At 37.6% G+C, this 126,220-nt stretch overlaps 6 protein-coding genes across 6 annotated transcripts in view; 4 read left to right on the top strand and 2 right to left on the bottom strand.

Annotated features, from left to right (window-relative positions):
* glb1l (galactosidase, beta 1-like) overlaps positions 1-7,865 on the bottom strand; it is a gene marked incomplete at its 3' end in the record, with an annotated part of 8,240 nt that extends 375 nt beyond the window's left edge. Inside the window, exons 1-16 of the mRNA XM_081367380.1 lie at positions 7,571-7,865; positions 7,010-7,176; positions 6,772-6,922; positions 5,286-5,346; positions 5,113-5,207; positions 4,535-4,715; positions 3,654-3,712; positions 3,431-3,552; positions 3,267-3,307; positions 3,052-3,170; positions 2,033-2,107; positions 1,868-1,957; positions 1,570-1,683; positions 1,048-1,179; positions 230-445; positions 7-125 (exon numbers count right to left, since the gene is read on the bottom strand). Coding sequence (XP_081223506.1) covers positions 7-125; positions 230-445; positions 1,048-1,179; positions 1,570-1,683; positions 1,868-1,957; positions 2,033-2,107; positions 3,052-3,170; positions 3,267-3,307; positions 3,431-3,552; positions 3,654-3,712; positions 4,535-4,715; positions 5,113-5,207; positions 5,286-5,346; positions 6,772-6,922; positions 7,010-7,176; positions 7,571-7,633 — 1,805 coding nt within the window. The 5' untranslated portion in view covers positions 7,634-7,865. The remainder of the gene's footprint in view (positions 1-6; positions 126-229; positions 446-1,047; positions 1,180-1,569; positions 1,684-1,867; positions 1,958-2,032; positions 2,108-3,051; positions 3,171-3,266; positions 3,308-3,430; positions 3,553-3,653; positions 3,713-4,534; positions 4,716-5,112; positions 5,208-5,285; positions 5,347-6,771; positions 6,923-7,009; positions 7,177-7,570) is intronic.
* LOC308691994 (calcium-responsive transcription factor-like) lies at positions 7,741-11,477 on the top strand. The gene is made up of 4 exons (XM_081367654.1): positions 7,741-7,896; positions 10,409-10,687; positions 10,769-10,925; positions 11,144-11,477. The coding sequence occupies exons 1-4, from the start codon at positions 7,883-7,885 to the stop codon at positions 11,147-11,149; spliced, it is 456 nt and encodes a 151-aa protein (XP_081223780.1). The 5' UTR covers positions 7,741-7,882; the 3' UTR covers positions 11,150-11,477.
* Positions 11,478-34,359: 22,882 nt separating this feature from the next.
* myo10l3 (myosin X, like 3) lies at positions 34,360-114,219 on the top strand. The gene is made up of 40 exons (XM_081367966.1): positions 34,360-34,681; positions 57,384-57,482; positions 65,117-65,275; positions 66,469-66,656; positions 68,482-68,616; positions 68,753-68,891; positions 69,003-69,087; positions 69,183-69,289; positions 69,782-69,911; positions 70,405-70,523; positions 72,530-72,676; positions 72,773-72,873; positions 74,651-74,717; positions 75,959-76,051; positions 76,369-76,437; positions 77,781-77,863; positions 79,128-79,236; positions 81,755-81,835; positions 85,365-85,489; positions 85,739-85,853; positions 94,112-94,218; positions 95,382-95,810; positions 95,939-95,972; positions 96,679-97,515; positions 100,249-100,372; positions 100,509-100,752; positions 100,909-101,004; positions 101,186-101,279; positions 101,370-101,425; positions 101,668-101,810; positions 103,502-103,696; positions 103,783-103,940; positions 105,342-105,465; positions 106,770-107,067; positions 107,862-108,069; positions 108,393-108,529; positions 108,731-108,851; positions 109,814-110,272; positions 111,350-111,541; positions 112,177-114,219. Exons 1-40 carry the CDS (start codon positions 34,661-34,663, stop codon positions 112,279-112,281), a joined length of 6,333 nt encoding a protein of 2,110 aa, XP_081224092.1. The 5' UTR covers positions 34,360-34,660; the 3' UTR covers positions 112,282-114,219.
* On the bottom strand, positions 51,495-52,307 carry LOC308692397 (gamma-crystallin M2-like; the record flags this gene model as incomplete). The annotated part of the gene is made up of 3 exons (XM_081368367.1): positions 51,495-51,767; positions 51,953-52,195; positions 52,302-52,307. 3 exons carry the CDS (start codon positions 52,305-52,307, stop codon positions 51,495-51,497), a joined length of 522 nt encoding a protein of 173 aa, XP_081224493.1.
* A 1,957-nt stretch (positions 114,220-116,176) lies between the features above and the next one.
* On the top strand, positions 116,177-122,662 carry pttg1ipb (PTTG1 interacting protein b). The gene is made up of 7 exons (XM_081368143.1): positions 116,177-116,388; positions 119,162-119,214; positions 119,374-119,482; positions 119,946-120,048; positions 121,414-121,479; positions 121,592-121,638; positions 121,759-122,662. The coding sequence occupies exons 1-7, from the start codon at positions 116,298-116,300 to the stop codon at positions 121,800-121,802; spliced, it is 513 nt and encodes a 170-aa protein (XP_081224269.1). The 5' UTR covers positions 116,177-116,297; the 3' UTR covers positions 121,803-122,662.
* Positions 122,663-123,212: 550 nt separating this feature from the next.
* Positions 123,213-125,497, top strand: sumo3b (small ubiquitin like modifier 3b). Its single transcript, XM_081368509.1, has 4 exons — positions 123,213-123,395; positions 124,044-124,172; positions 124,287-124,358; positions 124,609-125,497. Exons 1-4 carry the CDS (start codon positions 123,375-123,377, stop codon positions 124,669-124,671), a joined length of 285 nt encoding a protein of 94 aa, XP_081224635.1. The 5' UTR covers positions 123,213-123,374; the 3' UTR covers positions 124,672-125,497.
* The last annotated feature ends 723 nt before the right edge of the window (positions 125,498-126,220 follow it).

The following is a 126,220-nucleotide window of genomic DNA, read 5'->3' as shown; positions in this document are numbered from 1 at the left end:
TCCAGCACTGTGATGTTGTTTGGCTGAGTGGCACTAAGAAAAGGCCCAGGGACATACAGCGTCTGCTGGGGGCCCCTCTGGGGCCAATACCTCCCCAAGTTCACCCCATTTACCCATATCTGACCCTGAAAGAGAAAAACAGAATTACGCAAAACTGGCACGTAGTCAGTCAAGTCTCAAACAATAACAAATACTAGATATTCTTCATTATATGAATAGTGTGCCTCACCTTAGTCCATCCATTAAGTTTTACAAAAGTGTCCCATGCAAGGCCTTTAGGCTTCAAGGTTCCTGAGTAGATCATTGGTCCGTCTCCTGCTTCCATCCCTGACCCCGAGTGAGCCGACTGCAGCCAACCATTGGCTACTGCAGTGTCAATGTCCAGTGGGTAGATGGACCAATCAGTGAGCACGTCATTTCCCAAAATGAGATTACCCAAGAGACCCTTAAAAATAGAAAATCTCTCATTTAAAATGCCCTTTATCCATTCTAAATGGATTTTCTCAGATGGTTTAATCCAGGGGTGCCCAATCCTGCTCCTGCCGATCGACTGTCCTGCACAGTTCATCTCCAACCCTAATCAAACACACCTGCCTTTAATTTTCAAGTGATCCTGAAGACCTTAATTGTTTGCTTCAGGCGTGTTTGATTAGGGTTGGAGATAGAGGCTGTTTCTCAATTCCAAGAACGCAGAGAACGGACTTGTGTTCTCGTGGAGACCGGTCTTGCCAAGCTTCCTTGGAAGAACGAACTCGGAACCGGCCGCAATGACTTCTGGGACACCAGGCGAGTACTAGCTCAAGTCTGCATTCGATGCATCCTCGGTATCAAGAACACATCCGGGTTCTTTCATGCGTCCTCTGTACTTGCGTTCTTGAGAATTGGGTCTGAACTTCGACGGTTATGATGACGTAAAACGAGAACACAAGGACGCAAGATCGCTGAAGAACGCATATTGAGAAACACCCGAACTGTGCAGGACAGTCGATCGGCAGGAGCAGGATTGGGTACCCCTGGTTTAATCAGTCTGAACAAAGTATAACTTACCTTATTATCATTGATATAACTGCCAAAATTAACCCTGCCCATGTTCTCCACGAGCATGTCCAACTGATCCCCTTGACGTCCCGTAACGTTTATCACCAGGGCAGTGTCCCTCTCCATAATCCCTAGGTAAACCTGCTCATAGACAAGCTTGGTTTCAATCTAAACAAATTGCTCTGGCAATCATCTGTCTCTCAAACAAAACCATGGTAAATGTATAGACACCTGGGCTCAAATAAACAGTTAAATATAAGTAAACTATAGAAGTCAATGGGGTCCATCAACTGTTTGATTAAATATATTATTTGAAATATCTTCTTTTGTGTTCAGCATAAGAAAGAAACTCATAGAGATTTTGAACATCTTGAGGGTAAATAAACGATGACAGAATTTTCATTTTGAGTTGACCCATCGCTTTAAGCTGCAAACGCTGTTTTTTGGTAATACACACTGTTGTAGTGTCTGACTACCATGGCGAGAACAAAAACATTGTGTTTACGTGACCAAAACAAGTGGTCTGCTCACCCCATTCACAGAGACGTATGCACGATCATGGATGCCATTGAGGGGCGAGATGAGAGGGGTCGGCTCAGGAACATTCCGTGGCAGTGTCGTTCGGTAAAGCATGAAGCCATAGTACTGCACACAGTTGACATAACACAAGCTCAGACCAGCTTTTACACTTATCCAAGACCAGCCTCCAAAGCCCAAACCATATATACACATCTATAGCTATTTATGAGAAAATACAACATTGGCTGGCTAAACTATTATAATTATAATTACGTTCATGGACTGTATTATGTTCTTTTAATTATCGTACCTGTTTAATCTCCTCAAACATCAAAGGATATTGAGATCGTACTGGACCTTGAGGTGACAGCGTATCTAACAGGCTGCTAATGTTGCCAACCTATGAAAGAACATGATTTGAATGGGCAAGAAAGCAGGCAAATTAATAAGGTTTTGAAATGTGAAATATCCACACCTTCTGAAGTGTAACAAAGCCATAAGCGAACTTTGGGGTGGCTGGTGGCATCGGACCAACTGGAATATCACGAAACTGAAAGCAAACACATATTATTACTACATATGAATGAATGTCTGTTTTGTTACTCAAAAGATGCTAGTGACAAATACTAGAGCCTACTAAATACTTCTTCTATCGTCAAAGTTTTATATCACAGGAATGTGACATCTCACCATTTTTTTTGGATGGAAATATAAAAAATAGAAAAAAAATTGTATATATTCAATTTGTATATATTATATATACAAAAATTGTATATATTCATTAACTACTGTATGTTGTAATGCTTTAGATGATCCAGTGTGTGTTCATCTCATTTGATTATTTTATCTTTAATTTGGAACCTTTATTTGGAATTTGCAAACCAATAGATATGATTATAGATATGATTATAGATATGACACTCTTACATGTAAATAACATACAAATCTCTTTCTATTGTTGCAAAGAATATACTACCACTCAACATTTTGGGGTCAGTAAGATTTTCTTTTTGTTTGAAAGAAATTCATACTTTTATTCAGCAAGGATCCATTAAAATAAACTTTTAACCATACAAAATATTTCTATTTCAAATAAATGCTGTTCTTTTGAACTTTCTATTTATCAAAGGACCCTGAAAAAATTAAGCAGTTTCCACAAAAATATTAAGAAATGTTTCTTGAGCAGCAAATCATGTTAGAATTATTTCTGAAGGATCATGTGACTCTGAAGACTGATAGAAAAAGAAAAGTTTTTTTTTTTTTTTTTTTTTTTTATCTCACAATATTACTGTGTTTGCTTAATTTTGACCACTTGGTGAGCATAAGAGACTTTCAAAAACTTTTTTTTTTTACTGACCCCAAACCTTTGAACGATAATATATGCAGTCATACCTTCCAGCCCTACCAACTATTTTTTCCCTTTTAATTGGATACTGTCATACATGTACATCTCCAGACATGCACATTCAGAATGTATTATATGCAAGTTCTTACATTCCTAATGACATCTCTGATGGCAAGCAGTTTGTCAGTGGGGTCTCCTGCCTCTGATAAAGGTGCATTGTAATCATAACTGGTCACCACAGACCGAAACCTGGTATCGTGGTCCGCTCCTATGAGTGATAACATTACAGTTGCACGTTAAGATGACTGCATTAACATGTATTGTCATGGATATGCGAACAGGTGCACTGAGATAGCAGTTATACCATTCCAGTAGCCAAAGTTCGTTCCTCCCTCAAACATGTACCTGCGATTAGAAGAAAACCCTTTATGCAAGTTGAATTATCATGATGCATCATCCACAATTTATGCATTAAGATTTAATATTAACTAGTATTAACTAATGGCTTCTATAGAAAATATTACTTACATGTTCACATTGGCACCCATGGACAACATTTCTCCCAGTTTTTTGCACACTTTGTCAGTGTCCACATAAGCATGTTTGTCCCCCCAGTGATCCAACCAGCCAGTATAGAACTCAGAATTCACCTGAAATCATGACACATCAATTACTGCCACATTTTACAGCTCAAGAAATTGAAAAACACAATCAATCAATACATAAATGTTCTCTCAAATATCTTACTTACCAGTGGGCCTTTAGGCTCGAACCTCCTTTGTCGGATGAAGGCTGTAGAGACATTGGTGTCTGAAGGCGGGAAAAAAGTGTGAATAGCATCACAAAGGCTTTGTGTGACATTTCACATGCAAGCTTGAGTTTTTATATATTTTTTTTAGCCTATAAATTTAAGAAAGGTAGAGATTAAGGAAGGTTTTTTTTTTTTTTTTTTTTTCCGGATACTGATAGTTGATTATTGACATAATCAATAATGGTCTGATATGAAGAAACTTTTAAAAGATTTAAACGTTTATTTGAAAGATTATTTGTGTTGTATTTTTTACACACTAAAAAAAAAATCATCATATGTATTATGCATGCTTTAATAACATTTAATAATATTTATATTTAATAATAATAATTAATTATTATTAATTTAATAATATTATTATAAGTAGTAGTGTTAGTATTAGTATTAATAATAATAATAATAATAATAATCATCATTATTGTTTATTAATTTAATTATATTTATTTATAAATAATTTTATATAGTGTTTTGAATTTATTATATTACAATTTTTGTTCTATAAATTAAATGATAAGTTTTTTCTGCAATCTAAATATTTACCAATTGATTGTTGTCTTTCTTTTGGGAGTAAATGTCTCTCAATCTAAATTATGTAAAAGTTGAGTAATTTTGTAAACGACGACAATATCTGAATAAGTTAGTCATTTTGAATTGGTAAAAAATATCATCTCATCAAACTCATTTATAATACATTTTAGAACTGAAATTCTTGTTTACGGCATTACACTGGTTATGCATTAGTGACAAGGACTAAAACTCTAGTTAAAATGTCAGCAGAGGTCAGTACAATTTAGACAGAACTGACCTCACTTCTGCCTTACCTGTGCCGAAGTCTATAGTGGCGTACAGGCCCTCAAGTGTGCCACATCTCATCTCTTTATCCGTGTTCCCATCCGTAGTAAAGAGAATGACGTCCTCCCCCAGGAACAAACGGAACAGAGTGTGCAGATGCCGCAAGTAGTTATAATCACAAGCGAAGTAGCTGCCATATTCATTCTCCACCTGATAAAAGAGTAAACATGCACAAAACATACAGACTTCAACAGCCATACTTGTCTATACACTGTAAAGCACAGTTTACATGTCAACACCAAACATAATTACTGTGTGAGGGCTCCAAATCCTACAAAACATGAGCATCAGTCACTGTAATAAGTTCTTTGTTATTATGCGCAATTGCTTCCTCTGTAAATATTATTTTCCTTGGGTGGAGCAGCATAGTAGTTAAATATCTCAGCTGGTAACAAAATAGTTATAGGTTCTAACCCAGCTATCAACATTGTGTCCTTGAGAACTTCACACCAGGTTCATCTAGTGCGCGACTGACCCATTCGTTTGGGGACTATACTATACCTTGCATTGGACAAATGTGTCTTGTAATGCTAGCTCTACATTGTACCTGCACACTGATAATATTTCCTCCATTCTGATAAAGCCACGGTTTCATCTTAGGGAGCAGCTCAGCCAACCAGTTACTCGCTGCCTGTAAATAGTCTGAAAGAGACAAACACTGCCATTAAAGATAAGACTGACCCTATATGAAGTCATGTCTCATGTAGAAGTAACAAATACCTGTGTCAGCTGAACGAAGGATAACGTTTGGCTTTTGTAGCAACCAGGCAGGCAAACCACCCTATCAGACAAACAAGAACCCACAATTTACAACTCACAAAATAACAATCACACAGCTGTCTCTTGTGTTGTGACCAGAACTAATTCTTACTAGTATTATAAATCAAATCCTTGCACTATTTTCCAAGTCTTCATAACCCCACAACAGTGGTTCTCAACCAGGGGTCCAGGCCCACAATGGGGCCTCAGCAACAAAGTTTCAGTCTCAACAACTGCTTTTTTTTTTTTTTACATCAGTTTTGGAAAACCTGGATAAATGAGGTAGCCTATTTTTGATTTCTTAACTTAGAAAAGTAATGTAAAATAATAAAAATAAGACCATGGCCATTTTATATTTCTTTAATATTTTTCTAGTTATGCCAAGCTCTAAAATATATTATTGGGTAAAAACTAGAAGCTAGAATTTCACTTTGTAACGTGTTAAAAATTAATATTTTTCTTACGCAAACTCAATGACTTCGCTTCAGAAGGCCTTTATTAACCCCCCAGAGCACTTTTATTATGGATAGATGCACTTTAATGGACTTCAAAGAAGTCAGAAAACAGAAACAGCAATTCACTGGCATTATAAAGCTTGGAAGAGCCAGGACATTTTTTTTTATATAACTCTGATAGTATTCGTCTGAAAGAAGAATGTCACGTACACCTAGGATGACTTGAGGGTGAGTAAATCATTGGCTAATTTTCATTTTTGGGTGGACTATCCCTTTAAATAAATACTTTTCTAGTTATACTTTTTCTGATTTTTCAGTAGATAATAACTTAATTTTTAGCCTTTTCTCCCACAAAACCATTGTATGTCTTCATGAGACTTAAGGCCCGTTCACATCAAGGACGATAACTATAAAGATAATGATAAAGATATAATTCTAAAAATCGTTCTCCATATTAAAGAATAACAGAGTTCACACCACAACTATAACGATAAAGATATGAGGAACGATATCGTTGGGATCACTTTCAGAACCATTATTTTTCAGCTGTCAAACGATAAAACACTGACAGCCAATCAGAATCCATTCTAGCAAGTCATCCATTTTCGCTACTTTGACGTGCTTAGAATAAAAAGACCGTTATCGGTCATTGGTGTGGACGCATAGTTATCTTTATCGTTATCTTTATAGTTATCGTGCTTGGTGTGAACGGGCCTTAAGAATGGTCCCCTGGTCACCATTCACTTTCATTAAACAGAAAGGAGCAGCATGGACATTCTGCTTAACATCTCATTCTGTGTACTAAAAGAAAGTCCTATAGGTTTGAAACGTTGTGAAGGCGAGTACAAGAAAATATCATTTTTGGATGAACTATTCCTTTAAAAACATACTTCCTGAGAAGTCATTCTCATAATCACATTCAGAGACACATGACATCAACACATCACATTTCAAAACATTAAAATTTAACAACATTAGGAAATAACCGTCACCATTTCCCATTCTGCACAGATGTACGGCCCTGGTCGCAGGATGACTAACAGCCCTGTCTGATTGGCCAAGTTCAAGAAGTACTCAAGATCTCTGTCTCCCGAAAAGCTGAACACACCCTGCACAGTCTCGTGGAAGTTCCATGGCACATACCTGCATGAAAGGATTTAAAAGATTTTTGGCAAGATGTGTAACATAAGCATGCACTTAATGTTTGCACTGTTGCTCTATTCCACGTACACCTGAATGGCATTGAGTCCAGTCATGTACATCTTGAGCAACCTGTCCTTCCAATATTCCCGAGGGATGCGGGAGTAGTGGATGCTTCCAGAAATGTACTGAAATGGTTTTCCATCCTTTTGAAAGCAGTTGTTCTTGTAGTCGATTGAAAATGAGCGTGAATCTGCCTTAAAACAGAAAAGTCATGTAGTTGAAAATGTGCTGGGTCTGGGTGTTTGTAGTCAGAATCCACTTTACCTATTTTAAAAATATTCTAAACAGTATATGATATAATAGATTGCATTTACAATGAACATGATTAAAAAAAATAAAATCACAAGAATAAATTAACTATGTAAAATTGTAATTACCTATCCAGGCCTAAAAAAAACAAAATTCACAATTTTGAGATTCCCCTGATATTTTGTTTCTATAACAGTGGGAACCCAGTCACATGAATTTGGCTCGAGTCTAAATAACTTACACATGTTAGAATTACGTATTTCTTCATATAAGCTAATGAAAACTAATTGATCACAGTGTGTAGATGTGATAGACGTGTACTTTGAATCAGGTACTTACCAACACAAAAAATATAGGCATCAAGCAAAGACTTATTAAAACAAAAGTTATTAGTGACTTCATCTCTAAATCAAACTGTTCAGACGCAGTAACACTCCGTTTGACATTATGATTCCAGCGCGTGATTGTAACGTGTCAGGAAATAATTTTACAACTGCTCAAGCATTTCAGGTCTGTCATTTTTGCATAAAGCTGTCCACTTTCGGTCTTCAATAGATTTGCAGCGTTTCTTCTCTTTGAACATGACGGTCATGTGATTGTATTCTGTTTAGTCATAATCTGGGTCCTAAAGTCCGTCATTTTCAGCGATTCATGTTCATAACAAGGTAAGTGAAGTGTATTTTTTTTTTTTATGCACATGCACAACTGTAACAAAGCAGCCTATTGTAGCTCAATGGACAACACTTGCTTGCAGCAAAAAAGTTTATTTAACTTAAATGTATTTTCATATTTTGTTGCAACATTTTTCATGTGCCAAGAACCAGCCTAACCAAACTGAGACAATTTAGTTTAGTTTAATGGTTCTCAACTTCAGGCCTGGGGTCTCAGCCAATGTCCAACTGGGTTTCTTACAGTGGTGTAAGTCAGTGGCGGCTTCTGGTCTTTCAAAGAGGGGAAGCTCATTTTCGGCCTATATCATAAAAATTGTCCATATACGTAAATTCTACGTTCCTTTTCAAGAAAATGCTGTGTGACCCTGTCGTACCATCTAGCCGTCTTTTCCAGTGACTTGACCAGTGTCCTCTCAATGGCCAGCAGAGTTAAATATAATAGTAGTAGCCTATAGTAACACACACACACACTCACTGGACACTTTATTAGGTACACCTGTTCAACTGCTTGTTAAAGGGATATTTCACCGCTGGAAAGAGGAATGTGTATTTAAATTGGGTCATTTATGTAGTAAAAATGTGAAATTATTTTAGAAGTTTGTGCCTTCTAGAGTGAGAAAAGCCAGAAAATGTATTTTTGGCTCATGTGGATGAAAGACAACAACTCCGAGAATGCACTTGCTTCGCTGCCCTACGAGGCCACTCCCAAGCCACGCCTACCGGTTACAGAGGGCAGTATCAGAAGAAATAATACAACTAGGCTACTAGTTGACTCGAAACTGAAAAGACGCCGTTTTATCATGAGATCCCACCCCCTATGGGCGGGTTGAAAACATGCGGATCTAGCTCTGGCCAAAAAAGCCTCCGATGACGCAAAATTAAGATTTTTGCGTCAACTGAGTTTTTTTTCCAGACACACAATACAGAAATCTCTCGTCTCAGGGGGACATGAGGGAGGGAAGCACGGTCTTTCGAAAATAGTACCGGTTTTCTACTGATACAAAGCTTAATGCTAATTGGTGAAGTATCCCTTTAACGCAAATATCTAACTCTAGCAACTCAATGAATTTAGGCATGTAGACATGGTCACGATCTGGTGAAGTTCAAAATGAGCATCAGAATGGAGAAGTAACTTTGAACGCGGCGTGGTTGTTGGTGCCGGACGGGCTGGTCTGAGTAATTCAGAAACTACTGATCTACTGGGATTTTCACACTCAACCGTCTGTAGGGTTTACAGAGAATGGTCAAAAAAAGTAAGAATATCCAGTATATCCAGTGAGCAGCATAGAGCAGTTATATGGGTGAAAATGCCAGAGGTCAGAGGAAAATGACCAGACTGGTTCAAGCAGAAAGAAAGGCAACAGCAACTTAAATAACCACCCGTTACAACCAAGGTCTGCAGAAGAGCATCTCTGAATGCATGTAATGGTGTGAGGGTATTTTCTTAGCACACTTTTGGTCCCTTAGTACCAAGTGAGCATTGTTTAAATGCCACAGCCTACCTGAGTATTGTTGCTGACCATGTCCATCTCTTTATGACCACAGTGCACCTTCTGATGGATAATTCCAGCAGGATAATGCACAATGTCACAAAGTTCAAATCATCTCAGAACACTGAGAAAAGTCTGACTTTTATTTACTTTTTAACTTTTATTTTACATTTCTGACATTATATTTCGCAACTGCGAGTTTATATCACACAGTTCTGAGAAAAAAAGTCAGAATTTTAAGATAATTACCCTAGTTTACCCTTTTTTATTTTTTATTTTTTATTCTATGGCATAAATAAGCTTCCATACTAATTTGTCCAGATTTTTGTTCAATCAAATTGTTTCTAGGATGAGAATGCTTGCAATAGCAAGTTGCACGTCGAGGCGGGACATGCCTTGTTCTTAAGCCTTGATTGAATGCTGTTGTTGCAGATAATGTAATGGTTTTACAATATGCACACAGTCATTTTATCTTGATCTTTAATATGGTTTTAAGGGAGCAGAGCCATTGTGATGGAATGCCAGTTTGGTCCACGGAAGAAGGGCGTTCAACCTAAAAAAGGGTCAGAGCAAGAAACGAGTCAAAACATACTCTACAAAGCAACCTGCCCTGCCAGGTACACACAACCTACAGTTGGGCCAAGCACAACAGATTTGTTCTGTGCACAGGAAGTTCATTATGAAACCCACACTGTAATATTTGACCATTTTTCAGAATATATATCAAAAAAGTACGAAAATTCCCAGAGTACAAGGTTCCTACAGATCCCAAAGTGGACAAGAAGGTAGTGCGACAAGAGCAGGAGAAAGCCTTGAAGTGAAGTGAACCTTGCAGTCATGTGATGGACTGTGATGGCTAGATGTTTATACCTTACAATGCCTCCAACATCCCATAAACTCTTCTTGAGGTTGAAGAGTTTATGGGATGTTGGAGGCATTGTAAGGTATAAGCATCTAGCCATCACAGTCCATCACATGACTGCAAGGTTCACTTCATTCATTTACATTCGTGACAGGTATTACACCCAGCTCCCTACAGAGAAAGCCCACCTGTACCATGACGTGGACACTGCAAACCTGCCTCCACTTCCAGAGCAGATCTGCTTTGCAGAGGAAGAACAAAATGAAGATGAAGAGGAAGAGACAGAGGAGCTGGACAGTGAAGCCATGCAGGATGTCACGATGGAGGATGGGGCGTCCCTACCCTCTCGACTACACCCGCTCGTGGCAGAGAAGATCTGTGAGTTGGTAGCACAAGGTCATAACCAGGTTTACACTGTCCGCAAGCAGCTCAGGTATGACTCAGATGGTTTCAAATCTCCTTTGTTTTATTTGCTGGAAAAATATTTACCGTTGCTTTGTGAACGCCGTGGCAGGAGGTTTGTGGAACATGAGATGTTCAAGTCAGAGGAAGTGCCTGAGAGACACAATCTGTGTTACTTTCCTACTGTCAATGACATCAAGAACCACATCCATGAGGCTCAGAAAGCTCTTCAGCTGACGGCGGGACCACTGGCTACCTCAGATACAGAGGTGTGAACAGAAAACATGTTTGTAAAGCATTAGATTGGTGAGCACAAATATGCCAACCATTTTCTGTAGTAAGCATTATTTTTATGTTTTTGTTGTTGTTGCAGTGGAAAGCAGAGGCTAAATTAATTACCTAGAGAAATAAAAAAACTAAATCTAAATTGAACCAATTAGAATCATGAAAATAACATATAAACCTGTTGTTTGTTCTTATTGTTCAGCTTTGACTCCCTCAGCAGACGACACTTCAGTTAAATAGGAGAGTGGGAAATCTATGATGTGTCGGCAGTCAGAAATACAACAACGAGAAAAGAAAACAAATGTCCATTTCTGTGACAACAGCGATTGACAATTGAGCTCTTTGACCAATGGAGGACTGATTCATTGTTTCAAGTACAGTATTATGATAACATGAACTCATGCAATATTGATTTGTATTATTATTTGTTTCCATTTCCCATTATTGCTATTTTAATTAATTACAGTGGTGACTGGAGAAAAAAAAAACAATTTCTCAAAACTATGAATGAGATCAAAATTAAATATTTAAACCTAAATGTTTTCTGTTGCATTCTGTTCACACAAAAAACTATTTCACAACTTTTTATAAGAATATCTTATGAGTATTTCTGCAGGTATTTCTACCCTTTGAATAGAAGCCTAATGGACTTTTTAAAGTCCCCCTGTGGTGAAATTCAAGTTTTTAATGTTGTTTATATGTCTGTGTGGTGTTTTTAATATGCTTTAAGACAAAACATGTGCAAATTCATAAGTCAGCAACACGGCTGAGTATTTTCTCCTTAAAACTGCAGTGAAACAAAGATGAGGTTTGAAATCGCTGGTGTTTATGATGTCACAATGTGTCAATCAACATGTGATTGTCAATGAGTGGATCTCTGAGCTGGTTAATTTGCATATTCATAGAACCGGTATACTAAATGAGGCAAGGGTGTAGAGTTACATTCAAGCTATTTTAAGGCATGACAAAAAAAAAATTCAAGGACAAAACAGAAGAACAGTAGAAGTAGAACAGTGTCTGTTTATGAAGTTCAGATTACAGTGATAGTGTTTACCTGTGAATAGTAATTGTTGTACACTGTTAAATGTTTCTGTTAATTTACACCCAAATTTCAACATGATTACCCTGTTATTTTAAGTAACTGCGCCTTACTGTTATTTTTAGGAAATATATGTTAAATAACACCTCATTTTTGTTATTTAACACCTCATTGTTAAATAACACCTCATTTTTGTTATTTAACCGCAAAATCGAAAATTCAAGATGTCGGATCGAGTACGATGGTCTGACTCTGGTATGTATGGAGATAAATGCTGATATGCAATTTTATGCTCATTATAAAAAAATTTAGGCTATTATTTATCAGTAGAGAAGTTAGCAATTTCATTTCGTTTTTTTTTTAGGTTGCTAAACAACGACTGATTCATTCGTCGACGGTGGCAATCCATTACTAACAAACTAAATATTGTATGCATTTACTGAATGAAGATTAGACAAATAAACACCCGATTTCTCTACTGCAAATGTTATCAAGAATAATATTGCATAGCCTATTCCACAGACAGAAATAAGAAAGTTTGCGGTGTTTTCTGCGCATACGCAAATGTGTTTGTTATCGTGGGTGTAAATAGCCTTTTATTAATACCCTACACTCCGGATTTTACGCGAGACGGCCTATAGCCTACATTTAGTTGAGGAACTGCGCTCCCAATGTCTGTCTCCGCTGTTATTTCTGAACACGGTGTAAATATCCGTATGACACGCAGCACGCAGGCATGCGCCACTTTATTTGGCGCCACTATCTGAAATAACATGTTCATACAGTATTTTTTTTGCAATCTGGGAAGGAGCGTAGAAGGCGGCATTTGAACCTGCAACGAACACGGAGATCCATGTCTGAAGATCGCGGTGGTTACATCGACCAAAATCACAATAATCCGGTGAGATTAAAGAGTTTTTTGAAAGTCATGCATAGTTTTAACATATATCAGTGATGTTGATGTGACGTTATACTAAACGCCACGGACTTTCACCACATGAATAACTGCTAATGAGCCAAGGTGATTCAAGCTAGCAACATTTCGATAGTTTGTCCATTAATTTTAGAAATGCGCTTATTTTAATGTCCATTTATGTATACGATCTAAATAAACAGGCTAACGTTAGGCCTATAACGTTTAAGTAGCATTCCCGTTGTCAAGTTTGTGTGGCATTCTTTCCATGTGCACGTCTGGTTAAAGCAGATTCATCCTGAAAATCAAACGGCTAACATAAATCTGATTCTGTTTACTGATGATTTTTTTTTTTATTTGATGAATTCATGTCTGCTGCTCGTCTTTGATGGATTATAGCTGTTTGGGCTAACTTACCTGACATGCTGGTGTGATTTTATGTGCAGGTTTTAGCCTATCAATGTAAATCCAGCAAAAACAGCTACTACTGATCGGGCTAGTGCAGTATCTAGCTATGTGAACAGCTATTCTCTTTTAATTGCATTGGCATAGTGCACCCTATTTTTTATTTTTATTTTTTTGCTGTTTTGATTATCATTGAGTTGTAGATCAATGTTTACAATTTTTTATTTTTTTTTATTACAGATGCAGATGCAGGGTACCACCCCTGATCACACTGCTGTTCAAGATGATATCCCAGGATTTATATCTCAGAACCAGGTGGGAATTTGAATGGTTTCTTGCTTTAATCTAGCAATTTACTGTTAATCTATCAATAAGTCTAATTGGTTTGCATAATGTTTTCTTGCCAAATTTGTGGACAACAGTCAGCCACCTCTGTGGCCTATGTGAGGCACATAAAAATTCACAGCAACATACCCAATTTAGTACTGCAGTGCTGTATGCCTAATTGCCAAAGGACATTTAAAAAATGTGCTGGTCTGAAGGGACATATTTACAGACATCATAAGGATAGTATTGTTCATATATATATATATATATATATCTATCTCACTCAGTGGTAGTCTTATGTCATTAATATTGTGTTTAATTTGTTCTGTGTCCTAGGGATATGCCACTGCAGCTGACCTTGAGAGTTCACTCTCAATACCCGCAACTCCTCGTCTGATACTTCTTGGTAAGTTGGTTTTAGATAAGACAGTTGGCTTTAGTGTTGTATGTAGTGAATTCAATGGTATCAAACTAAACTGTATTCAAAATGAAAACTAAAACAGAAATTTGACATTTAAAACGTTTCTGTTTCAGGAGAAACGGGAAGCCGCTTCCAGCGCTGGATGCTCAGCCTTGAGGGCCAAATCATTTGCGAAGGGATCCAGTCCACATTTGTGACAGGTTCTGGCGTCTTTTTTTTCCTGTTTTTACATTTTTAACCTACAGTACCAGGAGGAGGCAGCCTGCACGCTTGAATTCATCCAGAGGTAAGATATTGTCTGTTAACACCTGGATTTTTTCTGGCCTAGCTGTGGCTCAAGCATGGTTTCAACAGGTCTGGTGATGGGATTTAGCAATTAACTTTGATTTAGAAAGTTGAAATCGTCCCAAAAAAGAAAGTTAGAAAGTTTTAGTGCAACTTACAATATTCAGGCAAGAAGATAGTGCATGTTGAGGATAGTTCATGTACATTTGTTGTCTTTGTTGTGCTGTTAGTCTGTGTGAATTACTAGATTTTTAACCAGTGTATAATTTTTCAGACACTTTGTGGGGATAAACCCAGAAAAAGGGACAAAGGCTGCAAAGGGGAAAAAAGGAAGAACTGTCAATTCACACGTCGCCAGCCTCTTGCGCAAGCTCATGGACTTTCAGTGGGATTTCATTTGAAAATGGTGAGTAAGATGTATACATTACACATATGTTCAAACAGCAATGACTCAGGAGACTGGGGAAATTCATTCTAATGTTCATTCTCAACTGCCTTTCAAAGTTAGAATGCTGAACTCCTCTTCCATGCTCTTTTGCTCTTTTCCATTCTTTTTTTGTTCTTTCAATGAATTGTCACACTTTCTATTATTTTATGTTATTCTGTCTGTTTTGTGCTCTGTTTCTAAAATTAGCTTTTGTTAGGTCAAGCCATGTGATATAATTTTGGATAAAAAAATTGAAATTATGGAACTCATCTCTCTCTCTCTCTCTCTCTCTCTCTCTCTCTCTCTCTCTCTCTCTCTCTCTCTCTCTCTCTCTCTCTCTCTCTCTCTCTCTCTCTCTCTCTCTCTCTCTCATACAGACCCAAGACTTTGCAAAGGATCCTCATTGTGTGCTTTGAGAAAATGGTTAGTGTTCTAAGCAGTGACAGTGTTTTTATTGTTTATTGCTCTGTATTGATGAAGAGTTCCATTAAAGGAGAACTCCGGTAGATTTTAACATTGAGCTCATTTTTTTGTACATTTGGAGTGCTGTCAATACAGAGAACAACGACAAAAATCGGTGTTGCCTACACCGAGTTATTCTATTTTTAAAGTTTGCACCCTGTTGACTTCAATGGGGCAAGTTTTAAACCTGCTTTTAGGCTCTTAACATCCTTGATGTGTCATTACAAGTGCACAGAAAATGTGAGTGATTCCTTCTGAGTGAACACGAGTGGATCTGACTGCAGTAGATGTGAAAGATATGTATAAAAATGATGTTATTTAAGTCAGCGCAAATACCTGTGTTTACATCCTGTTTTCGGTGGAAGTCCAAAGTAGTCGATTGCCGAGTTAACGCGCGTGATCATAGGTAACTAAACCTATGCGCGTGAACTCGGCAATGGAGTTACAGGATGTAAACAGGTATTTGCGCTGGCTTAAATAACATAATTTTTATACATATCTTTTACATCTACTGCAGTCAGATCCACTCGTGTTCACTCTGAAGGAATCACTCACATGGCTGTGCACTTGTAATGACACATCAAGGATGTTAAGAGACTAAAAGCAGGTTTAGTACTTGCCCCATTGAAGTCAACAGGGTGCAAATTTTAAAAATAGAATAACTCGGTGTAGGTAACACCGATTTTTGTCGTTGTTCTCTGTATTGACAGCACTCCAAATGTACAAAAAAATGAGCTCAATGTTAAAATTGACCGGAGTTCTCCTTTAATGGAACTCTTCATCAATACACCGATTTTTGTAGTTGTTCTCTGTATTGACAGCACTCCAAATGTACAAAAAAATGAGCTCAATGTTAAAATTGACCGGAGTTCTCCTTTAAGTGTTAAGTATTGGTTTGAATGTATTCATACATGTTGAATTTTAGTGGTTTAGGTAACACTAAGTGTTGAGGTTCACTATTTTGTTATAATGAACAATGTATGTGGGTTTAAAAATGTATTTGCTACTTTTTAAGCCATGAACATGAGAAAATGAGATTTGTTAGTGATTAATCTGAGCCTATGTGTAACATTTTTATGTGACCAGGAGTCACAGTGTATATCCTTGGTTTGAGTCTTTTTGGATGAATTTTAGCAGCAGTTCAGGGAACATTAAATGTTGAGGTTTAGGGCCCTATCTTGCTAGTTTAAGACAGACACAGTTGTTTTCCGTCCAGCGACCACAGATGTAAGCAATGAACATGATATCTGTGATTGGTCTGATCCATGTGTGCCTACATTTGTATGTATTTTACCTTTCAGTGTTTGTATTACAATAAAAAAAAGTTAATTTCAACACGGAACTATTCGTTTTCTTTCACTTAAGTGTTATCTGATGGATTATGCCTATTCTTGTATTAACTCAAGCTAGAATATGTCTATAACAATCAGTGGTACATGTTACTATGCTAAAAATAATTAATATTTAATGGAAATAAAATAAATAGTGATTTAACAGGAAAATAATGGTAACACTGCTGCCAGTTATTTCCTGTTTTTTTTCTGTGATTCACAGTAAATTCCTGTTGAAAAACATTACGGGGAGTGCACTGTAAAAAAAACATTAACAGTAATAAACTGTTAAAATAACAGGAAAATAATGGTAACCCTGCTGCCAGTAATTTCCTGTTATTTAACAGGGAAATAATTAACAGTGTATGTTAATAATTTTCTCTGCTTGCCTGTATTTACATGATCGTGTGCCTGAACTTAGAAGAGAATTATTTCATATTTATCATACATATACAAGAATGTAAGAAATTATAATATTAGCATCCCTCTGATTTAATTGGCCGAATGCTTTTACAAAAATGCTTAAGAAAGAATGCAGCCTTTGCTAATATTCAACTGTTTTACCTTGTTCTGTTTGATCGGTTGCTTCCATTGATCCATTGATGACTTCCACAAATAATCAGGTTTTCTTCAATCATGTATTTTCTTCCATTCAGGTACCGCTGATGTTGTTGTCGTTGTAACAAGACAGTGATCTTCTGCCAGGAACATCAGGTCAATCTTCTGCTGTCCAGAATCAGGTGGTTTGTCTTCGTCTGGCATCTCAGCTGAGCTCTGTCCTCTATGGGTGACCCTATCAGTAGTTGTGAAGTACCAGTGGCGTAGCTCTCAGCATCACTGATGCACACAAGCCCTCACAGCACGTCAAGCTGCAAACCGTGTGAGGGACCCTAGCCTTCCCTAACCTGCAGTAACTGCTTAAAAGCAACCGCATATCAACCAACCAGTCTAAAGATCCTGACAACCACATAGCAATGCATGAAAAACCACTCAGAAGACTCCAGCAACCGCAAAGCAACACACTAACAACCGCGCAAAAAACCTTGGCAAACGCATGTCAACACACAGGAAACCATCCAAAACATCCCAACAACCGTGTAGCACAACGCTAAAAACCACTTAGAACAACCTATGAGCATATCAATGCTTTGACAATCACCAAAAACATCCTGACAACCTCACAACAATGTGCAAAATTCCTCTAGAAAATAAAACTTAACGTTACTCATAAAACTCTAAACTTACTCTACAAAATAAAACTTACTCTGTAACTATACAGTATATACATACAGGTGTGTGATACTCCGGGCTCCATGTGACACAGTGATGACTCAGTGTCTGGGCTTCTCTCTTCGGGGTTCCTCAGGCAGGGGCTCTTCACTGATGTCCACGTGGATTCGAGGAGCGAAGCTTCTGCTGGTTGTGGAGAAGCTCTCAGTGATCCGGACACGTCCATCAGGATGCTCCGTCTCCACCAGTGAAGGGCGGTTGAGTGCTTCCCACAGTCGCTGCTTGATCTTCAGTCCTAGTTTAAGACTGTAGGGACGACCACTGCGTGTCTTCATCATGGGCTCCACCATAGAGCGGTAGATGTCCTGGTAGGCCTCTACGCTGTAGCCGTGGATGGAGATAGGCTCATCCTGCTGACGCACATCCACTGAAGAGACTGAGACTGCTGGACGGATGTCAGGAAGGACAGCAGCGTTCTTCAAGTAGCGTTCTTCCAAACCTGTGGGTCTTCGAGCTCTGGCAGAGATACAGCTGTAAGTGTGATCTAACCTGACCAACATTACAGCCGCCAGCTGTGGAAGCTCACAGGCGTCCGGACTGGAAGAGACGTCCTCCACCAATCCCCTCAGGTGTGTGGGAAGAGCCCTGGTTCTTCTTGACCGACGCTGCTCCATGATAATGAATCAAGAAGAACTTCAAAGACTGGACAAATCACTAAGACTTACCAAATTGTAGAGTTGGGAATTTCAGGCTTCAAGGCTTCAGAAACAGTTCAACAACACAATCTACTGGACTGACATATAGGCTGTTTTAAAGTACTTCTTCCTGCCTCTATGTATTAATGCTCATGGGTAGCCTAAATGGGTTCCATTCAGACCTTAACATTAAGTATTTTACTGTTGATGTAAGTAATCAACTCAGTAATTTTCATGTTGATATCTAAAGGTTAAATTTTTTACCCTAATCACGTAAGAAAAAGAATGAATAGGCTATATTTGGGTCTTTTTTTAAACTTTCCCCTAATGGGATTCTTCGGGACTTGTTTTTCCTTACTCAGGACATATTGAGGATACAAAATCAGTTGAGTTTGCTTCTGTTGCAATTTTTTCAACCTTTTTTCATAAAATGACTGCTACTAGGCTATAGCTTGTGGCCCTTACTCAAAGGGCCCAAACTTGTCAAAAAGACTACTTTACGCAAATGTTATACGGATTCACAGATAAGGCTTAAGCCTAGCCCCAGACTAAAATTCACGTTTGAGCTGTTTTAACTGAAAGCAACTTGCACTGGCATGGCATATCTTAAAATATATCAGTACCATTGTTTTGTTTCAAGATGCACATCAGTTATGTTTTTTATTCTTAGGCATGTTTCTAAAAGCTATATGCCCTAATTGAACTAAGGCCTAAATCTGGCTTAGTCTAAGCCCTGTATGTGAAATTTAGCCTTAGATTATTAGCAGGTAGCTGTGAATTGCAGGTGTTTCATATGAGATGAGGACATGACTGCAGCCTGTGAAGAGAATGAAACCAGCACGTCCAGTGCAATTTGACTATTTAATTCATTATTTTATTTGTCCGTCATATTGAAGAATCCTTTTTGAAGGATTTTGGTTTGCTTATTCCCTTTTTGAGCACATGTGTGTGTGAGACTTGAGTGTTTGTAGACGTTTAAGCCCACCAGCAACTATAGTTGCCGCAGTGTATAGTTGTCATTTTCCTTTTGTTAGTATTTTTCTAGATGTTATCCATGTTTTATATCTCAATGACATGCAAGCAAACAACCAAATAAAGGATTTCAAGAAAAAAATAAAAGGTTTTGTAAGGCCCGCTATATTGGCCCAATTGCCGGTTCGATAATATACGGGGAAGGAATCACCTGTTCTGTCCTCACTCATGCAAAGTATTGGTTGGTTAAATTTGTAATACATTAATCGTGTATTCTCTCGTAATTTCATCTGACTCCATAAATGAAAGGTTTTAATAATATCTGTGCCTCACTAAAAGTGAGCGAATGTTTGACTATTCCGTTTAACTCTTCAATGAAAATAATGTCAAAGTCAGTTAGAATAATCAAATGTAACAATTTATTATGTCAGGTAAATGTATCATGCCAATTTCATAATCAATTCAAAGATAATCGATACAAAACATCAAATGCTCTGGAATAGAGAGAAGATGCAAACCCAACTTTAAGAAAATAGAAAGAAATCTCTCAGCCTCACGGGCCGATCTGAAGTACAGAAAAGGCCCCGAACTCTCTGCTGCATCTCATTAAATAGTCAGACCTCTTTCACATGGAAACATGTGCAAACAAAAGAAATTTGCATGCAGTGGTCGCACCTTCATGGGGGTGGGTGACCATTTGCTTGAGAGACCACCTTCCATTGTAAGTCAGTTATCCATAAACTCTTAAAACCTTATTACCTTTTATTTTATCTATCTGGATATGAGATATCTGTACCACTCACTTTGAGACATTTCAAATGACACCAAAAACATAACAGTCAATGATAAACATTCACATTAAACCATATTCTTGTGTGAGTTCTTAGTAGTTTGCGGAAGTGAGGTCGTATGGGGGAGGTCAAATGGTAATTAGCCCTTTGTCTCAGACCAGGGCCTCAACCAGTATTTTCAGTCTTACAGTATTCACTTCCTTCCTGTCACATGAGGCTGTCAACTTCCTACCCCTACTTCCAGAAAGCATGACGAAGGCAAACCCTCCCAAAGAAAGGTCATTTTCATGTTACAAATAAGTATTTTTTGTTGACGTATATATATCTATATACATAATCATGAAGGTCTCTAGAATCATCCAAACAAAACAAATCTTACAAGAGATCTATAGTTTTTTGTATACTTAGTCAAAAGTCCAAGCGGCAACTATAGTTTGCTGGGAAATCATGGGAAAAGGGGTATATTGTGTTAATAGGTTAATAAATCAAGGTTATTGGTCTTGTTTAGTGCATAAACATAACTTAACCCTTTAAATGACATCTCTACTGTGCAGAAATTGTCTGTAAGCAGGTTCTGACCCCGCTTAGATAATGGACAAAATTAATTTGATTATAATCATAATGTAACATTAATGAAAAACTTTTTTTTTTTTAAAAAAAGAATTTTTTTTTATTCTTTTATTGTTATAATTGGGATTTCATAATACGTAGATATGAATACAATTGGAAAACCTTGTGAAAAGATGTCTTTAAGGTAGTCAAATAGCAAATAGTGGAGCTCTGCAGCCATCTACTGGTTAAAGTGATCATTTGTTACTTTTAAAACTGATTTTTCCAAAAGATGGGCAACAATCTTACACTAAACCATGCAAATTATCCATGTTATCCCCTTGAATGAAAGTTAGAAATGTGGGTCTAAAAGACCCCGAACAGCGCACAAGGGGTTAAGACAAATGGATTTGTTGTTTGTTGTGTTTTCATATTCAAGAGATTATAAGCTAGATGCAGCTTTTTGGGGTTTGGATCGAATGTTCTTCGACCTTATACATAATAAATGTTTTGACAGATTGATCTGTTGAAAGCAGATATTTTGAGATAGATGCCAAATGTTCTCCTCCTATTCAAATTTGACATTGAGAGGGTGCATACAACATATTTGCCCATCAGAAACTATAGTTGCCGCACATACAAATACGATTTTCCAAAAAAAAAAAAAAAAAAAAAAAAAAAAAAAACAAACACCAGGGGAAAATAAATGCAGAACATATTCACATAGGTCATTAACACGACTATATGCATGAAACCATTCAGAATTTTTTTGGCACAAATGGGTTAAGAGGCTGTTGTGTCAACTGTCAACCTTAATTTATTGCAATTTTGAGGTAAGTTTTTATTTTTTATTTTTTTTTATTTTACAAAATGAACGTGATTGCTCTCATCAAAAATAATCTGTTTCTTATTTTTCCCTGGTATGACTTGTACATTCAGTATGAGTAAAATACTAAAGTAGCCTACAGTTAACTTGTAGCTTGTAATGGAGTCATTTTTGCTGTAAGGTTTCTGTAGCCTACTTTTACTATAGGTTTTCAGGTTAATTCTTAAATTAATTCTTAAATTATTTTCAGACAATAAAGGCAACTCAGTACTGACCTCTTATATAATAAACTGCCCTGGAATGTGAAATGTTGATAAATAAATAAAACTTGTATGGTGTCAGACACTCAGAGGCGCTACAGGACAGAAGACTGATGCTGCATTCATTCACTCGCTCTTTAGCGCCCTCTAACGAGAGCCTGCTGTATAGTGAGATCTAAGCTTTGGCTGGATAGTTAGCAATTCCACATTTATGTTCTAAGAAGCCTCCAAATCTAATACATTGCTATTTTGTGTTGTTGTATATGTGGTGTTTGCTTTACAAATGATCAATGTTATATGTTGCTATGACTGGAGTGACTGCCATAGTGAATGGGAAAAAGGTTATATTTGAAAGATACACATGTAGCATAAATTAGATTTAGGCCTATACTCAGTTCAATATAAAGAGAAATGTATGTAACAACAATTGTCAGCGCCATGTTGTGAATGTGCATTTCCTCCTGCCGCTTTAATGTGGGAATAGGGCTGGTGAAGTGACTTGTCACCAATTTTCACTTTTGCTGCATGATTGTGAATGTTTACTGCTGGATCCAGACACCCAAATAAACAGTGGCTGATCCATTGGCGTTGACATACACCGCACCACAGCCATTGTTTGACACCATCTGCTGAACACCATAAAGAGATACACTGCACAGAATGTGGGAGAGTTTGAAGACAATGCATAGAGTTTGTACTTAAAGAGGAAGGCAGATGCTAGTTTAAAATAGCTTTACGGATTTCTCTCACATTCCCATAAAGTGCGTAAAGGATGGTAAACGACCCCATATGTGTGCAAAGAGCAAGTCTCTTTGGCTTTTAAAGGCATTCTTTTGAAAACCAAACCTAATGCTGTTAGGCAGTAATGCAGTCATTATCCTGCTGAGCTGAGTAAGCAAACACACATGCCTCCTGTGTTACCTTAACACACACACACACACACACACACACACACATTCTTCTACATCTATCTTTATGAGGACATTCATTGACACAATGCAATCTCTAGCCGCTTACCCTAACCTTACCCATCACAACTAAATGCCTAACCCGAACCCTGACCCTAAACCTACCTTTATCCTAATTATAACCTTATACCTAAAACCAAGTCTTGACCCTCAAACAGGCCTTTAAAGGGGTCTCAGAAAGTGAGGACCGGCCAAAATGTCCGCACTTTACTCTCTTTGTCCTCACTCCAATGGTCTAAAACTCAAACTGGTCCTCACAAAGATAGTTGTACAGGTACACACACACACACACACACACACACACACACACACACACACACACACACACACACACACACACACACACACACACACACACACACACACACACACACACACTTGAATTTCATTTCAAGTTTAAATATAATATCGAAGACATAATATCGCACGTTGAATTATAATCAAGTACTTTACATGTTCTTTATGTTTGTCCACACATGAAAATAAGTCCACTTCTTTGAAGCATGAAAAATGATGATTTAAACATAATTTAAACTTTTACATTAAAGTAAAACTTTTAAATTGGCTTTTAATTATTCCAAAGTGCCCTTTGTGACAGTATACTTAAGTATGTTAAGAGACTGTCATTAATACTTTTTATTTTTACATTAATATTATTTTATCTTCAATTACATTTTTTTATCTTTAAAGTACTTTTATTATTTTCACACGCGCTGAAAACATGTATACAGGAATAGTGTGTCTCGTAAATGTCTTGTGCATGCAAAATGGTCTGTGGTTGAACGTAACATCTTCTAAATTAACAATAGGCTGTATCTTAACTATGTAGGTAATTTTGATAGTAAACTACTATCTTCAGCAGGGGACTCTCATTCTCTCTGTAGGGAAAGCATCCCCCAGGCACTAATTAAACAAACCAGCACTCCCCTCCCCACACTTGCATCCGAATAAACTTATTATTTATTAATACTATTAATGCAAATAACAGATTGGGGACAGGCTGAGATGCCGTTCTCTTTGTGTCATTATGGCTCTGTTTGTCTAAGCAGTGTTGATTAATGAGTAGAGAATAAATGAGTCAGTCTCTGAGGTCTTGTGAGATGATTTGGCTGTGAGTCAGGTTCTCTCTCTGTCAGGATACAGAAAAAACATGTCCTTTAAAGGGTTACACATCAGTAATCTACTAATTAGGATGGATTTAGATTAATACAATTAATGCCGGGTTCACGACTTTAATATTGTGGCCTAAATCACTGAACTATGGTCTTTTGTATTTTTAAACCTGGTTCAAAATGTGTGCTTTAGCTATACCAATACAAACTTCGGCCTCTGTAATTATACCCTGAAAAAAAGCTGATAATCCACTTATGCTTCAGAAGTAAACCAAAATCCTCACTCACAGGGGAGGCCAGTTTTCCAAATACTGAGAGAGATTTGCCTTTTCAGTTGTTGAAGATTACAGGAAGTTCTTAACTGTTTCAATGAATATCTGTAAACACAAAGAAAATCGATGACAGGACATGTTATCAACATGCTGTTTAAATGTGTCAGTAAAGGATTCAGCTTCTTTTTTCGTTGTTCGTTGTTTCTTTTGCCTGGTGTGTGTCTGTACATGCACACAGAACACTCCTTTAATTACTCACTATTTATAATGTGTCGCAGCTGTATTTTCAGGGCTTTATTGGAAAAGGCCCATCTTCATTTGAGGAATTGCTTGAGTCAGAGTTAATATGTTTTAAAACAGGACTCCATATGTTTGTGAATACAGTAAACTCAGCATATCTCACACTTTGAAAGAGATACTATATCCAACTGGCTGATTTGGTTTGTGATAGAAATAATCTATTCACTATTTACTTTACAGTAGAAACCAAATCTTTCCATCCTGACTCCCTGAGAAAATCGTGACCACCAGCAGTCTTGGGAATCTTAAAATCATCAGCCGCCCGTCCGTCTGACCAAACAAACTCCTCCAGATTTCTCAACAGTGAACAGCAACATTTTTGCCATTTTTATGACCAGACTTAACAGGACCTGATGAATCACTACATATCTCCACACCATGTGGCATCAGTTTTACACACGGCATGCGCCATGAATCAAGTTACACAGCATTAACACATTAATAAATGTGTCTCCGTATCCCTCCCACGGCTTTCAGTTATGACTCGCGGGTCTATTTAAGGCCATCTTTCTTCTGACTACTCAAAAACACAACATTGAAGGGATTCATTTTTAGGCCTACTTCCTGGGTTCTCAGTGGATTCCTATAATGAGTCATGAGATTTGCAAAATGATGATATGCACATGTTTTACCAAACACAGTCCGCAGGAAGTTTGTGGGGTGAATAAGTGAATAACCTCCTCAAGCCCTGAAGAATGAGGAATGGTATGTTATATTGCACAATGAGTCCCTCCAGAGGTTCCTGAAGAAGAGTTTTGTATCTGAACGTCCACGAAACACTTTTCTGTTCATCAATCGCTTGTAATGTAGTGCACACTATCATTTTTGATAAACTCTTTGCTATTAAATGTTGATATAAAAACATTTGCTGATATTTAATAAAAAAATTAAAAAATTGTCAAATTCATTGTGTTTCTGTAGAAATAGACTATAATGTATAGTCAGAACTTTGACTAACATTCTGCCAATGTTCTCTCAAAGCTATGAACAAACGTTCTACCAATAACTTAAATAGAACAATTGTTAGTGGTTCTGGTCTTTAATAATGTTCTCAAAACATTGGCACAACATTTTATTTACTATACATCATTCATGGAACATATTTTTCTGGAACATCATTGTTGGATGTTCATCTAATGTTTTATTTTATTTTTTTATGTTACTTTCAAAAGTAACGTTTCCATAATGTTTGCAACAGTTTTGGGGGTACTGCATTACAAGTAACGCGAGTTACGTAATCGGATTACTTTTTTCAAGTACTGTAAAATAATCCATTACTTTTAAATTTGTATTAGATACTTTTCAAATAAGTAACACAAGTAACTTTGTTTTCTCATTTATTGGCAGACACCTGTCCTGTCCCCATGTTGAGAGAAATTTGGAGTGACGTTGTGTGCGCTGTGTTAACGTGATTCTTATTGTAGTTCTACACTAAATGTGAGCAGACATTTACTCAACTCACTTGCAAAAAAAAAACTGATTCACTATTCCTCAAAATGAATAAAAACAGTAAAATGCAAAATCGCAATTACGCAAACCCGCAATATGTTAAATTACACAAATATACTTTATGTATTTAATCTCACTTTATTAACCAATGTCTTTGCTGTTGACCTTCGATGATCCGATTAACCATACCAGTAAGCAAAAAAGATATAATTTTTTATTTGTGAACTTTCTTCTCCTGCGTCTTATTCTTCTGCAATCCACAATGGCAGCACTGCTGAAAGGTTTTTTTGAGCTGTGCCCGTACTGTAAAGGTGTGAATTTGCATTTCCTTCAGCCTGAGGCTTATTCATTACATTCGCCAAAAACATAACTTTTTATAATTATTATTATTATTATTATTATTAAAAAACAAAGCAAGCAAGCCCAGCCCAGGTAGGAAAAAGTAAGCAAAAGTAGCGCAATGCATTACTTTGCATAAAAAGTAACTAAGTAATGCAATTAGTTACTTTTTAGAGAGTAACACAATATTGTAATGCATTACTTTTAAAAGTAACTTTCCCCAACACGGGCTTGCAGAATGATAAATGCTTGTATAACCAAGAAAAACATTCAGAAATTAAATTTTCACGTTAATGCTAACATTAGTAAATGTTCTTAGAACATACTTTTTTCACTGAAATCTTGAGGGAATGGTAACAGTACTCTTAAAAACGGTCAAACTTTTAGAATTAGAATATTAGAAATTATGATATCAGCTTGCTTCGTAATACTATTATGATGGGCTTTAAATTGAAAATAAATGAGATTTGAGTCTGTGTACATTTATGGAATATTGAAGTACGGTTGATGTGCCTCTTTTTATAGTGTGTGTTGATGCGAGATGGCTGGAGTCAGCATCATGTTACAACAAACATTAGTGATGGTCTCTAAAGAGTATTGAACCCAAGTTTCCTGACATTCATGAATGAACAGAACTCAAAATATGTTGACCTTTTCAGGCATCTTCTGGAACTGCTTCCACAGCAGGATTCCTCCTTATCTTCCAACAGTTAACTGTGTGGTCATTTAAAGCCCCCCCTCTGTTGCCCCCCATGATCTTTTGCATTCCACACCTTTGTTTCTCATGCACTGCAGGATGATGGTTCCACAAACAAACCTGTCCCCTCCTAAACTCCCCTTTGGCCTTCCACCCTGATTATATTAGTAAGTATAAAGCACAATAGCTATTCCAGAATCCAGTGAGTTGCCTCGCTGTCTACCGCCTACATAGACAGCTGTCTTCTAAGGCAGGACCATCAACCTCATAACTGACTGATTTGAATGCTCTGCATGCACTGAAAAAAATGGTAACCTAAAAAATGGTAAAATCTCAAAGTCAAAAGTAAGTCAAAGTCAAAATATGAATTAACATTACTGAATAAACCTAAATACATTAATTTATACACACAAAACTAGTTTCATGCGTTAAATAACATTCTTTATGGTAACAATTGCAGGTAACCACTTTTTACAGTGTAGGCTACAGCTCGACAAACCACACTCAATGGATTTGTGCAGTGCTGTTTTAGATTTTGGCTAAAATGAGGAATCTAGGATGATGCCACATAGCTCTATACATTTTTTATTGCACTTTATGTCATTTATCATTTAGCATAACTCAATTTTTGAGAGATTAATTACATTAGTTAATTAACTGCATTAGTGTTCTCTAAGAGTCTTTCCCAGTAAATAGATGATGACTAAGAGCAAAAAGTATGAGTGAGATCATCTAGATTACTGCTCACTCAGATACTATATGCTTGCATTGTGACAGACTGACTTTCTTATGTGGTTCACAATGTTTTTATGTGTGTTTTGATTAAAATTCAGCTCCAAACACAACCAGCTAGCTAAGATCTTCAGGAGCCCTTACAGACAGGCCTTGAATCAGGGTTGGATCTGAACTCTGCAGGTAGGTAGATCTCCAGAAGCAGGATTGGGTACCCATGGTCTAATTTTTGGGGGATACCAAGGTCCAGGGCTCTACCATTGGATAATGCGTAACGGCCAACTTGGATCACATGTGCCTTGATCACAACACAGCCTTCACAGCCTTCACAGCCCAAAGTTGTGCGACATTCAATCACTGTTTGCAGATACCATAGAAATAAACGAGTAGCGCCGTAAAATGAATCCTACCTGTCGTAAAATTGTCTGTGACTTCTTTTATTGAAAACTCTTAAAATAGATCACTCCAATACATTTAATGGCAAACATGTTGAGGATTAGCTGGCAGGCTGTCGATTCATTACATGATAAGCTATTTCATCACAAAAGCAGAATACTGAATCCTCTCCTCCATTTACATCAAAATAAAAAATGGCCTCTGGTCTGCTTGCCTGTGTACTGCTATATTACGCTTTTTTTTACTATCCTTGATGATTAACTGGGCATGTCTGTATAAATGCATAGAACATTTTGTAACAGCATGTCATCAAATGTGACGTTTAAGTCAGTTGTAAAGGCAGTAGTGAAAGCAATAAAAATATGAAAAAGTATACAAGGATGGTGATAGATACAACAGTGCTGTTGACTGAGAGCGGAGCTGTGTGTCCTCTTTAATATGATTTTATCTTTGGGGAGGCAGACTGTGTATGCTCTTATCTGATCTTTCATTGGTTGTGACATTAGCTCAACATGTGCTGTTGATCAGCTGCTGCATCAAAGCGTTAGTGCCATTCTGTTTGGATGTTTTTACATAATCACCACAAGCCTGCTCATGTGATAATGTAGTGATTGCACTACAACTGAGAGTCATTAGAAAAACTCTTTATCTAACATCCTTTCTATTCCCCCCATTAACTGGGATCGGATGCTTTCAGCCGAGGGCTAATTGACCTTGCTTTGGGCCTGATTGAGGGTCAGACTGTTACAAAGAATGCCATTAATCCACAAGAAATCACTGTCAAAATACGGAGAATAATACATTTATGTGTTTGCAGATGCTGTGTCTACAATTTTGGCAGCAAGTAAACTGACTCAGGGTCAGGAGACTGAATGTGAGCCAAACAAGCTTTCAGACAGACAGAATTGACTACAGAACTGGTATTTGTATGGCATGCCAGAGCAGAACAGCTGATCTAGAATCAGAACATGAGTTTCAAAATCCCTATGAGAGAACTATTGTTATGAACTATACACAGTTTCTATCTTTAAATGTCTGAAGTATATTCTGTGCACTAATTCTCTCTCTCTCAGTGTGTGTGTGTGTGTGTGTGTGTGTGTGCGTGTGTGTGTGTCAGAGAGAGAGAAGGAGGGAAGAGTTACTCTGTTGTCTACTGACACACAGAAGGGCTATTCAGGTCCTGTAGTGGATCTTCTGACAGCTCAACGGGTAGCAGCTTTGTTCTGGTTTTCTCACAGAGATGGTATGCTAGATCAGGAGCGTCATGCACCTTTTTTTGGAAGGCATCCCAGTACTGGCTTACTTTGTGCCTTAGGTCAGGAGTTTTCAAACATTCTGATGCCCAGACCACCAGATATGATGACCTTACTAAAATATGTATATTTTTAATGTATAAATAGTCAAGACCAATTGACCCGTGAGAAAAATATAAAGCATCATATTATAAATGCATTTTCTTTTTTGACATTGTGCTAAAGCAAATTATTAAAATATTATCTGGAATACATTTATTAACAGCGTATATATTTGTCTACCCACTATTAGAATAATAATAGATGTATAAACCTTTTAAATAAAAATAAATTATTAAACTATTAAACTATTAAAAGTTAGGGCTGTCTATACAATTGTCACGGATACAGATATGATATTGTTTTGTTTCCTTTAGTTCCTGTTTTCCTGCTATGTTTAGTTTCAGTTTCCTGGGTTACTGATTATGTCCTTGTTTATTTCTATGGCTACTAATGGTTTGCACCTGTCTTTCATTATGTTCGCCTTGTATTTATACTTCCTGTTATGTTCAGTTCCTTGTCGGTTCTCGTTTACGTTTATTTATACGTTAGCGTTTCTCCTATGTTGTTTCTGTGATTTAGTGATTTGGAGTATTTTGCATTGTTAATAAACGCCATCTCTTTGTTTCTTCTTCATCTTTGTGCGTGCTGACTACACATTATAGAAGAACGTATCCAAAAAAAGGATAAAACAGCACTCTTAATAGTCTTCGCCCGTGAAAATCTCCCATTATTGAAATACTCTGCTCGGTTCTGTGTTGGCCCAGCATTCTGGTCTGGATGATACAACCCTAAAATCTATTTACTGGCTGAGCGCTAACTATTATTGCCCACTGGACTTTGGACTATAGCCATTTTACACTGTTTGAAACATGTCTATCCAGTTTTGATGTCCTTGCCCAAGACCATCACATAACCAGAGTCCATCCAGTGATCAGCCACTCCCCCATGGACATCCAAGTCTCCTATGTCTCCAATGGTCCCACCCAGCTTCCCTCTCCCGCCTCCTCTACTTAAGAAAGTCAGGCCTCTGGCCACGACTCTGCTGGTTCTCTGTCAGGTCCTCGTCTCCTCCTATGTTTGCTCTGCTCTGGTGTTCTGATCTGCTTTGGGTCTTCCGGTCTCCAGCTCCAACTTGGGAAGGGGATCGCCAGTCGCCAGAGCCCGTCACTCCACCTCGGCCCATCAACCAGTCAGCTCCTCCCTCCCCTCCCTCGGCTCCACCTGGGACAGTCATCCTTATGTCTCCACTGCAGGCATGTGCGTTCGGCTCGAGTGCACTGTAGTAAAATAATGCGTATGTGCGCAGGTGACATCGCCAACTACTTGCATGCATAATACAGGATTATTAGTTGTTTTCCAACGGGGATCGTTTTAATAACGTTGTCATCTGTACAAAGAAAAAACGTTACGTTTTTAGCACATCGATGTCTTGTAAACGTACCCTTAGTTTCCAAGAGTGTGCCCATTAGTTACCATAACAACCTATTATGTCCACCTGCCCCTTGTTAATTCACTCATTTGTCTGTGTATATACCTGTTTGTTACTTTGATTTATTGTTAATTAAAGTTCACTGCTGCATCTAGATCCTGCCTCAACTCATTTTTGTTGCAACCGCTCTGTGACAACACTAAAATAAACCAAGATTAATCTTATAATTTCTGAAAACAGAATGAAACAGCAAATTTCCAATGGAGTGACACATGATGACATTTTTTGTTTACAACAAATGATCTGATCATTTGGACTCGTTACTAATTATTTGTTATCAAAGATAATATATACTCCATACTCAAATTCCTCTTGGCTCAAAAATCAGGTTATCATTTTCACAACAAAAACAACATGCATGAAGCAAAAAAATTATTGTAAATCACAGATTGTATTGACAAACACCATCACTTAAACACGCTAGTCTGACAGCTGAGTTTGAAATGAAAAAATGACTGCATGTAATGAAGAAATTCTCTTGGGATACAGAAACACTGCCAGGTTGTCTCAGTCTGTTCCCCTCCCCCATTTCCTCATGGGCCGCTCTGATTAGCCAGTGGCAGCCACCCCACTGCCTGCCTTTGTCTGAGCTCTTTGTCTGACCTCAGGTATTGCACAAGACTTCATCTATTTGGGAACCTGTGATTTTGTTGCTGCATCCCACTAAGCACACCACACAGTTGAACCAGGTTAAAATGATGCGAGACTAATTACAAATACACTATCTTTTGTGTTTGCTTAAATGAGTGGGGGTTGGTGCACCACTTTAACACAACACTCACCCATCCAAGCAGACAATGTACAGGGTCCTTGACTGTGTATAATAACCCACTTCAGCAGAAACTGATCATTCACATTTTCTTGAAGAATAATTTGTCATCTGAACTATAGGCTACTAAATATAGAACAGCAGTCATTATAAACTATTTCCAGGGGTAAATTATAGCATAAAGCAATATTGTTCAGTGACAGAATCGCACTGATCTGATCAGCAACATAGCACAAAATTGTCTTTTAACAGATCACCTTCTGCTGGGATCTGTCATCGGCACCTGATGCCATTCTCATACCAGCCACATGCCTCAGCCTTAAGCAAACACAAAGTTGAAGGCTGTTTATAGCACTGTTTGGATTGATGCAAGAGTGATTTGAAATCTGCACCGAATAAAGCTGAATAAAGCTAGGCATGAGGCTAGGTAATGAGCTTCATTACATACAGTTAATGACATGGGCTACTATCGGATTAAAGCATAAGAACCAGTTAGGTTAAACCTGGCTCAGAAATACAACAGAATAATCAAAAACAGCTCCGGACTGCAGGGAACAGATCATTTTCTCTTTAGTTTACATGACAGTGGGTGATCTGTTCTGAAAAAAACACAATTTACTATATAGCTGATCATTTTGAGAGTTAACTCTGGTATGCAGCTCTCATGATCGTAAAGCAACTGCTTATGCGGGCAGGTCTGTCATCACAGACGGAGCTAAATATTCTGTATCGACTTTGATCAGAAGCAGGGACTACTTCCTCTCTGGCAATCTTTGGAGCAAGACACATTTGTTAAAAGCCTTAAAATTTCTTCTTTAAATTTATATGTACATAATTATAAAGATGTGCACGGTTGTCACTTGTTTACAAGAAATGTTATTAGGCTTGCTATATAAGTTGTATTCACTTTGCTCTTAAAACGCACAATTGAATCTGAGCAATGCCACTAAAACGGCATCTTTTAGACTTCTACATCTTTCACAGGCCACTTAACTAAAGATTAATGTCCTCCCTAGTAATGCGGACCACTTTTATGACAGAGTGCTTTGAATATAAAGCTATGGAACAGAGAATGGAGTTTCGGTGAGGACAATATTTTATTCCCCAAAGAACTTGACTCCATTACTATTGATCCTTATCCAAGCAAATCTAATATTAAATCTTAAAAACTTTTTTTTTTCAAGGAGACATGATGCACTTGTACATTTTACAACTTTTGAACTACTGTAAGACTCGTAGTTTGGGGATCCAAGTCATTTTAAAACATTTATGCCTGCATGTCCCATATCCCAGAGCAAAACTCTGACGAGAAACTTTACTTGCACATTTTTTTTGGCATTTACCATGTGTTCAGTTTGTCAAGTCACCTTTATTTATGTAGTGCTTTATACAATACAGATTGTTTCAAAGCAGCTTTTAAGGCAATGATGCAAACGAAGCAGCATTAAAAAGAAAAAAGTGACATTGTGAGGTCAGTTCAGTGTTGATTTAGTTCTGTTCAATAACTGAAATATCATCAAAATATGAAATTAGTTTAATTAAGCTATAAAGCAGTTCTGTAGAAAACAGCGATGCCATCATTTAGTTCAGTTCTCATCCAACAGTGTCAGTGCAACAATTTTGCTGAATACCATATGTACCATGAGTGGTTTAAAACTATAGTTTACCAGGCCTTTCTCTGTCCTTGCAACTCAGACTGATAGAAAGCTGACCTAAATGAGAGAGGTCACAACACTGTGCCTACAGCAAGAGCAGCTGTAGCACACCCATACAGACAGACCTCCCTCAGTCTTTGACTTTAGAGGAGCTCCAAACAGAGATTCATAGGAGCTCACTTGAATATAATTAACCCCATTGTAAGGGTCAAACATGCTGAGATAGTGGCTCTTGTTAATGATACTGCCAGAATTTGAGGGAGTGGACCCTGATTGTGTTTGCTATAACATTTCATTCAAAAGCATTCTCAAATATTGATTTAATATTATGCGTAGAGCTGTTAATTAACATATGTTAATACAATTTTTTTTATTTTTTTTTTATTTATTTTTTTTAGTGACGACCGATATACAGGGACTTAGTCTGAATTTGGGTGACTTTCCTAAGAGGACAATCCAGACACTAAGTGGGTCAAAGCCATTCCAGAATTCCCTGGATATTTTCTCTCTCTCTCTCTCTCTCTCTCTCTCTCTCTCTCTCTCTCTCTCTCATGGAATGGCAAAAATCATGTAATGAGTAATGGACTCCTTAAACAGTTTTTATTTATTTATTTTTCTCCATGAAATGAGTAGAATAAGTCTGAGCAATTTCTGAGGACATTTGCCATTAAAAAATGGAAAACACATGAATAATTTCCTTTGTTCTATCATCACAATAAGATTTATATTAAAAAACAAAAACAACAACAACAACAACAACAACAACAACAACAACAACAACTCTGAACAGCATATAACCACAATATAATATTTTGCTTTTGCAGTTATTTATGAGATTTTAAAAAAGGGCCAATGGCCAGACCATTTCATTTAATTATAAGGAGTTTCCTCATACAGAGTGCTGTGCCATTATGCAGCTCTAATGCTCTCACACGGGTGTGTCTAGTGGGCGGAGTCTTATTCCTAAGCGCCGCCCCCGGCAGTCATACGCAAATGAGCCGGTGTCCTCCTCAGTGTTTTCTCTACACAAAGATACACAAGCGCACGCCGCGCGAGACGAGCAGGACTGCTGCTGGGACAAACACGAGCTTCTTCTAATACACACAACAGACACATTCCCGTCAAAGCGGTTTCTGAATGAGTTTGCCAAGGGCTTTTAAAATAAACTTTAAGCTTAATCAGAGGAATTACTGTATGGACTGTACGATGGGAACTTCAGCTTTATCTTTAAGCGCGTGAATGCAGAGCATCTATACAGTGCACGGAGTCAGTGGTACCCTGATCACCAAACACCGGACAGGACCATAATACAGATGGATACCTTCTTTGTTGAGGTAGGTGGAAAACTTGAACACTTCACTGGAACAGTCTCTCCCTGTTTCCTTTGTGATGGTGCTGCCTTTAAAAGGATGTTGCTGGGCTTGTTCCAAGTTTTGATCACAACTGACATGTTATCGTTTTACTGTAACTTACGGCGTCTAATACATTAATATTTGATCATAATTTAAACATTTAAAACAGAATAATAGCCTATGTTGGCAATGTATGTCTATTTTTCTCTCTCTCTGTCTAGACTATATTCATAAAATTAATTTTGTCCATTGTTCTTTCTTTTTTGCTAAATCAGGTCTATTTAACTATAAAAACATGGTCTATAAAGTCTAAAGGAACTTGTCATGGTTCATTATAGGTGTTGATTCTGCTAGGACCCTCTGTCCCTCCAGGTGAGGAAAACTGGGGAGTCCCTCTCACATTCATTACAAGTTCAAAGGTTATTTAACACCACTTCACTGTCTTTGAAGATCACTAGCGCTTGCAGAACAGCAGTGAACAAAAAAGCATCTTGATCTGGAGTAAAATGATCATAAATGCCTCAGCGGAGACCCCCAGGATGCGTGTCATGCCTCCCTCTGTCGGCTTTGCTGTTCAGTCTCTGTGTCAGCATGAGAACAAACCTGCTGGCAATGAAAGCTCAGACCTCACACACAACGCACTGACCCACTGCAGCAGTATTAACTAGATACTAATGTATAGCATTCAGATGGCCTTGTAAACCCCCTCCCCACTTCCAACGTTTCAGACCACCAAAGAGTATGTAGGGTTCAGTGCTGAAGTAGACACAAAAGAAATACACTTTTTGTTAGAGTTAGTTAGAAAAGCCTGTTATAACCAGTTGTTTTTTCTGCGCTGCAATTGTTGTTCTTTCCTAATTTTGGTGGTCTAAAGGTTTTGAAGAGGTAAAGGATTAGTTCACTCCAGAATTAAAATTTCCTGATAATTTACTCACCCCCATGTCATCCAAGATGTTCATGTCTTTTTTTCATGACTTCAACGGGGACCAACGAGTTAAAGGTCCAAATTGCAGTTTCAAGGCAGCTTCAAAGGGCTCTACACGATCCCAGCTGAGGAATAAGGGTCTTATCTAGCGAAACGATCGGCCATTTAAAAAAAAAACCCAAAATGCTCTTCTTGCACTAGCATGTCCATGACTTCTTGCATTACGGACGTTGGAAAGGTCACGCGTGATGTAGGCGGAAGTACCCAGTGTTTACAAAGCGAACGTGCAACGACTAAGTCAAACGCCCTTCACAAAAATAGGTAAAACAATGATGTCGGACGCTTTTGAAGTTGGAAAGACCTCCTTCTCCACACTGGGTCGGATGACATGGAGGTGAGTAAATTATCAGGAAACTTTAACTCTGGAGTGAACTAATCCTTTAAAGAATACTTATTTGTACCCCTTTAAACAGGCTTTCCCACAAAACACTATATTCAGAGTCACATACTTTGTATTGTGAGATATGAAGTCGCATATAAAGTCAGGCTTTCATAGTAGAGCATTTGGAGGAACACATAAGGTCTAAATGGGAAGAGTAATTAAACATCTGTTTGGGGTGGATGGAGGACAGAACGGGTCTGAGACACATCTAAGATTAAGAGCCTGAATGATGAGGCTTAGAAGTAACAACGCAAACATTCCAAGATTATTTATAGACATGGGCCACTGACAGGAGGAAGTTCCCATTCGTTGGCCCAAACAGCGGTCAGTGTGGCTTTAATTAATCTGAAGCATTAAAAGCATTTGAATTCAGATTTAAAGCTGAGACTAATGAAATTATTAAAGCATGAATCAAAAGTATGGTTCGGAATTATTTAAACAATATGTCTGATAGTCGGGATGGATTGTTGTAAACTTTGACTTAAAGATTCTTCACTTTGCTTGTATGATTTGTAATTCAGGGTTAAACTAACATTACCACTGTTATGCTTCACTGATATGTCAAAGCATTGCCTCCCTTCCCATCTGAATCCACACTTAGGACAAGGCGTACTAATATTGCCAAATCCCTAGCTTCCCCTCCAGGCTGTGTTCTCCCTCAGACAAGCCCTCATCCTTCCTCTGCCAGCTGCTGAGTCACTAAACTACTGAATACTCAGAGTGTGTCATTTAGGTCATTCTGCTGGAGCTTACCTGTCCATGCCTATTGATCCTAATGACTAAGTGTGGTTGTTCCCAGACAAACTAGTCGATTCATCCTCCCATGGAGAGATTTATGAAGCATGGGATTCCCATTCCGCTCAACAGTCCCACCTGTGATAGACTCATCACTGCTTTAAAGTAAGAGTTAACCCTGAGTTTCCCAAGAAATGGTATATTTAGTGTGTTAGAAGCCTTTGAAAGCCATAAAAAAGTTAATAGTGATGCATCAACATATGTTTTACAGAAAGGACAAAAGCAGAAGTTTTCATTTACCCAAAAACTGAAGTATACATTTTTGGTCATTTACTTTGCATAATTTGTTAACTGAACTCTGCTATTCAGGGTGTCGTGTTCACAGGTGATCAAAAAATTGGTTCTTCGTCAACAAGACGCTTGATATTTTCGCTGAACGTAGTTTACGTATTGCTATTCTAGCATCATATTTACTTGTTTTAGTAGACAGTGAATTGCATCCACACTGCTGACATGTTTTGATGTAGCAAGCTTATCCATGTTGTGTGCAGATTTGGCACAAAATAGATGCTAACACAGTCAAAACGCATTATCGGAGAAGTGCTAACTGTTTTGGTCAATCATTTCAGATGTCGAAAACTATTTCAGTATTGTATTACTAATTTTAGATTTTCCCTCCAATGTATATATTGTGTAAGTTGGCATTCCGCTCTGTACGTTTTTTTACATCACACTTGAGGAAGTTCTGCCTTTATTGTATCTATGTCCATTTTTTAACGCACCACTAAAAAACCTAAACCCTCACTAATTCTCTCACAATTTTTTTTTTAAAGGGATACTCCACTTTTTTTGGAAATAGGCTCATTTTACAACTCCCCCAGAGTTAAACAGTTGAGTTTTACCGTTTTTGAATCCATTCAGCCGATCTCTGGATCTGGCGGTACCACTTTTAGCATAGCTTAGCATACATCATTGAAGTGGACGAGACCATTAGCATTTCTCTAAAAAAAATGACCAAAGAGTTTCGATATTTTTCCTATTTAAAACTTGACTCTTCTGTAGTTACATCATGCACTAAGACCGACGGAAAATGTAAAGTTGCGATTTTCTAGGCTGATATGGCTAGGAACTATACTCTCATTCCTGCGTAATAATCAAGAAACTTGATATGATATGACGCAGCGCCTGAAAATAGTCCCCAGCTCGGTAACTTCCAACGCTCCCTGTGCAAGCAGGTTGTCACGTTGGTTATGTTGACGGAAGGTAGTCCGTTAGTGCACGATGTAACTACAGAAGAGTCAAGTTTTAAATAGGAAAAATATCGAAACTCTTTGGTCATTTTTTTGAGAGAAATGCTAATGGTCTTGTCCACTTCAATGATGTATGCTAAGCTATGCTAAAAGTGGTACCGCCAGAACCGGAGATCGGCTGAATGGATTCAAAAACGGTAAAACTCAACTGTTTAACTCTGGGGGAGTTGTAAAATGAGCCTATTTCCAAAAAAAGTGGAGTATCCCTTTAATGGATGATTGTGTCCTGTGTGAACACCCTCTAATTCACTTAGAGGGAGAGAAAGTCTCTGTGATAATGTTGACACGAATTGGACCCTAAGATACAGCCGTAACTAAACGCAAAATTGCAAAAATGAGGCCCCATTTTGACTCGTCTCATTATTTTGAAGTTGAGTCACCTAATTAGTATTGTTCAAAGTAATTTATCCATGCACTCATGTCCATCCTTAGCATGAAGGAATGTTTCTGTTTCTCGCTCGCATACTGACCAGAGGAATTCAGCTTATTCCTCAAGCAGCACATGCGTCCATTAATTAATCACAGAACCACAAATACATTTCCGGCTCAGTCCAGTGTCAGCTATGATAAAAATACCCACAACGTCCACTTCAGAAGAGCAGTCTAAAAAAAGGATCGATGAAGTGATCATGTCGCCTGGAACAACAGCTGATCTGCTTTAAAAATGGAATTCCTGCTTTTAAAGTGTCTCTCGAAACAGTGTCTCGAATCCAGCAACAGATTCCTATTCCAGACACATTCCTGTCCAGAGGATCTCAGTCTCTGAAACCCTGACCCGAGATTCCAAGCCATGCCTCTTGGTCGCCCTATAGCTCTTGGATTTGAAGTTCCTCTGGTTTGGGTTTCACACTATTCTTCTCTGTCTGGCTTTGACTTCCTTAGGCAACCTCTCACGTTGATGGCGACTGAAATCATAGCTTTTCCTCTTTACTCTGTTGGGTGCACTAGACAGGAAGAACAAAACAATAAATAGATTTTGTGTTCCTGTTCCCTGCCACATCTATTTTGTTTGTCAGACCTTGGGTACATCTCTTCTTAATAAGAATCCATATATTGAGAACTTTTTGGGGGAATTTGCATGTTTATTGTCAATAATAGGGCTGTTCTAAGGTTCCAGGGGCCTAGTTGCATTGTCCTAATCTCTTATTATGACTAATTAGTCATAAGACTGTAGGTACTCAGTAAGTGCTTTCGTCATGCTGCAGGTTGGTATGAGGAATTATGAATTGTCTTCTCACACGTGCAGGAGTTATTTCAGTTCAAACCGGATTGCTAGCTGATCCAGTGTTCAGCAGGAGTGGGGCTACATGAGTACAGCGGCAATCCCATAAGGTCATATTAATCCCTCTCAATGCAGTCTGGATGTTAGTAAGGATCGCTTTTTCTCAGAACTGATGCGTTTACTAAAGCTTCTCTGTCATATACAGGTTTTGTATGTGGGTGGACTGGATTTATTATGTGACAGATTTTTTTATTTAATTTTTTTACATGATTATTGGGCTGCAGTGTACATCTGGACACAAACCCAGATGGATTTACCCCCATTCAGTTACTCTTTGTTCACTTTGTGGGTTTAATTAGTCTTGTGTGGCCAATCTGTTGTTTATTGGCTTGTTAGTTATGGAGTTTAAGTACCATAATGCCATTCCTTCTTTTTTTTTTAATTAGAAAACTCGTAATAGACTCTCAGATGTTCTCATCACAGGATGGCGGTTTTGGAGCCGATTTTGGACAGGTTGTACAGTAAACCACAATGACTATGACCTTAAAAGTCTTGAGCATGACCACATCCCTTTTGGTTTGCTATAAATGGAGTTTATTTCTTCTGAAAATGGCAGAAATTTTGAGCTGCTGAATACAATATTGTTATTTTTGTTGGGATTAGGCACTAGAAAGATCTGTCATACATGTTAGACACAATATGTATTATGAAATGTAATTCGCTGTTTTGTAAAAAAAATCACGATTTTCTATAGCATTTTTTTCCTAAAAGCACTTTTTAGAGCCATTTTGTAATCAAAAAAATGTTGCTATTTTAACTACACTATTTAAGCTACGGCAGAGTATGGGACTCATTCTCTTTAGCTGCACTTTACAGTGTCTTTTAAAGGGCGCGGCGCATGTAAATAGCGCTTCCTCTATCATCTCCTCTGAGGCCTGTGTGTGCACTGCACCCCTTCCCCCTTCATTTCTTAATACTGTACCTCTGCATTCAGTTGTGTCTCCATCTGCCACCGCTCCAGCCCCCCTGCTGAGATACAGCAGCCATGGATCCTCGCCATCAACACCAAACGGTGCTATTGAAAAGCTTTTGTCTTGCCTAAGGGGCAAATTGTGTGGAAGGAGATACCAATTTGTGCCAATATACCAGCTCGAGGACTGAAGGTTGTCTGGTTGAGAGATTTTTTGGTGGATAGTGTTGTGTTGGTCTTTTTTTTGTTACAATAATGTGTGTTCAGATTATCTTCTTCACCTTCAAATGAAAATAGTTATTATGCTAATTCCAAAATGTGATCATAGGGGCTTAACTTCATTATGGTCATCTGATTGTAGACTGTCATTTGTTCTCTGAGTAGTCATGCTTTAATTTTCACAGGATCTTTGACAGGAAACTATATTTAACAGATTTTCTCCACCTTTATTGAGCATGTGAGATCACTTTTCGCTGTTTAGACCTGTGATTATTCATGAAAATAAAAACGTATAATTTTTTACAACTCTTATAGAGGAAGCCCAGTGACTTGAGAAACAGTATTTCAGTGAAAAAGATTCATGAATGTTTTGGCATAATAGAGCATCTTTACAATTATCACCCTCTCGGGGCCAATAAATTAGTCAGGTGGACCCACCTTTTCATAATATCTGTACCATCCCATCCTTCCTGTCCTTCTGGTGACGGTGCAGCATTATTCATGTGCCCCTGTCAGCAGCTGTAGCTCGGGGCAATGAGAGCAGACGGGTGTAGCAGACAGGCTTTAAAGGCTCTGATTAACACAATCAGTTCTTGTGCTGTAATCTGTTCACAAGAGACGGACCCCTGACTGGAGCCCCGAAAGATTTACAGGGGGCCGTGGAAGGCCTCATATTCACTGTGGGCTAGACACACAGGTACACACCAAATAACAGAGGAACTACTGGGAATGTGGTTAATTGTACAGAACGTTTCATTTACATTTTATTTATTGAATATTTTACATTGTTTGCTTGGATATTTCACTCTTCTCGTTTTAATAAATAAAAGTTTTAAAGGGTTTACTGGTAAGGAGATTAAGCTGTTGCACAGCATGCAATATCGTCCTTCAATTTAAGCTTGTTTAATGTCAAACCTGCTATGACCTCACAATGATTTGTTTCATAATAGTTATCTTGAATAATACTGCATGTTAATTCTAGCACACCACCTGCAACTTGACCTGGACTCCTCATCTCCATGGCTGATATGTTTAAGATGGTTTTGAAAAATTAATGTTGTTGGTATATAGGACTTATACATGCGAATGCAATTTGTAGATGCAGGAACAAAACCCATTGAATTTCATGGATTAAGCAAGCATGTTTGTGCTTATATTTACTGTACGTTGTGCTCATTGATAATGATAATTATATTAAATCTGTTCATCATATGAAGTGACTGTATCTCTTCAGATGACTTCGGTTAACCCGCTCTATTCATGTGAATTACAGTGACAAAGTTTTTATGAACATTTTGAAGAAGTAAAGGGACAGAAATCTATTCATTTTTGTTCTGAAGATGAACCAAAGTCTTATGGGTTTGGAACGACATGAGGGTGAGTAATTGATTTTTTTGAACAGAATTTCAGGTGAAATATTCCTTAAGTAGCAGCCAGGAACGTAATATCCATAAGCCTCAATTACTTAGAAACCAAGAGCTCTAGAGTAAAAAACGCAGCATGTAATTGTTTAGCCAGCCCAGATGGCATGTTTCCTATTTTAGTACAAGGTTTTCCCTGTGATTAAGACATCATGGAGGGACATCTGTGACGTGATGTGGCATACAGTCATGGGTTAAAAAATGAGTTCAAGCTTTCTGCCATCCCATTAAACTGCAACCTTAGAATACTACCCTAATTGAGTCCTTATGTATTGTTGGGAAACATATTATGTTGAAATAACTGTAATTTGTGTCTGTAAATGGTGTTTAAATTGGTTATTGTCAGCATTAGATGATCAACAAGCTATAGCTCTGTGCATTACAGGATGTGGCAAAGCAGATTTAGCCTGCGGCTTCAGAACTCCAACCAACTCTTCCATCAGATAAATACATTTCTCATTATGTTCTCAGTGTGGATCACAACCTGTGTGGCACCATCGCTCTTATTTGCTGATACATAAGGGATGTTGGAATAGATTAAATTTTTTTTTATTTTATTTTTTAAGTATAGGACAACATAGAAAAGCGATCCAGGTGGCAGAATTAAATTGTACTGTCACATATTTTATGAGACTGAGGTAAAGCCTTTGCACATTTAGTTGTTTTGCTGGCTCTCCACATTAGAAGGAATCAGTGCAAGATGGCAGTAATCTGACTCCTCAAAAACAGCTGTTGTACAGTTTGTGAGATGAAGATGCAGTATAGTGGCATCAGGCCGCTCAAAGGCTTCTGAGATTCTAATAACTGTGGACAGAACTGTATGTCTCCTTCATTTCCTCATTGAGATGTTTTGGTGCTGGAGAAGCGTTTCTTATGTGTTTTGTCAGATGAGGGCTGATCTCTTATAAAAAGGCCAATTTTATCTGAACGGCTGTCGTGTCTTTGTTGAATGCCGCAACTGAGAAGAGCTGCCACATCAGTAATAACCCCGTCCCTCCCCTGTCCTTCCCCAGGTTGGGATCTTTCTACTATTGAGGGCTACAGTTTTATTCTAAATACTATGATTAATTTTAGATTGTTGTTTATTTGAATGCACTTCACTTCACTTCAGTATTTGGCTTGGCTAAAGGTTTACAGCAGTGGGAAAGGTTGTTTGTGCACATGATTTGTCCAACTTACAGCTTCCAGTCTTCACCACCAAGCCCAAATTATACTACAGTTTTGATGCGAACGCTTAGCATAAGCCCAACACGTAGCCTTTCAGAGTATACTCCATTTAATAGCGTGTGCAAACATTGGTTTTTGACACATGCACACCTGCAAGTTTCCTCCTTGTCTGTATTTGTGCTATATGGTGTTGCAAGGATGATGTATTTGTGTAGGCCTAAACCTGGAAAATTATTATTTTGGAATTTGATGGGGTTTTTTTTTTAAGAGAAAAGTTGTATGTCACATTCCCATTATATATTTCCTTTTCTTTGCTGTCTGAAATCTGGACACAAAACTGTGTAAACAAAACCATATAGCTAATGTATGAGTAGTATCCATCCACAAGTTTCATTCATTTAGAGTACATTACAACCTGCCATGACCGTTAATCACCGTCTCCAGACTATGCTTTATGCTAATCGGTCGAACATCTCAGTTGTAAGGTTAATACTATTAAGTGTCACAATCTCTCAAATGCTATTAGCACTCTCCCTCTATTGTCTGATATGGGGGAAGTCTGGGAAGTGTCCTTCCCCTGGGGCCACAATCTCTCCATTAGCTAATTTCTGATCAGCTGCACCTTCCATCATTTATTCATACTGCTGTCAGCCTAGTGACGGAGCGCCAAGGCTGTTTATCGAATCCTGTACAAAACACTGCTCCTTCTCTGCCTCACTCTGTATTGTCAATTCAACTGTGAATTTACATGTTCTGAATTGTTAATGTTGTAAATGTATCGCTTGGACCGTACAAAAGGGCGCTTTTTGCAAATAATTCCTGAAATGTGTCCTAGAGACAAGAATGTTTGAGCTCATCTTCAGGAATTTTAATTCTACAAGATGCTAAACATTCATTTCGGTTGTGACCCTGATTTGAGGTGAGGCAAACCTCTCATTGGCTTGGCTGATGTCATGCAGGTCTGGGGAAGTTGAGGACATAGGGTGGGAGAGAGCTGTCTTGGTTTCACTTGGCGGTAGCTTGTGACATACAGTAAGGTACAGTTTCCCCTCTCACACTAGATTGGTCTTTTGTGTGGTTCAGTTGCTCTTGTCATGTATTTTAATGGAACACAGAGTTGTCAAAAAGCCTTTTTTAGATATGTTCAGCCTTTTGTTTGAATGTGAGTTAGGGGTTAGTAAGATTATAGCCCTTCAGTAAGATTTTTTTATTTCTTTTTTTAAATGTAATACTTTTATTCAGCAAGGACACAAATTATCCAAAAGTCACAGTAAAGACATTTAGAATGTTACAAAAGATTTCTACTTCAAATAAATGTTCTTTTGGAATCCTGAAAAATGTATCATGGTTTCTACAAAGATATTAAGCAGCACAACTGTTTTCAAATTTGATAATAATAATAAATGTTTCTTGAGGAGTAAATCAGCATTTTAGAATGATTTCTGAAGGATCATGTGACAATGAAGACTGAAGTAATGATGCTGAAATTCAGCTTTAGACTACAGGAATAAATTACATTTAAAAATATATTATAATATAAAACATTTATTTTCAAATTCTAATAATATTTCACAATATTTCTGTTTTTACTGTTTTATTTTTTATCAAATAAATGCAGCCTTGGTGAGCATATAAGATTTCTTTCAAAAACATTTAAAAAATCTTACTGATCCCAAAACATTTGAACATTTATATATATGCATAATTATGTATTACTTATGTATTATCATTTAAATTTCTCAGAGTAGAGGATTTGAAGTCTAAATTGTCTTGAAATGTATTGTTTAAGACTGAGTGAATTTGTTACAGAAAAAGTTGTAGTTTTAGCTCTAAATTCATCCAATTTCAAGCACTTCGATGGAATATGAAAGTTAAAAAATCTCACTAGATGACCCCAGTAACCGGCTAGTCAGTTGTTGACTGTCCTGACCCACCCATACAGTTTATGTTAGCACTGTTCAAAGGACATATGTAGATCTCTGGTCGGCTTTAAACTTGAGCCTGTAATGTCAGCAGTAATTTCAATCAATCTAATCAGACACCAACCTCATTTCTTGACCAATTCCTAATTTCCGTCCTCAATATTCTGCAGTTCAAACCCTTGATCCTGGTCACATTGCAATAACTCAACTCAGAGCATCGACTGGTTTCATAGAACAACAGTTTTCTGTTAGCTTTGAACCATCATCTACCATTGCACAATAAATTAGCAGTTGGACCAGTCCTAACGATGGAGGACATTTTTGCTGGATTGAGTTCAAAGAGATCTTTCTGCTAAATACACGATTGTTGGAAAACGTGCTTTTTGCTCTGTTTCTCTCTTAAGATAATTACAAGAAATATAGCATAGTCTTATGCAATGCACAGATTAAACCAAGAGTCATTGAGCTGTATGTGTATGTATGTGTGTGTGTGTGTGTGTGTGTGTGTCATTTTGCAGTCTAAAGTCAGTCAGTATTGAGTTGCCCAGTCAGTTTGCTCTTCAATATCCGAGGCCCTCTGTAATGTGAAGAGCTCTTCACATCTGCACAGCTGCACTGAAGGAGAGCCAGAGGTCAGCGGAGGTGTCAGTATTGTTATGATAATCTGAATAAGTGTCAATGTTTGAGATCTAAATAGTGTGCAGTAATCTCATTGAAAAAGAGTGTGAGCAGCTGCTTTGGAGTAGTCTTTATGATATTTGCAAAGTCCACAGGAGTTCTTCTTAAACAAGGCTTTTTTTCCAAACAAAATGTCTTTGTCTCTCTTTTTTTTGACATCTCATGACAAATAATGCAGCCTGTGTGGTCGGAAAAAGAAAATTAGCGTTGGACTAATTGCCAAATAACATCTAATTTTGTGGAAGTTGATTAGTTTTCTTTTGTTGAGTTGATTGGATCACTCGATACTCTTGGTCTTGGGCTTCCTGCCACAAGGAGAAAGAGACACGCCACCTTGCGCTGTGTAGTCTCATTAATGTTTCAGTCTCATTAATTAGCAAATCTCCTCCAAATTTGGCACCGTTAAACACAGAGGTAATGGTAGCCCTTTTTGAGGGTTCAGAGTGACTGAGCGTTTTAAGTTGTGCTTTCTGTTTTAAAGGGCACGGGACTTTTTTTCCACTCATCCGTGTTACCGGTTAACAGTTAGTGTTAAGATCCTTCATCAAACTTAACAAAAAGCTTTTTAAAAACCAGAACTAGATTGAAGTTGCAATGTAATGAAAGTACAGTAGCAACAGATCATTTCTTCCATATTGTGACGAATAATGGACGGGCATTTGGTTCGATCCATTGTTGTTGTTGATTGGGTAGAAGCAGGTCTGAATGTTAGCTTGCAGTCGATTGAGTCGATAAGAAAGGGACAGGGTTTAAGCAGACTAAATGATGCTGGAGGAATCCAGCAGTCACCAACCATAGAGAAGCATTTCATTGGAAGATCGAGGCATTATAGTTAAAAATTACAAGGTCTAAAAAGTTTTACAAAAATGGTTCACAATAAGAGCATTAAGATGCATTTAGTAAAGAGATATTTCCATTTCATGCTGACTTTTTTTATTTGCACATTTACCAAAATTATATTCAGTTTTTAGGCTTTTTGCCAATTCTGTTGAAAGTAATAGTGTAGAAATAAGAGAAATTGTTGGGAAATGAAGGGGGAGTGACACATGACACAAGCCCGACTTAAATTAGCATTTCCCATATGAGCATCTTGGTTCCATGTTGTCCACTATTCCAAACTGAAATTTGAGTAAAGGTGCAGACAAATTTACCGTTTTATGAATTTCATGGGCAAAATTCAGTCATAGGAGTCTGATTGCAGATTTCGCTCGTTCAAGTTGGTTATGTGAATTTGCGGCGCTGACCAACAGAAAGCTGCTTGTTGTGAAAGTTACTTCTGTGTGCGCTATTCTTCATACATCTCTACACTATTGACAACCCACAATGGACCTTTTTTTTGCCCACAAAATTTCGATTTCTACTATCGATTCACTGGTGTTCCGGCTAAAAGGAGCTGATTCATGTCTCAGAGTATAATACGATGTAATACGAAGGAGTTATTTTGTTTGCACGTGTGCTGCGGTTTGACAGACAAAACCCTGCCTCAGAGTTGCCCAGCTGGCCTTTGTTGAGGGATTTCCGCCCGGTTGCCCTCTGGGACCCAGAGCATGACCATTCTGCTTTGAGACTGCCGAGGTGATGGAAAGGTGGGGGAAGGAGAGGATGAAATGATGTAAGTGCAGGAGAGAATGGAAGGAGGAGGAGGAGGTTTGTGTTTTTGTGGCCATCTGTTGCCTATACAATTCACCCCGTGCACAAAGCAGGTTTACACTGCTGTCTTTCAGAGGCATCATGGAGCTTGCTTCTGGAAAATCTGTTAACCTCACCACATAATTGATGACATCATACGGCGGTTTCCAGCAGTGCCAGTGGAAACATGTCTGGTCTCAAATGTTGTCATTATAGTGGGGATGTTATAAGACTTTCAGAATTCTTCTCGTCTTCTGAAAATAAAATATAGGATCTCAGGGAGGAACCCATCGTTGCTGTTTCAGCATGATTTAAAAAAAGATTACATGGTAATGCAGATGTTTGGAAAGACATTTTGGGAAAAATATGAGAAGCTGAGCACAATAGCTTTACTTGCCCAGATGCTATAACTGTAATTTATTTCTGTCCATTCTGGCTTTACGTTGGGGGAAAAGTCACATGTTTTTCTATGGTTCTACTTGACATTGAGTGTCCTTGAGTGCAGAACATCTGTTTTCTGGCTGCATTTCTCTGTTCACTTGAAAGATCAATTTCTAGGGTGGTTGTTTGGTGTATGTTTACTGGCCCAAGTCAAAAGATTCTCTGTGGTAATCTGCTCCCTTGATACGGCTTGGGATATGGAATATATTACAATGTTTATCATCCACTAGGCAAAATCATTGGTCTGATTGCTTTGAAAAGTAATTGCATACCCCTCAACAAGCCACATGATTTGAGGTATTATTTTTGACCATGCAGCACAACTTACAAGCTGAAGTTTAATATTTTGTTGGTTTTTCAAAATGCCTAGCACTAATTATTTGAGCATTCCTTGGGGAAACATTAAGATTATCCTTGAATATTCTAGGAAAGCTTACCCTCATTCTTACACCATAATGATAGATGTCAGCAAACTGAACCACAGTTATCTGCATCATGAATAAGTTAATACATTGGTTCTGCCCATGCCAGCATTTTATAATTTCTATGTATTAATCATTAAAGTGCCCAGCAACAATACTCATTCATTCAGTAAGGAATAATTGACGACAGGCCGTTGAATTATTAGAAAATAATGCACACCTGAAATGGTAATGCGGCCACGATGCGAAACAGGTGCATTATTTTATGATAATTCAATGTACCCAAGTCAATTATTCTGCTTATACTACAGTTACCACACTTCAAACATTGTTCAGATGATGTATTTCAAGACATTTGTCAGGTTTTTGTCCTTAAAACGCTCTTGTGTGTAGGATTAATTTCTCACGCATCTAATCCTACGCCTCCGTTCTCCATTCCAAAACGTCATTTGCTAGAGCTAACGGAGACTTGAACAGACTAATGCAGTTATTAATGCAGTTATGAGAGAGAGAGAGAGAGAGAGAGAGAGAGAGAGTTATGTTTACTTCCTTTAATCTAGGAGATTAAACACAAGTAATTCAATGACATCATGTGCCATAAAGCACAAATGCTGTAAATGAGAATTATGTAACAATGGCATCTGATCTTCTTAAATCCATAGACCCTGCTTCAGATGTAATTCAGTTCAGTCAGGTCACGTGAAACAGCTTTTCCGAGTTCTGTGCTTGAGTAATTTTCCTCCCGTGCCAGTTACAGACCTGTCTGATCTCTCTCATCTTATCCATGATTTCAGCTCAATAAAATGTTGCTTTAATCATATTTCTGTAAATATAGGTATTGCGTTTGGAGCTGATTGTGTTTAGGGAAAGATGTTCTCAAAGATGGCATATTCCAAGTTTAAATAAATGATTAAATAATATTTGCGAAAAATCTGAAGATCTTATTCTACCTAGCTGGGAATAATAATTTTTAAAAGATTTACCTATCTGGGATTCAAACATGTGACTATTTTTACATTTTAATGAGTTCATCAGAATTTTTTTTGTCATTTGTCCTGTCATATTGATCCATACGTGCATGATTTTCTTTCTTTCGCAAGAGAAGACATTTAGCAGAATGTCTGAGCTGCTTTTCTTCATACAGTTGACCCTTTTCACATTTCCATGGTTCTCAGAAGCAGAAGTCATATAGGTTATTAAAAGACAGGAGTCTACAACACATATCATTTTTGTGCTTCCACTAGCTCCAATAGCAAAAGAAAAGAGTTTACAAAAGAGGAAAAAAGAAAGATGTCAAAGTTTCTGTCACTCATTCACTCTTTCCACTATATTTGAAACACCTATTCAGCAGTGTTCATTTTCTGTTAGTTTTCTGTATTTTAATACCAAGGTAAAATAGCACAAAGTACTGTGCTATAAGTGAAAATAAATAATGTTGCTAGACTTACAATGTTTATAACTGTGGAATTGCATCATCGCAGACAGTGAAAAGCGTCCTTGAAGCGAATAGTGATCAGGTGCTGTCAAGCTCCAAAAATGACACAAAAGCACCACTAAAGTCTCATAAAAGTGGTCCATACACAACTTGTACACTGTATTCTAAGTCATATGAAGTCTTAAGATAGCTTTGTGATGAACAAACTGAAATCATTTGACCACTTTTATGATACTTCAATGGTCATTTTGGCTCTTGACAGCCTTTGGCCACAATCCACTTTTATTATAGCAGTGTGATCAGATCAGATGGTGGACCTGCACCTAGATGCGACCAAAACGCAGCCCTGAATGTTTGTTGAGAGCATGTCTTCTAGACATTCCCCTTTGAAGGCCTCGTCGACATGACCATCGGAACAGGTCTTCAGCAGAGACTACAAGAACCAGACAGGTCCTCTGCATAGACCCTATGACCAGCTTCGGATACATAATCCATAATCCTTGATCTTCAAGCTAAAGGAACTGGATGAATATTTGAATGCTAATGATCCTGATTTGAATTCTGACTGATGCAGCCTGAATCATAATGACACCGTGTTCGTTCGTTGGCCAGAAGAGAACTGGCTCCCTGACTGAGCCTGGTTTCTCCCAAGGTTTTTTTCTCCATTCTGTCCCCGATGGACTTTGGGTTCCTTGCCGCTGTCGCCTCTGGCTTGCTTAGTTGGGGACACTTCATATTCAACAATATTATTGATCTGACTGCACTGACGCTGTTGTATGAGAACTGAACTGAGCTGGACGATGACGTCCTTTTTTGCAGAACTGCTTCATAGATGAAATGAACTAATTTAATAATTGATTATCTTTACAATGGAACTGAATCAACACTGAACTGACTTCAGCTGAACAACAGCTGAACATTTTCCTGTTATCACTGTAAAGCTGCATCGAAACAATCTGTATTGTGTAAAGCGCTATATAAATAAAGGTGACTTGACTTGACTAAAATAACGTGCTACCCAAAAGTCTTGAAACATCAAGAATGGGAGTAAATTATGTCAGAATTTTAATTTATAGGTGAACTATCCCTTTAACAATTACCTCCACTTGAAATCTTGAATGTGTCTGGCCTCATTATATTCCACGTCTCCATTGCAGTGTATCATGTGTCTATGATCATCTTCATACAGCGTGTTTTGGAAAGAGTGGATGTATATTGTGTGAATGCCTGCACATGTTGCCTACGGGACCCAATGCAGTTGCACATGTCAGGTCATTATTAAAAGTTAATGAGGATTGATATCCTCATGCTCTGACCTTGGGGATTGGGTTTCCTGGTGGAAGCCTCTCCCATTGATCCTTTGGTTCTCATGTGCTGTCGGACAAACTACTCTCTCAACACTCCATTGGCCGTCTGAATGGCCGCGCTGTGAAGATTTATGGCTGTCAGTGTGTAAGTGTGAGAGATCAGAACCTGGCACACACTAAAGGCCCGTTCACACCAATAACCGTAACTATAACTTTTACCATATTAGCGTAGTTTTCACTGGTGTCTGTGTGCGCAATAAGTGGGTGGGCAATATGCTAATGTTTCGTCTTGACGTCACAACGAAACGGCTTAGGTTTCATTTTAAAAACTATTAATTTAATTGACTCAGAGTCGACTCTTACTTTTGAAAACTATATACGGTGCACTTTCAGATTTAAAACTTTGCAGGATGTTTTCATTCACTTAGAGCTATGTTACACACTACATGAAAGGTGTTTTTTGGTGGATTACACATGTAAATATTGGCAATAATGATTATTCAGACAGTTTTATGTTGTAGAGTTATCATTTTATTGAATCATCTGAACACTAGTACCAGGAGTCCATGATACGCCTCATGCTCATGAATCTCATGCCACCCATATTGCTGAAGTTCCTGTACTCTCCAGGCCTGAAGTAGGTCATCTTGCCTCTGTAGTGGGGCTGCTCATACATGAGCCAGTGGCCCTCCATCACATGACAGGACTTGCAGTGAGACATGCGGTAACGGTCCATGATGTTGTCACAGTCATCCATCATCTCATACATCTGACCCATGAAGTTCTCCCTCTCGTAGATTCTCATTCTGTAGGATCCCCTGTGCTGTTGTGGAAAATAAGTCAGTTAGTATAAATTGATTAGGAAGAACCATTATCACATGTAGTCATAAGTCTAACTTCAACAAAAATCTGGGTCTATCTCACACAGTTTACCATTCTTATTTCAAAATAAATAGACTGTTGTCTAATGTCAGTTAATAAATACGTCAAGAGGTTCATGGAGCTCACCATAGAGATCATACGGCAGGACCTGATGCAGTTGCTCATTCCAAACATGGACATGTAATCAGCGTACTCGCCCCTTCTAAAGAAATACTGATTTCCCATGTAGTTGGGATGATCATACATCATCCAGCATCCGCTGTGCACTCTACAAGAGTGGCAGTGGCTCATGTAGGAGGAGAAGTCACCACAGTCGCCGGTACACTCGTAAGAGCGACCCTGGAAATTTCTTTCTTCATAAAAGGTGACCTGAAATTTTATATAGTTAATCTCTTAGTGGTTTTAAGGGGGGAAAATAGCACATTAAAGTAATTTGAGTGAAATTGTATGGATTGGGAGCTGTAATATAGTTTACCTTCATGGTTGCGCTGTCTGATCCTCAGTAGTTCCACAAAGGAGAAGCTGAAGCTGATTCTGGTTGTTGACTGACTGCTGTCACCCGTACCTTTATACTAGACCAAGACTAAAGACTACACAGCACCTATTGTTAGCCAATTCCTGACTGTGCAAGTTGGAATAGAGGCCATTCTAGCTAAAGCTTGGTATGTAGATCTTAGTCCTTTCATTTTCAGGAATCTAGCATTTCTTTAGTTTTTAAATGTAAATTTTTTTTCTAAAAGTTTCTAATTTGCTAAAATTAAAAAAAAAAAAAAATGCGGAACACTAAGCAAAGATTTAAACAAGGAGGTTCCATTGTTTTGTCTTGTTTCATAATCTTGTTTCATTTTTTTTTTTTTTATTCTAATACACAAGGCTTGGACCATGATGGATCCATGTTTAGTCCAACTGTAATTTGAGAGAAATTCATTTGAGAACGTGTCATTTTATTGTGTTCCTTCTGGATTCCATTGGAAGTTTCCATTTGAAGTTCTTGTGTTATGTTCTTCTTCTGTCTGTTCTAGGTTAACAACCGAATGGTTTAGATGTTTTTGTTTTTAAGTTATTAGCTGTTATGTGTAATCCTCATGTCTCTTTTGTATATGTTAAAATTATGTTGTAAAACATATGCGCAGAGTGTGATGTCATATTGTGTGTGCACGCGCGTCTATTGTGCGTGTGAAAGAATACGTCAGCAGTGCTAAAAAAAAAGGCACTAGGCAGTTTTTTTGTGTTCATTTCTATTGCATTATGATTAGGGCTGTCACGATATGATATTGCGATTATCGCGTCCAAAATAAAAGTTTGTATTTACATAATAAATGTGTGTGTGTACTGTGTATAATTATTTTATATATATAAATACACACACATGCTTGTATTTAAGAAATATTTGCATGTATATACTGTTTATAGATATATATAATTTATGTTATATAAATATAAATATTGTATATCTAAATAACATTTTTTTTAAACATATACATGCACGTGTGTATTTAAATATACAAAATAATTATACACACATTTATTATGAAAATGCAAACTTTTATTTTGGATGCGATAATCGCGATATCATATCGTGACAGCCCTAATTATGGTTGAAAACAGTATCAATAATGTCAAAAATATGATGTGCAGTCAAGTCCGGGTGTGTGTAGGCTATATGCTGTGTTCTTGTTGTGAATACGCTTTGATGTGATTCTAAGAGTTTTGACGAGTTGTATTTTGACGACTTGATATTATTTCTTATTTAAAAGTTTAGAATGCCTAACATTCTAAAATCTTCCAGTTTAATGCGACATGTAGCCTAAGCTATGTATTGTTATTTTGCAACGACTCTATTATTTTTCCAGTCATAGACCAACGCTCAAGCACTGACTAGAATCAGCATTCACGTGCTCAAAAATGTGTTTTGCGCTGACAACAATCCAACGCTGACTAGAATCACGCAGAAGAAACACTCTCAAAGTGCACCAGATTGATGAATTTAACATTAAAATGCACAAAAATCTTGTGAGAAACACTGGTATTGCTATGCCAATGTAGTTTATAGCTTGTTTTTTGGATTAATCACTGTGGAGTATAGTTCAATTAATAAATGACAATTTTGCACTTATTTCATCTGTTAACTCTCACTCGTTCCTGCTCGCTCATTAGTTTGGGGGTGAGGGGCGTTTAGGGACCTGGATATTGGATAGGGGGCGCTGGCCCAAAAAAAGTTGAGAACCACTGCAATAGAAGAACAGTTTAAAGTGAATAAACCTTAGATCCATTAGGGACCTTTCTGATGCCAATGATGTTGTAAAAGTTTTAAAAGGCAGATCTTTTACCATAATCAGTTTTTTCTACCGATTGTTTTTAATCATTATGAAGCTTGTTAAATGTATTAATGCTCAATACGCTTGAGCGTTGAATTTAAATCACAGTTGGAGATCAATATCATCAAACAGAATTTAAATGACACAACGCCTTCAAAGTTGTAGCTGAATGGATTGCAAAAATCATCCTTCTTGGTTGAGAATTCAAAAGTAGTCATGTACAGGGGTGCCCTAAGGATTTTCCTGAATGGTACGCAAAAGAAAAAATGGAGCCTAATCATAGGTGACTGCATCACAGCAGCTATTTATTTACATCTTGTCATCCTAATTAAACTTAATTTTTCACTGAATAGTTTCCACACTGACGCACAATAACGCACATTCTGTTTATTATAAGCACACGTTGCACTTTTTTTCATCTGCCACTTTAAAGCTAGAGTTCTTTAAAGCAGGATAGATTCTGATTGGCCGTCATTGTTTTTTCCTTCATCAGCTGAAAAAAATCCTTCTCAAAGTGATTCCAACAATATTGTTTGGTTATCGTTACAGTTGTGGTGTGGACTTCACTATTCTCATAGAATATACAACAGTTATTAAAACTTTATGGTTATAGTCATGGCCGTAGCCAGCTATGAGGTCACCGAGGTCCGGACCTCGGTCATTTTTTTATATTCAAAAATAAAATTTCAAGCTCTCTGAATGATTAATTAGCCGTTTAAACCGCGTCATATGTGTGTTTGCAATTTATGTCGCTGCGAGAAGGTAGATCAGTGAACGGGGCTTGAGAGCGTGTTGTGAGCATAGACTGTAAAAAATGCGGCAGAGCGCTTTATGTCACTTTATTATAATTTATAAATAAAGCGCAAAAGAAACTACAAGCATGATGCAACAGCATCGTAGTTGATGTCAATTTGAAAGTCATGAAATGACCAAAAAGTGCCAATAAACTTTTTTTTCTTTTACATTTCCGATAATGGCGCGTATAATTTGCACTAAGTGCCTGTCTTTTTAGCAAAAAAGGCACCCACAACTAAATAGCTACAGTTGCACGGGTCGTTGGGCGTGCGTGAGGTGCTTGAAACTAAGTAGCTTTTGACGCGTTCGACTCGAGTTCGAATCCGCCTTTTGCCGAACTCGCTCTTCTCCCTCTTCTCCCTTTTCCCAATACACATGAGATGTAAAATGTATAGCCTAACATAAAGGTCTCTAGCGTTATATTTTGCCAACGAACTAATATCGAAACCGTGATATGGTTTTGTGCTTTATAAAACAGCACAAGACTTTAAGTATCCTATATAGGCATTATGTTTGTGCTGCGTGATTTAAAGAAAAGTGCGCACTTTGCTCACGCGATCAAAGGGTTTATTTCTTGCAAGTGAAGACATTAGGACAAAAGTATTGTAATTTTCCTATAGTGTAATGTAAAATATACTTTTGAAATATTCATTTTCATTTATTAGGCTATATGGATTTTATGTCATAGGAATAATTATAGAAATCATTATTATATTATTATACTAATTGTTTGGCATACTAAAACACCAGTTATAATGTAATGTAGACTGAAACTCCATATCATAACTAAAAAATATGTTTGAGCCCCCTTTAATGTCCAGGTACAAGTCAATGTTTTTTATTTGTGCACAGTTCATGGGTTGAAGCCCGTTGAAGCTCTTAATTTTGAGCTCTCAAAGAGCACCAGATTGATGCATTTAACCTTAAAATGTACAAAATTTTCTTGCGGGGGAGCATGCCCCCGAACCCCCCTAGAGGGACAGAGGTTTACCCAACATAGTTTTACAAAATCCTATATGGGAAAGATCTATCATTTATGAACTTTACTCCAGCATAGTACAACAAAGTTCCTTTTAAGTCAGTAAACTAAAACTCTTAATGCAAAATTAAAATGTCCTTGGACAAACTATACATTAGGCCTGCCTAAGGGGGGGCCTACAAGACATTGATTGTGCCCAGGGGCCTCTGAATTCTTAATCCGGCCCTGCACCTCACCTCGGACCTCACTAATTTTCAAACCCTGGTTACGGCCTTGGTTATAGTTATCATCCTTGTTGTGAACGGCCATTAAGACAGTGTTACAGTTCACAACAGCAGGAAATGACTAGTGGTCTTAGCAGCCAGACTTTTGTTTTCCTGTTTTTGCATCTCCATTTCTGCATTCTTGGCCTTCCGATTGAAAACATGGAAGTTGGCGGCTTTGTTTAAGGATGCCACACAATTAGACAAAAACATTGCTATACCGCCCTTTCATTGCAGCTGTTTTCATCATTACAGATTTGAGCAAACATGGTTCATCCAAAAATGGAAACTCACGCTCATGTCGTTCCAAACCTGTAGCTATGACTTTCTTTCTTCTGCAGAACACAAAAGCAGATCATTTGAAAATGTCTACATTGAAAGTTAATGGGGTCCAATGTTGTTTTGGACCCCATTAACTATAATTATATGAACAAACAGTTAATCATTCTTCACAATATCTTATTTTATGTTCCACTGGCGAAAGACAGTCATACAGGTTTGGAACGACTTGAAGGTGAGGGTTTGTTTTTTACAATTCAGACTGATCTTGGGACTTGACTCTATTGATTTGGAGGCAGTAAGCAACCACCCAGAATGCCCTAGCAGCCACTTAGCAACGCTTTGGCATCTCATCAAAAACCCTATCATGGAGGCGAGTACACAAGCAAAGGCCCCTTCATAAAACTGACATGAGAAACAACCACCTCTTTTTAAAGTACAGGGTTTGGTGCTGTCAAAAGGGCTTTACTTTGGTTTGCAGCATGTGCTGTTGGCATGAATAGTGTTCTGTGCTGCCTGTGTGCCCACAATGTGTGTTCAAACCCATCGTGAGGGATCTTTCTACCAGTCAAATGCACCACTGTATGACTACAAAATGAAAACGTAGCGAGACGGAATGGCTGTGGTGCTTTAATGATGATGATGGAGAGACCATGATGGGGTTTAAGGGTTGGGCTGTGGTTGAGATCAATTGAAATTTCTGACTGATATCCTCTTTGTATCATCTTGTTCTGTTCTCAGCTCTTTTTAGAAGCACATAATATCATCTCCTCCATACATGCATATTTAATTTATGTACCAGCCGCAATAGTAAGGAAATCTCTGTCTTCTTAGGTCAGATCTTTAATGAGCTTGTCTTTTTTTGTGCTGTTCTTGATTGGTTTGTTGTATTTAATGTCTCATATGGTCTGTCTGTCTTTTAGGGAGCTCGTGTGTGGGTGCGGGATAAGGAGCAGCTCTTTCCCTCCATTGTCAGCTGCTGTGATGACCGGACTCTCATCCTCACCACAGACTATGGAGAGGTAAGAGAGACCGCCTGCTTTGAACTTTTATTTTAATAAAAAATTACTCACCCTCATGTAGTTCCAAACCTGTATGACTTCTATCTGTGGAACACAAAAGATGATGCTGGTCACTATGTGCTTTCATTGTATTACAAAAAGTTTCAAATTTCTCCTTTTATATTAAAGAGTGTGAATAAATGATGACAGAACTTTCATTTCTCTTTAAGAGCTTTCACCTTTATTTGTGCCATATGTTTTGACATTTATTCTTAATAAATCGGATGGCCATCTTTCTGAGAGAGATAAACGTTTCACTGTTAATGTCTTCAATTGTGTGAGGTCCTGCAGGTAAAGTACGGTTTTAATTAATTCCAGTTTCTCACTACTACAGTTAGACCTTTTGATATGAATAGCAGGAATGTCCATAAGGAAGCCGAGTTTAGCCACTGCGTTTAATCAGTATGGCCCTCTGTTAAAGCTTTGTGTCTGGAGGAAATCCTGTTCTCAAAGCACAATAAGAATGCAGGTCAGAATATATTTATCAGATGTGTGTCAACATGTAGCCTGTGTGCTTTGTTCTGGTCCTACATAATTTAGGAATTGTGATATACTGTACAGTTCAGCTCATATGTTTAAATATCTCTTGCAGACTTTGTATGATCAATTTTTAATCTCCATTAAATCGCCAGAAAATTGGATTCTTTATATCATTAACAGAACATACAGTATGGACTATCTTGCGACAGGAAAGCTGCAATACAAATTTGTAATCTTATTAGTAATCGTGTGTGTCATTCTGAACATACAGCACAAATTGATTTCTTTCTTACTATTCCTATTCCACATTTAAATCACTCCAGACTGATTACTATTTCCATAGATGAATACTTGAGTATTTCCATAATTGCTTAAACCGGCAGTTTTTCAATTCCAGATTTAATGCAGACTCTGCAATTCTTATATTCTACATGCATTAAAGTGCCTTTTTAAAAATTCCCTAATTTTGTTTTGGAGGTCTTCTACATGCATCAAATGTAAAAAATAAAAAATAAAAAAAACTTTAATTTTCTCATAATATACATTGCACATCACCACATTTTTCTATAATTCTCAAACGTCTATATTTAAACAGTCTCTCTAAATTCCTCCTTCCCTTCAGCCTGCTCTGCTCTGATTGGCCAGATGGCCCAGTCTTTTGTGATTGGTTATTATCATTTATTATTACCATAACTGAATTTCAGCTCTGGAGGCTTCCTCAGTCCTCAGCGTGTGTACACATTGTAAAGACAGTAATGATGACGTCAATTTACCAAGAACTTACGTGAATGTAACACACGTTTGTAAAACAAATCTTGCTCCATCCTTTATCTATACTCAAAGTAGTAAGAACAACAGACAATCTGCATTAATAGACACAGTTTTATGTAATAGTGGCCCACAGCAGCTTAGCAGAAGTATTTCAGTAATAACGTAATAATAATAATAATCTAAAACACAAAACTACGTATTCTGAACACCCGGTAGAAAATATATACATTAATAATTATTCAAGCTTACAGGTTGTGATTCTGAGGAGCAAGCTGGTCCAAATAAACTGGGTACTGACCCATCTTTCAAGAGCAAGTGTTTAGCGAATCCTGCAATGAACTCTGAGATTTGAGAAGCAGTCGTCAGTAAAATTACGGGTTTGAGGGCTGGTCAAGTTGTTCGCGGGCGGACAACGTACAGCATAGGCGGCCATTAGAGATGCGCGGATGGGCTATTATTTCATCCGCAACCGCATCACAAAACTCATCATCCGTCTGCCATCCATCCGCACCAACGTTTTTGACCAATTTTCAAAACCGCACCCGCCTGCCATCCGCTGAATGTATACATATATTTTTCATTTGATTGGTTCATTTGATTGGTTCAACCGCCCGCCACCCTCCCGAATTTAATTAAAATATTATTTTTCATCACGTCATCCGCCCGATCCGCGGTTTTTCCGCGGAGTCCGCGGCTGTAACCGCCAACCGCGCATCTCTAGCGGCCATTATGCAAATGTCTTTTCTAGTGACTTAAAACTGTCACACAGTGGGATTCAAATTACTGACCACTCGTTTAGGCGGTTCTGAGTTGATTCTTTCTTTTGGAAGACAATTACTTTATTTATCGTGCACTTTCGACTTGACAACTTTGCAGAACACACACTGCATGAAAGGGAATATTCGAAAAAACAAAAAACAACATAAATGACTTCCAATGTGGTGGTGATCAATTTGTGTTTAGGCCAATTTCAACCAAGCACAGTATGTGACCATAGAGAAGTATTCAGAGACTATACCGACTAAAGATAATGAAAAATGAAATGAAACTCTCATTTCGAACTGTTAACACCCCAAACCGACAGTTAAACTCCCGGCATGCAGTGCAGTGTCTGGCTCGTAAAACTGCATAGTAAAGTGTAAGTGCATGGGACCCCGTCACATGTTTTATTTAGCGAGCTTACTGTGGCATCCATGCCCCAACAGAGATCAGGAGGCTGTGTGTGAGTTCAGTGAGGTGTGAAGAGACTGACACTCCACTGACACACTGTTCTGGGGTGAAGCTTGAGCTCGAGCTCATTCAGAAGAGTGACTTCCTCTTGCCAGAGCTCTCTATGTATCTATGTATGTAACTGTCTATCAGTCGGTTCACTCTATCTGTCTGTTTGTCTCATTTGGTCTTTGGTGCAAAAAAGTAAATTATCTGTTTTTATTTAAAGCTGGATTGTAACTGATGTATTAATACTGTATAATAAGCCTATTTTTGTAATCATTTTAGACTTGAAATGCTTTTAACACCATTATCAGCAGTATTTAATAGACTCTTGGCTTTCACTAAGTCTATAGATCGTGTTTTGTAAAGCTGACCCTGTGTTTTTCTGGGATTGCTTTGAGCAGGGTGTGACTCAGCGCTGGTACAGCGGATGGGTTGAGAGAAGAACGCTTCCTGTGAAGAGTAGAGCCATTTCAGCTGGCCTCCATGTGTCTGCTCACTACTGGGCCGTCCCTATTGATCAGGCCCCACCCACCTCATGCATATTCATATAGGCTATGCTAGCAGGGTGTGGTCTTTCAAACACAAAGCCTCATGCAGGGCTCTTGTACAGAAGATGCCAGTAACTCTTTTAATTACAAACCTTCAGTTACTAGACAATTAATCATTTAGATTATTTACTTTTAATAAGCTGATACAGTATACAACAAACTTGATGAAATTAATTTGAATTTTATTGCGTATACAAGGCAATGATAGTATTTTAATGACACAGATGGCAGACAGTGCCTTGAAGTGATGTCTCGTAGTCATTACAAAATATATTTGCTAATATGTGTATAGCATAAAATGATCTTTGCTTGAATAAACGATCTTTTGTTTAAATACAGTCCTAAAATGATACTGCGTAGTTTTATATTTAAACATACTTTTTGGACCTTGTTTTGGTGCATCAGTCAGCGGCCCTGCCCTCGGTGAAAACGCCACATTAGGAAAACATTGATTGTGCACTTTATAACTGAGGATCAATGGATTTAGCAGATGGTTTCACATGCACACGCACGTTTAGGGGAGTGTGTTGGTTCTCATGTAAGTGCATTGATGTTGTGTGTGTACTTACTGTTTGGAAGACCATGAAAGCATTAATTGAAAGCTAATACTTGAGTTGTAAAATACTTACAGGAATGAATATGCCATTTCTCATGCAAGTCATGCAAACTTAAATGAAGATTAACAACAATGCTTAATCACTTTGTGCATGATGAGGAAGTCTTGCTTCTGTGGAAGACAGATAAACCTACATGGACAATGGACAGTTCCGCTAAACAAGTGGAAATTTGGTATCTTATAGTGATAGCAAACTGGAACACAAATAATAACTCCTAAATTCCAGGAAATTCCATTTATTTATCTCACACTAGAGCATAATTTTTTTCAAACTGACTGCACTGGTTGTTTTTTCTCATTTTTTATTGATGATCTCATCATCAGGATTCCCAGTTCTCCCAGGGATGGTCCATTGCTTAGCAACCAGAGGTGATGTTCCCGTTTTCTGGCACACTGTCAACACTGACACCCATTGTCCTGTCTGAACGCCTGTAATGTGCTAATGGCGCCATGACAAACTGACTCCCTGCCATGTGTCAATTTGCAGAGCACAGCAGGACACTATAACCTGGGGCGCATAGATGATCATAGATGTTAAATACACCCTTATTTTCACAAAATGTATGACCATTTGTTTGCAGTCAGCATGAACTGAGTACAAAATGACAGTAGTTATGATAGATTGCATCAGATTTTAAATGTTGCTGTAGAAAACCCTTGTTCGGTATTTACTTTATAGCCATCATGCTGCTCAGTTGTCATATTCCTCTAATTGTGTTACATATTGTATAACATAAGTGAGTTGACAGCCACACAACGGCAGAGGACAATCAGATGAGGCATATGAAATGTTGCTCTGAGAGTCAGATTATCAGACAAAAATTGTCTCATTTTATGAAACCAGCTCAAGTTATAATTATATTAGTTCAAATGTTTGGGTTTGGTAAGGTTTTTTAAAATATTTTTGAAAGTAATCTCATGTTTACCAAGGCTGCACTTATTTGATTAAAAATACAGTATAAACACAGGAATATTGTAAAATATTATCACTACTTAAAATATTTTCTATTTGAATATGTTTTCAAAATGTAATTTTTTCCTTTGATGGCAAAACTGAATTTTCAGCATCATAACTCCAGTCTCCACTGTCATATGATCCTTCAGAAATCATTCTGATATGCTGATTTTCTGTTCAAGAAGCATTTCTTATTATTATCAATGTTGAAAACAGTTGTGCTGCTTCATATTTCAAAGTTCAAAAGCACAGCATTTATTTAAAATATAGATAATTTGTATCATTAAAATGTCTTCTCTGTCTCTTTTGATCAATTTAATAAAAATAAAAATGTTAATTTATAAAAAAAAAAAAAAAATGTTGGCCCCAAACTTTCAAACGGTGGTGTATATATTAAATTAATAATTTAAATTCAGGGTTATTATAGTTTTGAAGTAAAAAAAAAAAAGCTTTTTAAAGTTTTTTTATAATTCCATTTTATTTTGAGCTTTTCTTTATTTAAATTTTATTTTTGTTAGATTTTTATAGTTTATTTATTTTATTTTAATTGTATTATTTTTGTGCTGCTCAAGTTAAATAATATAAATTAAGTTGTGGCTTTGGGTTTTATCGCCTTATCTAGTGGCATTTAAAAAAATTAAGAATGTATACAATATATTTATTTTTTCATTTAGTTTTAGAGTCATAAACATCAGTTTTAGTTTATTTTTTATTTTTTAATATTAGGTTTTAATTTGATCTGGAAATATTTTAATTGAGTTTTCTTCATAGTTTTTTAGTGGTGACATTCACTCGGACCAACCTAAGGGACATTTTCCTGGTCATCCCCACATAATGAAGCCCTGCCTCTTACCACATCCTGTGAATGTTTGATTTAGACACATTTATTGTCATTTTAAACCTCCCACTTTGCATGTACCGAATGTTGTTTCAACCTCCTGTTTGTTTGCCCTTAGCGGTGGGAGCCAGCATATCATGAATAGGAATTTGGGGAATTTTTTCAATTAAACATCCTTGACTTCTTTACTGGATGTTTGCGGATGAATCATGTGGCTGGAGCTTTGTGCATGAACTTTGACCCAAAGTGCGTCTGGCGTCCTTCTGTGCTGAGAAATTACCCATAGAGAGCAAATTCCTGGTCTTGTGAAAGATGAGGCGTCACACAACGATAACGTAAACTATGAAACACATTAACACAGCTATGATGCAACAATGACCTCATTATACATGAATGAATCATGATAAAGTCATAGCGCCCCCTAGAATAACCTCACACTGCTTCACACCCGAAACTTTAATCTGATAAACAGAGCCTCAGGTGTTACTACACATGGGTTTTGTGTCTCGTATCTCCATATAGATCACATTATCTCAGGTTGGGGTTGAGATTCTGCCAAAGTGCTGTTTCCTTTCTGTCTTGTCTGATCAATGAATCTCATCTGTCTGGAGACAGGCCTGACGAGCCACCATGATAAGATCATTATTGTATGACATCATTCAATTTTAGTGGCACTTTTTGCTAATGGATTTGTCATCGATCTCAGTTACAAGAATAACTATGACCTACACGCTTCGAAAGAAACATTCAACACAATTTTAAGGAATTTATTTAACTAGAGTTCTTTGCCAGGGTGAGTTGCTAAAGTGTTTTGAATGATTGTTTTCCTTCGCTGGTTTTATCGTCTACTAGTTAAAGGTAGGTTAGGCAATTTTCATGCTGGAGTTAAAGTCCAAACTTGAAATATGAACAACACCTTAGCAAGCACAACTAATAAAACATTGTCTGCATATATAGCAGACTTTGGCTGTCTAAAGCCTGTTTAAATGTGTTCTTTTATCCACATTCTTCCTACGCTTTGAGCGCATTATGGGAGTAATTTCCGTTAAATTGTAAACAATCAGCGAAAGGTTCACTCTATGAACACAATAATAAGCATTTTCAAAAACTTAGTAAAATCAGATTATTCTACTCACCCTTCAACCATCGAACATTAAACAAAAGGATGCTGAGGAATAAGGATTCTTTGTTGTTCAAATTTATGATTTGAAATGATTTGTTAGTCTTTTTGAGTGGAACTTCCCCAAAGTTCCTCTCGTAATTTAAAACGCAATATCTCGTTAGGAAAAAGGTGGATAAGAGGATAAGTAACATTGTCTCTATGTCTGTAGTTTAACCCAACACTGTAAACAATACAACATATGTTTTTCCGTTGCTTTAACTCAAAATAAGTGAAGCAATTTCAACTTTTTTTTATGTTATACAAGATTCAACTGATTTTTTAACTCACTTTAATGTAATTTAAGTTGAAATGACTTAAAAATCCTTGTTGATCCAACTGAAAAATTTAAGGCAGCAACTTTTTTTTTTTTTTTACAGTTAATGTTTAATGATCTACTCAGAAATGATCTCTCTTCTAATATAATATTAACAATTATTCGGACATTTACTTGAAGATTTGTGTAGGATGTGTGTGCAACTTTAGTGTTGGGATGCTTGTGCATCAGTTAATAATGAATGACAGTGCATTACAATAGATGATTCAGCAAACACATCTCAAGGAATCTTCAATGTCAGATAAGTAGATTAAAGAGAACCGGTTCAAATGCAGTGTGCAATGAAGACGTCAGCCTTGTGATTCAGCATAATGCATCGTGTCCAAGGATTTCTGAGGACAAGTCGTGGAGGAAGTGCTCAGGACAATGAAAGTGAGAGGATCACTGTGAAGATGTCATGGGTGGGTATGGTTTCAGGAATGTGAAACAACTTGGCAGAAAGATCGAGCAGGTCCGGGCAAATTAGTAAAACAAGCTTCCGGCCCACATGTATACTCCTGTAAATGAGCCCTGTCTTGTGCACTGTTGCTTCATAGCAGCATAAATCACAGATCTCTTACTCTGGTGTACTGGTTAATCTGAGAGCGCTAAAACTAATGTCCCATTGCTCCTCTGATGACAGCCCTTTATAGTTTGTGTTGATAATGACATGGTTGTGTGTTTTTGTGTGTTGAAGGTGATAACTCTGGATCAGGGTGAGGTGAACAGGCTAAAGGTTTTCCCCATGCATCCCACCAGCATCAGTGGAGTGGAGGACATGTCCACTCTGGCCGAGTTACATGAGGCCGCCATCATGCACAACCTCTTTCTTCGCTACCAGAAGGACCTTATTTATGTAAGTGTTATTTTTGCAAAACGCACACACATACACACACACACACACACACACACACACACACACACACACACACACACACACACACACACACACACACACACACACACACACACACACACACACACACACACACACACACACACACACACACACACACACACACAAACCATCACATCACAGAAAACTTTCTGCATTTTTACATTTTCAAAAAACATCACTTAGTTTGGTTTATAGGCTGTTTTCCTCATGACGCACACACACACACACACACACACACACACACACACACACACACACACACACACACACACACACACACACACACACACACACACACACACACACACACACACACACACACACACACACACACACACACACTAATTATCTTCTTTAAATTCAAATGGGAATTTGATTGCAGTGTTTTCATGTAAACAAGGGAACAATCTGTACTTTGAGAAGTCTTTTGCCTCAAAAGAACTTTGTTCTGTGAAGCTTTAATGGGGTTTAATCTGAGCTTAACACTGTGCAAAAATGTCCATGTATCAACAATAAGCATGAAATAAATGCAGCAAAAATTGATCCCAAGAACTGCCTGATGACAACTGGTTTTACAAAAATTTAAATCACAATTTTTCTGTGGATACATTGTCTTCTAATTTCTATTACCTCTGATGATAGTTTTATAAATCTGAAACTACTTACCATTCATGCTTTATGATTTTTTTTTATTAGCATGTATGTTATCATTTTACTTTTATTTAACTGTCAAACTGAATTTTAACATATACCATAATATACAATGTTAAACTGACCAGAAAACATAACAGGTATATTGTAGATTATTAGATAAACCAACAATAATTCAAAAATAAACACATGATTGGAAATCTGTAGTGCAAAGATTTCATTTGAGTGTCAATCTATAAGAAAACATACTATCGTAGATATTATAACTTGGAAACTTTAGAACCATAAATGATACAATACAAAATACTGTCACGGATTATTTTTCCCAGGTGAATGGTGTTAGAGTCAAGGTTAGTCAAATTGTCTATTGGGCTGGAAAAGTTCAAATGTCCCTGGAGTTTTAACAAAATCTCCATTTCGATACATACTTTGTTCAACATCAAAAATGTAAACAGTGTACGCTCAAACCTGTATGTTCTTATTGTTGTTCATTCTTGCAGACTAACATTGGCTCCATCCTAGCGGCCGTGAACCCTTATAAGCAGATATCCGGGCTGTATGACGCCGAGGCAGTGGATGTGTACAGCAGACATCACCTGGGTGAACTACCTCCACACATCTTTGCTGTGGCCAACGAGTGTTACCGCTGCCTGTGGAAGAGACACGACAGTCAGTGTGTGCTCATCAGGTAACACGCTGCTGCTGCTGCTCTTAAAGGCATCACATCACATTGAGTATTATTCTAGTTTAAAGGAATGAAATACTATTAATCAGATCCTCTTGATGTAAAGCTCACCAGACAGCTTTTGGTGATTTTTCCCCCGCTGTTGGTTGGGATCGCCTCTTGACCAAATATCCTGAAATTTGTGTACCTCATCAGCGTAATGTTGTGTAGTATTCGCGCTGCCATAACAACACGACTACAGATGACAAGGAACCTTGTTGTGTAGTGTGAGCACCACAGCATTTCAGGTCCTGTAGTGTGAACTTTACCCTGAGTGGCAGCTTGGAGTGATTGGGTGTTTGTCCAAAGTCTTTATATGGTATTTGGCCATCTTAATAAAACATTTCAAATTGTAGGGAGTTAGCAGCATTGTGAGAGTATGCACAGTTCTAAGGGCACCACAAACTACAAACAGAACAAGTGTTAAACAATAAATCACTTCACTGGACATGGAGAGGGAATTTTACGCACTAGTCATAGTGCCCATAGTGACTCTGTACTTCACAAAGTTTGGCTAAAATAAATGTGGTGAAAAGGAATTCAGGGAATTCACCTTCATTCACCATTCAGGAGCAGATATTATTAAATGTAGGGGTTTCGGCTATGATGAGTGTTACAGTTTAAATATACGCAAAATTTAAAGAAATTAAAGGGATAGTTCACTTTGAAATAAAATTTTGGTATGTTTTAGCTTACCTCAAGGGCATCCAAGATGTAGGTGTCTTTTTTTCTGCAGAAGTTTCAATTTTGATATTTTTAGGTCAAACCGTTCTTGTCTGTCAGTCGTATAATGCAGGTATATGGTCACTGTCTCAAAGAGCATGCACAGAGTCCAAATTAAAACAATTCCCCATCATCCAAATTAAACAATTCCCCATCGTAAGTACACATTGATGGCCTAAGACACGAAACGAGCGGTTTGTGTGAGAAAACAAACAGTATTTATATCTTTTTACCTCTTATACACAGTCACGTCCAAGTGATCTGAGGGCGCGGGCGCATCCTGGTGTGTGACGTGTACGCAGACTGGTGCATAGATATATACACTAGATGTCGCCTTGTCTACGGCAGCTCATTGGAACGAATGTCTTTAATGCAACATCTAGTGTATACTTGAGACAGTGACCATAGACCTGCATGAAATGACTGACAGACAAGAACGGTTTGACCTAAAAATATCAAAATTGAAACTACTGCGGAAAAAAAGACACCTACATCTTGGATGCCCTTGAGGTAAGCTAAAACATACCAAAATTTTATTTCAAAGTGAACTATCCCTTTAATAGTTTTATTGAGCAAGGACGCATTAAATTAATGAAAAATGACACAATACATTTATAATGTTTCAGAAGATTTCTGTTCAAAATAAATGCCGAACTTCATCAAAGACTGTGTGACGGTATCACAAAAATATTAATAAATGAACTGCTTTCAACATTTATAATAATAATAAATGTTTCTTGAGCCGCAAATCAGCATATTAGAATGATTTCTGAAGGATCATGTGACACTGAAGACTGGAGTAATGATGCTGAAAATTCAGCTTTGACATCACAAGAATAAATGACATTTTTAAAGATAGTAAAGTTTTATTTTTTTATTACCGTTTAGATTTGGTGAGTATAAGAGACTAATTTCAAAAACATTTAAAAATCTTACCAACCCCAAACTGTTTAACGGTTGTGATATTTTTACTTAAGTAATTATGTTACAATATGCAAACCTATAAAACTACAGACAAAGGTGTGCTTGTGTGTTTACTGTGTGCTTCATGTGTGTGTGTTCTCAGTGGAGAGAGTGGTGCTGGGAAGACAGAAAGCACCAAACTGCTGCTGAAGTTCCTGTCTGTCATGAGTCAGAACTCCACAGGCTCTCCGCTGTCAGAGAGGACCACCAGGGTGGAGCAGGCCATTGTACAGAGCAGGTCATACACACACGCACGCACGCACGCACACACACACACACACACACACACACACACACACACACACACACACACACACACACACACAGTTGTATCTCTTCCCATTTTAACACCTGTTCCTTCTCTTCCACTCCAGTCCAATAATGGAGGCGTTTGGGAATGCAAAAACCGTTTACAACAACAACTCCAGTCGCTTTGGCAAGTTCATTCAGCTTCACTTCTCTCAGAGTGGAAATATTCAGGGCGGCTGTATTATTGATTATTTACTTGAAAAGGTATCTTTTATTTACTCTTTTCTTTTTCTTTTTAGCCATTTATAGACCTGCAGATGAGCAGCTGTAGGCCTATTAAATGCTTTGTGCTTTAAAAATGTCGTAACATTCCAGAATCGAGTTGTGCGGCAGAATCCGGGAGAGAGGAACTATCACATTTTCTATGCATTGTTGTCAGGTGCTAAGCGTGAGCACAGAGGTGAGATTTTAGCTTTTTATACACTTCAACTTTAAATAAGCTGAATCTTTTTCTCTGGCCATTGTTTTTATATTACTCCGTGTTCTCATCCTCAGAAATGTACATGCTGGCTGATTCTCCCGAGGCGTATCATTACCTCAACCAGTCTGGCTGTGTGAAAGACAGAAGCTTGAATGACAAACACCTCTATGATAGTGTGATGGTCAGTCAATATTTTGCATGGTCTGTGTTTGACAGTGTTCTTGACTCTTAGACAGTTACTTGTCTCATGAACATACAGAGGTTAATGCCATGCAATTGGGCTTTAATAAATGTTCCACTAGAGGGCACCACATCATCTCTTTTCTGTAAACTGTTCAACACAAAGCATAGGGTTAGTTCACCCGAAAATGAAAATTCTGTCATCATTTACTCATCCTCATGTTGTTCAAAACCCGTGAGACTATGTTCATCTTCGGAACCACAAATGAAATGCAGTTAAAGAAATCTGAGAAATTTGACAGTCCAACAAAGTTCATAAACAGATTGTAAAACTAATCCATATGAATTGAGCGGTTTAGCCCTAATTTTCTGAAGAGACTTGATCGCTTTATATAATGAGCAGATTTTGGCTTTTATTATGTTTTTATTCTGTAATCTGTATTGTAAGGGGAAAAAGACATGTTCATGGTTTTATTTTATTTAATGACTGTAGGAAGCTTTGAAAGTGATGGTATTCACAGAGGAAGAGATCCGGGATGTCTTCAAGCTGCTGTCTGGGGTCTTACAGATCGGCAACATTGAGTTCATGACTGCAGGGGGTGCTCAGATCACCACTAAAGGAGGTTCGATACGGATCAGCGCTTGTCTTCAGTGTCACATGATCCTTCAGAAATCATTCTAATATGCTGATTTGGTGCTCAAGAAACATTTCTTATTCTTATTAATGTTGAAAACAGTTATACTGCTTTCTTTCTAAGGATTATTTGATGAATAGAATCTATTTGTAACATTATACATGTTTTTACTTTTACTTTTGATACATTTATGCATCCTTTTTGAGTATTAATTTCTTTAAAACAAAAACAAAAATCCTACTGACCCCAAACTTTTGAATTGTTGTAAGTTTGGTTAAAACATGAATCTTTACGGGTCTCAAAATATGCTGAAGACATGCATGAAACTGAAGATTCAATTTGCTCTGTGAATATTGACAAAATAATAAATATTATCTCAGGATAAGATGTTAATGGATGTTTAATACTGACCTAATAATAATGAATAATCGCACTTTCCACAGTTGTGAAGGCTTATGCAGTGTGTTTATTTGAATGACAGTGGTCAGTGTCGTCAGTGATCTGCTGGGACTCGACTCCTTTCAGCTGTCTGAGGTTCTGACACAGCGGTCCATGATCCTTAGAGGAGAAGAAATCTGCTCGCCCCTCACTGTGGAACAGGTAAGGAACCAGGACATGCGTCCATTTTTATGATGTTTTATAGTATACTGGCAAGTTTAGGAATAAGATATATGTCTTTGTTTGGTGAACGTGATTTCACCAAGTACCACATGTTCCTGGATCAACATCAGATTTGAGGGACAAGTTTACAGTTTATGTCAAGTTTAGGCTTAGACCCAGGGTGAGGTGCTTCAACATCAGTGTTATTCACCTATCATTTCCCTCAGATTTTAGGGAAAGATTATGGGTAGGGTTAGGTTTAGGGGTGAGGATAGGGTAAGGACTACATTTTGGGACAGGAATGTTATTCCAGGATCAACAAAATATCTTGATCCAGGAACATGTCTTACTTGGCAAAATCACGGTGACTGTCTTTGTTTATTTACATTTTGGAATAAGTTTGGGCAATGGTTTCAAAAAGTTTTATATTTCTGCTACAGATTTTTTGTGTGTTTATTTTACCCTTCATGTTGTATCATGTCGTGACATGTCTGTGCTGTGCCCTCAGTGTGTTCAGAGACAAGTTCCTTTCCCTGCATCCCCACTCACCCCAGATTTACTGACAGACTGTCATTTAAAAAACATGCTCACACCCATACGCCTGTGTAAAAAGTGTCTTTGCGTGACTTGGTACCATTTCCTGTTTTTTTGTCCCCTCGAATTCCTGCTATAATAACTCAGTGATAAAGATCTCATGAGAAAAAACACAATAGAGGCAGAGTGTGGAGACGGCGGTTAGCAGCCGCCTAATGGGGGCAGCCTACCACACAAATATGCACGGTAAACACAAGAGACAGTCAGTTTAGCGCTAGAGCAGAGCTTTCAAAACTTACTCTTGAGAATTCTTCTGTCCCGCAATGCAAGTTCACGGTCAAGTGAATGAAAATCAAAGGCTTGCTTTTGGAAACTGGTTGGAAAAAGGGAGCTAGACCAGTGAAAGCTAGGGGATGAAAGTGTGTGCATGCGAAGAATAAAGAGACCCCAACCCACATTATCCCATAAATCTCATCCAGCATGTACTAAAGGGCCCTGGCCTTTGTGACTGACACACAAGCAATCTTTTCATGAACAAAGACAATGGCCACTAACTCCAGCCTGTGTTAGCGGTCATAAAGCAGGGCCACGTCTTAATGGAGGCCCTTATTCCTCCTCCTCTTTTTCTCATAATGCACTAACACAGTGGCCAGGACCTCAACAGCTGCCATTGGCCGTATCCTGCACAAACAGCCATTCTTTCAGGTCTTTCTGATGGAGCCAACACACAGTTCAGAATCAGGCAGAAGTGTCTCTGACTGATGAATTATAGTGCTGCTGAAACAATAGACGGGAGTTTGGTGTTCTTAGGAATAGCAGAGGCTAATTTGTGGTTATTAACTTTCTCTCCTTCTGTAATCCAGTAATAGCAGCTCAGGGTTATTGCTGGGTTTATGAGTTGAAATTGAACTGAAATTCCAGAAGCAGATATTTCTCAAGAGCTTCCTCACTTTTCATCACTTTTATAAAATGAACTGGTCGGTCAGTTTTAGTGGATGTACTGTATAAATCAGTTCTCACAGTGTGTATCTGTATCCTAGCACCGGTGTAGTTCATCACATTAGATCAACATGTTCCACTACTGTTTGACAACCAGAAATTATTATTTTCTTCCTTTCAGTATAATTTGAAAAAAAAAAATAGGGTGGTTTAAATATGGCCTAAGTGTCCACATACTTATTGGGGCCACTGTATTTGATCCAATCTCGGCTATAAATCAGGAAAGACATGCATTGTTTTCAAACGTTTAAAGACACGCACAATTATTGAGAGTAACAACCCTGCAAATTCAATCCAACACAACCTTACAGTTTCTTTTTATGATGTTGAAATGCAAATAGACATTTTAGTGTTTTGTAATAATCTCCAGAGACATTGCTTGTTGATTTTATGGTTTTAAATTGCGCTGTTGGAGGCTAACTAAAGGAAAAATGTCTCTGGATTAATATTTGTCTCTGCCCTGCTTTCCAAAGGCAATTGATTCCAGGGACTCTGTGGCCATGGCGTTGTATTCCCAGTGTTTTTCTTGGATCATCACCAGAATCAACCAGAAAATCAAAGGAAAGGACAACTTCAAGTCCATTGGCATTTTGGATATCTTTGGCTTTGAGAACTTCGAGGTGAGAGTTCGTGAGTTGAGGTGAAACCTTCCAGACAGACAACCTGCCGATGGCATGTTGTCATGTTTTTATGACTTCCCCCCCCCCCCCCTCCAGGTGAACCGGTTCGAGCAGTTCAACATTAACTATGCCAATGAGAAGCTCCAGGAGTACTTCAACAAGCACATCTTCTCCCTGGAGCAGCTTGAATATAACAGGTGGGTCCTGCCAGTGACCCTGATTCTTAGATTTTGACCTAATTTTGCTCTAGAAACCAGCTTAGATAGTTTACACTGTCTTCCATCCTTCATTTAACTAGATAGATGAAAGAATTAGGCCATAAAGCCATACCATACCATACCATACCAGACGTGTACTGAAATCACACACATTTGATGAAAAACTTACTATATAGAACATGCTTGTGTGTAGCATGCAAAATATGTATGTGTGTAGTATAAATGCAAACTGGACATACTACATAAATATGCACTGACACGTCACTTGCATCGCTTTCCCCCCTTCCACAAATCCTCTCCCATGGCCTCATGGGATTATAAAGTATCCATTGGATGCACACTTCAGAATCTCTGCATAAGTATTAGGTCATCTGGATACTTTTCGTCTACTATTTTTCAAATACTATTCATTCGGACTGGTTTTTGCCTACTAGTGAAGTGTGCATAGTCATATTCAGCACATGAGGTCTTGCATTACTGTGATGATAACAGACTTTTGTACTCAAGGGGGTGATACTTAAGTTAGTAACTGACATACTCAGATTGATCAAGATTGTTTTCAGACTGCTCATGCATAGTGACTTGAAAGAGAAAACTGACTGTAGAAAATAGCAGTGCTTACTGGAGCGCCCTTTGTGGCCACTCTAAGAATGCAATGCGTGATTGTTTCGCATTATGAATTGCACTCTGACACATTTCAATGTATTTTTCAAGCCTTGAGAATCTTAGAGAATCATACATGCTTATTTCTAGTTAACTGCATATTGCCACATGCGGTAATCAAATATCTGTGCAGATAAACTGGATGTTCTATTATTCAGCTAGCTATAAAAATATACCTTTAACTAGCTTGTCGTTTCAAACTGTTGCCCTACCATGACAGTACACCTGAAATGACTGTAGATATACAGTATGTATGACTAATGTTAATGTCTGCTATAGTGAGAAAATGAACCATGTGAGAAATGAGAGTCCATTATTGGGCTGTTTTGTGCTAATGTACGCAAGAAAACCGACTCTAGAAAAGACCACTTTAGGCTAATGTTTACGCTAAGACATTTCACTGCGCCTCTGAGCTAGAGGTGTTTACCTCACATACTTGTGAACAGTGTGTTTCAGGTATTAGTTTTAGCAAACAACAACACGTACTCAGACATGTAAAAGAAGCTCTATCGTCCTCTTGACTTCTGAAGTGTGTTCAGAATGTAAAAATAAAAAAGTGTATACAACTGGACTGCACACCTGTAATGCACTGACTAAGCATTCACGTGCGTAGACTACATCAGGACATGAAACTGCTGTGGAAAACCTAAGAGGCCGACACAGACTGCTCTGTAGACACGTAGCTTCAAGCTATCAGGTGTCACAGAGAGCTCAGGTCACAACAGGGTGAAATCGTATAGAAGGACGGAGGCGCGACGTGTCCCAGAGGTGTATGTGACATGATGTACATGACATGGACTGTCTTTTAGGGCAGAGTGATGGAGAGATAGCAGATTAACTAAGGGAGAGGGTTTCTCTGCCTCTTCTTACTGTAGGCACTATGGAGGCACTCTGCCAGATGTGTGAATGGGTCTCCTCTTTCCCACACAGTTGTGTTCTTGTGTTGAAATGTGATGACTGAGGGGGGGTCAGCAGAGCCCGGTCACAGCTCATTTCATCACATGAACACTGAGGATAATACCACCTTTGTGTACTTGTGGTGTTGTGATGTGTGTATCTGTTGCTCAAGAGGTTCTCTTTTGTCTCCACACAGGGAGGGGATACACTGGGAGGCCATCGATTGGATGGACAACGCTGAGTGTTTGGATCTGATCGAAAAGGTGGCCTTTTAACCTTTACTCAGCTCTCACTGGGACCCCACAGTGCTCATTATAAACTGTTTAATTGTCGATAACCAGCAGAATGTGATCTCTACAGTAGTCATTTCAGGAATATTGGCTGATTAGATGGTACCAAAAGTAAATGGGCTCATACAGGGGATGTACCTGTCTCTTCTCTGCATCATTTCCTACCCTCTTCTTCATTAACATTGCCCTCCTAAGTGCACGGTCAATAAGATATTTATTTTTATTAATGCTTTTATTCAGCAAGGACACGTTAAATTGGTCAATAGTGACAGTAAAGTCATTTATAAGGTTACAAAAGATTCCTATTTCAAATAAATGCTGTTCTTTTGAACTTTCTTTTCATCAAAGAATCCTTTTTCCATAAAAACGTGACACTGAAGACTGGAGTAATGATGCTGAAAATTCAGCTCTGACATCACAGGAATAAATTACATTTTAGAATATGTTAAAATATAAACTGTTATTTTAAATTTCGCAATATTACTGTTTTGACTGTAGTTTTGATCAAATAAATGCAGCCTTGGTGAGCATAAGAGACTCGCTGACCGCAAACTTTTGAACAGTACATACGTCTCTAAGAGGTCTGGAACATTTCACAATGTAATTGTTTTGTACATTATCTGCTAAACATACTAAAGGGACTATTTTTCTAACATTCGACAGGGAATGTTTTAGAGATTGCAAATTATTGCATGTTATTTTACAGTAAAAATGACATGTTCCAGTTCAAATTGAAAAGATGTCTCTTTGCCAAATATACTATCAGACCATCCATATCAAGTGTCTAAAAAGGGTAATATGAAAAAAGAAATAATGGTTACACTTTATTTTAATGTGTCCTTGTTAAAGTGTAATTATACATTTACGTACTGAGTCATATCAATTAACAACATGTACTTACTATAGGGTAAGGAATAGGGTTTGGTTTAGGGTTAGTTGCTTGTAATTATGCAGAATTTACTGTTATTACTAGAGTAAGTACATGTAACATATAACAAGGACACTGTCAATTAAAGTGTTACTGAAATAATTTGCATCTTCAATCTTAGTCCCCTTCCTGCATTGTCACGGAAAAATATCAACTTCTTAAAATAACCTTTGGCCAATATCTCACATAAATGCAAATGCATGACAACGAGCGAGACCCCTGTGGTTAATAATAATACATTTTGAGTGAGAGAGCGTGTGCTTAGATCAGTGTTCTCTTTTCTCAGAAACTGGGCATGTTGGCTCTTATCAATGAAGAGAGCAGATTCCCTAAAGGCACGGACTACACCCTGCTGGAGAAACTACACAGCCGGCATGCCGTAAGTCCTCCTTTTCAAAACACTCACAGACATATGCGCTTTCTTCTCCTCGTCTCATTTCAGATCACAGAGAGTTAATGCTTCTTTAAACTCACTGATAAAGACCAGCGCTGAGCCGAGCCGTCACACCCCCACAGCCTCTCACACGCACATGCACAATACGGTAACGTGAGCAGGCTTTCCTCAGGCCCCGGGAACAATGAGTGTGTCCTCGGAGAACCCACATACAGTCTGCCTCGACTGAAGTGTCTTTGAGTGTGCGCGCTGCAAAATATAATCAATGTGAAATAATGTGTTATGTGTTTCTGCCTCTGCAGACAAACCCATACTACGTGAAACCAAGAGTGGCAGATCACCAGTTTGGTATTAAACATTATGCAGGAGAGGTAATTACATCAACACACAGTGCTATTTTAGTACTATTATTTGTGAGGTTGGAAAGATTTTATAAGGTCTGCCAAAAGTTAAAATGCTTTAAATGGACATCAGACTTCATTTGTTGCTGCATGTTGCTACGTTTTGAAACCAACAGCAGGTGGAATGACCATTTCTGTTGATACCTATAATCTAAAATATTGACCGGTCTATCACTATATATATATCACAGGTGTGACTGCCAAGAGGAAGTGAGCTCTGGACTTCCCCAGTCCTCTCACTCTCTCTCATCATCTGTCAGTGTCAGTTTCGGTTTATAAGAGAGTCTGTTCAGGAGAGTAAGAGAAAGCAGTCAGTTCAGTATGCTGAAAAAAGTACAGAGAGATGGAAAGTTAAGAGTTGGTTTGCCCTTTCACCATGGGCACTACACGAAGCCTTCACAGTTTAATGTGCTGGAAACCACACGGCTAACATGCATTCCCATGAGAAGCATTTGGCATGCTGTCCAGCTCCTTCTCTAGTTGCAATTATTTTTTTTCCTGACAGTTTTCTTTCACACTTCTACTTGCTTTTCACTTGCTTTTACTTTTTTACTTCAAAAAATAATCCGTATTTTAGTCTTGTTTACCAGCAAAAAACATCTACACTGATGCGTTTTTTCTGAGAAGCAACATTGCATCAGGTTGCATGCTTCAAATATATCTTGTTTTAAGGATTTTTTATATATAATTTTTTTACTTTACAGTAGCCAAAGATACAGATTTTTACCACTTTCTGAGATGCAAGTTGCATGCAAAATGTCTGACATGTTCCCACAATATCAATCCAGTCTTTCAAATGCTTTCAGATGCAGAATCTTTAGCATCTGTTCTCTTGGCCAAAACAAATGAAAGATCGGACTATGAGCTTTGGATGAATTATCTGTTTAGATGAGAGATTGTAATTATCAATTGGTGATATAAATACCCCCAGCATGTGTTTTGGATGCTGCATACTCTACAGCTCAGGAGTTTATTTCATGGTGTTAAGACCTGTGGAGGAATCTGTCGCCAAGGAGGTCACGACTGAGTAATACTCAACAGGTGACTGCATTAAACTTTGGCAGCACCAGCTCGATCAAACTCTCTCTTTGGTCTCTCATCAATTGGCTGAAAGTGCAATGCCGGAATCAGAGACTTTGTATTTTCTTCACATACACAATTCAATTCAGTTGAGTTAGAAATGTTGGGGCAGACACATGAAGTAGGCTATGTATGCAGTAGGTTTACATAAAGAAAATCTATTCATAAATAGATCAATTAGCAATTTAGTCACTGTATATGTATTTTGTAACTTTTCTTTGTGTGTGTGTCAGGTATTGTATGATGTGCGTGGCATTCTAGAGAAGAACAGAGACACATTCAGGGATGATATTCTCAACATGCTGAAGGACAGCAGGTGACAAATCATTCACTTCATTTCTGAAATTTTAAACAATGCTGTGGATCCTATGATCCGAAGTTTTTCTAGCTTGTCATGAGATCAGTGATGCATATACTGTAAGTTATACTTCTCATACTGAAAAAAAAAATGGTAACAGTGTACAATAAGGTCTCATTTGTTTACATTAGTAAATGCATTAGCTAACATGACAACTAAACACGAGCAATTTATTTTTTAAAGGATTTATTAATCTTTGTTAATGTTAGGTAGTAAAAATATAATTATTCATTGATTGTTAACAATGTTAACAAATACAACTTTTGATTTGAAGGGATAGTTCACCTAAAAATGAAAATGTCATAATTTACTCACCCTTGTGTCTTTCCAAACCCGTAAGACCTTCGTTCATCTTTGGAACACGAATGAAGATCTTTTTGATGAAATCTGAGAACTTTATGTCCTTCCATTGACAGTCTATGCAACTACCACTTTGATGCTTTAAAAAGATCATAAAACTAATCCAAATTAATTTAGTGGTTTAGTCCAAAATTTCTGAAGAGACACGATCACTTTATATGATGAACAGATTTTAGGATTTTTAGGCTTTTATTCATAAACATTCATCAACTCACACATCAGTTATAGTAAACAGAAGTTCAAGCATGTTTGCTTGATGTGTGAGAACCAGTGAGGTTCATTCTCGTGTTACGCTGCACGTTTGAGCTTCTGCAAGAACCAATGAGGTTCATTATTGTGTGTTATGCAGCATGTTTGAGCTAACCCTTAAACTAACCCTTTAAATAATGTATTTGTAAATGTTAAAAATAACAGACTAAGAATAACTAAGAATAATAAATGCTGTAGAAGTATTGTTCATTCTTATTTCATGTTAACTAATGTAGTTAACTATTGTTAACAAATGAAACCTTATTTTAAAGTGTTACGACAAAAAATATGTGTATCTTGTCTTATGATATTTATATATATTATATCATGTCTTTTGATACCAAACTGTATCTAAAAACATTACTTTATTCCGCTTTTATGAGCTTATATTAACTAAGAGACTACTTGGAATATTTATACTTCTAAAAATGAATTTGTCATATTTTAGAACCATATCAAATTATCTAGTGAAGGCAAGGCTGTTTAAAAAATGTTCCCATACATTTTCCCATATACATTCTTAAACAGGCTTGAAGCAGTTGTTGCTGATCTATATTTCTGCTGATATGAATGATGTCTGTGAGTGATATTATCTCTATTGTGTGTTTTTCAGACTTGACTTCATCTACGACCTGTTTGAGCGTGTTGGTAGCAGGAGTGGAGACGAGACTTTGAAGATGGGCACTGCCCGCCGCAAACCCACCGTCAGCTCTCAGTTCAGGGTAAGACACAGATCAATGATCTGAATGTGCCATGTGATGTAACTATGAGAAACTACATTTTGAGAGAATCAGGATGATAAGATTGTGAGACACGTACTCTGTTCTAAAACCTAGTGAGCTGCCTATGTAGGCAACTAAGGCATTGCAGATGTGCTAAAAATACCTTGTTTTTACTAAACTCTAGGGAAGGTTCACATCCTTCACATAAAAAGAATGCGAGAAACTCTTTATTAAAAAAAAATCCAAGATGGCTGACGAAGCAAGAAGGATGTTCAAAAATGTATATTTTATTAACTACTGTAAGATATGTTAAATGATGGTATTTTCTTTTTGTTGAAGCCGTCATTTCAACGTATTTTCTTGTAAATAATTGTGTTTAACAATTAAGCATAAAGCACTGCGAATGATGTAGCTCTGCGAGTCCTTAAAGGCAGGGTAGGTAGGATTTTTCTAAAAAAAAAAAAAAACATTCCAAATTTGTTTAAACTGTCTTTATATACCACTACATTATTAAAATGTAAGTACTCTGAAAAAGAGAGTATAAAAATCGAGTGTCTGTTGACCTCTCACGACTGTTGTAAACACAGTTAATTATTTCCATTCACTCCACCCCCTCCCTTCTGAGCTCCTTCCAAAGCCACGCCCCCAAAACACATGAACGCGCGATACCAAACGCTCAGGCTCAGCTGGAAGACGCATTTATTTACCTGAGACGAGTGGAGAGGAAGGAGCGCAATGCATGCAGTGACATCATGTCAGAATCACATGTAATAAAATACCTAACTTTATCACTATAAATATAAACAAAACATTTCTTTTAGTACTCACTATCAAGCTAGCATATCGATACTGGTAAAGTTTAAAATATACTTTGTTTGATTCGGTAACAAGCTATATTTATAGGTAACGAGCTATATTTATAAGGCAAAGCTAAAAACAGGTTGCATTGATACACTTTTTTCCATTACCATCAGTTACACTGTGATGAAGGTGAATTTCGTGTAAGATTCATAACATATACGGTGTTTTGCGAGTTTCCATGATGAAAACATTGTTGACTCTAATGAGGACTACACCCCGGAGACAAGTACTGCTTCGTCGGTTCGAGGACAGGTCCGGGGTCGAGGGCGAAGCAGAGGAGGTCGTTCAAGAGTGCGGGCAGCCAGGGTCCGAGGAAGTAGTTTTTGCCTTGTTTGCCTTCGCTGACTGAATATGCAGGTGCTTTGAATTTTGCATGCTCTTTCTCTGCCATAGTTTTACTCTTCGTAGGTTCCTCTCTTGCACTCCTCAAATCAAACGGGTGCGCGCGCATATGGGCAGATCTAGCAACAGGGGTGGTAGCCATGGTTGCGAGAGTGAGTGACAGTCGCCCAAACCAATCAATTGTTTCGTCCCGAATGGAAATAATGAGCTGTGTTTATTGCAGATTAAAAGGTCTACAGTCACTCGATTTTTATACTCTCTTTTTCAGAGCACTTATGTTTTAATTATGTATTGGTATATAAAGACAGTTTAAACAAATTTGAAAAAAAGTTTTTTATAAAAATCCTACCTTTTAAAAGCTTTTTTTTTTTTTTGATTATCTCATTCACAATGTCTCATGAGATTTTAGTTCTTTCACAGTCTTGTCTTTTTCAGATTTTCAAATTCTTTTTGTTTCAAATCAAAGTTTGTAATGTTTTGATTCACCTCATAGCTGTTTGGTTTGGTTCATGGCTTAGAAGGCTTTTTTTTATAATCCTAATGGGAAAAACCAATGGAAAAATGCTGGATCCAAGGCCGCTGAAAAAGTGGGCAGATACTGTTGTACTGTTTTGAAATCAATCATCGAATCATCGAGTCCTTTTTGTGTGACACTCAGAAATGCTGCCTATGTAGAACATGCCAAATCAGCCACTTAATGGGTTTCATGATATTTAGGATGCTCCCTTGAAAGAAAGCTGCCTGTGTAGCCAGTAATCAGCAAAGCAGCTCAGTAAGTTTTGAAACGGAGCTCATGTGTTCTTGTCTATTTTGGGTGGACATTCAAGGTTATGAATGCAAACCTAGCAGAAATTTTGTTTATTTTTCTGCACTTGTGTGACTGTGTGTGTACCTTGCATGTGTGTGTTTTGTCCCCTTTGTCTAAGTCCCTGTATATCTGCTGGTTTGCGGTGTTACAGGGCTTTGCATGTCATAACTGCCGTGCAGGGGATTTGGCAGCTGCCCTTGTACTGTGGCTCTTAAAGCCAGGGGATTACCCACAAACCGGGCACAAGGGTTTGACAGGGTCTGTGCATGTTCCCCTGTTCCCCTGTCATTAAAGCCAGCCTGGAGCCTCTCAGTCTGAGACTGTGGGACAGAGTGCCATGTTGAAGGGTCCTTGGTGTGTCTAGGTAAATATGGGCCCTGTCACTGCCTGTGTTTGCCCTCTTCAACAGGACAAGCAAATAGCAGCTCTGGTTGCTGAACTGCCCTTTTGGTGCTGTTACTTTCCTGTGCAGGGGTGTAATTTAGTGTTATTGTAACTGTGTTTCAGGACTCTCTTCATGCACTGATGGCCACTTTAAGTGCCTCCAACCCTTTCTTTGTGCGCTGCATCAAACCTAACATGGAGAAGGTAGGATCGACACATTTTTTGTACCGTCCATATCACAACCATGTTTACTTTCCTTATTGAGTCAAACAGACCCAATCTTCCAAAAGCTTCAATGTCACTTTCAAAGGAATAGTTCACCCCAAAATAAAAGTCTGTCAAAAGCCTGTCAAAAATGACCAAAAGCACCACAAAGTAGTCCATACAAATTAAACATTTAAAGTCTTCTTAAGTCTTAAGGTGCAGCCTAATTTATTGTTGTTCGGCAGTATTTTACGGGTGAAATCCAGTCATTTCGGTCAGAATCTGAGATCGGGAGTTTCATTTGAGGATGAAAATGCCCCACACACATTTAGCTCACATTAAAGTTGGCTGTGTGATTCTCACTGATCAGCAGAAAGCTACTTCGATTGAAAGTGTTTTTTGTGTGTGAGCTATGCTTGATGCATCACTACACTATGGACAATGGACCTTTTTGGCATGCAAAATTTATTGTCGCTACCCAAATTTGAGTTATTCACCAATAACTCTACCTTTCACTGTAGATTGTGAATCATATTCAAGCATACCCATCAAGATGTGTTGTGCAACGTATGAAATCAGTAAACCCAAGCAGCGCTGGTTCCTGCTTGTCTCGTAACCAAATATCGATGCACCAAATTTGAATATTCAGAAATGCAAATGAGTTTCAAGGGCAATAAGATAAAGACTTTGATCCTTGAACACCCTCTGGTCACTGTTTTGAAACAAGATACATTTTTGAAGCAACACTACACAAGTTATTAAGACTTGTTTTATATCTTTTAATACAAGAGTATTTTGTCTTGTACTATTTTTTTAAGTATGTAATGTTGCTTTTAAAGTTAAGATTCAAGATTTTTATTCACCACATAAACAGTTATATACAAAATATAACTTGCAGTGAAATGTTAACCTGGTCAGCTACTTAGCCTGTGCATTAAATGTCTAAAAGGTAAAAATGTAAGTTTAGACAAATATAAGAAATACAATTCATTGATACATTTTTTAATAATGCATTTTAATAATTAATAAATTTACCTAGTTTTAAGGGTACTTTTTACGTGATATTTTACAGGAAAACATGAAAAACTCATTAAGAAATCATGGTTACACTTTTAGTTTAGGGTCCAATTCTCACTATTAACTAGTTGCTTATTAGTATGTATATTACTTGGATATTGTCTGTTTATTAGTATTTATAAAGCACATAGTAATCCCTTATTCTGCATGACCCTATTCTACATGCTTTAATCCTACCCAATACCTAAACTTAACAACTACGTTACTAACTATTAATAAGAAGTAATTTGGAGTTTATTGAGGCAAAAGTCATAGTTAATAATAAGTTAATAGTGAGAATTGGACCCTAATCTAAAGTGTGAGCGAAATCATTATTAGCAGATGAGTCTCTGCTCATGTTAAAGTAAATTTTCCCTTGCATCACAGAACATTCTGGCATCATCTCCATGTGAGAAGCTTTACAACCAGCAAGTGCTCTGAGTCTGTCCTGTTCTGCTCTGTACATAGAGTCTCTTTGTGCTGATCTGCTCAGAACGGAACGGCCCATCCCCACCGCCAGCACATTCCTACAGCCCAAACCCGCCTGTGCTGGGGTCAGAGGTCACGGCTGTCTGCTTCAGAGAGGAGAATCATACTCCTGACCTGCAGCAGAGGAATGTAGAGATAATGGCCAGCAAATCACACAGAGCCAGAGGCAGTCTCTACCCTTCATTATATGATACGGTCGAGCTGTAAAAGTGCTCATTCGAGCTCCCATATTACCGGAATTATTATGATTTTATTGATTTATCAAGGACTCTTGTTTCAGCGGGCAGAGGATCGGGTTCGGCTTCTTTTGGGGTTGTTGTATTGTGATAACTATCCTCAGGGAGGAGATCTGTGGTCTCGTCTGGCAATCTGCCTGGCTCCCTCTGTCATTCCACACCTTTTCTTCTATCGTTTATGCCACACAACAGTGATCCCTCGCTCATCTCACCCCACTTCAGGCCCCTTTATGGACAATTGTAATGCTGCATACTTCATGTCTAACCCAAGTTGAATGCCCAAATTACTCAGGGAGATCAGAAATACACCTCAGTGTCCTGTCACATTAGCCTGACATGATCATTTTGGTTGAGATTCTGCTGATTGAAATGAAGGACAAGGCAAAAGTCAATAGTGGAGCAGTTAAGCTGCACCAGATGTCCAGGCCACCAACAATGAGCCCCGCTCCTCAACATAGTCATCAAACGGCCTGATGGGACTGGACTGTGGGAGCAGCTGAACACCAGGCACTGACGTTACTGATCCAGCTACAGATCGCCACTGAGCATGACGTAACACTTCACACAATAGACATAATCAATCCCAGTTGAAAGCTTCATGACTGGCCTTGGGGTTTCACCCCTTTTTCTGCCCACAGACGTCTTTTGTTTTTTATGTGACAGATCAAAACAAGCATCTATATTATCTCCCCCTAGGTTACGGTTAAAGTCAAATCAAAACAGGCCCTATAAAGATTCCTAATCTCATTGCACGTTTCATCTGGTTTATGTTATTCCTAAAATAAAATGTTTGTCTTCGCAATCCTTCATCAACAACTGAAACATCATGTCATACACAGCAAAAAACAGTTTCTTCAGTTTTTTGGTCTGGTTTAAAAATATTAAACTTTCTTTAAAACAAAATACTTTTTTTAGTTTTTTATAAACCATATTAAGATTATTTGTAAGAGAATATATATTAAATTTATGTATCATACACCATTTGAAAAAAACATTTTTTCACTTTTTTATTATTTAACAATGATATTGAGACACTACTACTTGATAGTTATGAATATACTGTATATATATATAACAGTAACAGTATACTGTTTTAAAGCATATAACCTCACAACATTTCTGCATTGAAAAAAACAAACATTGTTTGCCAATTGGGAAAGAAAAGTAAGCTGAAAAAGAAAAACTTAATTTAATATATTTTCTGATTATAAATCATTATTTTGATGGTGCCCTTTAGACTTTCTGTTAATTATAAGTAAAATTGCACCTACATGTCAACTAACTCTCATTAGAGTATAAGTATTAGTTGACTGTTAGGGTTAGTAGAATAAGGAGTTAGGTTTAGTAGAATAAGTGGACATGTACAGTACTTATAGTCAGTGTAATGTCTTCTGGGGACCGTCAAAATAAAGTGTTATCAGATATTAAGCAGACAGTCTACTAGTACATATACTCCAATGAGAGTTAGTTGACATGTAGGTGCAACGTTAATTATAGTCAACAGAATGTCTAAAGGAGACCATTGAAATAAAGTGTTTCCCAAAGTTTTTTATCTTGCTTTTAAGAATGTTTATATATTTTAACAGAAAATAAGACAAAAGTACTGATAAAAATACTTATACTTCATAATATAATATTAGAGAGAGAGAGAGAGATTATGAATGCTGTTTCTTATTGACTTGTGACCAAAATTGGGCATAGCCAGTTGATATCCGTGCTGAAGGACATCTCATTCTGTCTTCTTCCAGAATGCAAATAAATTTGATGCAGATGTGGTTCTGAATCAGCTACGTTACTCTGGAATGCTGGAGACAGTGAAGATCCGTAGAGCAGGCTTTCCTGTACGGAGAACCTTCCAAGACTTCCTCAGCAGGTGAGACACGTGGCCAAGAAACTGTCACAAAACCACTGACAGTCCATCAAAATAAAGTTTGAAGCACAAATCTGTTCCAGATGCCCGTTTTTTTTGGAAAGTTAGTTAAAGTCCTTGAAACCATAATGAACAATGCCAGGGAAGTTTTTCTGAATCTGTTAACGTTTGATCAGGACATTGTTCCCTTAGTAAAATGAGTGAGGTGGAATGTGTTTATATGTGTTTAAGTTGTGCCCACTTCCTGTGCAGATACACAATGATCCTGAGGGACAAAAACCACACGGCGGACGAGAGGAGGAAATGTGCCGATCTGCTTACGAAGTATGACGTCACAAAGAAAGAGTGGCAGCTGGGAAAGACTAAGGTGCGGTTGCATGGCCAACACATGTTCACACACATAGTTTAAAGTAGCAAAATAAATAATCTGTGCAAGAGTACAATGACTTTGTGTAAGAGCTCTTTCTTTCTCAGTTTGAACTACTTAACCTTTTATGTAGTCTGTGGGTTCATCCCTGCTATTCATACCTTGTAGTGTTGAGAGATTTGTATATTTGAATTTAAATCTAAAATGTAAAAAGGGGGCATTTACAGCATTTACAGTCACAAGAATAAGTTTGTGAACACTTTAAAATTCCCAATCTCTGAAATCTTTCATTGAAGTCACAGTTATAGACAACAGTCCTGGATTTTCTACATTTGTAGACAGGGTGTCTTATCTTGATGAACATCCAGGTCTTTAGAAGTGCTTTTGTAGGCTCTTCTAGCTTTGTGAACACAAAAGAAGATATTTCGAAGAAAGTAAGATGGGGAACCAAACAGTTAATGGGTCCTGGAAGTCAATGGGGTCCATCAACTGTTTGGTTACTGAAATTCTTCAAAATATCTTCTTTTGTGCTCAGCAGAAGAAAGGAATTCATGTAGATTTGGAAAACTTGAGGGGTGAGTAAATGATACAGAATTTACATTTTTGGGTGAACTATCCCTTTAACTTACTCCAATTAGATATTCACTTACTTTTTTTACACTGCACTGTAAATGATCACCCATTGTCTTCAATAAACTTGTGAAAAACACAGCTGTTTGTGTGTGTCAGATTGGGTTTGTCTGCAATTGTGACTTCGATGAAGATCAGACCACATTTAATAGGTAATTCAAGCAGAAATCCAGATATTTTCAAAGGGTTCACAAATGTATTCTTGCCACTATGGTACTCTTAGGGACTTTTTTGTAGTATAACACATACAATACCTCGATATTAACATCATGGAAGTGTCTAAAGATGCATGGTGCCATTTTCGTGCTAAAGTTTTGCAACACTTATAGGGGATTTTTTTCTGTCTGGTGGTTTTTTCCCTCTCTTCTCTCTTCATTCTTTCCTCTTTCTTCCTCATACTTCCTCTGCTCTCACCCCCCTAAAAAAAAAGTTTTGCGCTCCCTCACTTTGCTGAAATGACTCATCTCAATCTAGTCAGCGTGAAAAAAGAGCACAGCACTTTAAGGGCGTTTGGCAACAGGAGCACAGCAGCTCTGAAAAGAACACTTTCTGTTCTCTGTTCAACAGTGTCTATTCATTCTTATCTTGTAATCAGTCAATTATTCTCTCTCTCCTTGGTCATTCTCTGCCACACATTAAGTACGGCGGTTCAGTCAGGGTGTTTTTACAGTAAGAGGAGCTCTGAGGTTTCTGAGGAACAGGAAGGCACTGTAAATAAAAGGCATTCTTGTGTCCTTTGATTCAGACCACTTTTCTTTAAATTAATTGAATCCAGCGTGCTCTCTGTTATTTCCTTTGGGGTCTTGTGGTTTCTGGCTTTCCTGAGAGCTAGTTTGGGTATCTCTTTATCAGGGGGTCACATTGTTAGCTCGATGGTGCCTTAATGCGGTGTTGCTGATTACTTGTGTTTGGGTTCGATTTGAAGCAGATAAATGATCTCATAAATCAAATAACTTGATTTAATAATACGGTGATGACCTGTCAGTACTCCTTGCGGTCATGAGTGGGTAATTATGAAGGAAAGCCAATTGAAACTAAACGATTAGATGACTTCAGTACACAGGCTGTACTACGTAATGATCATTATCGCAAAATAAACCTGGACATGGTCATCAAGATCACTACGTAGTGCATGATTGTATATTATTGCGCTTATTAGGATACATATCAAATAAATTACTATAAAATAAAAAATAAAAGGACGTTAAGTACTGATCTGAGTTTATCAGTCAATCAGTCAATGGATGTGCAATATATTTTACACACACTCTGAAAATTCAGCTTTGCCATCACAGGAATGAATAACATTTTAATGTATATCAAAATAGAAAACAGTTTGTACAGTATTTTTATATTAAATAAAAACAGCCTTGATGAGCACAAGAGACTTCTTTCAAAAACATTAAATTAATCTTAAAGGCCCCAAATTTTTAATGGTAGTGTATATTTAGAAAAGGCATTTTGCATTGCACGGAACATAACATCTGAGATTGTATTTAAGGCATAAGTATCTATGATAATTCAGTTATATGGCATACATACAAATATAGTAGTGTAATTGATTATATTTAATAGTCATAAAAATACTTAAATGTGCCATATCATTTAAATTTAATAGAAATTAAAAACCATTTCAGATGGTATGTGCCATGCATCACAATACCTCTGAATTCATCACGGCCTCAATAGACGATTGAATGTAATGCAGTATTTCTCCTTTAGAATGTTGCTTTCTGTCTCTCACACACACATGCATAAAGACACTGAAACAAATGAATTCAGATACACACACTGGACACGCAGACTCGCTCCCTGCTGAATAGAGTCATGCTTTACAAATTGTTTTGCTGTAAAATAGCCTCATTGTTCTGTGGTGGAGTCACGGCTGGACGGCTCCAATTTGTTCTCAGCACGTCAGAGATCCAATGTACTCAAGGTCAGCTACTCCTACAGCTTTCACTGCTCTACCAAACTCCACGATCATACTTGTTAAATAGCCTGTTGCCCTAATGCACCCATGGAAAGCTGACGTCCTCATGACAGAAGCTGGGCTGATTGACCCCTCTGTGCGCAGATCTTATCCCAAAATGCAACCCAACACTGTCCTCCACAAAAGCAATACATGTATTTGTCCCCCACCATCACCAATCGGTTATGCTTAACTCTTTCTGAAATAACCAGTGGAAAAAAGAGCAGTATGTCCAAACTCATAGTATTCGAAAAACATTTGGCGAAAAGTACTGGAAGAAGTTTTATGAATGGCAGTGAATGACAGTGTTAGTGTAACGCTGATAGGTCACGTGACAGTAACAACGTCCGAATTTCATTCATACTACCCATATTCATATTATATAGAACAACGGTTGTGAAGTATAGCCAAATTTAAATGTTATACCCACTCGATTTCCGACGCGGCGCAGTGTAGTTGGCTGCCAGCATATGTTTTGTTTTTGGATGCTGGGTTTCTAGTGTCCACACAAGATATCATACCTTGTTTAATGTCAACACGAATTACCATTCACAACTCATTTTGCCTCCATAATTAAACATATTTTCAAGTGAAATAAGATATTCAGCTAGAAAGGCAGGACCTGTTTTGTATCTGCTGGGAATTAAGTAAATGTTAAAAAGCAGATGTTTACCAACATAGCCTGATCTATGGGAGTTTGCCTTAAGATCTATTTGGCGATTGGTTAAAATTATCCAATTCACCACACTGCATAAGTGACATTAGCAGAGAGGCAGAGCAAGTTATTCAATTTTCAAAAAAGATTATGGAAACTAACAATGTTATTCTTTGTAGCCTAATAATGTATGGCAATTAACTCCTCACAATAAGATCAGAAAGTTTATAGCAGTGGTTATATATGAGAGAGAACCATCTTGAAGATCCTGCTTGTTTTATCCTTTAATGTTGGGAATAGGTTACTTTGTGTCCTTTTTGTCTTCATCGCTCAGGAATCTACAGAAAAACCACAGTCAGGACTCTGGACCAATGTCGTTGTAGTAGTGCAACATTGAGTATTATTAGCAGCTGGGGGAGGAAGATCAGACATTAGGCAGTGCATATGAAGGTTGTTTGATCAGTGTTTACCCATATGTTCAACACATGCTTTCCATGTAGCTATAAATACAGTCTCTATTTAAAAAAAAAACAGTTTAATGTATTCCATGAATTCTTGATGATAGATCAAGTCGGCAGTCAAATCTCCAGACAATGACCTTTGACTGTGTCCGCCGTTGCTGTACGTGTTTGGCGATCCACTATGGTTGTTATCATGGCTCAGGGTCTGTTTTGTTTTATGATTTCATTCAGGAGGGATTGTGATCAGTAAGAGAATGCATGTTCAATACAGGTCCTCTCGAGCGCTGGAGCTGGCTTTTGTTTGTGGTGTTTTTGTGAGTGTCAGATTTGAGGTGGAGGTGAGGGGAGGGGTGCAAGATCAAGAAAGGGGTCTGGGATTGTGTTTCCTTGCTCGAAACAAAACAACTTGTGTGTAATTATATCCATGCTGATTGTGTGTTGAGGAAGTGTGATCCCTAGAATCGGGGCTCAGGTTTTTTTTTTTTGTGTGGGATGGGGGAAGGATGTGGACGAGGAAACTTCCTCCTGTGTGTGCGTCTGCAGCTGTGAGTCGCGATTACAGGAACATCTGGGTTGTCGGTTCCAGGAAATCTCACAATGGGCTTAAATCTGTGGGAGGCCAGACGTGACACTGTGTAAGTGTTGATGTTAATTGAAAGGACCTGATTCTGTTTATGGTAATACCAGCATATACAGACTAGTATCAGCATATGATGTATATTGGATGCTGCTTTGCTGGTGTTCCCAATAGTCTTCTCTTCTTCACTAACTTAAGTATGATGTCCTTGGGCAGCCAGCTCCACCACCATGCTAGTTGACCAGCTAAATCTCAGCTCAAGTTTTAAAGGGTTAGTTCACCCAAAAATGAAAATTCTGTCAGTAATTACTCACCCTCATGTTGTTCCAACCCCGTAAGACCTTCGTTCATCTTCGGAAAAACAAATTAAGATATTTTTGATTAAATCTGAGAGCTGGATCACTCTCCATAGGCTTCTAAGACACTATAACTCCCTTCTCTCTGGGCCTCGAGTCTTTTCACGTAGTGTTTAAGCGTAGCGTGTCTGTGTTGCACGTCACCACGTAGGCTCACTATTGGCCGACGCTGGTCGTGTGTGTGATACGTGGTGACGTGCACAGACGCGCTACACTTAAACACTACGTGAAAAGACTCGAGGCCCAGAGAGAAGGAAATGAAAAGTGGAATAAAGTCGTTATTTTTGTTTGTTTTTGCGCACAAAAAGTATTCTCGTCGCTTTATAAACTTAAAGGTATAGCGGAGGATTTTCTTTTTCCGGGTGGGTAGTGTAAACTATTGGTCCACCTAAGTGTCAATCATTCTGGTGATATGTTTACGTAAGGCCGTCGTACGTGCTCGTCCCTTAGTTTTCGCTTTCTGCGCATGCGCACTTTCAGGTGTTTATGTGTGGTGAGCTAGAGCTAAGCCATTCATTGAAGCTCGCCGTTTCACCGGGTCCTTTGAAAATGTCTGAGAGTCGCAAGAGAAAAAGTTTGTACAAACTGTATGAGAAGAAGAGAAAGGCCTCAGAAGAGAGAAACAAGATCAGAGTGTTTTTGGGAGATTGTTTCACACGATGGCGTGCGCTGAAAACACAGGTTGGGCTTCCCACTGATGCCTCAGTCGCGAAGTTTCTACTCGACAGGTAAAGTTTGGATTGCTATTTGGAGAAAAAGTGCAAATCTTCTTTTGGAAAGTAATCTTGTATGAGCGATGCCGACAGCAACTTGTAAACAGAGCGTGCACGAGGAGAACCTCGCACACGTTTAATAGGCGTTCCCTCTCGGGAGCAGGTGGAGTGTTGCGCATGTGCATTTTTTCAAAAAGTGGAGAGGGCGGTTCTTATCTAAAATTCGGAAAGATCCTCCGCTATACCTTTAAGATTGAGCCACTGGACTCACTTGGACTATATTAACGATATCTTTAATACATTTTCTGATCCAGCAAGTTATAGTGTCTAAGAAGCCTATGGAGGAGTGATCCAGCTCTCAGATTTAATCAAAAATATCTTAATTTGTTTTTCCGAAGATGAACGAAGGTCTTACGGGGTTGGAACAACATGAGGGTGAGTAATTACTGACAGAATTTTCATTTTTACCTTTTAACCCTTTAAGCTTTATCAATACAGATAGTAGCATGGAAATTCATGTTGGTATAATCATAGTTTTCATAAAAATATTAAGCAGCACAACTGTTTTCAATATTGGATCATGCTTTGCCATCACAGAAATAAATTACATTTTAAAATATATTCCAAAAGAAAACAGTTCATTTAAATTGCAATAATATTTCACAATATTAGTGTTTTTACTCTATTTTTGATCAAATATTTGCAACTTTGGTGAGGATAAGAGACTTCTTTCAAAAACATTAAAACAGTCTTACCGACCCCATACGTTTTAACAGGAGGTTAGACACTTTACTATACCAAGAGAGGAGTTGTCATATTCATAAATGGCGGAGAACAGCGACTGACACTGTAGGTCATATGACAGTGCCAACATGGAGGATAAAGTACGTCCGGTTTGTTTTCATAATACATACATTAACGCTATAGTCGATAAGATACTCATCAAATACAGTATTTGACGGTACACAGATTTTAGAAGCAGTTTTTTGTTTTAAGCAATATATCTATTTTGTAAATGTATCTATCTGTCATATTTTTGTAGAATGTTTTGCTTAGTGTGTTTTATATGCAGTCAGTATTTGTTTAGCTAGCATTAGCATTGCTGTTCTTTGTGTACTTTAAGTACTGACAACACAATGGTGTTAGATGCTGCTCTGCCATCTGTTGACATGGATCAGCATGATTGTCTTTGAGTTTTATGTAAATTACACTGATACTAGTGAGTTTTAGAGAGCGTTTACACAATAATGAATCCCCTTACCTGTACAACAACAAAAAAAAGAAGCAACTTGGCCTTTAGTAGAATTTTCTCCATTATCAAATATTTCCATCTTGTGGGCTGTTTCAATGTTTACGCTCATTTTTTTTTTCTTTGTTGGTCTTTCGGTCTTCTGGTTTCAGCTCATTCGGTTCTTTATCCGTGCAGGTACTGATTCTTCTGTTGTCTTGGCTGGCAAAACATTGTATTAAGTGTGTTTCATTGTCTAATTTTTGCTCTTCACATCACCAAACAACACAATGCTACATCTGCATCTGTAGTCTGGCAGACAATGAGAATGAGGTTGAGTTAAAACTGGGGCCACATCATTTGAACATGGTGAAATACATTGAGGAGGGCAACCCACACCATACAAAACATGTTACAGGCGTCTTGTTGTGTGACAGATGACTCTTTACTAAAAAACAATTTATGTCATAATGTGTAAAACATTTAAATTAGCATCAAAGCATTGAATGCACCTTTTAATGTCAGGATTTAGTCACATTAATTTATACCAGGGCTGCCCAATCCTGTTTCTGGAGATCTACCTTCCTGCAAAGTTCAGCTCCAACCCTGATCAAACACAACCGAACGGTGATAATTATAGACAAGTGTGTTGGATCAGGGTTGGATCTGAGCTCTGCAGGTATAGGTGGATCTCCAGAAACAAGATTTGGCTCCCCTGATTTATTCAATACAGATTGTTTTAAAACAGCTCCTCAGTAATAAACAAGAAAATTATCAAATGTGGCACATATGGGACTAATTTAAATGGTGCTGTAAAGCAGCTCTAAAAACACAATTCAGTTCAGTTCAATAACACTGTCAATGCTGCAAAAATCATCAATTATGAAAGGAATTTGATTCTGATGTAAGACAGCTGTACAGAACACAAGTGTCATCATTCAGCTCAATTCTGTAAAATGTTTGTATATTTAATAGTGTCAGTGCAGTCGCATAAATAACATTACAGAATACTAAGTGTCTTCTAAACCACAACTAAGCGAGACACAGGCGACAGTGGTAAGGAACCCAAACTCCATCAGATGACAGAAATTGAGAAAGAAAAAAATCTTTGGAGGAACCAGGCTCAGTCAAGGGGCTAGTCCATTACTCTTTGGTATAACACTGTAGTTTATTCTTTTACATAATTTATAGATATATTGATACCATTTATTATGCAGAACTTCACCTTTTCTTCAACTGTGTTCCTGAGGTTTCTCTTCTATGAGTCAACATCTGTGAGTAAAGGGTTAAGCTTTCATGTCTCTTGTCTTTAAGAGACAGAGTGAGGGTGTGGCCTGCTCTTTGGCCGAGAGCCACTCTTTCCCCCTCCTCTCTCTCTCTCTCTCTCTCTCTCTCTCTCTCTCTCTCTCTCTCTCTCTCTCTCTCTCTCTCTCTGTCCATGCACGTCAGTCTGTCTGGAATAGTCCGAGAAGCAGCAGTAACAGGAAATCAGAGCGCTGTGGTTTCAGCACAATGGCAGAGCTCCACAGCTCAGCTCCCTGTAGCCTGTAGCCTGCTGAGAACACTTGGAGACGTGCTCACACCCTCTGGAGAGAATTAACAATCAGTTTACCTAAACCTGCCCTCTTCCCTCTCCCTCTCCTTGTCTTTCTTCTTTGGTGCCGTGCAGGTGTTCCTGAAGGAAGCTCTGGAGCAGAGGCTGGAGAAGGAAAGAGAGGAGGTGCGCACAGCGGCTGGTATGGTGATCCGGGCCCACATACTAAGTTATGTGGCAAGGTTAGTGCAGCTTTGTGTGTGTTTGTGCATTACCACACTTTGTTAAATGGGGCCGTGTGAGTTGCCAAAGACTGTCGTTGTGACTTATGTTACTTTTTATTGAGTTGAGTGGATGGATTGCCATAATCGAATATGTGAATGAGTTGAAAGTTGCATCACGGAATGATTTACCAGAGCTGTGTGAATCAGTGCTTTGAGTGCAAAACCAAGTGGGTTAGATTCATTATGAAAAGTGCAGGGAAACCAATGAGGCTTATACCATGAAAAGTTAGCTTTTACTGCAAATACTGAACAATAAACACTACACACACAGGTAAATAAATGTACATGCTGTTTATTCATGAATCAGTCAGGTATTTGCCAGTTTTGAGAGCTGTTAGCATGATCAGGGATTTTATGTTGGTTTATTGTACATGCATACTGATCTGCATGGTTTATTGTATGTCATCTGTTGAAAAATAAATAAATAACCTGTTAAACATGAAAGTAATATGCAATCATTCAAGACATTTCTCCTTATATAGAACTTCTTTGGCATAAAGGGTTAAAAAAAAAAACCTAGGGTTCTATAAAGAACCTTTTTTTTAAGAGTGTACTCTGATGCAATTGTAAATCAAACATGACAGACGTCAAAATATCAACATCTGTTTTGTGTAAAGTGTCTGTTGAGACACTATTTTGGTTCCTGGGCGATTAGTGTTCATATACACTTCTGTACTGATGTTATTTATGGGTTTGATGAAGTCTCTGTTTCGCCTTAATTTTGCATAAAAGTTCAACACCCACAAATTCGCACATAAACACACACTCTCAATCCAGCATTGCATTGAGATTTTTCTGATTTAGGTGGCCTGGTCTAAATGTATGAGAACTGTGGCACAGCTACTCAAACAGATCAAACACAGATCTTTTCTTATGACAGACAACTAAATAGCCAGAGTGTTTTATATTAATAACCGTCTTTCATTTGTGATTGAAACTCAGAATATTTTGAATTGTGTGGCTAATTGCTTTTAAATGAGTTACTGATGTATAATGACAGAGTTATTATATAGAGCAATTGCTATAATATACTCATAATTATTATAATATCCCTGTAAACTAATCATTATTGAAAATCCTTGAGGGCTTGCTCTCTGATGTTGTAACTCTTCTTCTCACAGAAAACACTATAAAAAAGTTCGGACCAGCACCATCGCAATCCAAAAGAACTACCGCGCTCACTTCTGGAGACAAGCTTTCCTGCGCTTCCGCTCTGCTGCCGTGGTCCTCCAGAAACACCTCCGCGGACAGATCGCTCGGAAACTCTGTCGCCGGCTTTTGGAGGAAAAACACAGGAGAGAAGAGGAGGAGAGAATCAGAAGAGAGGAAGAAGAGAGGAGACGTCAAGAGGAGCTGAGGAGACTTGAGGAAGAGAGACGAAGACAAGAGGAGGAAAGGAAGAGAGAGGAGGAGGAGGAGAGACAGAGGCTTCAAGAAGAGGAGGAACGGGAGGCTTTACGGATACAGCAGGAAGAGGAAGAGTTGAACAGGAGGCAGGAAGAGCTCAAGAGCAAACAGATACTGGAGGAAAGAGAGGCAGGGCACAGCAGGTAAAACACAATCTGGGCAAATGTTTGAATTTTAATTTAGGTCAACTAAAATCTGTGTTGGCTGATGGACTGTGCTCTTAATCTACTCTGTCTAAAAGGATTCTCTCCTGTTTTTTTTCTCATATTAGGAGTTTAGTGGGGAAAAATCATCACAACCACAAGGTATTATTTCTATTGGATTTGATTTTATATTCCTATGGGAGAGATTTCAAATCTGGAAAGGATACATCTCTTGTATTTGGCCTAATCCTCTGTCTTCACTTACAGAAAGTCTTTGGCAATTACATGGTACTGTTCTTTATGGGTCAAAAAGGCCTCTTGAAAACCTTAGGTTGTAACCATAGTTGAACTAAAATGCTTCACTGCTTGTTATTAATATTTATATTATTAAAACCATTTATATTTATAATAATTCTATATTTATTTTGTTATAAATAATTTTTAACACCATATAACAAAATATCAGATAATGTGAAATTTTTAGGACATTGCGAACTCCCAAAAAATGTAATGATATTTATGGATCAAATAAATTATTTATAAAAAAAAAAAAAAAAAAAAAAAAATTTTTGAAAATAATAAAGATACCTACACCAGCATGTGTAACATGTAAGAAAAAAAAATTATAGTCACACTACATGACATTAAATTGAAACAAGTGTTTCAAACTTGTTTTAAACTTGATTTTTAAAATATTTTTTATAGCTTATCATGAACACTCTTGACCCACATACCAGAATGCTTACCATATTCATGTACCGTGATGTTTACATAATACCAAAATGAGTTCCATGGAATAAAAATGCTGAATTGACAGAATGAACTGTATATTATTGGTATGTATCATCACTATCCCTCCATATTCCAGAAGGACAGCCTGTGTCAGTACTCATCTGAAGAGGAGAGTCGTCAGATGGAGGAGATTCTGCGGCTGGAGCGAGAGATTGAGCGGCTGCAGAGACAGAGAGACGAAGGGGTGTCCTTGCTGAACGACGGCTCCAGAGACGATCTGCGGCAGAAGAGGGACGCCGAGATCTACCGCCTGGAGAAAGAGGCTTCACGTGTGGCTACGGAGTTCCTGGAGATGCTAGACTTCGGAGGCTTGGAGCAGTCGCTCTCCAGCGAGGAGAACCTTCACGACCCCTCTGAGACAACCGCGCCTTTGGCCGAGGAGGAGGTGGATGAAGGCTTCCACGCGGACGACGAGTGTATTCCCCTCCGTGACTTCCCTCCCCCGGCTGCCGTGCCTCAAGACAAAGAGTTTCTATCCAGTCTTCCGCCTCCGCCGCCCGCCTTTGCCGAAGGTCTTATGGCCACTTCCTCACCTGCACGGATGGAGCGGCCGAAATCCAATTCCTCCATCAAACAAAACAGACTTTCAGACATTCCCCCGCCTCCATCTTCAGCTCCACCCCCACCTCCACCTTTAGCTCCACCTGGACCGGCACCAACCAAAGAAGACTATGGATTGGTGTATAAAAGCAGGAGGATGTTAACAGAGATTTTGCTGCCGGTGGAGGAGACCAGCTTCAGTATTCTGCCCGACACGGAGTCCGACTATGACCAAGAGGAGTTTGAGGAGGCATTGGGGAGCTGTGGGGATGCAGGAAGTACAAATGATGGACACCTCACTGATGAGGAAGTGCTACGCAAATCTTCCTGTACCTACAACAGCACAGACTCCTTTAGGGGAAGCTCAGACTCAGTGAGTTCAGTCTTTTCACACTTAAACAGAAATCACACACAATTTTAAAGGGATAGCCCTCCCAAAAATGAAAATTCTGTCATAATTTAATCACCCTCAATTCGTTCTAAAGCTGAATGAATTGCTTGCTTCTGTGGAACATAAAAGAAGATATTTTGAAGAATAATGGGAACTTTACGTTTTGGTTCCCATTGACTTCCATTGTATGGACAAACAATACCATGGACGTCTATAGGAACCAAAACGGTTTGGTTACCGACATTCTTCAAAATATCTTCTTTTAGGTTCCTCAGAAGACAGTAAGTCATACAGGTTTGGAATTGGATAGTGGGGATTAAATGATTGGGTGAACTAACTAAGCAATGGGTTGTCTGAAAAACTAATCAACTACTTGATCTTGAGGTCTTGAATAATTAGGCTGATTGAGGATCATGACCAGATCAGATGAGTTTCATATGGGCCAGTCATGGCTAACATAAAAAAAAAATCAGCGTTTTAAGCATTTTATATCACAAAATGGTCATTGTTCTCACAATAAATAGAGACCTAAAAAATATCAAAAAATTTACGGTACAAACGGCAGCTTTGGTTGAAATTCAGCGTAACAAATGCGATGACAATGTTTTGGTATTGCAGGATGGTATATTGCTACATGTATATTTTATAACTTATAACTAAAAATTTCATTTACGTCATATTTTATTTATGTTTATGTGTAAGTGATATAATTTGCCTTAAGTACTGATGACCACCATAATAATACAAGTGATAAAACAAAAAACACAAAATGAATCAGAATCCATATTAAGTGGCCTGTCCATAAAACATGGCCAATGCTCATGTATATAGACGTTGCACAGGGTCATACACACAGACAAAACACCATCAGGGTAACACACATGACACTAAAACAATGCAACAAACATTAACTAATAACAGAAAATGTAACATTAGGGCATTTTGTGTTTCATTTCCTGTTATTTAGTTACCAAGAACAAAAATAAGAAGCAGCAAACTGTTTATAAAAAATTTAATCATACGTGGTGCCACACATGGACTTCTGAAAATGTCCTCATTGTAATTTACATGGTAATTCAGACTTGCGAAAACCATAAATTTGGCACCATTTTACTGTAAAATTACATAATGTATAATGTTAAACCATTTATTGCTTTTAGCCGTATATTGTAAGGTCAGTTAACTAATTAACAAGTTCTCTTTGATGTTGAGTCTGTCTACTTTATTACAAAGTCACTGCTTGGGTTGCCATAGAGGCGGTGCTGTAAAGGGCATGACTTTAGAGACATCTCAGCATGTTTACAGTTTCATCACATTGTGAGCACATCACAATCCTCTTGGAGAATTCAAATCTATTAATTCATCCCATTTAAAGGACTGCTGCTAAAAAATATGGATCTTAACCAGTATGGACAACTAGTTGACCTATAGACCCATCCATTGTTTGTTGTAGTGTTTCTCGTCAGTTGTTGTTTTAGCTGGTCAACATGTGAGTTTCACTGTATACTTCCATTAACAGTCACTAAACATTTGCATAAAGTTAGCTAATCTTTGTGGCATCGCCAGCGGTCACTGTCACTCACGTCACCTGTCATTTAAAATGAGCGTCTTCCAGTTGAATTTTCACTGCAAAGTGTGAACGCCTTGTAAGGAATTTGGCAGGAAAGGAATATGCATTTCGTCATGTTTATACTGTACAGTTCAGTGTCAGGGTAGTGAGAGCCAGTATTGCTTAGAGCAAAACAGAAACACTGTTGCCCTAATTCTTTTTAACTTGTTATAATGCAATAATGAATGCATTTGCTCTTGCAAAATGCTTTATTGCTCTGGATTTCTTGTATCTACTCATGTTTTATTTGCTAGAGCAGGGTGGAATCAGGTGCATATGATGTGGTATATTTATTAAGTCTTTGTCCCTCAGGGTATTCCCAGAATGTGCAGCTATTAGCCAATGCCTGTCACACCTGCTCCGAACACAGTCCTGCAACAGCTTGATTGTTGACTCTCAGAGAATATTTGATCACAGAAACTTGATTCGGGTTATGTTTGGGTGTAATATGAAGCTTGACATGACAGTTAACAACGGAAGCACATTTACTGATGTCATGCTCTTTTTGTCTGTATTAACTAGTAGGATTAGGCAGTGAAATGCAGATGTCCTACCGCAGCAAACACAAAGTGCTCACTTACAGAGTAAAGAAGAGACATTTTAGTAAAAGCATGCAAACGTTTTTAAAAGAAGTCTCTTATGCTCCACAAGACTGCATTTAGTTAAGCAAAATATAGTAATATTGTGAAATATTAATACCATTTAAAAGAACTGTTTTCTATTTTAGTATATTTTAAAATGGCATGTATTCCTGATGGCAAGGCTGAATTTTCAGCATCATCACTCTAGTCTTCAGTGTCACATGATCCTTCAGAAATCGATGTTGATAATAATATTAGCTTATTAATGTAAAGTTATCAATATTATTATTAGTTGTGCTGCTTTATATATTTTGTGGAACCATTTCAAGATTTTTTTAATGTATAGAAAAGCAATATTTTGTAACATTATAAATGCCTTACTGTCACTTTTATTCATTTAATCCATCCTTGCTGAATTAAAGTAATTTCTTTCGTTTCAAAAAACGGACCACAAACTTTTGAACTGTAGTACGGTACATTTGAAAGCCCTTGTTGACATTCACACAATTTTTATTTTCCCCTCAGTTCATGGACAGCAATGATGAGAACGATGGATATGTGGACACAGATGAGGAGGTGTCGAACGGTAGAGTGCATCTGCTTAATGGAAGTGGACCTCTTTATTTCCACAGCTACCTGTACATGAAAAGTGAGTGTTTCTTACCATTTACTTGCTTATTGTTTAGCTTATGGAATAATATTGCTCAAACTGAACATTTTTAATGGATTGACTGTAGTTAAAGATTAATATTTCGTTGTTCTGTTTCTTATTTTTCATCTTTAAGGTGGGCTGATGATCCCGTGGCGCAGGCGCTGGTGTGTATTAAAAGACGAGACCTTCATGTGGTTCAGGGCAAAGCAGGACTCTCTCAAGTCAGGCTGGCTGTACAAGAAAGGTGGAGGGATGTCCACTCTGTCCCGCAGGAACTGGAAGATGCGCTGGTTCGTCCTTCGAGACTCTAAACTCATGTATTTCGAGAACGACAGTGAGGAGAAACTGAAGGGAACCATCGACATCAGAGCTGCCAAGTAAGAACTCAGTGCGCAATGACGATACGTAACTGCCGCAACTGGCTAGTGTTTACAAGCAAAAGACCAACTGACCAGTCCAGCGTCCACCACTTCTGTTGCATTTTTTTTAAGTTTTAATGTTCATAGACTGACGGTCTGTGGTGTTTCACGCAGGGAGATTGTGGACAACCATGAGAAGGAGAACGCGCTGAATATCGTGACCGAGGACAGGACTTACCAGATCTATGCAGAATCCCCCGAGGATGCAAGGTACATTTCAAAATCTGCATTTATTTTAGGCCAGTGTGCCTGACTAATAGAGTTTCTTCAGTGCGTGTTAACTTTCATATTCATCTGTTGTGCCCCCTTGTGGTGTAATATAACTCATTTCATACTGTCGTCTAATACCTAACATGGTCTAATGCTTCCTGTCTGCTTGCTTGTCTTGCAGTGGCTGGTTCAACGTGCTGAGCCGTGTCCACAGTGCCAGTCCAGAACAGCTTCTGCAGATGCAGCACGAGCAGGCCAACCCCAAGAACGCAGTTGTGAGTGTTCACATTAATCTTACACTTTCAGCACCTTTATGTGTCATAGAATATGCTATTTATGTCATTTTTATGATATTTCATCCTCAGGGAACACTGGATGTTGGGCTTATCGACTCTGTATGTGCTTCTGACAATCCAGACAGGTAATGCATGATATCACAAGTGTTGAGCATATAGCATTATTCCAGAAACTGAATATTTTCAGTCCCACTTTGTATTAAGGGTCTTTAACTACTATGAACTAACATTTAGATACATGTTTTTGCATTGTACATAGTAGTTTAAGACACCTAATATAAAGTGTGACCATATTTTTTATATCGTCCATATTGCATGCATTTAATGTATTAATTTGTGCTTTACTCATAAGATTTTTTTCCCTCAGGCCAAACTCATTTGTTATAATCACTGCTAATCGCGTGATCCATTGCAACACTGACACACCAGAGGAAATGCACCACTGGATCGGCCTCCTCCAGAAGCCTAAAGGAGACTCGAAAATAGACGGCCAAGAGTTCATAGTGAGGGGTGAGTCAGACCGGTCTGTACATGATACAAAGATTTACCAGCACTGTACTTGCTACATCATCATGGTCATGATGAATCATTCAACAAAACAGATGCAGATTTGCAGAACAGATTTCCTTGTCCTTCATAGACTACTGTTTAAAACTTTGGGATCACTTAAAGGGTACATAACATGCACAGTTTCACCTAATCTCATGTTAATCTTGAGTACCTATAGAGTAGTAGTGCATCTTTAATATCTCCAAAAAGTGTTTAGTTTTATTATATTTATAAAAGAAAAATACAGCTTTCCGATTCTCTCTGGAAAAAGCCGAGGTCCTGGAGGCGGAGCTATAGAGTCTAGCTGTAGTGCTTGATTTCCAGCAAAAGACAGAAATCTGATCCAGTTGTACTTACATGAATGGGGTCTTTTATCACTGGGACCGCTCCACGTTTTAATAGCAAACGATTTGCAAATCCAGCGTCGACCTGGGCCTTGTTAATAAAACATTCGTCACTGAAATGACCAGAACACACAACCGCACTTGGTACGTTGCTGCCCCGGAAAAACAAACTGCATCCACTGTTCCTGTAACACTGGGTTCTTTGGAAAGCTGAACACGGTAAGCTTTCCCTCACATCCAAAAACACACTTTGAAGAGACATTCTTGAACAAATCCTATGCAGCGCTGGCTGCCGATGATTTCCTGTTGAAGCGCGTTGATGTGCGCGGTCTCCTTCTCCTCTGGTCGACGTGTGCGCGGGCGCGCTTTTCCAAGAGAAATGTTCATATAAGGAGTTCCACTCTCATCTACGTCATTAGATCCACGATCGAAAAAAAACAGCCGAAACTTGTACCAACCCGGAAGTAAGATTTTCGGCACAGAAATTCTCCATTATTCATCCAAAATATTTTTTTTTTAAACTTTGCCCATGTTTAGCATGAGAATCCATCTCTTTAACACTGTAAACAACTCTGAATACATGAAACACCATTGTACCCCCCCCCCCTTTAAGATTTTTGAAAGAAGGATCCAAAGTGACAAAAAAAAAATTCAACAATATGAATGCCTTAAAAAAAAAAAATAAATAAATACTGTTCTTTTGAACTTTTTGTACATCAAAAATCTATCACAGTTTCTTTTCTCAACATTGATAATAATAAGAAATTATTTTTAAGCAGTAAATCAGAATATTAGAGTGATTTCTGAAGGATCATGTGACACTGAAGACTGGAGGAATGATGCTGAAAATTCAGCTTAGACATCACAGGGATAAAATACATTTTAAATACATTATAAAATACATTTATTTTTGATCAAATAAATACAGCCAACATGCAAAATGCAGCTTTCTAAAACAAAAAAATATTACTGACCAAATGTTTGAATGGTTGTGTATACTGTACATTTCTGTAAAAAAGACTATTTCAAAATGAATCAGCAAAAAATCCACCTTTTAATTTTTTTGTTATAAATATGCAGTACATGTATAAATGAAAATTGCATTGTCTTAATTCTTTCTATTTTTGTAATATACTATAGATATCTTTAGATTTGTAGATTTCAGTTGTTATATTATTAAAAACCTAATAAAATTAATGTCAACTCTGTTACCATATATTTTACAGTCACTATAATACACACTTTTAATCTTAATCTTCTCATACTCTAAGTGATTGTAATTTCTTCCTCCCTCATTTTTTCCATAAGGTTGGCTGCATAAAGAGATGAAGTCCAGTGGGAAGAGCACATCTCTCAAGCTGAAGAAACGTTGGTTTGTTCTGACCAACAACTCACTGGATTATTATAAATCATCAGAGCGCAGTGCCTCCAAACTGGGAACACTGGTGCTCAACAGCCTTTGCTCGGTTGTTCAGCCTGATGAGAAAGTCTACAAGGAGACAGGTGAGAGAAAAAGGTTTCTGATTGATTGATTGATTGATTTCTTTGAATTTCGTTAGACAATTTCCAATGCCTCCGGTTGTCCACAGGTTACTGGAACATAATAATCCATGGGAGAAAGCATTCTTACCGTCTCTACACCAAACTACTGAATGAAGCCATGAGATGGGCTTCAGCCATTCAGGTGGCCATCGACAACAAAGTTCCCATAGAAACACCTACCCAGCAACTCATCCGAGATATCAAGGTACGTTCACTATAAAATATCTAATTGAATTCATGGTCCCTTGTAGAATGAGGTTTTTCATCTTATTAACAATCATGTTTCAGTTGTGGAAGCCGATACCTCTCAAGCCCCGGCAATCCCTCAGGGTCAAAAACTGTAGTGTTAAGTGAGGTACACGGATGAGTGCTCTGTGTGCTGTTCACTCAGACTTTTCTCTTGTTTTTTTCTAACTTCTTTCTGTTTTTGTTTGATTATTTCTGAGTGCTTTCGTTCTACATCTATGCAGGGTATTTTCTTGTGATTTTGAATTGTTAGCGGTGTACTCAGTCATTTTGGTTTATGCTGGACGGCATACTGACACCTAGTGGCGTGGAGGCTCACAAGAAATGTTCAGTTACCAGTGCCATTGTAAAAGTCAATGGCAGTTATGATGATTAATTTATTTCTTGAGAAAAAATTTACACTGACAGGTGAATCCCAGTTATAAAGTAAGTAGTATTCAGTTGAGTGCAGCTTTATTCTGCTAGAAATCCAGATAACCATATGGCCAGCAGCCATATCACCCTGTAGCCCAAGACTGGTTGCCCACTGAAGCTAAGCAGGGCTGAGCCTGGTTAGTACCTGGATGGGAGACCTCCCAGGAAAACCAGGTTGCTGCTGGAAGAGGTGTTAGTGAGGCCAGCAGGGGGCGCTCACCCTGTGGTCTGTGTGGGTCCTAATGCCCCAGTGTAGTGACGGGGACACTATACTGTCAAAGAGCACCGTCCTTTGGATGAGACGTTAAACCGGTTGTCCTGACTCTCTGTGGTCAAATCCCAGGGTGTCTTTCGAAAGAGTAGGGGTGTAACCCCAGCATCCTGGCCAAATTTGGCCAGTGGCCCCTGTCCTAATCATCCCCATATACTGATTGGCTTCATCACTCTGTCTCCTCTCCACCAGTAAGCTGGTGTGTGGTGGACGTTTTGGCGCAATATGGCTGCCGTCGCATCATTTAGGTGGATGCTGCACATTGGTGGTGGTTGAAGAGATTTCCCTCTTCTATGTAAAGCGCTTTGAGTGCAGAGAAAAGCACTATATAAATGTAATGAATTATTATTATTTATTATTATATCACCATATTTTGATAACTAGTTTTACATGTCATCTGGTTAGATGGACTGCTAGCTAGTTGAGATCCACCTTTTCAACTAGTCGACCTGAGGTGGTTAATTACGTTGAGGTTGTAATTTAAGCTTGAACTAGTTTACCGCCTTTGACTGGTATGACCTAGTTTATCAAGCATGGCAAAAACAGCAAAGCTCAAAAACCTTTCGCGTCACTTTTGTGTGCTGTGTTTCCCTCTGCAGTCATCTGTGAATGTACATTGTGTTATATGAGTACATAAAAGCCCTAATGCCATTGTTGTTTTTGATGGTGGTGCAGGAGAGCAGTCTTAATGTGGAGGCTGTGGAGCAGATGTACTGGAGGAACCCCATCCTGAGATACACACAGCACCCGCTGCACTCGCCGCTGCTGCCTCTACCGTACGGAGAGGTCAATGTCAATTGTGAGTCTCTCCTTTACACTGATCCATTCCTGTGTTTCCTGTTTTTATTTTGTTTTTATTTTAAAATTTTTTATTTTTTATTTTATTTTAGTCTACAACTAAATGTCTTTAGTTGCAGACAATCTGTGTTATTGTTAACTCAAACTAAAAAAAAATTGCTGTTTGAGCTGCATTCCTGTAGCTCATAAACTAATTAAAGCATCTGCAAAATGTATGCAAGTTTAAATTTGAAAATGTTTTCGTAAATGAAATAAAGGTCAAATAAAATAAAATATAAATATTAGATGAAAAACTTTAGAAATGGATGTCTTGTCAACTAACTTTTAAAAAAGTATTAAAATTACTAAAACTGAAATAAAAATAGGTTAAAACTTTATATATTAGTAAATATTAAAAAAGACAAAAGAGATAATAAAATTACTATAACTTAAAACTAAAATTATTATATACTATAATAAAATAATATATATAAATAACACTGTAGACAATACTATTTCTATTGTTAGCCCCACATCATCACATAGCCTTCACCATACCTAGAGATTGGCATGGTTTTATTTCAGTTAGCCTAATGGCTGGTTTGATTTGCATTGAGAGATGATCTTATGGAAAGTACTCCATGCCAATCTCTAGGTATGATGTGATGATGTGGGGCTATTTTAATTCCAAAGGCCAAGGGAACTTTATCAGGATGCATAGTATCCTGGATCCATGAAGTAACTGGCCTTTAAAAATAAAAATCTGCCTGCCTCTATGGGAATTTAACATAGGGGTGTCCAAACTTATGCATCCTGTATTTTAAGGAAGAACATTTATTTATTTACGATACATTATTCATTCACAAAGAAAATTGGTGTCCTTAAAGGTTGGATTTTTCCCAATTTTTTTAATTAAGGCATTAAGTTCAATTTCCAAAAGATGATTTTTTATTCCTCTTTTTAGTCAACTTTAGCATGGGTGTCTAAACTTATGCATAGCACTGTAAGAATTCTACAGTGTGACTAATTCTTTTTAAAATATTAAAATAACAAATATTTAAAAAGTAATTTTTGATAGATTTTTTTATATATGTATATGTTTTTTTTTATTAAATAAATTGCAAGTTTTTCATTGAAGAGCATAAAAGCTGCATGTATAATAATTATCCAAGAATTTAGAAAATATTGTTGGATTGTTGTTGATTAATTTGTTCAGTGACGCACATTTTTACCATTTGAACTTTGGATTGGTGGGATGATGAATTTAATCCCTTTGTCTGTGTCTCTTTCTCCATCTGTCTCCTCTTCCTGTCCTACTTCCTGCAGTGCAAAAGGAGAAAGGCTACACCAGCCTGCAAGATGAGGCGGTCAAGATCTTTAACTCATTACAGGAGATGGAAGCTGTGTCGGACCCAATGCCCATCATTCAAGGCATCTTACAGACATGTCAAGATCTACGGCCGCTCAGAGACGAAGTCTACTGTCAGCTGATCAAACAAACCAATCACGTGCCTCAGCCCAACAGCCTCGCCAACCGGTCGCACTGGCATCTGCTCACCTGCATGAGCTGCACCTTCCTGCCCAGCCGTGGCATCCTCAGATACCTCAGATTCCACCTGAAAAGGTGTTGTAGCTACTCCTTGAATATGACATACTTTCATACTGTTAAATAATAGATGCCATTTTCCAATGAAATTTAGTCTTCTAATGTATATATTAAGGTTTGTGGTGCACTTTGAGAAGAAAATTGAGGAAATGGTAGACATAACATCCTGGCCTAAGCATTTGTACCTCAGCCAAAATAATCAAATTCATTGCATCCTCCTAAAAGTATAACACTGACTTGGTCCATCCTGGCTTTGTCTTGGGTGGTCTTATTTTGATAGTTTAATCGTTTGTAAAATCTGGATCTGCATGAATTATGTAAATTACATATTTTGGATACAACATATTAAAATTTTGCCTTAGGCCAGTGTGTTCGCATCACATTGCACTACTTGCTATTTGGTTTATCTGTTTAATAACGAAAGGTTCACAAAAAATTGTGTTTTTTACCTTAAGGACATTTTTTGAGCAGTATAACTTTAGTGTTATTTATATACTGTTACAGTATTTATTCATTTATTTATTTTTTTTCACTTTATTTTAATTTCAGTTTAAGTTTTAGCAATTTTGTTGTGCTTTTGTCAATTTTATTATTTTCTTTTTAAAATAAATTTCTATATTGATTTAATTTGATTTCCATTTAATTGTAGTCATTTTAGTTCTTCAACTTCAACTTAAGTATTTCAGTTAGTTTCCAAGGAAACAAAATGTATGTTTTATTTTATTTCAGTTAACAATAACAACACTTATTCTGACCACATCATATTTTGTATTTGGTGACATTAATATTTTCTGATATCGATCACTTCTTAGGATAAAGGAGCTTTTCCCTGGAACAGAAATCGAGATGTTTGCTGTGTTCATTGGCGAGTCGCTGAAGAAGACGAAAGCGCGGGAGTTTGTGCCTTCCCAAGACGAGATCATCGCCCTCCTGAACAGACGGGAGATGACGACGACCGTTTACTGCCATGGTGGAGGTTCCTGCAAGATTTCTATCAACTCTCACACTACAGCAGGAGAGGTGAGGGATGCTAACAGCCTGCAAAGCACAGCCAAACTGCAAAAACAATGCAATGCATTAACCTAGTGTTTAAAGAGAGTAATTAGATATTAGTTGATTCAGAATTAAACCACTGTACCCACACAAGTAATCCCAAAAATCATGCAATTATATAACATTAAAACATTTTTGGCTCTGGCAGTTGATGGGGAAAAGTCTTCCTGTGCCTTACAACGAACTGAAAACAGTGTGGATGAACAAATATTCCTCTTAATCAGGATTGCGTGTGGAACTTTATGGTGTAATATTCCGATGGTGAAGTGTTTCATTTCTTTTCTGTGTAGGTGGTAGAGAAACTGATCCGAGGCTTGGCTATGGAGGACAGCAGGAACATGTTTGCTTTGTTCGAGCACAACAGCACGATCGACCGGGCCGTGGAGAGCAGGGTAATTGTGGCCGATGTGCTGGCCAAGTTTGAGAGGTAAAATTACACTTCAAATTTGCTGCACCTATTCACTCAGAAATTAAACTCCGTTCTTACAAAACACTGCCAAGCGTATGTGTCATCACTTGGTTATTAAAGCAGTAATGCATTTATACCATCTATAAAACCTTTAAAAACAATGTGAAATAAATGAGTAGCACACAAAAATGAATGTTTGGTGTGGTGGTTGTTTCTCAGGCTGGCAGGAAGTGAGGTGGAAGAAGACGGCCAATGGAAGCTGTACTTCAAACTGTATTGTTTCTTAGATGTGGAGAGCATGCCCAAGGAAGGAGTGGAGTTTGTCTTCATGTTTGAGCAGGTCAGTTATTTATAGTTTCATTTATTGCTTCTGTTCTGTTCAACCCAATTGAGGAGGTGTGTAATACCTGGAGAAACTATCTAAACTAACAAATGTTGACCATTCATCTCAAAGGCGATTTAGATTTTATATTTATGTTTTCAGTTTTTATTTTAGTTTAAATGTCATTTTTATTTATTTATTTTGTTATTGTCAATTTTATTATTTAAAAAAATATTTATTTATAAATAGCTTTATTAAAATTATTTAATATTTATAGAAAGTCTAATATTTATTTTAGCTTTCCTGAAATAAAAACATTCCTAAATCAAGATTTATTAAATTGAGAAGCAATTTACATAATATATTAAGTCTTGTTTTCTTAAAAAATTGGTAAAAAGTTTGTGCTTAAAACAACCAGAGCTGGGTAGATTACTTACAAATTGTAGTCGTTTACTGATTCCAAATTACATGACAAAAATGATCGTAAGGGATGTAGGCTAATCTATTCAATTACACATTTAAGGTAAGACATCTTTTTGATTACTTTTAGATTACTTTTGACCAAACTTGTTTATCACATTGATTTGGATAGGATAATCTTGTACCATAAAATAAAAAGAGAAAGAAAATATATTCCATTCTTTGTTGTCAACAACATGAAGTGCATTAAATATTACATAACATCAGGGTTTCCCAGACTGGGGTTTGTGATGGAACTGCAAGGGGGTTGTGAGTTTAATTTAAAAGTACTTAGTTTTTGGAATCTGATTATGTAATCCAGATTACATGTAATCAGTTACTACCCAGCACTGTAAAAAATAGTTAAAATGAAGCCGTAACTTTAAATAATCAATTGGCAGATATCTTTCTTTTTTTGAAGCACAAACCCAACCCATTTTGTAATACATTTTTCAAAAAATATTTTTTTGCAATGTTCAGAGGAAGTCAAATGTGAGTTTTGTTCTCATTCATCTCTCCAGGCTCATGAAAGTTTAATAAGCGGTCACTTTCCTGCCCATGAGGACACCCTTCAGCACCTGGCTGCTTTACGCCTGCAGTACCTGTCTGGGGATGTGTCTCGGGTGAACTGGAGCTTGGACAGCGTCTACCCCACTGGCCGTCTGCGCAACCGCATACTTCAGTTCACCAAAGTAGGAGGAGCAGCTGGACCGGGACAGACCCTAGAAAGGAGGAGGACGAGCTTCCTGGACGGCACGCTGAGGCGTGGACTCAAGACGGGGACTATGAAGAAACAGCGCAGCATGCAGGAGGAACAAATGCTGGAAATGTGGATCAAGGAAGAGACCTCAGCCACCAGGGCCAGTGTTATGGAGAAATGGAGTCGACTGCATGGTCTGGATCAACACCAAGCCATGCTCAAATATATGAACATCATTAAAGAATGGCCTGGGTATGGATCTACGCTGTTTGATGTGGAGGTAAGCACTTTGGAATGGATGTAAAAAAAGATGGAAAATCTTGAAATGCAAAAACATTACTATACATAAAATTCCCTTGTGCCAGTAAAGCACCAACAACTTTTATTCCTTTTCACACAAATAATTAGACTATTGATTAATAAAGACTTACTTTTGCGTGATTCCTTGCACAATACTATGCTATGACCTCAGAGCACTTTTAACATAGTGCATGATCTGTACATTTTGACATTTACTTAACATAACCAGCTCCATATTGATGACTTTTTCTAGTAAACTTGCTCGGTAGCTCCCCTGAATCAGCATTGCACTCGTAATGCAAAGTTCTCGGGTACCCATGAAACACGAGTCACGATAAAAGAGCCGAAAGACTCACAGAAGCAAGCTAAATTGGCATGGTTGCTTCAGCAAATGCATTTTTCTCGTATCATTTGCTTATATTACATCTATCAGTTACATTTAGGGTAGGGTTTAATGTAGTAGATGGAACATTATTTTCAAATGCGATAGAGCATTAACCTTTTAGCGCCAATCACCAGACATTTAATTTCTGATTAAATTCGCATTCATCTGTTTTGAGTAAAACTGGATGTGCTTTTAGCGCCACTCATTTCATATTGATTGGACATTTCACTTTGAAAGTGCCACAAAACATGAAAAAAGCAACGCAATATCATTTTGCTTGTTTTGGGTTGGATGATTACATTTAGTGAAATGGTTTAAAACTCCTCATCAAGCTTTCCATTTCTCATTGGCAGTCGTGGCCTAATGGTTAGAGAGTGTGTATGAGTGTGTGTTCACTGCTCACTTCTAATGTGTGTGCACTGACTTGGAGGGGTTAAATTCAGAGGACAAATTCCGAGTATGGGTTACTATACTTGGCCTTCACATCAACAAATAGATTAGAGCTTTTTTGAGGAAAAATTGATTGGTGTGTGAACGGCGAATGGTGTGTTATGTATTTGCGAAGGTATTCTTTGGATGTTCTGGGTGGTTGCTTTACTGTCTCACACCCAGATAGTATCTGGATCATTTTTCTATAGTCTAATCTGACATTTGCTGTGATTTTGTGTGCAGTGTAAAGAAGGTGGTTTCCCTCACGACCTCTGGCTGAGCGTGAGTGCCGAGAACGTGTCTGTGTATAAGAGAGGAGAGGCCAAACCTCTGGAGACTTTCCCCTACGAACACATTGTCTTCTTCGGAGCTCCTCTTGCCAGCACATACAAGATCACAGTGGATGGGAGAGACATGTTTTTTGAGACACCTCAGGTAATCAAATGTCATTTTAAATGGATAGTTCACCCAAAGATGTCATCTTTTACTCATCCACATGTCATTCCAAACCCATAAGACTTCATCTTCAAAACACAAAGGAAGATATTTTTAATGAAACCTGAGAAAATTGTTCATAAAAGTTCATTACACCAAAACGTTGTTCCTTCATAAAGTTCACAAAGACATAGTAAATACATATCGAGCATTTTAATCCAAGTCTTCTGAACAGACACAATTACTGTATGAACAGCTTTAATGTAGACTTTGATTCACATATAAACATCAAATATGGTAAACAGAATCTCAAACGTACTTGCTTGATGCGCGAGAACCAATGAGGTTTGTTTTTGCCTGTTATGCAGTGTGTTTGAAGTTCCGTTCACCACATTTAATGCACTGTATGCATGTACTTGGATTAAACCACTCGACTCATAATAATTGCATTTAAGGTCTCTTCATGAGCTTTTTGAATCTTCAAAGTTGGGTTTTCAAAGATAAGTCTTATGAGTTTTGGCGCGAATAATGATGACAGAATTTTAGTTTTTGGGTAAACTATCCCTGTAAGAACACATAATCAACATATAATTGAATAGAAGTGTTCACTGTGTATAATCTGTGGCTTGTTTCAGGTTGGAGAGATCACCAAAATAATGAAAGCCTACATCAACATGATAGTTAAGAAGCGATGCAGCGTCAGATCAGTGGCCAGCTTTGGGAGCAACTGGATCAGGTGATGAGTACTGACCAATCACAGTCAAGACGCTAGAGATTTCCTTCTCAATGATGGAAAAAAGAGCTCAACAGCGGGGATGCGGATTGGCGAATATAAGATGATGATACAGGAACCAGTGAGAAGACAAACATCATTTAAAAATCTGCATATGTGTAGACAACCACCCCTCTAACAACGTATCACATTTGAGATTTCAACAGAATGTCCTGTAAATCAGCACTTGTCCCTTTATCCCATCACGTGGTGCAGTGCTTAGTTAACCAGCAAATGTTCATCGCCAATACCTCAAAGTACTGAATGCTTTAACATGCTCCTTTCTGGTTTTCTGATTTTGGCCATTTTCAGTTTTGAACACTCTTTGAAGTGAAACGATCCAAACAGGGTCTTAAATGTTACAAACAAAACAGTGTTTTGTTGAGAGCTCTCAAAGACTCATAGCCTGAAGTGATCGCACAGATCGAAAGCGTCAACAGCCATGTTAAAACTTGTCCATTTGCCTTACTCCGCACAAGGGCTGGTCTGTGCAGATTTGCATCATTTAGATCGCTTTACTGCTTATGTGTTACTGAACCTTAACTCAGTAACTCAGGTTCAAAGAATGAGGAAAAGGTTTTCTGCCTTTATGTCTTGCCATTTTCATCTATGTGTTTTCTTATGTATTGTGCATAAGGGGCAATTCACACAAAATGTGTTTTTGCATTCCACTGAGCTGCTTTTACATTGTAAACGCACTGGATAGATGTGCTTGGCCCTTAGGTCAATTTGCATTTAAAACACGCAATACGCAGGGCAATGCGAGGTCTAGACTGGAGATTTATTTAAAGCTTCAAAATGAACCTTTTTGAGCCCAGATGTGAAAAGAAATGGCTGTAGTTCATGATGGTTTTAGGTTCATACCAACCTAAGTGTGGTCTGTTTTTAAAGAAGACACTCACCAATTTTTTAAAGTGCTTCCAACTTCTGCAATAATCTTCTATCACAAAAATTGAGCCCGCTTTTAATGTACCGTTTTCATGGTCAGATACGTCCAACGGTCAAACCCTTCCGTCTTGTGCATTTTTACAAAACAATAGAAAAACGTATTCTGAGTGAATGGCCCCTTCTGGGTTAAGCTCAGGTACAGTATAGAGACAAGCAATATCTCAACATTTCAGTGGAGTGTTCTGGGTGTTATAGCAGAGATTTGACAGGAAATATGTGGAATACCACTGTACTGATATTTATTTTGCAAAAATACAGTAAAAAAACAAACAGTTTTTCACACAGTATTTCACACAGTAGGTCAGTTGTAAATCTATTCTTTCGAGAAAAGAAAATCCATTTTAGTTCATGCATCAAACCTTTTTTAAGACATCATCTGGATGTTTTTTTCTAAGATAGTTAAGAATGTTTTAAAGGAAGCCTGCATACTTATAACTGAAGGATGATTTTGTGTGCCTGAGAGTGAATAATTATGGGTGGGTTGGGTATTTATTCAGTGTTAGTGTTGTTGTATGGATGTCGATGGCATGCCGTGTACAGACTACATCAGTGATGTAACACACAGTGATAGTATGAATGAAGGATGACACTGTGGTATCAGAGGCTCATTTGTGTGGTACCACGACCTCATTCAAAGTTCTGTTCATTATTGCTCCATTAATAAATCTGATGAGCTGCTGGTCAGTTCAATTCCAGAGTCATCACCATTAGTTTAGAGTCAAAATATTTCAGCTTGTGTAGAGGATGAAAATCAACGCCGAACGTTTTTTTTTTTTTTTTTTTTTTTGTAACTGGATTTACAAAATGCTTAATAAATTATTTCAGTTCCAGATATGGTGTGGATTATTGAAATGTTATCGATTTACCTTACATTTTCCTTTGTTCTTCGCTTTTCCACAATCTAATGCGTGTGATACAAAATAATAAACAACTGCAACATGCTTTCATCCCTTTTCCCAAAATTCCCTTGTAATAAAAATTTTTGAGTTTGTTTTAGTTCATATCTGTTATAATATATCTGTTATAATATAATACGTGACCCTGGACCACAAAACCAGTCACATGGGTCAATTTCTTTAAATTGAGATGTATACATCATCTGAAAGCTGAGTAAATAAGCTTTCCATTGATGTATGGTTTGTTAGGATATGAAAACATTTGGCCGAGATACAAAATGAAAATCTGGAATCTGAGGGTGCCAAAAAATTGAAACATTGAGATAACTTCATTGAGAAGTTGTTCATTTATGTTCGCGATTGTGCTGCATTCACTCACTAAAATAAATGTTTTATATATTTACGGTAGGAAATTTACAAAATATCTTCATGGAACATGATCTTTACTTAATATCCTAATGATTTTTGGCATAAAAGAAAAATCGATAATTTTGACCCATACAATGTATTGTTGGCTATTGCCACAAATATATTGTGAATTGACAAACAAACTTAAAAGCCAAAAATGTAAGAAATCTTGTGGTCCTGACAGCATTCTGGGTGAAAGCATTCTCACACCTGAGCTGCAGACGGCTGTGCTCAAATTATTCAACAATGTTCTTTGTTCAGGCTGTTTTCCTGACATCTGGAGCAAAGGACTTATTACCACAATTCATAAGAATGGAAGTAAATTGGACCCTAATAATTTCAGAGGCATTTGTGTGAGCAGTAATCTGGGGAAGTTATTAAGCAGTATTTTAAACAATAGAATTGTAAGCTTCCTTAACGAACACAATGCCCTGAGTCCGAGTCAAATTGGCTTCCTTTCAAATCACAGAACTACTGACCACATTTACACCCTAATCAATAAACACGTAAAACAGACCAAAAACGGAAAAATATTTGCATGGTTTGTCGATTTCAAAAAAGCATTTGATTCTATTTGGCACAACTATATTACAAACTTTTATGAAGTGGTGTAGGGGGTAAAGTTTATGACATTATAAAATCATGTATTCGAATAACAAATGTGCAACACGAATTGGTAACAAACATACAGAATTCCTCATCCAGAAAAGAGGAGTGTGGCAGGGCTGTAGCTGTTCAACATTTACATTAATGAATGTGTGTGTGTGTGTGTGTGTGTGTGTGTGTGTGTGTGTGTGTGTGTGTGTGTGTGTGTGTGTGTACTTGTACAACTATCTTTGTGAGGACCAGTTTGAGTTTTAGACCATTGGAGTGAGGACAAAGAGAGTAAAGTGTGGACATATTGGCCGGTCCTCACTTCCTGAGACCCCTTTAAAGGCCTGTTTGAGGGTCAAGACTTGGTTTTAGGGATAAGGTTATAATTAGGATAAAGGTAGGTTTAGGGTCAGGGTTCGGGTTAGGCATTTAGTTGTGATGGGTAAGGTTAGGGTAAGCGGCTAGAGGTTGCATTGTGTCAATGAATGTCCTCATAAAGATAGATGTACAAGAGTGTGTTTGTGTGTGTTAAAACACTGTGGTATCAAATGTTCACACATGTTCTGATTTGACACACTGTTTATTTAAATTTAAGTTATGTTATAATATTTTATTATTTTGATGTTTTTTATTATTATTCTATGTATTCTGAGCTTTGGCAATATTGTATTATTTACAGTCAGGCCAATAAAGCAAATTTGAATTTGAATTTAGAAGAGAGACAGACAGACATTTTGTTTATTAGTATTATTATTATTATTATCTTTTTTTTTTTTTTTTTTTTTTTTTTACAAACGTTAGCCATTAAGAAATACTAACAGATCAGAATGTGTATTTAAATACATATTTTTATTTTAATAAATAATAATTTGTTTTTAGGTAGCCTATTATATAATATTGTCTAAATAAGTTTAAGAAGCCAACATGTATTTTTAAAAAAAATAAATAAACAGTCAGAAAATAGTAATTTGAAAGAAAATAAACTTGTAAATCAGTGCCTCAAATAAATCGTGCTTAACCATAAACCACTATTTCGAAACTGGGAGGTTCTTGAAAAGACGAGGTTCAATCCTTTCTTCCAGAAAACACATGACCAAACCAGGGCTGAAACCAACACAGATCCGCTGCGTTTGCCAACATGACCCAAACTCGGACTTTTTTACTGTCTTTTGTTTTCTTTGTCTTCAGTTTTGCTGTTGTTTTTGCTCAGACGAAAGGTCCAGTAACAAGTAAGTTTCGGCCACAGTGCTGTTTGTTTACAAGCTTTTTAACCGTAGAAACGGTAAAACAACAATGGCTACTTCAGTATATATATATATATATATATATATATATATATATATATATATATATATATATATATTTGGGAATCAGCTTTCAGATTCGGTACGCGCACATGATGCCCAAAATGGTGTATATTAGGCAGCTTGTAGGGTTTTCAAACGAAGACAATTTTTTTTGCAGTTCGTTTATCTAACGTTACCAAGCACGCTTTCCCGAATTATTCGTTCTACATCGTCTATTTTCTTGGAAATGGTAACGTCTTAATAAGTCACGTATACTGTTTGCAAATGTGCCTCTGAGCAGCTGATCATATGACTCAGTAACCGTTAAAACATCGGGACCACCAAGCATAGACAGTTTACTTATTTAAAGACTTTTAGCGTAAACGACTAAATTGGTTCAAAACGTGTTTTGTTGATGCTTTTATGGTCAATTTTAAACTGTAACCTTGGAAAATAGGAATTTTATCAGATCATGACCATAGACTATAAAAAAATGATCATGACGTAAAGCAGGGACGTCACTAGGATTGGAAAAAAGGGGGGGCTTAGCCCCCAGGGTACACTTTACAGGGTTTTTCCTGGTTCAAAACGAGGCGGACGTGGTAAAATCCTAATAATGTATTTTAATAATAAGGTAATTAAATTTGTATTTTTTGTATATCATCATATAGCCTGGTGTGTTTCTCACACTATTTTGTTGGTGTAGTTTGGTACCTCTAGGGGGGTCCGGGGGCATGCGCCCCCCCCCCCCCCGGAAGAAAATTGTGTACATTTTAAAGATAAATTCATTAATCTGGTGCACTTTGAGTCACCCGAATCCACTATTAAAAATAAATAATCCACCCGCAAACCGCCCATATTCTCTGATTTAGATATTTGCATCTGATCATCACATTACAATTATTCAAATTCTCAGTGTTAAGCATGATAATATGGTAACATATCACACTGAAGTAGGCTGATTTAAAATGAACATTTATTTAAAATAAAAGTTCTTCTTTTGGCAAAATTACATTTCCTTAATAGCCTAAACAGAAGCTTTAAGGCTTTAACTCCCTTCAAACTTAAATTGTCAATGTTTCATTACATCACTGTTTGAAAACACTCCTTTATAAAGGGCATTTTTCCCTAATTTTATTAAATGTTTGCTCCATCTTTCATTTCAAATTCTTAAATTTGATCAATATATTCAATTAAAATAATAAGACACTAGGCTGTTAGTTATACCTATCAAATTAAATAATTTACATTGAAAAATTATAACTGTATTAAATGAGATTATTTTAAATATTTTTGAATATACACATAAGGAATGTTGAAAAGAATGATACTTTATGAAACTAAACCGCCAGTAGGAGGCGGCAGGCGACAGTCTTAATGAGCGAGTCATTGAGTCATTCATTCAAACGATTCGTTCAAAAGGCTGATTTATTCAGAATGAGGCAGTTTATGAATGGATAATTGAATCTTTGACTCAATAGATTCGTTCAAAACGCTGAATCATTCATTAATGAAACACGGCTGAGTGTTGCTATGGTTCTGTTGTTTGGAACTATTTTCGCTGATGCTGAAACAGAACAAAAACAGTCATTGCATGTACTGTAAGTGACTTAATTTTAATTATTTGTTTATTGAACTGTTATGAAATCCGTCTCGGTTTCAATCTTGATGGCATTCAGGAAAACAGCTCTCTGGTCGTGTGTAGCCTAGGCTATATATTGTTTCTTAACTATAATAGCCTATGTTATAAATAACAGCGCGAGCCTCAACAGCGCAACTTTGTTACCGTGGGCATAGATAGGCTATCTATGACCGTCAGTAGCCTATACGGGCTATCAATCGCCACTTACATTAAATGAAATAAAACAGAATCTTCCTCACGTTTTCGGTGATTCCCTAGTTTTTTTTATTTTTATATTAAAAATTGTTTTAATCAGGGCATTTGTCCGGATGGGCTACAATTCTCTCTCACTTTTCCCTTCAAAAAAGCAAAAAAAAAAAAAGCGGTATTGTCGAGTCCTTGTTTTCGATATGTTCGATGTTTGCCTTGATTGGTTTTCCCTGAAGAGAATTACGTTATTGAAAACGAAAGTAGAGTGATGCACGTTTCATTGTGTTTTACCGTGATGAGGGGGGGAGGGGTGCATAGCAAGTTCAACTTCAGACTAGAGTAACGACGAGACGAGATGAATCCTCCAGTTTCTTGCAGCGCTCCGGTCTGCAACGCTCTGAAAGCTGCCACAGTTCACACCAATGCAACGAGACGGTGCGGTGCATCATCTTGATAGCACAACGACTCTTTGTACTTCAGTCCAACTTCCGACTTTTCGGCTATTTTTTGTAGCTGTATATATCATTTGTTGCGTCTAAATATGAATGAGGATACGGTTATTGATAAATCGAATTGTTATTGTTGTTCTTATTTTCATTTAGGGGGGCTTAGGAACATTTTGGGGTAGCTTCAGCCCCCCTAAAATAGGCCTAACGACGTCCCTGACGTAAAGGCAGAGAGAGAGTGTGCCCTGTTTACATCACATGATAGAAAACTTAACAAAGGAGTTTTAAGAGGTCAGCTTGTAGAGAATATGTTTTATTTTCATTAAAAAAAGAATTCTGAGCAATGCCGTAGGTTTTAGATTTCATTTATTAAACTATGGTTGAAATCAGCTGTAACATTAATGTCAGACTTGTCCCTAAAACTGCCTTCTTTTCACAGACTGCACTATCAAATCCAACACAACTTGTGAAGAATGTCTGAAGATTGTTTCGGTAGGATTTGTCAGTGTGCATATAATTTGTTATTCACTGATAGCACTTCCAAACCCCATAGTATTTGTTATACAGACAGCAATAATTGGTGAAAAATCATACACAATTGTTCTGTGACATAAATGTACATAATGGTTGTGAATGTTATCTTTTGTTCAGTGTTTGTGGTGCATCTCAAGCCAGAAATGCATTGACTATCCAGTGAAGAGCGTTCTACCGTCTCACAGTGTCTGTCCTCTCACAGATGCACGATGGGGAATGTGTTGGAGTAAGACTGATAATAACACACACAGCGGGAAACATCTTGTCATTTGTTTACTGTCTTAATGGATGTATTATGTGCTTTTTTTATCATGAACATGCACAATTTACATTCCCTTTGTGTTTTAAATAAGGAACAGGTTTGAACAGTATAATTTGTGTAAATTGTGTCTTGTTGAATGTATATCTGTTGTCAAATAGCTTCAAATTATTTTAGTCCTCTTACATAAAACATCTTCCATTCTGCATGGGGATTATAAACTCGTATACTGTACTGTAAAAACTAGAACTTTATTCTCAGTCCATAGTTCACAGTAGCTTTAACTTCATTCACTTTATTACTTTGAACTCCATTTAAACTCTTGTAAAATGAGTCAAGCGAATTTTAACCTTCTGCATATACTTCCTGTTTTGGAGTACAAGTTGTGGACATGAATGATCACATCAATTCTGTGTTGTATGAATCACAGTGAATTTCCAGACTCTCATCATTACCATCTCTGTGATCGCCGGGTTGATCATCATCGCCATATTCGTCTGCTGCTTCTGCTGCTGTAAATGTGAAAACATTGGGTAAGATGAAAACCAGCAATGTAGGGGTGCAAAAGTCTTAGGCACATTAGTGTTTTCACCCAAAAAGGTTTAAAGCCAGTTTTCTTTTTGCTGTAGTGTCTTAGTAGGAATTCAGTGATAACATGGAAATGACAGTTTTTGTTCTTGAATTGACGATGCAAGAGTCCAGCACTCTGTAAAGTCTACTTCAGCACATCCCAACGACTTTCATTGAATTTAAGGTCTGGACTAGAGGTGCCAGAGGTGTGTGAAAGTGAGTCTTCATGCTCCCGTCCCTCCCAAACATTCTTTCACGGTTTGAGCCTAATGAATCTTGACATTGTCATCCTGGAATATGGCCATGACGTGTCTTCATACATGGTTGTGTAATAAATGAAAGGCTACACACTCCATCAATTAGGGTTTGAAGAACTGTTGCCAAACATATAACATGTTAAAAGCATAATCACTGCATTAATGATATCCAGTCATATCTCTTAAGCGTTTGCCTATTTAAATACAAACAGTAAGTTACTGTCATGTGATTGGCTGATTAGATACATGTGGCTGTATATATATATATATATATATATATATATATATATATATGTATATTAGGGCTGTCAAAGTTAGCGTGTTAATAACGTGTTAACGCAAAATCATATGAACGGCACTAATTTTTTTAACGGGCGATTAAACGCAGCGCGTATTTTCTGTTTGACCCGTGGCCCAACCCCTAGTTGGAGAAATGGAGATACACAGTGTTGCCAACTTAGCGACATTGCAGACCCCTTGAGTGATTTTTTCCCTTCAAAAAAGCACCTAAACCTTATTTAGTTTCTGAGAATAGCCGGTACTGCTCTCCCAGCGTATATGGAGTATTTTCCATAAGATCATCTCTCAATGCAAATCAAACCAACTATTAGGCTAACTGAAATAAAACCATGCCAATCTCTAGGTATGGTGAAGGCTATGTGATGATGTGGGGCTATTTTAATTCCAAAGGCCAAGGGAACTTTATCAGGATGCATAGTATCCTGGATCCATGAAGTAACTGGCCTTTAAAAATAAAAATCTGCCTGCCTCTATGGGAATTTAACATAGGGGTGTCCAAACTTATGCACCCTGTATTTTAAGGAAGAACATTTATTTATTTACGATACATTATTCATTCACAAATAAAATTGGTGTCCTTAAAGGTTGGATTTTTCCCAAATTTTTTAATTAAGGCATTAAGTTCAATTTCCAGAAGATGATTTTTTATTCCTCTTTTTAGTCAACTTTAGCATGGGTGTCTAAACTTATGCATAGCACTGTATACACATTGGAGCACATAAGAGCACATAAGAAATGACTAAACAAAAATTTCTCCTAATAATCTGAAAGGTCAAAGAGGAATGATGAGCGAATGGAGAGACAAGCTCATCTGAAAAGTTTACGCAAAGAGGAGAGGTATGATTTGTTGTGGGAAAATTAATTCCATACATTTGAGTTTGTTAATAAATGTGGAGACCATTGAGTCTTGATGAAATAGTGTTAAGAAAAAAAAATCATTTTGTTGCAGGAAAGCAGAGATGAGGCAGAGACATGATGAAATGCGATTGAAATACGGTAAGATTTTCCTTTCATCATAAATTATGTATAAAATAAATAGAAGTATCCTTTATAGTTAACTTATAAATGTTAGTTATACTGTGTTTCAGAGTTTGAACTTTACTCGCTCTCTTTCAGGTTTGACAAAGGATAACCAGTACTCCAGATTTGAGAACAGCTAAGAAACTTGTGATGATGCTCCACTGTTGACTTTACTTATACCTCACAAAAATGAACACATTTCCTTGCATATCCATTTTCATTTGATTGTACTAGTTGCCACACAAGCATAAATTGTTGCCATTTACTTGAAATTTGATTTATTCATAGTATACCTGGATTTTTTAACAAATCTGCACGCAAACCACAATTTAGACATTGTATTTAAAAAAAGCTTTGTAAATGTAGTGCCTTTTTGCAAATCCAAATAAGCGACAACATAAATTTAGGAAGACGTGTTGATAATTGAGTCTGCATTGGGCCAGACCCGATTTTTTGTTGGCAGTACATGTCGTTTACTGCTGTAGCTTTTTAATCAGATTAAACTAGGACTTGTCTTGCATAAACGGTAAATTGATATTTCAATATTACTATGTGTTTGTCAATGTTTTAATCACTAGCTTATTGTAATTACCAAAAGGTTGGTTTATCAATGCAATTTACAAAGCCAAATAAACTGGGAGAAAGAGAAGATGAATAAAAGTGAATATTGTATATTTGTTACTGTTTATTGTAGATTATTAGGAAGTACTGATCTGCTGTTAGACAAATAAGATTTTTTTTATTGTTAATGTAAGTTATAGCAAGTTTCAGCTTTGACACTAAATGCTTTTTTGCAATAAGGTCATTCATATTTAATTATTAAAGTATAGATTAGACCTAAATCACGACTAGAGTAATTTTCCAAGTGGCACAATCTTTTTTTGTACTTTTATTTGTGCTTTATTTTATTTGTACTTTCATGTTGTTTTGTGGTTGTGAAAGTTTATTGAAGATTATATATTAGAAGATTGAAGATTATATGTGATTAAAATTTTATTTTATTCATTTATTATATATATATATGAAGAGTTCAGATGCAAAAGCCTCTAAGTGCCATCTGAAAATTTCTTCTAGGATGATCATTTTTATCAAGCTCGTATTTTTAAGTTCATAATAGTTCATAAAAGTAATTTCACTAAAATGACAATTAATAGGTGAATTTTCATTGACATTTAAGTGAAATTACTGAACTTAAATATACAAGCTTGATAAAAATGATCATTCTAGAAGAAATTTTCAGATGGCACTAAAAGGCTTTTGCATCTGAATTCTTTATATATATTATATATATATATATATATATATGTGTGTGTGTGTGTGTGTGTGTGTGTGTGTGTGTGTTTAACAATGTTTTCAATTTTTATACCTGACACGCCAAAAAGAATAATGTAATATTTTTCATTAAGCAAAAGTAATGCGCACACTATTATTTAAATGTTGTGCATAATTAAGTCACTTGTTTTTGACCTCGAGCAGAACATGAGGATTGGTCACGTGGTTTCATACTGTCCAATAAAATAGACGAGTTGATTTTGCGCGTTCTCGGGCTGGAGCTGCCTGCTGGGAATCACGTGATTTTACCCGGTCCAATCAAATGGGCGAATTCAGTTTGCGCGTTCTTGCTGAGCGCGGGGAGGACAGAAGCGGGTAGTAGCGCTGTTGTGTTACCGTCACATCCACATTATCAGGAAAATCCTTACATTTCTACAAAAATGTCAGAAGAGAAACCAAAGGTACATGCATGTCTCTGTGTTCTGAGCTCCAGTAGCATGGAGAGGAATGTTTTGATGTGATTTAATGCATGAATGTAGATTGTCTGGGTCCTGCACTTTATATGTGGTTAGAAGGGAAACAAAGAGGTTTTCAACAAAGATTTTGCGCATTTTCCGCATGTGGCCATTTAATTCAGCCATCCATCCAATTACATGGACAACCATTACATATATCGTCGCTAACAATCAAACCGGCAGTGTTTCGCTTCATTTCAACTCAACAAGATGCTCAGATTGGCTTTCTTTCATGGCGGATAGTTGATTCAACTTTGCGCCAAACGCAGTTGCACTGAAAGGGAAACACTGTCTGAATTCTCGCGCAGTTGTTCAGGTTGTAGCTCTTTTTCAGTAGTGTTTGAACTAATACAGATATTATTTACTCAAGTCTTGCTGTTTATCGCGTTAATAACCTCTCAAAGCATGTTATTCCGTAGTACAGGTCAGGAACATCTAATGTTTAATACAGCGGCTGCATGTAATGGACAATGTGGCATTAGCGCAAATGACTCTTCCTATGTGTGTGTGTAGACCCTTATGTGTGATTAAAACACCCTGCATGTTTATTAATATCTTTTATCTGTATATTTTGCTCTGCATATTTCATTTCAGGAGGGCGTGAAGACTGAAAATGACCACATCAATTTGAAAGTGGCAGGTCAGGATGGATCTGTGGTCCAGTTCAAAATCAAAAGGCACACCCCCCTCAGCAAACTGATGAAGGCATACTGTGAAAGACAGGTGAGACATCAGCTTGAGCTCCAGTGATTCTGAGGTCTGCACTCGTGAAGCATTGTACGTCATTGTTACATTGAGCAGGACTATAACTTGGATTTTTTTTTTTTTTTTTTTCAGGGTTTATCCATAAGGCAAATACGGTTCAGGTTTGATGGTCAGCCAATCAATGAGACAGACACACCTGCACAGGTTTGTCCTTTATCGTTGCATTTGTTACAGTTGTGAGCATGAAAGCGGTAACTGGTTAATAAACAAATGTATGCTCTATGGTGGCTTTCTAGTTCAGTTGTATTAATTGACTTCAGATGTCTTTGAGGGTGCAATATCTGTAAAACAAGTGTAATCAATTTGTGCAATCAACCAAACATTTAAGAATAAGCTCCTTTATTAGGCCTCGCATTAAAATGTTTCTCCGTCTTTTCGTGTCGTGAATTTTCAGCTGGAAATGGAAGATGAAGACACTATCGATGTATTCCAGCAGCAGACGGGAGGAACGTGCTAAAGATGGAGCACATGTGGATGATGCTTTTGTTTTTGTGCTCCTCTTCACTTCCTCTGCCGTTCAGGGCTGAAATGGAAAAGGTTTTGGAAATCTAATGTTTAAGTTAATAGGTTTTTTCTCTCTCTCTCTCTCTCTCTCTCTCTCTTTTAATCATCCAAAGAACTCATTTCCATTTTTGCAATGTTCTCCCTGAACCGAATTGGAAATGAGTTACTAATGTTATTGCCCCTCCCCCCCTCCACCTTTAGAGTTTATTGTATGCCTATTATATGCATTTTTGTATTATGTACGTATGTTGCGCCTCCCCCATCTATTTTTATATACAAGTTTTGTGAAAGGATGTTTGTGGCTACTTTGTATGGTCTCAGATTTTCTTTGATCGCGATAAACTACTTTAAGACTCCCTTTTTATGGACAATTTCAAATGTCGACATCGCAGCATTGTGTTTCTGACACCTCAGGTTTGATAAAGCTAGATTGTGGATCGTATTCCAGTAGACATTTTTTAATTTTAAAAGCTTTGAGTATGTCTTTAAAAGTTTGCTGTCTGCTAAGTTTGGATTTCATGATATACAAATGAAGTGTTCCCCCATGTTTTTATTGTCATACTTTTTGCTCTTTACAAATACATCATATTGGAACATCCCTCTCATTTAGCCTTTCTGGCATATCAAGAGTATTAAACACTATCCTGGTGAAATAGCAGCTTCACAGTCAACTCAACACGTGTGAGAAATGTAATGGGAATGGCAGTGGTGTTTGGGAGAGCAGAGGATCCTGTGTTGGCCATTTACTACTGTATATAATAAATCTAGTTTGATACTGATCCGTGTTTTGTTCTTCCGGCTGTATAGTGAAAATAAAATGGGTTGCCACTAGATGGAGCAACTGCAAAAAGATTGAATGCAGTTCTAGAATAGGTTGTAAAACTGGCTTGTCAGAGAATAGTTCTGATAATGCTTCAGTGCCTCTATAGGAGTCAAGCATATCGACATGTGCTGAAGATTTTCTTAAAATGTTGATACGGTTCCATTTGTTAACATTAGGAAACTACAAACTAACAATAAAAATACTTCTAAAATCATTTAACATTTATTGATACATAATTAAAATAAAAAGTTATTTAACTGTTAATATTATTTAAAGGACCTAGGCTAACATGCACTAACAATTTAACTGGTGTTTTTATTGAAAAGTTGTTCACCCAAAAATGAAAATTCTGTCATTAACCCCTTCAGACCTGAATTATGTTTGGCTTTAATTGTAATTTTTTTTTTGTCCGTTTCAATGGACGTCAGGTCAAAACAGGTGTACTTCACAAAAATGTACCAACATAAAATTAAATAATAAACACAAAAATTGTTGGTATATACTTAAAGCTTATTCAACAGTATACCATTTCAACTTTAATTTTGAGGTTTTTGTTTTACAGATTTCACATTGTTTGTAACAAACTAAATATCTTAGAATAAATCAATATGGTCATGTTAGAGTCATTTTCTTTGTGTATCTTTCTTTTTTTTTTTATAAAAAACTTGAACATTTCAAC

This window comes from Scardinius erythrophthalmus (genome assembly GCF_964197995.2).
Source record: "Scardinius erythrophthalmus genome assembly, chromosome: 6".
NCBI lineage: Eukaryota > Metazoa > Chordata > Actinopteri > Cypriniformes > Leuciscidae > Scardinius > Scardinius erythrophthalmus.
The sequence above is the reverse complement of the archived record's forward strand: the minus strand, read 5'-3'. Positions and strand labels throughout refer to the sequence as shown.

What these genes read in the sequence shown, in the direction of transcription:
- LOC308691994 (XM_081367654.1), top strand. An exon ending in ACTGTCCGCAAGCAGCTCAG is followed by an intron (nt 10,688 to 10,768) that starts GTATGACTCAGA and finishes ACGCCGTGGCAG; the next exon opens with GAGGTTTGTGGAACATGAGA.
- myo10l3 (XM_081367966.1), top strand. Translation starts at nt 34,661, where the DNA reads ATGGATACCTTCTTTGTTGAG. An exon ending in ACCAGAAGGACCTTATTTAT is followed by an intron (nt 65,276 to 66,468) that starts GTAAGTGTTATT and finishes TCATTCTTGCAG; the next exon opens with ACTAACATTGGCTCCATCCT. An exon ending in AGAGAGGCAGGGCACAGCAG is followed by an intron (nt 95,811 to 95,938) that starts GTAAAACACAAT and finishes TTCTCATATTAG; the next exon opens with GAGTTTAGTGGGGAAAAATC.
- pttg1ipb (XM_081368143.1), top strand. Translation starts at nt 116,298, where the DNA reads ATGACCCAAACTCGGACTTTTTTACTGTCTTTTGTTTTCTTTGTCTTC. An exon ending in GACGAAAGGTCCAGTAACAA is followed by an intron (nt 116,389 to 119,161) that starts GTAAGTTTCGGC and finishes TTCTTTTCACAG; the next exon opens with ACTGCACTATCAAATCCAAC. An exon ending in AATGTCTGAAGATTGTTTCG is followed by an intron (nt 119,215 to 119,373) that starts GTAGGATTTGTC and finishes TCTTTTGTTCAG; the next exon opens with TGTTTGTGGTGCATCTCAAG.
- sumo3b (XM_081368509.1), top strand. Translation starts at nt 123,375, where the DNA reads ATGTCAGAAGAGAAACCAAAG. An exon ending in AGGCATACTGTGAAAGACAG is followed by an intron (nt 124,173 to 124,286) that starts GTGAGACATCAG and finishes TTTTTTTTTCAG; the next exon opens with GGTTTATCCATAAGGCAAAT. An exon ending in AGACAGACACACCTGCACAG is followed by an intron (nt 124,359 to 124,608) that starts GTTTGTCCTTTA and finishes GTGAATTTTCAG; the next exon opens with CTGGAAATGGAAGATGAAGA.